We start from the raw sequence: 114,769 nt of genomic DNA, 5'->3' as shown, positions 1-114,769 counted from the left end.
TCAACAAGAACATCAACAAGAACAAGAACATCAACAAGAACAAGAACATCAACATGAACAAGAACATCAACAAGAACATCAACAAGAACAAGAACATCAACAAGAACAAGAACATCAACAAGAACATCAACAAGAACATCAACAAGAACATCAACAAGAACATCAACAAGAACAAGAACATCAACAAGAACAAGAACAAGAACATCAACAAGAACATCAACAAGAACAAGAACATCAACAAGAACATCAACAAGAACATCAACAAGAACAAGAACATCAACAAGAACAAGAACAAGAACAAGAACATCAACAAGAACAAGAACATCAACAAGAACAAGAACATCAACAAGAACATCAACAAGAACAAGAACATCAACAAGAACATTGTTTTTTATTTTTAAAACACATTTGATTTACGTCTGTTTCAACTAAACACACACCCCGTGTAATAATAGGGAAAAACATTACAATTTCAAATAAATAAATAACCAGATTGTCATGACTACCAATTAAATATCATTTGAAACATTTTACCCATTTAAAAGAAGAAGAAGAAGAAGAAGAAGAAGAAGAAGAAGAAGAAGAAGAAGAAGAAGAAGAAGAAGTCAAACAAGAGGCAGAAGTGTTAGAGTTCCTCTGCCTCTTGGCCTCCTGCTGAGTGCTGACACAGATGATGTCGGCCTGAATGTTGCAGCCGTGCCTCTGAGCCGGTGTCAGTGTTTTCTTTTGCCCAGAAGAAAGAGGCTGCAGGAGAAACTGATGAGTGATCTTTGCCAAGTTCTCCGCGTCTCACGCTGAGAAAATTCCTGATACGACTTTATCAAACCGCGAGAGTCAACATCAGCTGACCTGAAGCTGGTGGTGCACAGAGCACAGATTTTACATTCACACACTCTCTGTGCACTGTTTACATAATACACGACGCATCTTATTCTCATCAAAATCTCTGTCTGACTTTCCTCATAACTTTTTACAGCTTTTAAAATCTAAATCTGAAGGGGATATATTCTAATTATCATGAGGGGAAGTGTTTCATGACAGTTGTTGGAATGAGTTAAAAAAAAATATATATGGTACAAACATAAAAAGTAAGAATTTGCAATAGAAATATTAAATAAAATAGGATATTTAAGCATAGGAAATGTATGTAAAATGTTCTAGAGAATATACAATAAAATACAAATAATAACATATTTTATAAACATAAGAAGTGTAAGTCAGTGTCAAAAATAAACAACACATTTTAACACCAACAGTTATAGTGGTTCCACATTTAAAAAGATAATAAGTGCATGTTCTGTTCTTGACCCCGTTTACAGGCGGACTAAATGACCAAACTGTCCCTCACAGGCCACCATAGACTGATTAATAAGAGCTGATATGCAAGAGTTTAGCAACATGAAGGAAACACCCACCAATACTGCAGTTTGACAAAACCCAAAAGCACCAGTAATCGTCCGTGTGCGTCTTCAGAGCTGCAGCGAGTTTCCACCGAAGAAGGAAAACTGCAGTTATGGTGATTTGTCATGCTGTAAGAATTACACTTTAATTTGTTATTTCAGGACAAATCAAAACATCATAAAACTTGAATAAAAACACTGATAAATCTAAAACTAAGCCTGTTGTACGACCACATAATACAAATTAAATAACTTTTTATTTTAAATCACAAGTCTCAAACTCAAATCAGGCCCTTGGTGGATTTAATTTCGGCCCGCAGGATAATTTCTAATTACTGTTAGATCTGGCTCGCCGGTATATTGCACGCACACCTTCACTCCATCCTGAGGGTCTCCTCAGCTCAGAGCCTGACCCCAAACATTGATGACCTTTCACCCGAGATGAGATGCCAAGTATCTGCTTGAGCTAGCATCACAGAGCAGCACACTGAGTTTCAATGGATGTTTCCTTCTGCACTTTTTCTCTCACGACAGCAGGGCAGGTTTGGTTTTTTCTTTGAGGGAAATAGTTTTGTTGAAGCTGTTGTTGGCCTGTGGAGAAATGTCATCATTTCAAGTGACTCTGGAAAAGCTGCAGATAGAGCCATAAGAAATGAATGCAACTGATTATTTAATGTTGTTTTTATAGGCAATAATGTAAGCTTTGTTAGTTCCAGGTTTAATATGTGCAATAAGTTCATTTCAATACGTTTTGCAATAAATATTGAACCAGTCCGGCCCTCGACTAGCGCCAATTTTTTAATGTTGGCCCGCTGTGTGTTTGAATTTGACACCCCTGTTTTAAATGATCTCCCTGAAGTCTTCATGCATCTTATGCAATCAGACTCCGACCACAAAGAATTACCCTTTTTCTATTTCAGTGTATATTTCAGACTTTATTGTTATCTATTTGATTTGACAACAATGTAAGATACGTATCATCATCGAGTTTCCAATGAATTCACAAATATTTGAATGATTTTTTACGCATTTTTCTTAACTTCCAAAAATATGACATTTGACAGATTTCACCCCTTAATTATGAATGAACAAGCATCAAAGTATTTGCCCAAGCACAAAAATACATTTTAAAAACAGATCAATCCAAAACAAATGAGACATGTGACAAACAATCTGTGTTGAAAGTGGATGTCTCTCCAGAAGCCTCGTAGAGACACTTCAGTGTTCATGTGAGACTCCGGGAATAAAGGGCTCTTTATCAGATATGTGGAATCTGCTCTGAATAAAAGATATTGCCCTGAAGCCAGCTGATTAACTCTTTTATTTAAAGCTCATTCCTGGGTTAAAACTCACGTCACAGTAAATCAAGTGAGGGCTGCTGCTAATGTTTACCGAGCTGCTTCATTTCACAAAGCAAAGAGCAGCTTCTTATAATTACATTTCCTTCAAACAAACGGAGGACAGCAAGGCATCTGTCAGTACACTGAGGAGAGAGGCTTCAGTCTGCAGCACTGCTGTCTCATGAGAGCGCATGACGGGTCATTCCTCTATCACCATATCAGTAGCAGTGCTGAAACCTAAAGGATGCATTTTATAATGTCTCACTTTGAGGAGAAGTAACATATTTTTCTACAACACTTTTTTATTCAACATACACATACACAAAGTTGAATTACACCAAACTAGCAAAGTTCCTGGTTTCATTTGAATTTTCTGGATCTAAGTTTAAAACCGACTTTTAATACATATTTTCAATGCTGTGCAAACAAGTGAAAAGCATGCAATCATTAAGACGCCTTATGGTTTCTGCACATGGAGGATATCACGTCGTTTTCCTGGGTCTTGTTGTTGCTTGTCATTATTTTAAAAAACTTAAAAAAGAAACTGCACACTTGGTTATTCTCCAAAGAGCCTATTTTAATTTGCAACCAATGACCTTTCAGCATTGAGCTCATCCTAAGAGCGTCGCTGGTGGTAATTAAATCCAGTTTATGTGGGCATTAGCTAGTGTGCATACTTTATTTTTTAAGTCTTTCACATTGACTTCTTAATTTGTTTTGACACACTTTGATTTATTAGTGCTTATTTTTTTTGTTTTTTTAGTCTATTATCTGTATTAACACTTTTACGTCATTGTGTGAAAAAGTGTATTTGACCATGGGATAAAACAACTTACATTTACTCAAGTAATGAAGTACAATCTTGAGATACTAGTACTTTACTTGAGTATTTGATATAAGTACAAGACATGAGTATTCTTCCACCTCCGCCTTTGACCCTGGACCTTTTTCTAATTGTAATTAGGGAGGTCAACGAGGTGAATATCGTCCAGCTGTCTCCCTCCCCGTATGTCTTCCCGGATAGGACAGTAGTTGTAGTATAATCCCACTTTACGAGGAATGAATAAGCTCTGCTCCTCCTTCTATGTGAAATCTTCCCACTCTCTCCTCTCTCTCTGACCTCCAGGTCGACGGCGTGGGGAGGAAACCGGTGTTTCGAAACAAACTCCTCGAACAACCACAAAGATTCGTCAGCAGCCGGCGGCTCTGGATGCCTCTCTGTTTTCACCGCAGCGAGCTGAACACAGTCGGGTCAACTCTAACATTTCCTACCACTCCTTAAATGCATTATGGTTTATTTAACAGGATAAGTCGGTGATATTGTCCCCTTTTCATATCACATACTATTATATCTACAAACAAGTGCTGTGTGTTTGTGAAAGTCTCATACATCTTCACCCTCTGTGCCAGAAAGCTTTAGTGTTGTCCAAAAAAAACTGAGTAAAAATAACAAAAAGAAATAGCCTTATGAATTTAAATAGATTTTCAACTTAATAGATTTAGAATTATTTTTGGCTATTTTTTATAATTATTATTTATGTTTTTTGTTACTATTTTTAAATGTACTTAATTAATTAGTTTTTCTCCTCTCATTCACTTACAAATAAATAAAAATACTTGGATGAAAGGCATAAGATACGGCATATTTCCGTGTTTTGTTTTACTTACACGGCCGGGAAAGAAATACATGTTTGAGCAAAGTACAAAATGGACAAACAAAGTAAAACACGTAAAAGCATACCGGTAACTAATTACCAAAATGTTGTCAGCTCTCGATTGTGACTCACAACATGATCGACACGCCAGGTAAACCGTTCCCACGGGAATACAGAAAAAGTAAAAGTGTGATTCACATTTCAAGTGGATATAAGGAATGTGGAGTGGGTGTAACCTGTAGGCCAACTGGTGGGTGACATTTTCAAAGGCTTCTTAGTCAGTCATTACAGGAACCCCTCCCTGATATGGTTAATATGATGGACTCGTACACCTTATTCCAAGTCCTAAATCCCCCAATTATGGTCATCAAATCTTACACAAATACAACAGTTTTCTTGCACGTTTCTTATTATCTTAGTTCCAATTTAATACCAACACTCGAGTTAAGGCAACATTCAAACATCTCGTTAATTGCTTTTCCTGCTATCTCACATGCTTTGAGAAAAGATTGAATGGTGCCATCCAATCCAATCCATTTTATTTCTACAGCACATTTAAAAACAACCGAGTTGAACAAAGTGCTGTACATCAACAACTGTATACAAACACAGCATAAATACATGAAAAACAGACGGGACATGAAACAAATGTAAAACACGAGGCAATGAAACCAGATCAGAAGCCACAGACTGAAAAACTCTCTCACATGACGTAAAAACAATACAAAACTAGTACGATAAAAACCCAAATGTAAAAGCACTCGTGTCACCTGGTCTGTAAATGCCACGGAAAAGAAGTAGGTTTTTAAACGAGATTTAAAAACAGGCAGAGTTGGAGCAAGTCTAACCTGGAGGGGCAATTCCTTCCATAATATCGGAGCTGCAGCAGAAAAGTCTCCTCGCTGCTCCAACCTTGATTTAGGGACGACCAGAAGGAAACCATGTATGTTGGGTCTTCACTAGACACAGCACTGCCTTCATCCGTTTGGGTCTTTATTTTGAGTGATATTGTATGTTTGATATTCTTAAGGATACTTGGTTTATTAAATAACTCAATTTATTTGTAGCAGGTGGATTTACTAATACAAAGTTGAACGTGTGTTTGTGGGTTCATTCATGTTTGTTTCAAGAGGAAACATTTAGATTTGTATTCAGACTTCATTTCTTGCACATCAGTTCATTGTCAGCATTCAGAGACAAAAAACATGCAATGTATGAGATTTAGCTTCATGATATTTATGAATGTACTTAATGAACCATTATGCTCCAATCTGCAGACATGGACACAAGCGTGAGCAATAAAACATGGATCATTTTTTGCAAAGAGCATCCTCACAAAATGTCAGCCGGTCTGCAGAGAAAGTCCTCGTGATTTTCTATGGGATGTCGGGGGAGGCAGAAAGAGAGGATTGGGGGCGGGGCTGGTGTTTAGGGTGAGGGAGGAGGAGGGGGGGGGAGTGTTTTGTCTCTCTTTCAGTGACAACAGTCCAATAAGCTATTCATGGGGCTCCTCAGGGAAAAGAGCCCAGCTGCTCTAATTTGAGAATAAAGAGGAGGCTACCTTTGTTCTGTCGCTCAGGCTCCATTTCATGAAGAAACATCAACCTCCTCTCCCTCCTCCCATCCGCCCCTCTCCCTCCCTCCCCTTCCTCCACTGCCTCCTTTCATTCCTCCACTCCCAACATTACATATTTCGCATAAGATGCATATCATCTTTTCTCCTTATCTCACGTTTTCTAGTGTACAGTGTGCATTTCTGTCAATGAGGAACATCTTTTACATCCATTTTTCATCACACTTGTACCTTTATCCACATGTTTAGTCATCTCCTTGTTGTGCTGTCTTTGTGTATTTTCTAATAAATACAAAAAAGATTTAAATATGAAATAAGATATTTGAAAATGTACTATTCTGTGTGTGTTTTACTGTCTATTGCTTTTAAACATGATTTTAAACATACATCAGGGTCGTCAAACTGAATTTCATCGCGGGCCACATCAGCATTATTGTTGCACTCAAAGGGCCGGTTGTAACTTTAAGACTATATAAAAATACATTTATATATATTTAATATATAAAATAATGTATTATATTACATTATTGCCTCTGCATTGGATTATTATCAGATAGGGGAATACGTTTATAATTAACTACGTCTGAAAGCAGAAGTCTAGCAAATAATTCAGTGAGAATATCACAAAATGATTTAAAAAGAAAAGCCACATTCTGGAAAAAAGGCAAATTCTGAGAAAAAAGGCATATTTTGAGAAAAAAGTCATATTTGAGATGCATTGTGCTCCACGTATGGGCAACACGCTTCTGTAAAGCAGCATGTAACCGTATAATACACATATCATATTTTTTGCAAGCTCTTGTGGGGCCACATGAAATGAAGTCGCGGGCCGGATTTGGCCCCCGGGCCTTGAGTTTGCTCTACATGATCAGAAATACATTGAGATTTTTGCACAACTAAGAAAGTCCAAAATTAGGAAAATAAAATGTCAAAACACGTAAAAGTGGATTAATTGAAATGAGGTTAAACCTAGATGATGATGATGAGGGTGATTGTGGTAGTGATGAAGGTGGTGGATGTAAATTGAGATCATCAGGTGGTTATTTTGACAGTAACTGCAGGAATCTGTAAATGACTTGTGACATCACTAAGGGCTTTCATTTTGAAAGTTATTTACTTTACACAGAGCATTGAAATTAGGATTTTTTTTATGTTTAACGGTCCCAAAAAAGCTATAGTTTTATTTTGGGCACGTCAGATAATATGCTTTTGTGAACAGTTTATTATATATATATTTGGTTTAGAATTTATGAAGAAGCCCCTAAAGTTTTAGTTTAATGTATATCCACCTACAAAATATCCACTTCATATATCATCAAAACAAAGATGCATCAAACAAACCCGCAACATTTTATTGTCCACACATTTAAGTCGCAAAAAGACATCACATACTAATACAACACATTTATTTTTTTCCAGCACTTTGGAGCTTATAATACAAATATAAGGTGCTAAACTTAAAGAAAATCCTTTGGTTTCAGTTCAAATCTAGCTGTTTTTGATCCTTCAGAGCCACCGTACAGGTAGCAGCACGACACCAACATTACTGACGAAGTGTGACAGAAATGTGAGAAGTAGGGTCCGTATTTGAAAAATAACTGAAACAGTCATCTTTACTTTCTTCTTCGGTTTCTAGAATTATCATTCGGACGATAAAGCCCTCTCATGTCAGCTTTGGGGGTTTTTGGACTCCATGTGTGAAGGCACTTCTGCACCTCCATGTGAACTGACTGTAAACAAACCGCTGCTCATTCATATGCACCAGGGGGTGTGGTCTATAATAAGCCCCGCACCCTTCTGGTGGATATTACCCAGCCTTCCTCGGAACGCATCAAAGTGCTGTCCGCGCTTCAGCTGCAGACAAGTCGGTTTCCTACTGCGTTTAGTGGTGATACAAAAACATAAAAAGCAGGACAATAGCAGACAAAAGGTTCTCTTCCAGGAAGGACGAGGGACGCATATTTTCTGTCAGGAATTTGTGGAGGTTTTTTCTGGGAAGTAAAGCTGTGCATGTCCCATCTGGAGCGGAATACACCCGGAGTGGAGGGACGCACCGACTCCACGGCCCGTCCACAATTCAGCTTCAAAAAAAGCTTGGAGCTGGGCGTGTCTGAAGCTCGACCGACAACCAATCACATGAATCTCCCGCCCCTGGCACACAAGCAGCGGTTTGGTTGGCTAGAGCTTGTACTGGCATATGATTTGATTGGCTGACGCTTCCACTGAAAGCTTCAGAAGCTTCAAAAGTTGAACATTGCTCAACTTTTGCAGCCTGAAACGCCAGGAAAAGCTCCGCTCTGCTTCCCACAATGCAGTTCGGCGAAAAGTGATTTCACCCCATTCAAAGTGAATGGGCAGACGCGTTGGAAACCATTTTTGAAGCTGTCGAAGCTGTAGTGTGGACGGGTCGTCACTGAGCACCGACAGCCGAAAGCAGCACCCAACCACCGGCATGACTGTGACGCGGAGCTCGGTCCTCTTCCTGCAGACCCTGCTGCTCTCTGCCCGCATACAGGTACCCCAGACTCGAGTCATATTTAAACAGCAACTGGCTAGGTTTTGACCAATGCAACCAAACAAATCTTCATGTTCTGGATGAAATTATGTTGATTTATCTTCCTGACATCCTCATAAATCAGTACTTTCCACCAAGTTCGAGAAAGTCGTGTCCAGTAGAAATTTGCTGGACTCTTTACATTTCAAACGTATTTTGCATTATCAAATGTATTGATATTAAGATGACACGTGCCTGGAGAAACTAACATTTAAGACACAAAGAGCTGCATTTAGTTACTAAATATCCTAAATGCTCTTAAGTCGGCTCTTATAGGAATATCATGATAAATCCTCACTTTATTTGGATTTGAAAGTATGTGCAATTTGTGGTGTAGCTCTCAGAAAACAGTCAATCCTTTAATATAAAAATGAATTACCAAAACAAATTCTTAAAATTCACATTAAATTGTCCTGTGCTCGAAAAAAGCGACTTTAAGGGGTAACAAACCCCACACCATTTCTTCAGTCTTCTCTGATATCAGTGATTCAGGAGTTTAACATTTAAGATGAGGCTGTAATTACAGCATTTAAAGGACCAATAATTCACATTTACGGTTGTGTGCATCGATAAATCATTCTTTATGGGACTCTTGCTCCACAAGGATATACATTCCATTTGTTTTTGGTCAGCTCGGGATCACATGCACTCTCTTTTTGGGCTCATGCTTTGCACTGGCCACAAACTGTTGTTAAAATCAATCATTAGACTAACATTGACTTTGTTTTTCTTCATCATAATCCTTCTTCTCCTTTATGGTAATCAGTTTTCAATGTGGGCTGCTGCGGGTGAACACTGAAGTCGTAAAGTAAAAGTATCGAGAGCAGTGTTTCCTGCAGCAGTTGAACTCTGTGACACCACAACTCATTCAGCGACTTTATGTGCTTTCACCTGTCTTTATAAAGTTTGCTTTTCTTCTCATTGGTTATTTGTACACTTTAAAAACTTCCAGTACAGAACATGTAGCTGGCGTTTAGAGCTTGTTACGAAAAAACATCCAGGTGGAATTATTTCCATCTTTTTCTGCAAGGCTGCCTCTAAAACAACAACAATATGCAAATGGAGTTTGGAGTCAGAAATGAATGCTCGATTTACTGTCGATCAACACATGGATTAGTTAGTGGATAGTTTTGTCTCCATGCCTGCTTTCTTCTACAGCTTCACGTTTTCCTCGATATCCTCGTGGATTCATCTTCCTATTATACACACATGCGTTTCCAAACATTTGGACTACCTATGTTGCAAATGTATTATCTCTTCGATTTGCACACGGCATCTATTGCACGTCTGTCCGTCCTGGGAGAGGGGTCCCTCCTCTGTTGCTCTCCCTGAGGTTTCTCCCATGTTCCCTTTAAACTGTGGGTTTTCTCCGGAAGTTTTTCCCTGTACGATGTGAGGGTCTGAGGACAGAGGGTGTCGTATTGTCATACTGATATTCTGTACAAACTGTGAAGTCCACTGAGATATTGGGCTATATAAATAAACATTGATTGATTGATTTTGGCTTATCGTTGTTCAAACTAGTGAAATTCTAGGGGAAAACCCAGAGTTTAATATTTCACGGTGTATTTTGGGGTAATGGTTGTATAAGACATAATTTAGCTTAAATGAAGAGCTGCAACCATTTAAGAATATGAGATTGTCTTGCAACTTTTAGGGCCAATCAACAATGTTGTACACATGTTAACCTGTCATGCAGAGGAGTACTCAGCAGCCTGTAATGATTTCCTCCGATCAGTTTGGATCTGTTTCAGGAGGGGATTTGAGGAGAAAAATCTGAGTTTAAAAATGAAAAGGACTTCTTCGGAGTTCCCATCATACAGTTTTGCTACTCGCCTTCATCCGTGGTAGTTAAAGTTGGTTAGGATTTTGGATATTTCAAAATGATGGATCCCCCGTTCTGACTTGTTTTTTGAATACCAGTCTGATAGTGGCGTTAGGTTACCTGTATGACTCACTGTGTGCGGGCTTGACTCTCCCATGGCTCTCCTAGCTTTTTATCACAGCTTAATCAACATAATATATATGTATGTAAATAGTTTCCAATATCAAGTTGGCCCATTTGTTACCGAAACCCTATCTAGCTATTTGAGTAAAATAAAAATCATCTTTTATCCAATATCTGCATCAAGATATTTCTGCATCTCTTTGCAAGATACGAGTGAAGTTGAACACGTGGGCAGAGTAGATGTCTTCACTGGGCCAACGCTTCAGACTGAATCAGGAACCTTACTAAACCCGACGTGGATAAATATATTTTCTTAACAAAAGACACCAGATCCAAAAGGGACCCAAGGACCGTCGGCTCCAGTTCAAGTGAAGATTTGAATTAGTTGGTTTAGACATTACCGCAAATCTAATCAAGAGACGAACACAAGATTCTGGGTGTTTAACACAAAGACCTGAGATCAGCAGAATCTATAGAACTGGACCTTTCTTTAGTCCCATGTCGATCTTGACGATGGTTCATGGTTTCTTAGAACTAATTGGACCAATGAGGACTTTCAAAGACTTGTTGCCTCCATTCTTCCCTCCCTCTGAACTCACCTGTCCGTTTCTCTGCAGGTTTCTTCAGCTTCGGGACACTTTGAGCTCCAGATTTTGTCGATGCAGAACGTTAACGGTCAGCTGCAGACCGGCGCCTGCTGCGACGGACCCCGGGACGTGACGGAACGACGATGCTCGGCGGACGAATGCGACACCTACTTCCGGGTGTGTCTGAAGGAGTACCAGCTGAAGATCTCCTCGGCCGGGCCCTGCAGCTTCGGCACCGCCTCCACCCCCGTGCTCGGTGGAAATAACTTTTCTTTACGCAACGCCAAGAGCAACGCCAGAGCCAGGATCGTGCTGCCGTTCAGCTTCGCTTGGCCGGTGAGTCTTTTTGCTTGGATGTTTCATTTTTTGTGTCTGAGAAAGTTTGGTTGTGGACATGTTTTGTTGCTTCGTCAGCCAGATGTTCAGTTGTTGGACTAAAGACTTGGATCAGAACTGAATCAACATCAGGATGTGACGATCAGTTCTCAGACAGATGTGCTGTGTTTCCGGTGTTCATTCAGTTTCTGCTGTTTGACTGATGAAGTTTCCGCTCATCAGTCAAACGGAAAGGACATTTTTGAAGGTATTAAATAGTTTGCCTTCAGCTGAGGCAATTTAAGGTCTACTTCTTTATTTAGATTATTTTTCTAGATTCCTTTCTTTATCAGATCTGCAGCATAGGCGGACGGTGAGTCAGGGAAAGCATCAGTATCTCTCTGATATGTCACCGTCACAAGATAAGATCGGATAATCCTTTACTAGTCCCACAGCTGGGAATAGTTTTGACGACAGACGGAACACTTGTTGGGACTTTAAAGGTCAGTAGACTTGAAATGTGGATTGAAGTTGTTAGAAAAAGTTCTACAGTGCAAATAAGTGTTTTTGTCCTTCCTTAAAGAGTTATCATGTTGAAAGATGAATAAGTCTGAAACATTTATTAGCCTCCTCTGCTTTGAGAATTTTCCTTCAAACTGTTACCTGAACACCTTAAGCCTTTCTATTGATACCAACTAGATGCGTACACCTTCAGCTAAAACTGAATTTCATTATTTCATTTGCCCTTTTGATACCGGAATCCTGAGTCATCAATCTGCTGGTTTGACTGATCGTTATGAGCTCCTAAGGGAGGTTTTATTTCTATCTCCCGTGTATTGTCCCGGTGGGAACTAAAAGCAAATATGGAGCTGGCTAGTTTCTTTCTCTGATCCTCCTCAGAGTTGTTCTGGTTTAAGTCCAGATCCCTGTGGTGCCCCCTCAGCAGACACTGGCTGGGTTTCATGTGCTCATCAGTGGCTGCTGTGGTTTCCTGCCTGGAACTACAAATGAGGGCAAACTGCTCTGGTTGCGGCGCTGCATTGAGGATAATACACAGGCGAGCCGAGGGCACCTACTCCTTTCTTCCCTGCGTTGTTGTGGTGGTTATCCCCTGACCTCTCAGCGTGGCGGGGGATAAAGGCTAGTTTTTGGCCGGCTGTAGGACATTCCTGCTGTTGACCCTGGTTACTGACATGTTAAACGAAGCAGTCGTCGGGCAGAATGAGGTTTCTGATTTTGTTGTTCCCTTTTTTCTTTTTGTATAAACTGGCAGAACGAAACAAAACCGCCTCTCTGCATGCGTCAGTCGTGTTTATTGGAGCTCTGATTGCAGCTTAGCATGTGGAAAGTCGTGCCAAATCTGCGGCATTTCATCCGAGAGTCCCTGGTTTGCTCAGTCATTCCCCTTTCTCTTTTTAATTTACAGCCCTTGTGTTTTTTTAAATCCTTTCCCTACTCCTATCTTGTCATTTAGCATTTTTTAAACCCTTTTTTCGGTGTCTCAGCCTTTCTGATGCTGATCTCAGCTTCATCCTTTTTGTTTCTTTCTGTGCTTTTTCTTTGGGTTATATCAGCAGAGCACTATGGGAACAATGGGCAGGACCATTGCTGGGCTGCAGCCGGGCTTATGGGACAATGCTGGGGGCGGAGGGATGGGATTTGGGAACAATGTATCCACCGCAAGAGAGACAGTAGTGGAGGTGGGTTAGTAAAACGGCAACCAGCGCAAAGTTAGTGATGCAGCATTGATGCAGACTGAAATCTCCCCTACTGTCTCTGTGCTGTTGACCCACCTGGAGCCAACTTCACTACAAGCACATTCTTTATGTCAAACCTAGGCAAAGCATGGGAACAGACAGTTTGTTCTTAAGACATTGATATAAGCTTCCTCTGCATGAGGGGAACTTCTGCCTCCAGTTAGTGCAAGAGGAAAGGTCAGGAGGTCACCAAAGAGACCAGGTGTCATGCTCTCGGGTAGATTACATTTCAAAGGTTTGAGGATAATCTGACTAGGTGTGAAGATATATTAATATTTTATAAAAGAATGAAACTACACATTTTAACTAATTTGTGATGGAAACGGGTTTATTTGATTCAACCACACTATTGATTTTTTAGTTCAGTAACAGAAACATGTAGTCCATAATTCCTTTTAGGTACATAATGACTGTTTTTAAATATAAATATATACTAAAAATAGTCATTCTGCTTCTCTACTGTGAGGGCTTGTTGTTTTATTTTCTTATCTTATTGTATTATCATATTAAACTGAATATTTGTCTAGTTTTGATCTGTTGGTCGGACAAAGTAACGTCACCTCTGGAAATGTGTAATGGATACATTTGATGGATAAAGTGTTTTGTCAGAACAAAACAATTATGATACTGAAACATGGAAATAGTTGTTATTTACAGATTGAGTGACATCTTAAATGTTTTTAAAGTAGTATCCCCTCAAAAGTCTTAAATGTTCTAGCTTTATTAATAACCTGCGTCTAAAATGTTCTTCTCATGTTGTCATTTGGCGAGATTGAGGCGTCAGATAAAATCCCAAACACAACATAAATAGAGGAAGTGTTTTAGTTTGAGCGCTCCTCCTCCTCCTCTCTGCCCGGACCTGCCTCCACATGTCGCCTGGCTCTGAATGCTCACAAAGTATTTTCCCACACTGAGTCTCCAGCCAGTGAAAGCAGTTCCACCTCTTCAATCAAACAATCAAAGGGACGGGGAGTGATGGGAAATCGCCAACAGTCGAATGCTGGTAGATGTTTTGGCATAAGTGAGTGGAACCTGTTGGCAGCTGTCATGTTCCTGTTCTCGTCTTCAAATCTAATTATCGAAGTGTTTTTGAGGTGCCACCCACTATGTTTGGTGGACAACACGTTTATTTTTCCTGCGGGGTCATCAGGCCGACGCCCAGATCCTGTGTCAGCCAGCGAGGTGACGCAAGGATGTGGCAAGAGTTGTTGAGGGTTTTCTGTCACAGCTCTGGCACGTTAGCTCGGTTCTGCTTTAGTGACAGTTATGTGGCGTCGAGGTAAACAGCTCTTTGGTACACGAGAGGCATGACGCTCTGTGTGGAGCCACTCAGAACCAATCGGAAGATTTTGTACAGATTTGTAAGACTGGGGTCGTGTTTTTCATTCGTTCTGGTTTTAGATTCTGATTAAAAATCTTGTTGGTAAGGAAAGAAAATATGTGGAAATCACAAACAACTTTGATTTCAGCTGCCACAAACAGTAACTCATCATGAAGGATGACATATTTTGTAATACTTGGGGTAGAATAAACACAACAATAAATACATATCTTCTGTCGAGATGGCATCTATGATTCTGGACATCAAAATGTATCTCAGTGCATTTTCATACTTGCAGAACAACCCCTACACTCTTGCATTCAGTGTATATGCATTAGTGATTACATTTAGATTCTCACAGCTTACTTTGGTGACGCTCCGCCACACTTTGCATGCTAGCCCGGCTTGCATTCGTAAACATCAAAGTAAACGCGTCCAAACTTCCCCTCTCAGTGTTTGCTGTAACGCCTCAGCTGAATTGAAAGAGAAAGAATGTGGTTAAGAAACATTTCCATATTTAGGGTAAAGTCGTGTTCGCGGGAACATGATGCTAAAACTGGTTTCACTGGGAAGAGGTTATACGGGTGAAGAAACAAACAATCAGGCGATGAGACGGGTGGAAACTAAAATAAAACAAGACAACTTTTTTTTGTTGAGATAAAGTGTTGGAACTTTCCATTTATGACCCAAATGATCTGTTGTAAAAATAAATCACAATTTACAAACTAACTTCCTGCTTTAAAGTGGACCTATCATGCTATATTTGAATAATATATTGTAGGGCCATACCTATATAAAACATGTCTGTGAAGTTTTTTTTTCAAAATACCAAACAGATCATGCATTTTAGCCATGCCTCATTTCGCTCTATTTGCTCTTTTCCAGCCCTGTCTTCACAAGGGCTGATTCTGTGGCAAATGATCTTCAACTGACAGGGGGGCGAGGCATGAGCGTCATGTTACCATGCTGTTACCATGCTGTTACCATGCCGTTACCATGCCGTTACCATGCCGTTACCATGCCACGCAACCCCCCCATTCCCCTGATAGGTGGAGATTTGGATATAGGCGGAGCTCCTTGTTTCTGACGTCAGAGATATTTCAAATCTCTATCAATCTGTATCGGCTCGTTGCAGCCCCGTTTTTAGAGATTTGGGTATGGAGGAAAAGAGAGAGGGTTGTGTTTTCTGACACACCGGACACACATATTCATGTATACAAGACGTACAAAAGTGCATTTAGCATGATGGGTCCCCTTTAACCTCCTGTAATAACTGAAGTCATATGAACAGAGTTTGTGTACAATGAGGGATAATTAGTAAGATTTTAGGTGATTTTACTTCACATTTTTCTTCGAAACAATATAGTATTTTATTATCTGGATAAACTGTTGGTTTGTGACCAACCTGTCTGGTTGTTGTATCTTTTTAGTGATGTTACTTCGTGCTCAGATATTAACTAGAGAAGTACGGTTTTGTTAGTAATAATAGAAACAATGGACAAAAAATACCTAGGTTGTGAAAAGCTGATTCTCTAACAAAGTCTTCAACAAAGGAGACTGCAAGTCACCTGAAGTCAATGTAAGAAATCCAAACTCAACACAAGCAAAACAATCTGCCTCTCAGTGAAACGTGTGGAGCTGTTGATTGTGTGGTGGAGTGGGGTCTGTATGAACATATCGTTCACATGGCTGCAAACACATCAAAGATCCACGCCAGACAATCCACCGTAATGTTCCATCTTCAGAAGAGAACACAGGAAACGTATAAGACATGAGTGAATCCCCTGTGTGATGTTTGTTATGGCTCATTATGGTCCAATAATCCTGTCGGCTGCTCTGAGCGCTCGATCGCCCGACATCACAGCCCGAGCTAACCGCTAATCTGAAAGCTACATGAACCACTGCGGTTTCCTGCAGGGCTGAGTGTTGGGGCGACAGAGTTGATCTAGCTGCTGTGGATCTACGCCAACACCGGCAGGGTTTAATACATGTGGACAGGATGATGCGAGACCACCGAGGATGAAGATCAGGCACATTTAAAGCATGTTTTTTTATTTAATCAAAGAGCGCTGATTTAACAAACGCTGCGACAAACCAGAAACTCATCATGTCAACAGGTTTCTGGGGTTTCCACTCTCGCTCTGGCAGTTTTCCCGCTGCGGTTTTGGATGTTGGTCGGGTGTTAGTGCTGAGCTCTCTTCACACAGGACTGGTCTTAGCAGGAGAGATACACGGATTTAAAATGACTGGGATTCTGTTCAAGCTTTTCTTGAAGGGATGAACCACCCTGGAACAACGGGAACATTTAAGTTGTAAAATGTTCTATAAAAAGTTAGGCTAATGGACAAGCTTGAAATACTTTGTCCAACTTTTAAACATTAGCCTTTCTGCACTGTAATCTCTTTTCAGGACATCTCACTGATCCATCATTTATCTCGGCAACAAGGAGCTAATATTACCCCATAATATCAGCAATGCTTAAATAATGTCCTGTTGTTTTTTGAGCCCGATCGCGTTTCAATGGAATTACTCAAATCCATATTTATTGCCGCAGGCAGTCTGCGAGCTGTCAATCACCCAAAGGAATGCACTTGTGACTCTGACTGCAAATGCCTTAACATTAAAGTTCACCTCAAAACGGAGTCTTAACCCCCAAACAAGCCAGTGAAGAAGTGAAGACCAGACATAATCTCCTCAGACTCCATGTTTAAAACTTAAGTGAGTCGTCTCAAAGAGCCCACAAAACACTCTCTTCCGTCTTTGCGTTTCCCTGCTCCTATTTCTGGAGTCCCCGCGTTTCAATGGTGTGAATGTTGGAGGGAAAGTGTCACCAGAGAGAGAGCGCGAGAGAGAAAACTCTGCAAGCCTCAAACCACAATACAATACACACACACACACACACACACACACACACACACACACACACACACACACACACACACACACACACACACACACACACACACACACACACACACACACACACACACACACACACACACACACACACACACACACACACACACACACAGGCTCTGCTCTGTCTGTCATTCGATAGTGGTGAGAGCGACAGTGGCTTTAAGAGAGACAAAGAGTTTCAAAGTGGAGCCGAAATAATGGGACGCAAAACACACACACACACACACACTCTCACTCACTCACTCACTCACTCTCTGTGCAGTAACATTAGGGACTTTGGGATGTTTCAGTGGCGCATGACTTTAGTTTTGAGTCTTTCTCATGAAATACTTAATGTTCAGAGAAGTTGACTTCTTCTGTGTTTATTCTTCAGAGACTGATCCTATATTTGCTTTTCCTGAAAACTATGTTTAAATCTGAAGTCAATATTCTGTGAATGCGGCAGTCTCTTTTGAATAGACAATTTCATAACATGTGCACTTTAAGAGCAGTTGTATATACTATAAGTAGGATGTTTAACACCATACATTATAAGAATTGTTTAATTTCTATTACATATTTGTATTTATGATGAATAGTCTTCAAGCATCAAATCAAATTTCATCAAATTTAATTTGTATGAAATGAAGTGCAATCGGGGACCAATGCCAATATCCATCTTAACGGCCCGTCCACACGGCGGCGTGCGTTGAAGCTTCTGCCCATTCACTTTGAATGGGGTGACCTCACGCTTCGCCGAACTGCATTGTGGTTCCGTCGCTTCGCTTTGCTCGCTTCAAAAGTTGAGAAAAGTTCAACTTTTGATGCTTCGACGGAAGCGTCAGCCAATCAAATCATATGCCAGTACAAGCTCTAGCCAATCAAACCGCGTGCTTGTGTGTCCGGGGCGGGAGATTCATGTGATTGGTTGTTGGTCGAGTTTCAGACACGCCCGCCCGCAAGCTTCAACGCACGCCGCCGTGTGGACGCTGCGTAACTGTTTTTTGTAGGTTTGGGCATATTTCACCGTTTGACATTAGATTGTCCAAGTTGTATCCAATATATAAACAGAACAACTGCAAATCTTCTAATTTGAATACAAGTTTGTTGTTTTGAAATGATAAAACGTTCAACAAAATCGATCAAAATGTATTAATGTTCCTTCTTTCTGTCTTGTTGTGCAGAGATCCTACACATTGATCGTGGAAGCCTTGGACTTCAACAACGACTCGTCCTCCGGCAGTGAGTATCTTCACCATTATCCTCTTCGTCATCCATCCTTCTTCACTCCTCTCCGCTCCACTGACACACACATGACCTGTAACCTGAGCGCTTGAATCCATAAAGATGCCACTTCTGTGTGGAAACTAACGGACTCCAAATCGGCTTCGGTGTGTTTGTTCAAACGTTGAAAGAAAGCTTGAAATGGGCATTTCACGTACAGGATAGAAAATAATATCACCGATGAAATCCTAGGCATGGCACAGGACTTTGATTAGTGTGCTTTAGGCCAGCAGTGGTGGAGAATGATATATATACCTGGGAGACATATTAGCAAATAAATTAAATATTGAAAACAGGCGATAACAAATTAATTTACAAAAAAACTGAAATTACATCGAGAGAAAATGTATTTAAAATGTTTTGTGATGTTATTCATTAAGGCATAGATTTATTTTGCAATCCCCTGAATTATTAGACGCCATACTGTAATTCACTTGGATTAAAACATATTTTTGTGTAGCTGATTATATTACCTTTACATTTTCTGGGACTTAATTCTTTTTTTTTAATTTTTTTTTTTTAATTTTCTGTACTCGGATGTTCGAAAAGCCAGTGTAGGTAAACTAGAATGAGTATAGCAGTCTAGAAGATATATCAAACAAACCAAAAGGGCTAACAGAATAAACGTGTTATGAATTAATTCACTATCGACAGTCATGAGGAACTTTTCTGGTGTTCTTCCTGTGATTTGTGACTGGAGCTCTCTGCCTCCACACATCAAACAGTCTGACTCCATCACCACCTCAAAACCCTCCTGTTTAAACTGGCCTACTCACTCAAACACATGCAACCTGCTATCACAGATCCCCCTCTCACTCCACACCTCCGTCACTCCGTCACTCCACACTCTTGTCTTGCCTGTTTTATGCTTTTATGCTGCTGTATTGTCGGTTCGATTAATTTGTGTTCCGTTTTTGTTTTAGCTGTTTTAACTTTTAAATGCACTGTAAGGCGACCTTGGGTGTCCTGAAAGGCGCCTCGAAATAAAACTTATTATTATTATTATTATAACAACAACCCAACAAACAAGGCTGAGTTTACCATAAGAGTTTACCAGCTGTTGCCAACCCAGTTACTGACTCAAAACATCAGATAATATGTTCAGAGGGATTTATGTTATTCTGAAAGCCAGCACATCAAACCTGTCTGAACATGTTTGTTTAAATAAGAGTCTGTACAGTACTTAAACCGCACAAAGACATTAAATAACTATTATTAAATGTTCTGCCTGATCCAGGAACATTATTACTTCATTTGATTAACCCTTCGCAGACTTCTGGAGCCTGTTCTTGTTTATCAGAGTGCTTAACTCCCCCTACATTTTTACAACGGCCTTTTATAGTTGTTTACATGAGTCTCATTCAGAAAAGGGTTTGTAAAGAGTGTGTAAGGAGGGAGTGAAGCTGGCATCTTCGGTTGGAGCGTGTGTTTACCACCCGGCCGGCAGCGAGGCGGTTTGAGCGTTGAGTGTTGGCTCAGTGCTGTATTTGGCGTCCCTCAGGGAACCATTATAGGCCCGGTGTGAAGTCGGCTGACCTCGGCAAAAGGTGGTCTTCAGTGCCTACAACGAGTAACGGGGGGTGTGGCGAGTCCAGTTCATTCGAGTATTATTTATATGGGATCTTATCAAGATCACAAAATAAAACACTATCAATAAGTTGCTTCTTGTGAATATCCACACAGGAGTGATTTAAAGAAAGCTTTCTAGCTCACTATCATGTAGAAAAGTACAAATTAAATTAAAAATTATCATGAGAGAAAGAAGAGAATGACACACTACACATAATATTATTATTTTTTAATATATAGTTGAAAATGTATTTATCCTTTCATATGCAGGGGAACCTTGTCAATTACGATTAGCTTGTTTGTTTTTTATTAAAAAGGATTTTAACTAAAAAATGAAGTGTCCCATTTGTGATGCAATCAAACATATTGGAAAGCAATATCTAAGACAGTAGGTCTTAAGGTCATTTGTTAGGGTCAATAGTTTAAAGCATTTTGATCAATGATTTTGGCAATTATTTTAACCACAGCAATCATGATATTAATTGCTTACATCATCCCATTCGTAGCCTAGAGTTAATACGGTGCAATGTCTTTCATTAAGTTAAACATGCTGATACTTTGATCCGATTGGATGTAGTTTATCTAGAAGCCTTCAGCAGTCAAACGGAGCTGAAAGGTTGAAGCTGAAACTGCTTTAAAGCCGAAAGAGGACGAAACAAATATTGACCCTCTCAGTTTAGCATCAACAAGCCAAGTGCCCTCGACGCGTGGTCGTAACAAACGCCTGCATCACTCTGTAACTGAGCTGCAGGACCCCTCTGATCACTTCCTGACGCAGTTAGAGATTAGCTGGTGAACACAGTGGAGCTCTTAGCAACCAAAAGGCCCGATATTTCCCTCAGGAGTTGAAAACAGAGTGGATGTTGGGTTCACATTCACAAAAACAAAGACTCCTAATGAACGATCAGGATGTTCTGTAACTTGTGGATGTGAAAGTACGCAACTGTTTGCGAACAAGTTTGCCACAACTACTTATAGGTCAGAGTTGTGTTTACAACCTGACATTTAGTGGCCAACGAATTCATGAATGAAACCTTAATATTCAAGAGTTAGGTAGATAATAATAGACGGCTTCTTTTGTTTTTTCAATGCTCGCAATATTTTAGTTAAACTAATATTCTCCAGGGTCATCTCTCCTTCTACGGTCCGTCATACAGGTTGAAATCAGGGCTTCAACATTTGGGAAAAATAACTAATTTCCATTATTTTAAGTAATATTGCAATTGTATATGATTTGTGATATTGGAGGGAATGACCATAATTCACTTTATTATTGAAAAATATACTTTTTTTTTATGAAGCAAACAAGTCTTGAGAATACCGTGTGTAGGCCAGGACTCTTACAACAACGACACAATACTTAATTTTTCACATATGTTGCTGCTACCAATTATCACGCCTTCTGCGATTTGGATATTGCCCTAGTCCATGATGCGTTTCGGAACTAGTTTAAATCCGTTTATTATCCAGTGAAAATGAGCGAAGTGAACCCAATCTCAAGGCCTCAGATTCTCAGCCATCAGTTCCTTCAGAAACCACTGCAGGACATTTTCAGGTTTGACTGAGTTGCAGATCTCAGGCAGGTGTTGGTTTGACAGCCCAGCCGGTATTCCTCGATAAAGTGCCAGGTTTAAATATTTGCTCAAATATTCCCCAACGGAACGGATCCAGTCTTTTTTGAGGTTGACCATTTTTCAAATCTGCTACCTGCGTGCCATTTTTAGCACATGTTTTATTCCCCACCGTGATGTGAAGTGTCACAGTTTGCTTACAGAGGTTTCAACCGTCTCTTTTCGGCCGTTTCAGTCCCGATGCTCTTCGGTTAAACGGACGCCGTCACCTCGGCCCGACCACACTTTCCACCCCGCTGGTGAAATACCACAGAGCAGCTCAGCATTTTCAAACTCTCTGGACATTTATTGCAGCAGACCGAATCCTCCTGCAAACAAGGACGGTTTGCGTTTGTGCAGCTGCTCAAATACTGTCAGGCTGAAGATAATTTACAGCTCGAGTTATTACGATGTGAAGCGATAAAAATGATTTCTTGCATTACAGCAGCTTCAGTTGCAATATCAACAAATACAAACAAAAGAAGCAATTTAAAATGTCTCTGTTTTGGATTAGAACTATGGATTTTTTTATTATATCTTGTATTTATATTTTGATCTAAAGGAGAACTTTACTTGAGCGCCTAATGTTTGAAATCAGAATATTATTGCAGGAGTATTTTATTACACACCATCTTTTGAAAAGCAATAAGTTAGCATTTCAAACTCAAACACTTCTTGTGTCTGCTGTGCCTTTTTTTGTGTGTATATACTAGGGCTGCACGATTTTTCTGATAAATATTGCGATTCGATTTGCGATATTTGTTTTTAAGCGACCCGACGGAAGTTTATTGTAACATGCGGCCATATCTCCGGCTAGGAAGGTCGTATCAACGTGCTCCCGTCTCTAGCGCCCCGCAGCCCGAGCTACGAGTGAAAGAACTACACTTACATGAAACTTCCGTTGGGTTGCTTTAAAGTCGAGCTTCAGTTTAAGATTCACCCTGTGATAGAAACATGTGATGGAGCGTCACTAACCTGCTCAGATGGTTCACCAAACAATCTAAAGCTCCACTGGAAGCCATTTGGAAAAGTATTGCAAAAATACTTGGCAGGTGATTGGATCAATCTGTCTATCACCTTCTATCATGGGCCACTTCTGATTGATTAACAATGGCTGGTACATGTGGAGCACAGCACTTTCTGATTGGTGTGGATGACTGACACAAGAAGAACAAAATAAATATATAAAAATAGCAGGCTTTGCGATTTGATAATTGCATCATTTAAAATCGCGATTTCGATTTATTTATATATATATATATATATATATGATGATCTTGCACTATTTTTATTCTACTGTTTCTTCTTGCACAATTTTTTTTGTGTCTATATATTAATAATAATACATGGATTTGTATAGTGCTTTTCCTAATGCTCAGACGCTTTACATAACACCAGAACAGAAACAATTCAAAGAAAACAACATAAACTATAGTATGTATATCTTATTGTTTATAGACTCTTATTTCACTATTTTACTATTTTTTGTATTTACTTTCACAATCTTTTCTGTTTCATCGTGTTGCGCTGTTGGAGGAGCCGGTGACCTAAGAATCTCATTGACATAATTACACTGTAGCTAGGTACGTATGACAAATAAAAGCCTTGAACCTTATGTTTCGTCGTCGTCGTTGGAGGAGCCTGGGAATAAAGATGTCCATCGGCGTATCTACACTGGAGCTACTGTGCTTATTGTAAGGGAAACTTTTGTGCAGCAATGCAGTGGGAGTCACCCACTCAGGAAGGAGACACGGTAGAGCAGGAGCTTTGTTGTCAAACACTGACGGTTTATTTGGAGCTTCGGCCGGAGAATTCACATCACGAGTCACAGCAGCCACGGTCTGACGGCACGGGAGAGCTGCCACGTCAATCTGCAGCGCCTCTCTCTCGTTAGCCCATTGAACTGTTTTCAGAGAGTAATCAACATGTTTGAGAAGATAGCCTAAACAGCTGGGAACACCGAGTTACTTGCGTCTGACACTTATGGCCACGAAGATTTCCCACCTTGGAGTCCTCAAACACAGAGAAGGAAGTGTCCCAGTGTTCCCACAACAATAAACCATCGGTGACCTAGGGTTGCCCGGTCACAGAATGGGAACAACAACATTATGGCTGAAGCAGCCTCTGTCCTTAAAGGAGATGACAGACGGGTTGGTCGTGCACGTCATATCTAGGAGTCTAGGACAATTATTTCCCGAACACTTATGACAATAAAGCCTTGAGTCTTTGATCTTTAATACGAGTTCCTCTTCGTCCGCAGATGTCGGTGGGGTGATGATTGAGAAAGCCGTCCTCTCGGGGATGATCAACCCGAGCCGGCAGTGGCAGAGTCTGCAGCACACCGGCCCCGTGGCTCAGTTCCACTTCCAGGTCCGCCTCAGCTGCGACGAGCACTACTACGGCTTCGGCTGCAACAAGTTCTGCCGCCCGCGGGACGACTTCTTCGGACACTACGAGTGCGACCACAACGGGAACAAGACGTGTCTGGACGGCTGGGCCGGACTAGACTGCAACACTGGTGAGTTATCAGTGGGTTTTATTGATGTGTGGAAACTTTAGAGGGGATTCTTCGTGTTTCAGACCATTACACATTTTGATAGTGTTGAATTAGCATTGTCCCCATTTTATTGCACAATTTCATCGTTGTACCTTTAATTATTTTTCTATGTCTACTATTTGCTATTTTTAGTTTGTTTGTATGTATTTTACTGGAAACTGTATTCTGTGTGATATCAATGTTCTGTGAAATGTCTAAGTGAAGCACCTGGAACCGCACTTATTGTATGAAAGGTGCTCTACAAATAAAGATTATTATATTATTATTATTAATAAATACAAGATTTTATATCAAATCAGAGCAATTTTTAAATGTTTCCTTTCAGGCAGACATTTTTTGTTTCCTGTGTTTATTTCAAAATACACCTCTTTTTAAGATTCCTTGAGCTTTCAGCCCCTTGAGAAAGAAAAACACATTTGGTGGGAAAACAGAACAATGTGATGCTTTGACAACAGCTGATATCAACAATCTCTTGAAAGGGAATTATACTTTAAGATATTTCTGTACCTCTGCCAAAGGTAAGTCTTTAACTCGGGCATCTGTTTTGAACAAGACTGGAGTTGTCCCTCTGTGGCTCCATCTTGGACTAACATGTCTGTTTACGTCGGCATGGGGACTATTTCTCTAACTCAAATGCATTTTAACTGAAGTACCTGATTAAGTTATGGATGTTTGAAAAGGAACGATGGTATCCCAATTAATTCCTTCGTAAGTTGCCAACCAATCTCATACTTGGAGCAGACTGAATTCCTGTTTGCTCGCTGGAGACGTTAATGGAATAAAATGAATGTTCTTTTTGCTCATAGTTTCTTTTTGCTTCTCTTTCTCCCGACAGCGATCTGCAGACAGGGCTGCAGCACAGAGCACGGATCCTGCAAAGTTCCTGGAGAGTGCAAGTAAGAAACAACACAGCGACACACCTTGTCTGGCTTTTTGTCTGCAGTTGAAAGTGAATGTAGATGTAAAGATAGTGAGAGACAGAGAGGTATGACATGCAACAAATGTCTCCAACGGGATTAAACTCAGATGCTTTTACGCAAAATTGTTCTATTATTGCATTTCTGGTATTTAAATCTCCGTATTTTTCCAAAACGTTACCTTTAATTATCCCGGAAAGCCACAGTTAGATGCATAAACAAGCTCTTTAAGAAGGGTTGCCGCCTGGATGAGAAATATAAACACTGAAACGAGCAACATGCGACAGTCTGATCACAAAATGAAGCACAACATCTAAATAGACGTCAAATGTATAAAAGTCACTTTGAATAATCCTAGGACAAAATCAGGAATGTGTTGAAATGTAATTCTAAAAGTAGTTTATTACTGTGGTATCAATGTTGTGACTCAAGGATCTAAACACTTCTAACACAACAGCTTTTTTCTGAATAATGAAAAATAAAACAATCTTTTGTATAAATCTCCACCAGTCGTTCTGATGCCTTGTAAACCAAATGTACACATGCTGAAAAAGCACTATTTTGTTTGCATTGATACACAAGAAATATATGTGTTATACGAAAAGATAATCAACCAATGACTATATCAAACTAATGTATATCAGACCCTCCGCCGTGGGGCCCTCCCATTCGACATTCCTGCCCTCCCCCAATAAACACGTTTTTTTATTATTTATAAAAATGTTAGAGGATGTTAGGTCCACCCCCCACTTATAAAAAACACCCCTGCTTACACCTATATGCCGTGAGCTGATTATCGAGCCTTCATTGTAACAGTCGCGGGTACACTGTGTATGTGCGTGTGGGGAGTGTTGCAGTAGAACATTCCACTGTAGCGCCCGGTACCTGAGGCCCCGGCCACACAAGGACGAAAACGGCTAAACGCATAGGATTAACGCAATGGCAAAAAAGCTTCCGTCCACACGCAATATTCACCAGATAGTGTCTGTCCACACGAGACCGCTCCGTTTAGCTCCAACCGCTGGAGAAGCTGCAGTACATATGCATGAGCCTGTACGTGGCGCTGTAACTTCCTCCACAAAAGCAGCGAAGAAGCATGGATTAGAAAAGTGCCGCTCAAAGGTCTTCTTTGTTGTTTATTGAGCTTTAAAACAAATGAATAACGACTCTGTATAATATAATGATAAAATACACGGAGCCTCTCTTTTTCCTCCCTCTCTTCGGACAGCGACAGTGTCTGTCTCATGCAGCAGCTCATCCAGTAATCAGTGACCCGGCCGACTGTAAAAATAAACATATTTATAACTAAGTAGTTTGAGAGGTGTCTCCGTCCTGTCAGATTGGACTTCACTCGCGTTTAGGTCCATATTGAGAGAAAGATAAATAATCTGAATTCAGTGTGCAGTTTACTTTGACGCGGGGGTGAGCAGCAGAGGTGGGGAGGGGCGGGGCTATTGCCTCATCATTATCAGAAAATGACCGTATAGGGCGTACACACGGAGCCGTTGGACCCCCCAGAGCGTTGCGTATGCCGTTCTATCCACCTTGGGACCCGTTACCGTAGTCGTTTAGTGCCGTATTCGGTCGTCCTCGTGTGGCCGAATGGTCTATGTGACACTAAACGGTAACGGAAACGACCGTTATCGTCCTCGTGTGGCCGGGGCCTTAATGGGACACCCTACATGTTTGAGCACCCTCTATGAAACGTCAAGCTACCCCACAGCACCCTCAAAAGAAAATCTCTGGCACTGGCCGCGGCACATGGCGGTTTTGTGTGCCCGCCCATGAAAACATATGCCCTCTAGATTTGTTCTGGCGCCGGTCTGATGTATATTGTTGTCTCTCAGGTGTCTGTACGGCTGGCAGGGGGATTACTGCGACCACTGCATCCCTCACCCCGGCTGTGTGTACGGCAGCTGTATGGAGCCCTGGCAGTGTCTCTGTGACACCAACTATGGAGGACAGCTCTGTGACAAAGGTACACACACACACACACACACACACACACACACTTGGACACACTGTTAAGTCTTTAGAGCACTTCTCTGAAAGTAGCTTTTACTGGGGATGTCTGTCCACATTAAGAACAGAGTGTCTCCGCCTGAATAGAACTAGAGCTGCACAATATGAAGTACATATATTATACCGAGTCTTAATAAACTATTAGAGATTATTTCCAGAGATAAAAAACGGATTATGATGTGAGCTTCTGTTGCTGATTACACAGATAAATAATGTATTTTGTTGTGCAGATCTGAACACGTGTGCGACGCTGCAGCCGTGTTCAAACGGAGGAACCTGCAGCAACACGGGACCGGACAAGTACCACTGCTCCTGCCCCGAGGGCTTCTCTGGGGTCCGCTGTGAGAGAGGTGAGAGAGGTGAGAGGGGTGAGAGGAGTGAGAGGAGTGAGAGGGGTGAGAGGGGTGAGAGGGGTGAGAGGGGTGAGAGAGGTGAGAGGGATGAGAGGAGTGAGAGAAGTGAGAGAAGTGAGAGAGGTGAGAGAGGTGAGAGAGGTGAGGGATGTGAGGGGTGAGAGGGGTGAGAGGGGTGAGAGGAGGCGGTCCAGGGTGCAGTTCGAAGAGGGTTCAACCCATTCTGTGTTTTAAAAAGAGCGCCATTTTATTTATAAAGGCGGCTCTCAAGGCTCTCAAGGCTCTCAAGGTCGCCGTACGAGGTACACAATAATATAATCAATCAAAACAGAAAAGCAGAGGATGTGTGATCAGGGTGTTTAATAAGAGCTTAGTCTTTTTATTTTAGTACAACAATCGGGGAGAAGATTGAACATTCAGGATGAGAAGTTAGCTTGATTTCCATACTCAGAGGACATCTGATGTTCATCGTGGGTTAATGTCCATAAAATAACGCTTCTTCCCCTCCGGTCTCAGCGGACCACGCCTGTCTGTCCAACCCCTGCCTGGGGGGGGGAAGCTGTGTGGAGACGAGTCAGGGCTTCGAGTGTCGCTGCTCCTCCGGCTGGACCGGCCCCTCCTGCTCCATCAGTAAGACCTCTTCTCCATGTCTCTTCTACATCAACATGTGTCCCCTCTTCTTCATGTCTCTTCTACATCAACATGTGTCCCCTCTTCTTCATGTCTCTTCTACATCAACATGTGTCCCCTCTTCTTCATGTCTCTTCTACATCAACATGTGTCCCCTCTTCTCCATGTCTCTTCTACATCAACATGTGTCCCCTCTTCTTCATGTCTCTTCTACATCAACATGTGTCCCCTCTTCTTCATGTCTCTTCTACATCAACATGTGTCCCCTCTTCTTCATGTCTCTTCTACATCAACATGTGTCTCCTCTTCTTCATGTCTCTTCTACATCAACATGTGTCCCCTCTTCTTCATGTCTCTTCTACATCAACATGTGTCCCCTCTTCTTCATGTCTCTTCTACATCAACATGTGTCCCCTCTTCTTCATGTCTCTTCTACATCAACATGTGTCCCCTCTTCTCCATGTCTCTTCTACATCAACATGTGTCCCCTCTGTGGAAAGAGACTCTGAAAGTTTCAGGAACAAAGATTTTCTCTCTTTTTGATCCATTTCTATAAAAACCTGTCTAGATGAGCTGATCAGATTTTGGCCACTTGATGATGTCATAACGATGTGTTGTCTTGTGTAACCATTAGCCAATCAGCAACCAAGGTACCCCCCCCCCCCCCCTTATCACCTGAATCTCCTCTAGAGCTCCATTGAGTTCTTTGTAACCAAGTCTCTCTCAGAGGGGCGTGGGGAGGGGCTCCTTGCTTTCATCTGAAGTCACAGACAGAGAATCAGCACTTTGGAAACAGGGCTGAAACAGAGGGGATTATGGGTAATGCTGCAATGATCTGTTTGGGGTTTCAGCCAATCAGAGACAGGTTCTGTATATATCTGAGACCTGTAATATACTCATGAAAAACAGTAGAATAGGGGACCTTTAATATAAGATAAGAATTACTATTAATAAATGTTTGCGTTGCAGCAGCATAAAAAGACATGGCATTGTACAATAAAAATTAAAAGACTAGAAATAAATATTCCAAAATGTAAACATCTCAATAGAAAGAATAAAGTCCTTCCCCAGATCCTTTTGAACCCTCCAGGGAAGCTGTGTGAACCCTTTCTGCTCTGTGTCTCAGATGTGGACGAGTGTGTGTGGAACCCCTGCAGCCACGGAGGCACCTGTCAGGACCTGATCAACGGGTTCAGGTGCACCTGCCCGGCCCAGTGGAGCGGGAAGACCTGCCTCATCGGTGAGGCCGCAACCAGCGACTTCTAACATTATCAATTCACCTGCAGATCATTTTCTCCACGTTCGAACACTCGTGGTCACGACGCTTCAAAGTGTCTGGACTACAACAGATAAAGGTTTCAAACGTTGTACTGGATTCTCTTTTTAGATGCAAACGAGTGTGACGGCGACCCCTGCCTCAACGCCCACTCCTGCAGGAATCTGATTGGAGGATATTTCTGCGAATGCCTCCCAGGTTGGACGGGAAAGAACTGTGACACCAGTGAGTACATGCTACATAATACTCAGTGTGGTGAGGAGGAGGTGCAATAATATCTATTCGAATGGGAACGAAAAGTTTTTGTTTTGACTTTTGAGACTTAAGTGCGTTTGTTCTTTGCTCCAAAAAGAAATTCTTTCCCAGCTCTGATGTTGTTTACTTTTCTTAATCGAGTCGATCTGTCGGATCACTTGTATCATACCTGAATCATAAGATGGACTCCTTATCTATCCAAAGCTCAAATGCCACTTAAGGGTTCATTGCTCAGGAGTACAAATCAACACACCCTGAGCTTCACTTGAGTTGTCTTACGGGTGCACATGTTTAAAGCCTATACTAACTGATCCTTTAACGAGCTGAACAACACTTTAACTTCAACTAAAGATTATTAAAAACAACATTTGAAGTTTAGTTGGAGGTGGTTTGGTAAATCCAAGCTTTGCACACAAGAAGATAAAACAGATCTTATCCCTGCGTCTTAGTGATTTCACTCTGTTCTATAAGCTAAACATTGGCTCCAACATATATACAAGTGCTTGAGGAAGTGAGCAGCAGGTAGTTCTGTCTGCAGGTAGGCAGCGACACCGAACCTCAGACAAACATCTTATCTCACGGGAAACCGGTTTCCTTGTTTGTTTTCTTAAAGTTTGTCTTACAGAAGCTCATAAAACTTGTTTCTGCAGATATCAACGACTGCCGAGGCCAGTGTCAGAACGGAGCCACGTGCAAGGTGAGCTGACACGCACACACACACACACACACACACACACACACACACACACACACACACACACACACACACACACACACACACGCACACACGGTGTCTTCACCAGCGCTGTTAACATTTCAAATTAAATGCCGAGTCATGCATGTAGGACAGAGACGTGTGTGTGTGTGTAATTGTATGTGTCCATGACAACAGCAGATCGGATTTCTCCAAACTTTCTCATTTCCCAGCGGAAGATAAACACCGTGTCCTCGTTCTTTTGAATCGCTGATTGTTGGTTTCCTTCTGCCGTTCTTCCTCTCACAATGGCTCATTGTTTACTGATAGCAGGCCGATTATATTTCATCTGCGGCTTTATCTGTCAGCGTTCCTGTTCATCACACCGATCCGTTTGATTTATGGCTCAGTGGCTCAGAGTCAAAGGGAAAGCATTTTCTTTATTTAAGATCGTATCGCTAAATCAAAAGTTGAAACCACAATGTCTGTGCGCTGTATTAGCATTCTAAGACTTGTTTATTTAAAGAAGTGCTCCTCCTGACTTCCTTATGATTGTGTGTAGCTAAAGGCTAAATAAATAAGCTATTAGTTATAAGCTGTTATTTGTTGCATCACGCATCAAAGATACGGTTGGATTAAAACTGGTAACTGGATGTTTATCACAATGACCTCAGATCAGTGGTTGCCATGGCAGGAAGAAGATCCATCTATGAGGACGACTTCATGCTCATATGCACTTGAATCTCTCATTGTACCTTCTTACTAGTGTTTTCACTGCTACAGTATTTAAGGTACTAAAGAACATTTATTGACACATGCGCCATTTGATAAATGTTAAAGTCTTTGGCGATTAGATCCTGATATCTTATATCTTAAGGCTGCTTCTTCTTGTAAATGTTTGTTCTATACATATTCCACTACAGCCGGTATTCTGGTATTCCCTCTACATGCCCGTCAGGAGAAGCAATGACACTTAACTGTAACTGGGAAATATTAATTTATAAATACTAACAGAACTGTCTCTCTCTGCCAGGACCTGGTGAACGCGTTTCAGTGTGTGTGCGCTCCGGGTTTCGGGGGTGAACGCTGCGAGACGGACGTGGACGAGTGCGCCAGCGAGCCGTGTCTCAAAGGCGGCCGTTGCCATGACGAAGTTAGCGGCTTCCACTGCCTCTGTCCACCCGGTTCCTCTGGGAGTCGCTGTCAGGTGAGCAGTTGCTAAGATACAGGGAGTTTGCCATACATATTTTTCAGACAAAGGGTTGATCATTTTTCTTCCTCTTTTGTAACTTCTGTTCTGGTTTTGACTAGCATCCATATCATAAACCATTTAATATACATACAACTTCACAACCTGCTTAGTTGAGGGCTCATTCATTTAATAATCTTAAAAACTTTGGTATCACAAACAAAAATAAATGGATAAATGAAATTGAATGCATATAATTATGTTTGCACAGACAGTGGAATCATATCGTCTGTCTCTGTCAAGGTGAGAAGTATAACTAAATGATTTATGAAAAAGAAAAATGAAATGTGCCATAAAAAAAAAGTCAGATTGTAATTGAAAAGTCATTGGGTAGTTTATAAGAGAAAGTGAAGTCATGTCGTTTTTAATAGTATTAAGGAAAGTCTTAAGAAAGCCATGCCATCAAAGTTCAATAAAACAATGTAATGTTCCCTGTTGCAAGTTAAATTAAGTTCTTCTTGTATTACAAAAATCCTAGTTTAGTGTGCCATTCAAGAAGTCATTAAAATGCTTTAGTCAAACATGTCATACAAAAGGAATCAGAAAGGTTTTTATATTACTCCGTTGAGAAAATGATTAGAATGTATTCATCGTTATTATTTGAAGTGTTGTATACTGCAAGTGGTTTGTTGTCGTTCTGTATGAGGTCTCCATAGATGTGTGTTTTGTGCAGCCGTCGTGGAAACGGTAAAACGCTGAGTGTCGTTTTTCACCTTTCGGAATTGTCCTCTCTCCACAGTTGGATATCGATTACTGCCTCCCCAGTCCGTGTGAAAACGGCGGCGAGTGTTTCAACCTGGGGAGCGAGTACGTCTGTGAATGTCCCGAAGACTTCGAGGGGAAGAACTGCTCGCGGCTGAAGGACCACTGCCGCACCGCGCCCTGCAAAGGTAGACACTTTGCTTATTACCCATGTCCTCTGTGACTGCTAACAGCGGAGCAAAGACACCGAGTACATTTACTCAAGTACTGCAATAAGTACACTTTTGAGGAACTTCATTTTACCTGAGTATTTTTAAGTAAACTAATGAAATACTTAAAATGTTAATATCGACCACTGCTATTATACTATAGTATGACATTTTTGGGGATTTTTTTTAATGATCTTTTACAACAAACGTGCAAATATAAATTGAATTTATATAATCTTTGATAACATATTACACTAATACTGTTTTATGGCACTAGATTCAATTAAATCATTTTAAGTAATGCTATAATATAAAGTTTATTTTACATTAGTTTGTTTTACATTAATGACATACACACTTTCATTACTTACTAATCGTATACATACTAATTAATACTTTTTATGACAGACTACACTTTATTTTAATCCACAGATTATTAATACAAAATATAATTATAACTAATAAACTATGATATATTATTAAATGCTATAATATAAGTTTTTTTACATTAATGACATACTACACCTTTAATACTTACTAATTGTATACATACTTATTAATACTTTTAATGACGTACTACACTATATTTGTACTCTTTTATTTACTTTAAATGATGATATATATTAAGACCGCACGTTAAAAACCAATATCTCCTCCTCTTCTCCCTCAGTGATTGACAGCTGCACGGTTGCCGTGGCGTCCAACAGCACGCCGGGCGGGGTGCGTTTGATTTCGTCCAACGTGTGCGGGCCGCACGGTCGCTGTCGGAGTCACGCGGGCGGACAGTTCAGCTGCGCGTGTGAGGAGGGGTTCACTGGGACCTACTGCCACGAGAGTGAGTACATTCATACTTATACTTATTGTTCTGGAGAAGACCAATCGATAACATTCATTAAAAAAAACTGCAACTTGTACATTTTTATAATGTATGTGTCTCCTATTTTTCATTTTTGTGTTTGTTTGTAAGTTGGTATATTACAGCGTCTTATTATTTTCTGTATTATTATTATCTTTTTAATATTATTTATATTGTGTTATTTATTAAATAACAAACTCTACCGATATTTTTCTTTTTACTTTTAATATGTATTTCATTACTTTTTATTTATTATTTAATATGTATATTTTTGTACTCATGTGCTTTGTTATAAACAATTTTCCAATTTGATATCAATAAATAAAAATATATAATCTAATTCGTTTTTCCATAATACTCTTTATTATAATTGATTTGTTCCCATTGAAGAGCTTCAGGGCTTTATCTGAAATAATAATAATAATGTAATGTGTGTGTCAGATATCAATGACTGTGAGCTCGCCCCCTGTCTGAACGGAGGGACCTGCATCGATAAAGTCAGTCAGTATCTCTGCATCTGTGCAGACGGCTGGGACGGATCCACCTGCCACAACAGTGAGTCCTCCTCCTCCTCCTCCTCCTCCTCCTCCTCCTCCTCCTCCTCCTCCTCCTCCTCCTCCTCCTCCTCCTCAACAAAGCAGGCGGGGATACACTGTGCAGTAGACGTGGGAAGTAGTGGAGTACAAATACTTCATTACTGTACTTAAGTACATTTTTCTGGTATCAGTACTTTACTCCACTACTTATTTTTCTACTTCTTACATGTTGAACACAAATACCTGTACTTTCTACTTCTTACATGTTGAACTCAAATACCTGTACTTTCTACTTCTCACATGTTGAACCCAAATACCTGTACTTTCTACTTCTTACATGTTGAACTCAAATACCTGTACTTTCTACTTCTCACATGTTGAACCCAAATACCTGTACTTTCTAATTCTTACATGTTGAACACAAATACCTGTACTTTCTACTTCTTACATGTTGAACACAAATACCTGTACTTTCTACTTCTTACATGTTGAACACAAATACCTGTACTTTCTAATTCTTACATGTTGAACACAAATACCTGTACTTTCTACTTCTTACATGTTGAACACGAATACCTGTACTTTCTGCTTCTTACATGTTGAACTCAAATACCTGTACTTTCTGCTTCTTACATGTTGAACTCAAATACCTGTACTTTCTGCTTCTTACATGTTGAACTCAAATACCTGTACTTTCTGCTTCTTACATGTTGAACTCAAATACCTGTACTTTCTGCTTCTTACATGTTGAACTCAAATACCTGTACTTTCTACTTCTCTCATTTCCCAAACAGCTGGTTCCTTTAGTCTGAATGTGTGTCTGGTGCGTGGTCATTATTCTTTAGAGTCATTGCGTGCCTATTGATTTGAACACGATCCGTGTATCCATCACTTCCTGGTCTTCTCTAAAGAAGAGGGACCAATGGAAACGTTGTCATGTTGCCGTTGGTTGGCATGGAAACATTCATTAGCTAACAATGACATTATTGTTCTATTAATATAAAGGGAGGTCAGGTACTCTTTAAAACAGCTGCTAGCTATGGGTACTTTTTACTGAAGTACATTTAGAAGCCCATACTTCTTTACTTTGACTTGAGTAAAGAAGTTTAGTCAGTACTTCTACTTTTACCAGAGTATTTTTAAACACGAGTATCTGTACTTCCAAGGATGTGTGTGCTTTTGCCATCCCTGCCGTGCAGCGGACATGTTGGACGTGCCCTCATGTTTTCTTTTCTTGTCGTTCAGATATCGACGACTGCAGCTCGGCTCCGTGTCAGAACCGCGGCGTCTGTCGAGATCTGGTCAACGATTTCTTCTGCCAGTGTAACAACGGCTGGAAGGGGAAGACCTGCCACTCACGTGAGGATTTATGTGTTTTCTCATCGCTTCTGGTTTGACTTGGATGGACACAAAATGGCAATAGGCTGCATTTACAGTAGATAGCACATTTATCCAAGTTGCTTTACAATTTCACTCCAATGTAAACAAGTTGCTGTTTGGGGTTCAAGTTCCATTGGTGGAACACAAATGTTACAAGTACAAACATATAGTACACAACTCTTAATTATTTATTTTTTACTGCAGTGAGAGAAAATGTCGTTGTACTTTGTATGATGACAATACAGATATATTCTAAAACATACATTGTACTACAGTTCAAGCGATCCAGTTCCAAAATAGTTTTAACCCATTGTTTGATAATAGTTTTTTTTATTTCATGCACCTTTTATACTTCCATTTCCACTACATCTCAAATCAGACAGCTTTGGTTACTTTTCAGATTATATATATTTTCAATCCCTTTCTGTGAATCACTGATGTCTGTTTTCATTTCCAGGAGTGAGTCAGTGTGACGAGGAGACGTGTAACCACGGAGGAACCTGCTACGATGAAGGAGACGCCTTCAAGTGTCATTGTGCTGCCGGCTGGGAGGGCGCGACCTGCAGCGTCGGTGAGCGTGACGCCGTGTTTTAAACTTTTTAAAAGTCGTCTATTATGCAAAATCCACTTCTCCATGTGTCTTCTACATCAACATGTGTCCCCTCTTCTTCATGTCTCTTCTACATCAACATGTGTCCCCTCTTCTCCATGTCTCTTCTACATCAACATGTGTCCCCTCTTCTCCATGTCTCTTCTACATCAACATGTGTCCCCTCTTCTCCATGTCTCTTCTACATCAACATGTGTCCCCTCTTCTTCATGTCTCTTCTACATCAACATGTGTCCCCTCTTCTTCATGTCTCTTCTACATCAACATGTGTCCCCTCTTCTCCATGTCTCTTCTACATCAACATGTGTCCCCTCTTCTTCATGTCTCTTCTACATCAACATGTGTCCCCTCTTCTTCATGTCTCTTCTACATCAACATGTGTCCCCTCTTCTCCATGTCTCTTCTACATCAACATGTGTCCCCTCTTCTCCATGTCTCTTCTACATCAACATGTGTCCCCTCTTCTCCATGTCTCTTCTACATCAACATGTGTCCCCTCTTCTTCATGTCTCTTCTACATCAACATGTGTCCCCTCTTCTCCATGTCTCTTCTACATCAACATGTGTCCCCTCTTCTCCATGTCTCTTCTACATCAACATGTGTCCCCTCTTCTTCACGTCTCTTCTACATCAACATGTGTCCCCTCTTCTTCATGTCTCTTCTACATCAACATGTGTCCCCTCTTCTTCATGTCTCTTCTACATCAACATGTGTCCCCTCTTCTTCACGTCTCTTCTACATCAACATGTGTCCCCTCTTCTTCACGTCTCTTCTACATCAACATGTGTCCCCTCTTCTTCACGTCTCTTCTACATCAACATGTGTCCCCTCTTCTTCATGTCTCTTCTACATCAACATGTGTCCCCTCTTCTTCACGTCTCTTCTACATCAACATGTGTCCCCTCTTCTTCACGTCTCTTCTACATCAACATGTGTCCCCTCTTCTTCATGTCTCTTCTACATCAACATGTGTCCCCTCTTCTTCATGTCTCTTCTACATCAACATGTGTCCCCTCTTCTTCATGTCTCCTCTACATCAACATGTGTCCCCTCTTCTTCACGTCTCTTCTACATCAACATGTGTCCCCTCTTCCTCATGTCTCTCTACATCAACATGTGTCCCCTCTTCTTCATGTCTCTTCTACATCAACATGTGTCCCCTCTTCTTCATGTCTCCTCTACATCAACATGTGTCCTCTCTTCTTCATGTCTCTTCTACATCAACATGTGTCCCCTCTTCTCCATGTCTCTTCTACATCAACATGTGTCCCCTCTTCTTCACGTCTCTTCTACATCAACATGTGTCCCCTCTTCTTCATGTCTCTTCTACATCAACATGTGTCCCCTCTTCTTCACGTCTCTTCTACATCAACATGTGTCCCCTCTTCTTCACGTCTCTTCTACATCAACATGTGTCCCCTCTTCTTCATGTCTCTTCTACATCAACATGTGTCCCCTCTTCTTCATGTCTCTTCTACATCAACATGTGTCCCCTCTTCTTCATGTCTCTTCTACATCAACATGTGTCCCCTCTTCTTCATGTCTCTTCTACATCAACATGTGTCCCCTCTTCTTCATGTCTCTTCTACATCAACACGTGTCCCCTCTTCTTCATGTCTCTTCTACATCAACACGTGTCCCCTCTTCTCCATGTCTCTTCTACATCAACATGTGTCCCCTCTTCTCCATGTCTCTTCTACATCAACATGTGTCCCCTCTTCTTCATGTCTCCTCTACATCAACATGTGTCCCCTCTTCTCCATGTCTCTTCTACATCAACATGTGTCCCCTCTTCTTCATGTCTCCTCTACATCAACATGTGTCCCCTCTTCTCCATGTCTCTTCTACATCAACATGTGTCCCCTCTGTGGAAAGAGACTCTGAAAGTTTCAGGAACAAAGATTCTCTCTCTTTTTGATCCATTTCTAGGGGGATTATGGGTAATGCTGCAATGTTCTGTTTGGTGTTTCAGCCAATCAGAGACAGGCTCTGTATATATCTGAGACCTATATATTGATGAAAAACAGTAGAGTAGGGGACCTTTAAAATATAATTCACTGTAGTTTGCCATATATACTAATTGTCCTTAGTGTTTTTTATTGTTTAGCTTTTAGGGTTATTGGTATAGTTACAGTTCAGTTTGGTGTAAATACTTGTCCTTAGCATCCTTTCTGAATGCTAAATTGCTTCTTAAAAATACTTGTTTTTTTATTATCCCTATATATATATATATATATATATATATATATATATATATATATATATATATATATTTTATTTGTTTACCTACTTTGCAACTTATTTTTTTCGATTGTTCATGTTCGCACCATCAGGTACCAAAGCAAATTCCTTGTATGTGTAAACGTACCTGGCAATAAACTTGATTGTGATTGTGTCTCCAGCGAAGAACAGCAGCTGCGTGTCGAGTCCCTGTGAGAACGGAGGAACCTGCGTGGTGGACGGAGACTCGTTCAGCTGCGTCTGCAAGGAAGGCTGGGAGGGCGCCACCTGCAGCCAGAGTGAGTCACTGCACCCGCATGTTCACACACTACACATTAACAAGTCCCATCTGCACTATTAATTTAACATTTCAAAGGTACACCATCTGTTCCAAGACATGTATTCATCAGTTGTGACGGGAGATGCATTATCCTGTATCGACATCGTACACTTTTGTTCAATAAAACTACGCTAATGCGCTCACGTTTAGCAAGTCCTAGCCACATTTCAAGATTCAAGGCTTTTATTGTAATTTGTACCTAGCTACAGTGTACTTATGTCAATGAAAATCTTAGGTCCAACAGTGCAACCCAATAAAAAAGATATAGTGCAAGTAAATACAAATAATATAGAATAGATGTTAAAGGTCCCATGTCATGCTTTTCCGGTTATCACCCGTCCCCTTGTGTGTTATGAAGGTTTTTCTGCATGTAAACGGTGTGCCGAGTCAAAACCCTCAAAGTACACCCTGTAGGGAGTAAACTCTAACACAGAAAATACCTCCCCAAAACGCCTCGTTGGAGATACGTCGCTGTCCATGGTTTACTTCCTGGGTATCGTGACGTAGGAATGGCCAGTAGCCGCGCCCAGAGCTATGACGCGATACGGTCATGCGGTACCCGGAACCAAATGGACCAATCCGTGGAGCCGTTACGTTACATCCGCGGAGCCGTTACGTTAAGCCCCCGCTGATTGGTCCAAATTGACCAATCCACGGACTTCCTCACACACTCAGTGCAGGCAGCTCTGCTGATCTCTCCTCCCTGCTGCAGGCTGATAACAGACAGTTGGGATCGTGGCGAAATTCTCTCTGCAGACCCATTCTCACAGCGTGTATCAGCCTTTTTCTTACTCCGTATCAAGCCACACTTATTGTTTTACTTCGGCTGTGACTTTGTGCGTGCTCAGGGTGAGTTTGGCTGTGTTTCGCTGTGTATCGCTAAACAAGGAAACAACACCTCCACGGAGCTCAGCGCGATTCACAACGTCCCGACCAATCAGAGCACACTGTGCTCACAGGGAGGGTGGGGGCTGGAGCTATTGGAGCTCCAACGAGCCGTTAAAGGCAGAGAGTGAAATTCAGTGAATACACGTAGTTTACAGAGATGCTGTGAGAAACCAATGTGAGTTTGGAAAATTGCGCAATATAAATCTATTCTAGTCGACCTCAACAATGGAATTATGATCCGTGGAAATGGCCATGACATGGGACCTTTCACATTGTTACATAGCATTTAGCATGTAACAATGGTAGTTTTTTAACATGCTTATTTCATACATTTTATAATGGCCTATGTGTAGAAGATACGCTAAGAAAACCACTAAATACTTGGACAGCGACACTTGTTAGTGGTTAAATGCATATTTGGTTCTACGCTGTAAGTCGCTTTTACCATGGCAACAGCTAACAGTATGATAGATGTCTAACGCAACATGTTCTGTCTTTATTTTCCAGACGCCAACAACTGCAGTCCTCATCCCTGGTGAGTTCACGCACGCACGCACGCACGCACGCACGCACACACACACACACACACACACACACACACACACACACACGAATATAAAATGTAGATACACACTGAATAAACCATTATTTAAGGCATAGCTAAGTGAACTGGTCAGGGTCTAATGTTTATATCTGCTTTCGTTTTGTAACATAATTATCCTTCTTCAATTAAATCAAATCTGGAAAAATACATTTTATTTGCTCAGGGACTATTTTCTCTCCAACAGTTGCTCGTATCTAAACAAATAAATAATGATATATTATCGGTACGAGGGCTCCAGCTCAGGCAAGTCAGGGTTATTGACGTGTAGTTTAGTTTTTGTTGGCAGAAACTGAGGAGTACTCGCTGCAGATGATTTATCAGTGGGATCAAAGTCTTGTTATTGCAGTGTATCTGATCGTCCTCTCTGTGCTGCAGCTACAACAGTGGGACCTGTGTGGATGGAGACAACTGGTATCGGTGTGAATGTTCTCCGGGTTTCGCCGGTCCAGACTGCAGAATCAGTGAGTTGACCTTTGACCTTTCCTCCATCTCTTCATTCAGCTTATTCAACAATAACATATACTAATCAGACACACACGGATGTATTTCATGCTGTAGTTCTGTGGGATCTTTTCCTCTTCAGAGACGTTCCTCTCTGAGAGCTCGGTGAAGTTCTCCGCCTCGCTGTGCTCCAAAAGACAGAGAAACGCCATCGTTATTGATTTCAGTTGACAAGTGTCGCTCGTCTCTTTTCAGACATCAATGAGTGCCAGTCGTCGCCCTGCTCCTTCGGCTCCACATGTGTGGATGAAATCAACGCTTTCCGCTGCATCTGTCCTCCAGGAAGAGCTGGCCCCCGCTGCCAAGAAGGTAGGACCTGCAGACAGTGAACTTTATACACTTTGTTTCCTGTTACAACCGGTCTTAGACATGGCCTTCACATGTTTAGTTTATTTATAGTGTCGTGGACCGTCCCCATTGGTCAACTGTCACACTAAACAGTAGATGGGCAGCTTTAGCCAACACGGCTAATGTCCAGCTGTTGTCCCCGGCCAGATGATAAAGACACCTTTTTAAAATCACAATACATCATTAGTTATAAAGAAAGGATGAAAGACAAGTAGATACAGGCGAAAGGATAAAAGAGAACAATAACATGTATGTGCAGATAGTTTACAGCAGCCAATATACTGTGTTTACCAAGAGCCTAACATCACTTTCAATTTAAGAAAATCGACCTATCGGATATCTGTGAAGCCAATCCACCAGACGTAATCAATCACATTATGTTCAGTGAAATGGAAGAGATGTCAGGATGTCTTTGCACTGAATTGTTGTCGTTGATCCCTGAGTATATATTAACGGTGTGTTTGTGCTGCAGCGTCGGGGCGGCCCTGTGTGCTGGGGGGGGGGCAGCTGGCTCTGGACGGCAGCCGGTGGGACGACGACTGCAACATCTGCAGCTGCCACAACGGGAGGACCACCTGCAGCAAGGTACACCTTGGTTTACACCATACTGTACTTCTTTTGACTTTCTTAAAAACATTTTTATTTACATTACGATTTGACACTTTGTCCGATAGATTTTCTTTTGCTAAAACAATATTGTATTTAAGAAGTTGTTCATGTATTTTATGTGAAGATTTATTCGTGAAATAAATCTTAACTGTAAGATAATTGGAGAAAAGATCTAAATAGTGTGACATTTCCGTTCTTCAAATTAAAACTAGCACGAACAAAAGCTAAAAATAAATACCTACCAAATAGTTAATATTAAAATAAGCAGACCCTCCTGTTTCAACTGCACCTTGGCCAACAAATGTATATTTCTGTATGTTGCTTTTAAAAAGTATTCTGCTTGTTCAAAGCTGTACTTCAAGGACCTTTGCTATTTTTAGTTTGTCATCATGGTTGATTGCAATTATTGTTGCCAAGTTGCTTTGGATAAAAGCTTCAACTAAATGTAATATATTGAACAGTCAGTGAGTGTAACCCCTCTCCCCCCCCCCCCCCTCAGTTTCAGTGCGGCCCTCGCCCCTGCAGTCTCCTCTCTCAGCCTCCAGGCTCTGAGTGCCCGGAGGCTCAGACCTGCGAGGCGCTGCAGGACGAGCGCTGCTTCGTGAAGCCGTGCCCGGGGCAGGGGGAGTGCTGGAGCCCTGCCCACCAGGCCCCGCCCACTGACAGCTGTGACTCAGAGAGCGGCTGCGCCAACCTCACCTTCACCTTCAACAAGGACGTCATGGCAACGGTCAGTTTCCTACTTCCTGTTTCCGACTTCCACCTTTTTTATAATCCTCTCCGTCAAACTTTTCTTACTGACGAGTGCTATTCATCAGGCTTTTAAAACATTGTATTAACATTGTATTTGTATTTGATTAACAGTGGTGGAATGTAACTAAATAGTTTACTGTAGTACACATTTGGGGTACTTCTACGTTACTTACTTTGATTAAGTTTACATTTAAGGTACTTGTACTTTACTTACACTACTTAAGGACATATTTGAGGTAATTTTACATAATGTTCTTAAATACACTTTTGAGGTACTTATACAGTACTTTGCTTAAGGACATATTTGAGGTCATTTTACTTCACTTCCTGTACTTAAGTACAGATGTGAGCTACTTGTACTTAACTTTATATACTAAGGTACGTGTGAGGTACTTTTCCTTTGCCTACTGTAGCTGATTTGAGGTGCTTGTACTTCACTTATTATGCTATACAGTATGTGTATCCTTGGGTAATATTTTAGTTGGAGAAGTTGAATAAATTCCTCCATTTCCATATCTTTGTAGTGTTTCTGTATACAGTATATATTTACTGTGTATTTTCTACCCCGTGGAATTCATTGATAAGCTGCTGGTGCTAAAACTTCCCACAATGTGTTCATTAAAGTACATGTATCTATTGTACAGGGTGTGACGGTGGAGCAGGTTTGTCGTGAGCTCAGGAGCCTCTACGTCGAGAAGAACCTGTCCTCCTCTTCCTTTTCCTCTTCCTCCTCCTCCGTCTCCATTACCTGCGAGCCGTCGCTCAGCACCAACAACGAAATCCACGTTGCCATCGTGAGTTACATGTGGCCTTAAAGTCATTTTTAGTCGTTGAAAGTTCAGAACAAACCCCCCTCCAAAACAACGTTAAGCCGTCATGAGATGATGAGTTGTGGTTGAAATGTATCCTTATTTCCTTTATATCACATTACAATGTTCCCAACGTCTGGAATTATAAAGTGGAAAAGCGACAGCAATGTTGAGATAAAAGCAGCAACACTGCATCCAAAATGCCAGAAAATGTTCTCTTGGAGATGGAAAAGCTTTCTTACTTATTGCGCAGCAGGAATCTGATTAGTGGAAACCATCAGGAGCATTCGGTTAGACTCGAGTGTCACAGATAAGCAGACCGTAATGGAGTTTCTCTGTGGGTTGTTCCAGTCGACGGAGGACCAGAGGAGAGGTCTGAGCTTCGTCAAGGAAAGCACAGACAGGATCATGGATCTGGTGAGCAAGAGGAGCGCCAACAGCAGCATCATCAGCGCCATCGCAGAGGTCCGGGTCCAGAGGCGGCAGAACCACAACCCCAACGGTGAGACTCAGAGGGAAACACTTTGGTGCTTTAAAGTCTGAGCGTTCTTTCTTGTTCTCGGGAATCGTTTTTGGACAAAATAAGCAAAATAATGGGGATGTAGATATTTAATTGCTCTTTTTACCGCACTAACAATTTTACTATTATGCTGCCGTGTTTATTGATAAATAAAGCCTTATCTCTTATCTTATCTGATGAGGAGAATAAGGCATCTTTGTTGACACCCAAGACAGTGCTTGAGCAGTTTTGTCCACACTGAGGCCATTTGAGGACCATAAAGTTATTTACCGAGTAATCTCAATCTGCTCAAATCACGGTTATAACTCCAGGTCCGATTCCTATATCTGACCTGGGATAAGATAATGTTTCTGCTCGTCTTTGGTCTTTGAGGGAATGGAGGATTTCAGTTCCTGTTCTTTCTTAAATAAAAAAGGATAACCCTAACTGCATATTGCCAAGTTCTCTACTGTCAGCCGACGACAGGACAAAGGGTATTGGATATCCTCCATATCCTTTAGTCCAGCGTAATACCGATTTTAAAATAATGTGTACAGTTTTAGTTGAACTTCAATAAAGTGGCTTGTGTTGTCCTGACATGTTTGCAGTTTGACCGCTCATAACAATTAAATATTTCCAAAAGGTCAGACTGTCCTTTTCATATAGGCTGGGTAATATGTCTAACTACATAGATTTCCTAATATGAGATCATCTTAGATTTTGGATATTGTGGTATTATGATATGGTTTCTATTTCAGATTTTAAAGTCTGTATTACAGTTAATTGGTCATTTTATAATTTATATTATTTGTCTTTCGACCAAGTACCTCCATATTGATACTGACTTACCACCAGTAAGTCAGTATCAATATGCAGGTACTTGGTCGAAAAACTTGTGATATTGTATATCCTCCATATGTCTCAGGCCTAAAACTAGTTGAACACTTTAGTCTACGGTCATAGATACAGATTATAAATATTACAGATTCTTAAACAATGTGTACAGATAGAGAGGTCATTCCGTTGTCCTGACATCTGTTCTTCCATCCAGCAGACCACATCGTGCCTCTTCTGATATCCGCGGTGGTCTTCATCTGGGCGCTGGCCGTCACCTCCATGTTGCTGTGGTGTGTGAGGAGGAGGCGGAGGAAACGGAGTGCTCACACCGGGGTCAACACACAGGTGGCATCATCATCATCAACATCATCAGCTTTAGCCCCGGTAACCGAGGACAACAACGCCCTCCACAACAGCGTCAGCACCCCCCGCGAGCAGCTCAACCACATCAAGAACCCCATCGAGAAAAACACCCCCAACCTCCAGCACCACCTCCTCCATCACCACCACATCTGCGAGGACAAGAACGCGGTCAACGCCAAGATCAGGAAGTCGGACGACGGGGGCCAATCAGACGAGGAGGAGATGGATAAGAGGCTTCAGAAGGCGAGGTTTCCCAGAGCCCCGCCGGCGTATTCGCTGGTGGACTGGGAGGAGCGACCCCCCCATCATCTGACAGGCAAACACTGGACAAACAAACAGGACAACAGGCAACTTCAGTCACAGAGTGTAAACAGGACGGAGTATATTGTATAACCACCGGGGCTCAAAATGACTGGACAATCCTTCGTGACGAAACCGCCCAAAACGGGGAAAAACGTTATCTTTTGTTAATTTTGTATGTTATTTTTTCTTCAGGACTGATGGATTTAATTTATGACGCGGATCTCGACGGTCCACCGCTGGATCTCCGATACTGCGGACACTTTTCGTTAAATTTGGACGTGCAGGAGCGGTTTTGTTTTTGGGTCCAATAATGAGTTTTGTAGTTTGAATGTGCTGCAGCAAAGTTGGACAATATTTATTTAGTTATTTGCGCGACCAATTTTGAGTCATGAAGAATCGTCCGTGTAGAATGTTTCTGTAAAGATGTGTAAATATTTTTTTTTTATTATTACTCAATGTGTATATTTGGATTTATTAACTTAATCATCAAGAGCCTTTTTTTTTTATTATTTATGAGTTGAAGCTTTGTAAGCTCACGATTTCTTGATGGAAATGTTTTTTTTTTAATATAATTTTAACGCCAAAAGTGTTCTTGGAAAAATAGTTTATTTTTAGCCTTTTGGATTTGGGCATTTTTGTGCCTCAATTAAATGTTTTGTACATTGTCTGTGAGGCCGTTTTGTTGGTGTGTTATGTTGTAAGCACTCTACACGCGCATGGAGAGGAAGGGGGGTAATTGATTGATGGTTAGACAGATTTTGCTGCTGCAGGATCCTTTTATACGAACCAACATGGTGGCCCATATACTGCTTTTGCTACTGAAATTAAATTCTTTAAGGGACGCAACTTTTTTTTTTGCAATTATTTGTACAGTGTAAAAAAAAAAGAGTTGAGCACAGGCTTTCTGTTTCCATGTTTGTAACAATCTGAATGAGCCCTGTAGAGTTTACATCCAGTGTGAACATTGTGTGAACTTGTCTGAAACGTCACAGGAAACCATTTTAGGAAGTACTGAAGGAGAGAGTTTAACACTTTTTGTGAAATGTTGCCTGTTGTTGATTGGAGGAAAAAGTAAGGCTGTGAATAAGAGTTTGTGTACAGTCGTCAGCCTCTTCTAGTTCATGATGGAGGAACAAATAAAACGTGTTTTTCTCATACATTTTGCTTCTGTGTTTTTTGGACATTGAGAAATAAAGTATCTGCGGTTTTTAACTGTAACAGTGAACTTCGTAAAGAACTAATAACTGATCCACCCGATCTGTTACTTTAAATGGAAACAATATATATTTACCTAAAGCTAATGTTCACTCTTAAATACATTTACATTCAGGTCCATATTTGTATTTAGTGTCTCCACTGTGACATGTCTCCATGCTTTAATGTTCAAAAAGCTCTTTATTGTTCTCATCCTGCCTGTGCTGCAGCACCTCTTTTCACCCTCTGTCTGAAACCAGAGCCCAGTCTGCTCTGATTGGTTAGCTGGCCGGCTCTGTTGTGATTGGTCAACCGCTTAGAGATGTCCCGCCCCTTAGCCTATCATGTACAATGTGCGCTAGCCAATAGAAGTGTGAGTGTTACATGGTGATGTCATTATGTTCTGGAAGTAAACGAAGACAACAGGAAAAGGCAAAAAGCAGAATAAGAGCCCTTTAAACATTTTTATAAATGTTATTATATAATATTATCACAAAAAACAACAAAGTGATTCCAGGAGACATTAAAAGGTGATGCACAATGCTGGGACAATAGTTATGTTTCCCTTTACTTCAAAATGTTTGGTCTACCACAGCTTCATCTTTCATCTCAATCTCAATCCTATTCATCTCACTGAATGCTGCCTGATTGAATACACATAAGAAAGAAAATAAAAATGTTTCCAAAGTAGAATCTGTTTGACACAATGCTGATTTAATAAGCATATTTGATGGGTTAAGATTTGATAATGGGTTATTTACCATAACGTTAATCAAAAGGTCCTGACAAAAGAGTTTCATCCATTATCTCGTGCTTTTGTGTGTTGCTCTTTGTTGCTCTCTTCACCCGGACGGACATCTTGCTTCATGAAGGCGTTTAACGGAGGTGGAAAACAGAATTCCTTTTGTTTCTTCCACCCTCCTCTGGTTTATATCTCCATCCCACACTGTCCTCTGCAGACATGTGAGAGCGTTTATAAAAGACCCCGACAACCCACTAGTCCTCACAGATAAACAACATTTGAACATTTTGAATAAATGTTTTTTCCTGCCGTAATTTCTGCCCCGATACTCAAACTTTCATCCTGACGAGCAGCGCGCGGGGAACCACAATCCCTGCTCCTCCACACGGCTCCAGTGTGGTGGCTCGAGAGGGGAAAGGCTGTGGTTATGTGCATTCTTCTGCAGTGATTTTCAAACGGCGGCGGAGGGGAATCTAAATCTCCGGCTGATAAGCAAAGACAGTCTCTGTCCGTGGATAAGAGTGGGGTTTTATGTGGCCGATCATTTGGATTGCTTTGTGTGTTTTCACGATCTGGGCTGCTACATGATGCCAATCTCTCCCCCTCCCTGTGTGTAAAATCCCCTCGGCTCTCTCTGCCATTATGGTCCAGACCACAACTTCCACTCTCAGACTGTCTCTGTCTTTCTGTTTCTTTGAGACAACACAAATCTAATTTTATGAAGAAATACTTCACTTAATTAGGTTTTTCCATTCAACCCTTCCTATATCCATTCATCCCTATATCCCTGCATCCCTTCAACCTTCCCTTCCTTCACCCATTCATCCCTTCCTTCACCCATTCATCCCTTCCTACATCCACTCATCACCTAATCCAGCTGTGCACACTTCTTCAGTTTGGGAGCTACTTTTAAAATGACGCCCAAATGATCTACCTGCCCAATCTGTGTTGCGAGCGGAGGGGGGAGGTGCTGGTGGACTAAACGGCAGATCAACTGTGGCTAATTACACTAATTGCGCCGCTTAAGTACATAATAGTGCGCCGCATGTGTGCTTCAGATGAGGAGGTGAGGCACTTAGTCAGTTCAATTACAGTCTGCTTAGGTGATTTCTGACAATCTTTAAGGGTCACAGTCTTTATATTTTGAATCTGTTTTTCTTTTTTCCAGGCAGCTGGTTTCTCTTTATTAAACTGGCGAACTGGAAACATGTTCCAGATGGATCGTTCGTCTCAGTTATTATTCAATTAGTAATTACAACACAGTGATAATGAAGTCTGCATTGAATCACGAATAATACACTTTAATGAAAAAGGTCTTTCCGCATTTAGTTTGACTTTGTGGTTGCTAATTTCTCATATCTTTGAGGTTTCCATTTGATTTAACTCGATGAATAAACTGAACCTCGAAACTTGATCCAAAGCAGAACTTGTTATGCGATCTAAGTCTTCATTATGAAAGTGTTTGACAGACAAACAACAGACCTAAAGAGGGTGAAGCTGGTTCTAGAGGTTTGACCGTAGAGGAAGGGCCAGGCATCCTCAGGCCCTGCCACCGAAAGGATGGAAAACAAACAGTTATTTATTGTGTAATTAAGTACATGCAAACGGTCAAATGCAAATTGGAAGAGACATCTGAAATCATCCAAAATGTAAAACACATGTTATTTGTAGTTAATGAGCTGAACGCAACATCGCTGATTTAACACAGAATCTGGCACAAAACGCCTCGTCGTTGGTGTGCGATATCCATTATGATTAACATGCTGCTGTCTTTACGACACACACACACACACACGCACGCACGCACGCACGCACGCACGCACGCACGCACGCACGCACGCACGCACGCACGCACGCGCACGCACGCACGCACACACACACACACACACACACACACACACACACACACACACACACACACACACACACACACACACACACACACACACACATAACCATATGCCTAACCCTAACCCTTACCCTAACCAAGTCTTCACCCTACAATGAATGATTCTCCTCATGGGGACCTCCATTTTGTCCCCATAGGGGAGGCGAGTCCCCACACGTGACTGTTTAAACAGATGTAGGTCCCCACAAGTATAGTAATGCTAGGCCACACACACACACACACACACACACACACACGCACGCACGCACGCGCACACACACACACACACACACACACACACACACACACACACACACACACACACACACACACACACACACACACACACACACACACACACACACACACACACACACACACACACACACACACACACACACACACACTTGATTCCAGTCAGCTCCACAGTCACCCATCTCAGTTCAGCGTCCCTTTGTTTTTCTTGGTGTTTTTAATGCTCAGAGTCATGAAATCTGAACCTCTTTCTTCAAAGCAGAGCTAACGTGATCGTTAGGATCACCAACGCCTGGCCGCCTCCACAACGCTCCACTAATCCATCTGAGAAACCCGAGTCCGCCATTATGTCAAAAGCACAGAGGGGAAGGGGAGCTGCCAGACGCTTTAGTTCAACGAAGACGTTAAAGTTTTGATGCTACAAGCCTCCGTGGAGCAAGGCATTCGCACTGCCAAAGGGGTTGGGGGTGCAATGCCTGCTGTGACCAAATATAATACTGTGAACAGATGTGGAGCTGTGAGCTTTTCACCGAGAGAATCGATTCAAAGTTCAACTCCAGTTGTTATGGATGTTGTAATTTAAGAACTCAGTGTTTTCACAAATTGCTCTGGAAGGGGTGTGGTTGGAGTGTGTGCGTGTGTGTGTGTGTGTGTGTGTGTGTGTGTGTGTGTGTGTGTGTGTGACTCAGCTGTGCAGAAACAGTTGTGGGAACTGCAGGAGTCTGGAGACAGCGAGGAAAAAGGGGAGTGACGTCAACTCTCTCCGGCTGAACACAGAGGAGAAAATGAAACAACATTCAGAATCCCATCGTGATTCCTGACTGTTTTATTGTCGCCTTCTTGTTCTCTTTGCTTTGTTTCTGTCCACTGTGCTCTCTTCAAAACAACATCTTGACTCAATTTCTCACCATCCTATCTGCAAACAGAGAGAGGGGAAAAAGAAAAGACTTGAACAAAGAAGCTCGTTCTCAAAGGGAAAAGCTCCCACACCGCATACAGGCAGAACTTCCCCGAAACACCTATTTCTTCTAAATGCAGTATTAGTTTAGTTAAATGTCAAAATGTTGGTAAAAATCTATCCTCAAAAGTAAGTGTCAGAATGTGTCTGCTTACATGTGCGCACGTTTTAGGGGTTTCCCTTTCCTCTAGTGTGTGCTATGGTTTGTGTGCATGTAAATGGTCTGCAAAGGCTCAAATCCCTGTGTTCCCTCCAGAGGAAGTTTCTCTCCCACACACTCCCCCACCTGTCTGAAATGCCTCCATTGGACTCCTTTGTTCACTTCTGTAACATAATGACATCACGATGGAACACTTGGGATTCCATTGGCTAGTGCTCGAACACATGTGGCTTACATCAACTGATTGACCAATCACAACAGAGCTCCAACACGTGATAGGCTAAGGGGCGGGACATCTCTAAGCTGTTGACCAATCACAACAGAGCCGACCAGCTAACCAATCAGAGCAGACTGGGCTCTGGTTTCAGACAGAGGGTGAAAAGAGGTGCTGCAGCACAGGCCGTATGAGAGAAATAAAGACCTTCTTGAACATTAAAGCATGGAGACATGAGTAGAGACACTACATATAAATATGAACCTGAAAATGAGCAGAACAGGGCCCCTTTAATGTTAGGTCTATTCCTGCTATCGCTATTTGTCTCTACCGTACAAAGACAACAACATTCTCCTAATGATTACATTCCTAATAACTCTGAAACCTAAAGTCTAATCTCTCGTCCAAATTATAAATCAGACAAGTTTACATACCATGAATTCTCACAGAATGTATGTAGGAGTGTGTGTGTGTGTGTGTGTGTGTAGTGATAGTTTTGAAAGTGTAATGACTACCACATGCTGCTGTGTGTTTGTTTCCAGCCTGACTCATGACATAATGGCTGAACAACTCGATTTGAACGTCAGAAATGACTCATTGTCAGACAGTCTGCTGCCAGTGAAGTTGGTGGCATTTCTAAACTGACCGTATGTCCGTTTTGGGTGGTCTGTTGTTTCTGACAAAGACGCAAATCCACCACACTCAGTTCAGCCTGGTTGACTGTTTCCAAACGGAGCAGTAGGTAGCGATGACAGGCAAAATACTGCTTAGGATGCAGTTTCTCTGCTCTGGTTTTGGGGTAAACATCTGTGGTGCTGCTCGCCAGCCTCGGGGATCTTAAACTGGGAAGAAAGCCAAGAGGGAGAGCGGACTGCGGATCGGGAACAATCTACCGACATCCTCCGTGCAGAAATGTAAATGAGTTTGACACCGACTGCATTAGCAGCGTCTCGGCAGGAGGGATTGGGCTTTCATGAATTAGTCATGGTTAAAAAAAGGAAGTGAAATGGTTACGGAAAAGTCAGGATCAAAGTCAGACGATGTAAATGATAAGCTCAACACGAGGCCAGGCAGTCAGCAGGGTGGTCTGTTGGTGAAAAGTACAGTATCATAGCCAAAAGGTTAGCGTTCATCTGTTCAATCTCTCCATCATCTAAAAACCAACAGATGAACATCATGCATCAAATAATGATGTAATATTGAAAAGATTGTGATCTCCTGCCACACATCTTCTCTAGGTACAGTCAAATGTCTGAGAGGACTTCGGTCAGGTATTATTTGCTTTTAAGTTGTAGATTCAGGGGTGTCAAACTCAAGGCCCGGGGGCCAAATCCGGCCCGCGACTTCATTTTATGTGGCCCCGCAAGAGCTTGCTCAGAATATAATGTGTGTATTATACGGTTACATGCCACTTTACAGAAGCAGGTTGACCAATAAACTACATGTCCCACAATGCATCGCGTTTTGTGACATGCACACTGAAGAGACTTGCAATTATTTGCCCTGGACTTCTGCTTTCAGACTAATTACGAAGTTATTACCCCATCCGATAATAATCCAATTCAGAGGCAATAATGTAATGTAATACATTATATATATTATATCTTTATATATGTATATTTATATAGTTTCAACCGGCCCTTTGAGTGCAACCATAATGTTAATGTGGCCTGCGATGAAATTGAGTTTGACAACCCTGCTGCAGAGCGTCCTTTTTACAAAAATATATTGATGTGTGAAGGCTTTCGTTTTGTACATTAAGAATGAAACGCTGTTCATTGGTTCAACCAGGCTGACCCTAAACACTTATTATTCTAAATGCAGTATTAGTTTAGTTAAATGTCAATATGTTTGGTAAAAACTCTTCTCAAAAGCAATTGTCAAACTTCAGAATTTGTTTGCTTACATTTGTGCAAGTATTAGACTTAAAGTTATGCATTTTAGGGTTGACAATGTAAAGGGCAGAAAGAGATACACATACCTCTGAGCTACAGGTCAATAAGAACATAAGAACAACAGGTGTGTGGTGCAGTGGGTTGTGCGTTGGTGTTCGGATCTGGGGGTCACAGGTTCAAACCCCACTTCAGTCAGCATGTTGTGTCCCTGAGACACTTCACCCCAAGTTGCTCCTGTGGGGATTGTCCACAGTGTTGAGTATGTAAGTCGCTTTGGATAAAAGCGTCTAACAAGTAACATGTAATGTAATAAGAAAGCAGCAGACATTGGTCAAATAAACTGTAAGCTTAGCGTCATAATGTCTAAAAAATGTAATGGGAACATGTTCCTGTGTTAGTGTCAAGAGCACAACAACGTCTCTAACAAGAAACTAGATGAGGGAATATCAGCTGACCATATTGTGGAGTGACTAATCGCAGCTTAAATGTCTTCAAACTTTATCTCAAATGTAATTTAGTGTCTGTTTTTATCTCTATTTAAAAAGCCATACAAGAAAAACATCCATAAAACAGCTGATTAAAAACTTTTCTGTAGCATATAGTAACTTCTTCAGAAAAACCAGTGGCCACCAGCAACAGGAAATACAGGATCAACCCCCACACCTGTCCACCAGCAGCCACCATCTTCTTTGAGTAAACATTGAAATATACAAGACACTGAATCCATATCTGCGCAGTTATTATTGTAACATGCATTAATGTCCGTCCACTCAAAAGTGTGTTTTGCTAATTGTAAATTAAGTTTTTTGTCTTTTCTGATATCCCCTCGAAAGTCTTTCACACACAAGAACATCTCAACTAGCTCGAAGCTAATCGGGGTCCAGTATGAATGTTACACAAGTGTGAGCCTTCAGTTCACGAACCCTGAACATGACTTTTTCTTTTTAAATGTATATGATCTTATAGATTCATTCATTTTAAATGCATATAGTGGATGCATTTACACAAAGAGTAATACACCAATAACCAGGAAAAAGTGAAAGTAGAACGAAAAGAAGGAACAATGATTTATAGCATCTCCCAAATGGCACCATAATAACTAATCATCCCTGTACGCTGCTGTGTCCCATAGACTGTATATATAAAGGTGTGTCCTCCTGAATAAAACAAACAAACCCTGATCTTCCAGAGAAACCAAACCGGCAGATCAATATCAAATTAAACGGGTAAACATGTTGCAATCTTTACTCTCTCACAGAGGTGGGGCTAATTACTGCTGCTGATGTGGAGCCGTTCAGGAATTAGCTCTGAGAGGAACTTAAAGAGAGAAACTACAAAGAAACCTAACAGTTATTTGTATATTGTAACAAGATACAAAGTCTGGTTTTGAATCCTGAGATGAACTTAATCTTAATGTCCTTGACCTTCGACCTCCTGCAGACAGAGATATCAGTGCTGTGGGGTGATGGATGTTTGTGAAAACCAGCACATGTTCGTTATCAGAAGTTCTGCATTTAGCTTGCTGTGGCTTACAAAAGAGTGTCTCTTTTAGGATCAATTCCTAAATTCCTATATATTTCATGTATTGATTTTCATGAAATGTTCCACATATGGATAAGTCTTTTTAAAGACCATGTATGGCCTTTGTTTGAGTTCCCAAAAATAGTATGACATGTGGTAGAAAAGAGATGTGTCCTTTTTACCCAGATGATAGACTACTGTACTACTAAGGAAAGTTGGCCGTAAGGTGACATGTTTTGTATTTCTGATCATTCATATTTCTCATGTACATTTCTGCATTCCATAGATGTAAGTATGTATTCTGTTTTCCAAGCCACATGACAACACCTTGATGAAGGCAAGATAAAAAGTGAAGACATTTAATGAATATCGAGAGGTTTACAAGAGATGAGTGGTTAGGGTTAGTTAATTGTGACAGACATTCACCGATTCCTTTTCAGTGTGTGCATTCTCAAAGTGAGACAACAGATTTGCATAAACACTCTACAGTAATTATCTGGTATATTCCTAAAAGTCAAAGTGTATTGTCTTTATTTAAGGAAGTGAAATGCTGCCCAAATATTGACTTTTAAATTTGAATTATGATCCAGTGTTGCTTGTCTGCTAAATGAAGCTCAGCGCAAGTTCTTTCAGGAAGACTGGTATACATTCACTCCGCAGCTGCTTATAATCAGCTAACCACGGGCTTTCTGTTAACCTATTACATTCACCTCAATCTCAGCAGCCAATCACCGTGCTGCAGCCTAACTCCTCTCTCCTGCAGTCAGCTGTGATTTCAGGTGTTCATGCTGCCACCCGCCTCCTCCCCATCCACCACCTTCTAGAATGTTGAATTAGAATTCTAGAATGTTCATTTAAAGTTCCATAATGTTGAATTAGAATTCTAGAATGTTGAATACAAATTCTAGAATGTTCATTTAAAGTTCCATCATGTTGAATTAGAATTAGAATTCTAGAATGTTGAATTAGAATTCTAGAATGTTGAATTAGGATTCTAGAATGTTAAATTAGGATTCTAGAATGTTGAATTAGAATTCTAGAATGTTGAATACAAATTCTAGAATGTTAATATAAAGTTCCATAATGTTGAATTAGAATTAGAATTCTAGAATGTTGAATTAGAATTCTAGAATGTTAATTTAAAGTTCCATAATGTTGAATTAGAATTCTAGATGTTGAATTAGGATTCTAGAATGTTGAATACGAATTCTAGAATGTTAATATAAAGTTCCATAATGTAGAATTAGAATTCCAGAATGTTGAATTAGAATTCTAGAATGTTGAATTAGAATTTTAGAATGTTGAATTAGAATTCTAGAATGTTGAATACAAATTCTAGAATGTTGAATTAGAATTCTAGAATGTTGAATTAGAATTCTAGAATGTTGAATACAAATTCTAGTATGTTAATATAAAGTTCCATAATGTTGAATTAGAATTAGAATTCTAGAATGTTGAATTAGAATTCTAGAATATTGAATTAGAATTCTAGAATGTTGAATTAGAATTCTAGAATGTTGAATACAAATTCTAGAATGTTGAATTAGAATTCTAGAATGTTGAATTAGAGTTCTAGAATCCATCCATCCACCCATCTTCTCCCACTTATCCGTGGTCGGGTTGCGGGGGTAGCAGTTCCAGCAGAGAGCCCCAAACTTTCTTTTCCCTGGCGACATCAACCAGCTCTGACTGGGGGATCCCAAGGCGCTCCCAGGCCAGCGAAGAGATATAATCCCTCCACCTGGTCCTAGGTCTACCCCTTGGTCTCTTCCCAGCTGGACGTGCCTGGAACACCTCCCTAGGGAGGCGCCCAGGTGGCATCCTAACTAGGTGCCCGAACCACCTCAACTGGCTCCTTTCGACGCGAAGGAGGAGCGGCTAAACATAGAGGGCGGAGTTGTCGGGTTCAGGAGTTCCTCAAAGTGTTCCTTCCAACGCCCTAACACTCCATCAGTTGAGGTCAACAACGTCCCATCCTTACTGTACACAGCTTGGATGGTTCCCTGCTTCCCCCTCCTGAGGTGTCGGACAGTTTTCCAGAACAACTTTGGTGGAATTCTAGAATGTTGAATACAAATTCTAGAATGTTGAATTAGAATTCTAGAATGTTGAATACAAATTCTAGAATGTTGAATACAAATTCTAGAATGTTGAATTAGAATTCTAGAATGTTGAATTAGAATTTTAGAATGTTGAATAAGAATTCTAGAATGTTGAATACAAATTCTAGAATGTTGAATTAGAATTCTAGAATGTTGAATTAGAATTCTAGAATGTTGAATACAAATTCTAGAATGTTGAATTAGAATTCTAGAATGTTGAATTAGAATTCTAGAATGTTGAATTAAAATTCTAGAATGTTGAATTAGAATTTTAGAATGTTGAATATGAATTCTAGAATGTTAATATAAAATTCCATAATGTAGAATTAGAATTCTAGAATGTTGAATACAAATTCTAGAATGTTGAATACAAATTCTAGAATGTTGAATTAGAATTCTAAAATGTTGAATTAAAATTCTAGAATGTTGAATACAAATTCTAGAATGTTGAATTAGAATTCTAGAATGTTGAATTAGAATTTTAGAATGTTGAATAAGAATTCTAGAATGTTGAATACAAATTCTAGAATGTTGAATTAGAATTCTAGAATGTTGAATTAGAATTTTAGAATGTTGAATAAGAATTCTAGAATATTGAATACAAATTCTAGAATGTTGAATTAGAATTCTAGAATGTTGAATACAAATTCTAGAATGTTGAATTAGAATTCTAGAATGTTGAATTAGAATTTTAGAATGTTGAATAAGAATTCTAGAATGTTGAATACAAATTCTAGAATGTTGAATTAGAATTCTAGAATGTTGAATTAGAATTTTAGAATGTTGAATAAGAATTCTAGAATATTGAATACAAATTCTAGAATGGTGAATTAGAATTCTAGAATGTTAAAGGTCACATGTCATGGCCATTTCCACTGATCATAATTCCATTGTTGAGGTCTAACCCTACTAGAATAGATTTATACTGTGCAATTTTCCAAACTCACATTGTTTGGCATACAGCATCTCTGTAAACTACGTGTATTCACTCTCTCCACTAAACGGCTCGTTGCAGCTCTTGCCCCCCCCTCCCTGTGAGCCCAGTGTGCTCCGATTGACCAATCCATGGACTTCCTCACACACACACTCTATGCAGGCAGCTCAGCTGATTTCTCCTCCCTGCTGCAGGCTGATAACAGTTGGGATCGCGGCGAAATTCTCTCTGCAGACCCATTCTCACAGCATTTATCAACCTTTTTCTTACTCAATATCAAGCCACACTTATTGTTCGCTAAACAAAGAAATCACACCTCCACGGAGCTCAGTGCGATTCACAACGTCCGATTGTTTCACGTTGTGAATCGCGCTAAGCTCCGTGGAGGTGTTGTTTCCTTGTTTAGCGATACACAGCCAAACACAGCCAAACTCACCCTGAGCACGCACAAAGTCACAGCCGAAGTAAAAACAATAAGTGTGGCTTGATATTGAGTAAGAAAAAAGTTGATAAATGATGTGAGAATGGGTCTGCAGAGAGAATTTTGCCGCGATCCCAACGGTCTGTTATCAGCCTGCAGCAGGGAGGAGAAATCAGCTGAGCTGCCTGCAGCACTGAGTGTGTGAGGAAGTCCGTGGATTGGTCAATATGGACCAATCAGCAGAAGAAGTGACGTTGCACGGTGCAGCCACGTCACACGGGGCAGGAAGTAAACAATGGAAACTGAGAAATCTCCAACGAGGCTTTTGGGGGAGGTCTTTTCTGTGTTAGAGTTTACTCGCTACAGGGTGTACTTTGAGGGTTTTGACTCTGCACACCGTTTACATGCATAAAAAGCTTCATAACACACAAGGGGACGGGCAATAACCGGAAAAGCATGACATGGGACCTTTAAATTAGAATTCTAGAATGTTGAATTAGAATTCTAGAATGTTAAATTAGGATTCTAGAATGTTGAATTAGAATTCTAGAATGTTGAATACAAATTCTAGAATGTTGAATTAGAATTCTAGAATGTTGAATTAGAATTCTAGAATGTTGAATTAGAATTCTAGAATGTTGAATTAGAATTCTAGAATCCATCCATCCATCCATCTTCTCCCACTTATCCGTGGTCGGGTCGCGGGGGTAGCAGTTCCAGCAGAGAGCCCCAAACTTTCTTTTCCCTGGCGACATCAACCAGCTCTGACTGGGGGATCCCAAGGCGCTCCCAGGCCAGCGAAGAGATATAATCCCTCCACCTGGTCCTAGGTCTACCCCTTGGTCTCTTCCCAGCTGGACGTGCCTGGAACACCTCCCTAGGGAGGCGCCCAGGTGGCATCCTAACTAGGTGCCCGAACCACCTCAACTGGCTCCTTTCGACGCGAAGGAGGAGCGGCTAAACATAGAGGGCGGAGTTGTCGGGTTCAGGAGTTCCTCAAAGTGTTCCTTCCAACGCCCTAACACTCCATCAGTTGAGGTCAACAACGTCCCATCCTTACTGTACACAGCTTGGATGGTTCCCTGCTTCCCCCTCCTGAGGTGTCGGACAGTTTTCCAGAACAACTTTGGTGGAATTCTAGAATGTTGAATACAAATTCTAGAATGTTGATTTAGAATTCTAGAATGTTGAATTAGAATTTTAGATTGTTGAATAAGAATTCTAGAATGTTGAATACAAATTCTAGAATGTTGAATTAGAATTCTAGAATGTTGAATTAAAATTCTAGAATGTTGAATACAAATTCTAGAATGTTGAATTAGAATTCTAGAATGTTGAATTAGAATTTTAGAATGTTGAATAAGACTTCTAGAATATTGAATACAAATTCTAGAATGTTGAATTAGAATTCTAGAATGTTGAATTAGAATTTTAGAATGTTGAATAAGAATTCTAGAATGTTGAATACAAATTCTAGAATGTTGAATTAGAATTTTAGAATGTTGAATAAGAATTCTAGAATGTTGAATACAAATTCTGGAATGTTGAATTAGAATTCTAGAATGTTGAATTAAAATTCTAGAATGTTGAATACAAATTCTAGAATGTTGAATAAGAATTCTAGAATGTTGAATTAGAATTTTAGAATGTTGAATAAGAATTCTAGAATGTTGAATACAAATTCTAGAATGTTGAATTAGAATTCTAGAATGTTGAATACAAATTCTAGAATGTTGAATTAGAATTCTAGAATGTTTAATTAGAATTCTAGAATCAATCCATCCATCCATTTTCTCCCACTTATCCGTGGTCGGGTCGCGGGGGTAGCAGTTCCAGCAGAGAGCCCCAAACTTTCTTTTCCCTGGCGACATCAACCAGCTCTGACTGGGGGATCCCAAGGCGCTCCCAGGCCAGCGAAGAGATATAATCCCTCCACCTGGTCCTAGGTCTACCCCTTGGTCTCTTCCCAGCTGGACTTGCCTGGAACACCTCCCTAGGGAGGCGCCCAGGTGGCATCCTAACTAGGTGCCCGAACCACCTCAACTGGCTCCTTTCGACGCGAAGGAGGAGCGGCTCAACATAGAGGGCGGAGTTGTCGGGTTCAGGAGTTCCTCAAAGTGTTCCTTCCAACACCCTAACACTCCATCAGTTGAGGTCAACAACGTCCCATCCTTACTGTACACAGCTTGGATGGTTCCCTGCTTCCCCCTCCTGAGGTGTCGGACAGTTTTCCAGAACAACTTTGGTGGAATTCTAGAATGTTGAATACAAATTCTAGAATGTTGAATTAGAATTTTAGAATGTTGAATTAGAATTCTAGAATGTTGAATACAAATTCTAGAATGTTGAATTAGAATTCTAGAATGTTGAATACAAATTCTAGAATGTTGAATTAGAATTCTAGAATGTTAAAGGTCACATGTCATGGCCATTTCCACTGATCATAATTCCATTGTTGAGGTCTAACCCTACTAGAATAGATTTATACTGTTCAATTTTCCAAACTCACATTGTTTGGCATACAGCATCTCTGTAAACTACGTGTATTCACTCTCTCCACTAAACGGCTCGTTGCAGCTCTTGCCCCCCCCCCTCCCTGTGAGCCCAGTGTGCTCCGATTGACCAATCCATGGACTTCCTCACACACACACTCTATGCAGGCAGCTCAGCTGATTTCTCCTCCCTGCTGCAGGCTGATTACAGTTGGGATCGCGGCGAAATTCTCTCTGCAGACCCATTCTCACAGCATTTATCAACCTTTTTCTTACTCAATATCAAGCCACACTTATTGTTCGCTAAACAAGGAAATCACACCTCCGCGGAGCTCAGTGCGATTCACAACGTCCGATTGTTTCACGTTGTGAATCGCGCTAAGCTCCGTGGAGGTGTTGTTTCCTTGTTTAGCGATACACAGCCAAACACAGCCAAACTCACCCTGAGCACGCACAAAGTCACAGCCGAAGTAAAAACAATAAGTGTGGCTTGATATTGAGTAAGAAAAAAGTTGATAAACGATGTGAGAATGGGTCTGCAGAGAGAATTTTGACGCGATCCCAACAGTCTGTTATCAGCCTGCAGCAGGGAGGAGAAATCAGCTGAGCTGCCTGCAGCACTGAGTGTGTGAGGAAGTCCGTGGATTGGTCAATTTGGACCAATCAGCAGAAGAAGTGACGTTGCACGGTGCAGCCACGTCACACGGGGCAGGAAGTAAACAATGGAAACTGAGAAATTTCCAACGAGGCTTTTGGGGGAGGTCTTTTCTGTGTTAGAGTTTACTCGCTACAGGGTGTACTTTGAGGGTTTTGACTCTGCACACCGTTTACATGCATAAAAAGCTTCATAACACACAAGGGGACGGGCAATAACCGGAAAAGCATGACATGGGACCTTTAAATTAGAATTCTAGAATGTTGAATTAGAATTCTAGAATGTTAAATTAGGATTCTAGAATGTTGAATTAGAATTCTAGAATGTTGAATACAAATTCTAGAATGTTGAATTAGAATTCTAGAATGTTGAATTAAAATTCTAGAATGTTGAATACAAATTCTAGAATGTTGAATTAGAATTCTAGAATGTTAAATTAGGATTCTAGAATGTTGAATACAAACTCTAGAATGTTGAATTAGAATTCTAGAATGTTGAATTAGAATTCTAGAATGTTGAATTAAAATTCTAGAATGTTGAATACAAATTCTAGAATGTTGAATTAGAATTCTAGAATGTTGAATTAGAATTCTAGAATGTTAAATTAGGATTCTAGAATGTTGATTTAGAATTCTAGAATGTTAATTTAAAGTTCCATAATGTTGAATTCAAATTCTAGAATGTTGAATTCAAATTCTAGAATGTTGAATTAGAATTCTAGAATCCATCCATCCATCCATCTTCTCCCACTTATCCGTGGTCGGGTCGCGGGGGTAGCAGTTCCAGCAGAGAGCCCCAAACTTTCTTTTCCCTGGCGACATCAACCAGCTCTGACTGGGGGATCCCAAGGCGCTCCCAGGCCAGCGAAGAGATATAATCCCTCCACCTGGTCCTAGGTCTACCCCTTGGTCTCTTCCCAGCTGGACGTGCCTGGAACACCTCTCTAGGGAGGCGCCCAGGTGGCATCCTAACTAGGTGCCCGAACCACCTCAACTGGCTCCTTTCGACGCGAAGGAGGAGCGGCTCAACATAGAGGTCGGAGTTGTCGGGTTCAGTAGTTCCTCAAAGTGTTCCTTCCAACGCCCTAACACTCCATCAGTTGAGGTCAACAACGTCCCATCCTTACTGTACACAGCTTGGATGGTTCCCTGCTTCCCCCTCCTGAGGTGTCGGACAGTTTTCCAGAACAACTTTGGTGGAATTCTAGAATGTTGAATACAAATTCTAGAATGTTGAATTAGAATTCTAGAATGTTGAATTAAAATTCTAGAATGTTAAATACAAATTCTAGAATGTTGAATTAGAATTCTAGAATGTTGAATTAGAATTTTAGAATGTTGAATAAGACTTCTAGAATGTTGAATTAGAATTCTAGAATGTTGAATTAGAATTTTAGAATGTTGAATAAGAATTCTAGAATGTTGAATACAAATTCTAGAATGTTGAATTAGAATTCTAGAATGTTGAATTAGAATTTTAGATTGTTGAATAAGAATTCTAGAATGTTGAATACAAATTCTAGAATGTTGAATTAGAATTCTAGAATGTTAAAGATCACATGTCATGGCCATTTCCACTGATCATAATTCCATTGTTGAGGTCTAACCCTACTAGAATAGATTTATACTGTGCAATTTTCCAAACTCACATTGTTTGGCATACAGCATCTCTGTAAACTACGTGTATTCACTCTCTCCACTAAACGGCTCGTTGCAGCTCTTGCACCCCATCCGTGTGAGCCCAGTGTGCTCCGATTGACCAATCCACGGACTTCCTCACACACACACTCTATGCAGGCAGCTCAGCTGATTTCTCCTCCCTGCTGCAGGCTGATAACAGTTGGGATCGCGGCGAAATTCTCTCTGCAGACCCATTCTCACAGCGTTTATCAACCTTTTTCTTACTCAATATCAAGCCACACTTATTGTTCGCTAAACAAGGAAATCACACCTCCACGGAGCTCAGTGCGATTCACAACGTCCGATTGTTTCACGTTGTGAATCGCGCTAAGCTCCGTGGAGGTGTTGTTTCCTTGTTTAGCGATACACAGCCAAACACAGCCAAACTCACCCTGAGCACGCACAAAGTCACAGCCGAAGTAAAAACAATAAGTGTGGCTTGATATTGAGTAAGAAAAAAGTTGATAAACGATGTGAGAATGGGTCTGCAGAGAGAATTTTGCCGCGATCTCAACGGTCTGTTATCAGCCTGCAGCAGGGAGGAGAAATCAGCTGAGCTGCCTGCAGCACTGAGTGTGTGAGGAAGTCCGTGGATTGGTCAATTTGGACCAATCAGCAGAAGAAGTGACGTTGCACGGTGCAGCCACGTCACACGGGGCAGGAAGTAAACAATGGAAACTGAGAAATCTCCAACGAGGCTTTTGGGGGAGGTATTTTCTGTGTTAGAGTTTACTCGCTACAGGGTGTACTTTGAGGGTTTTGACTCTGCACACCGTTTACATGCATAAAAAGCTTCATAACACACAAGGGGACGGGCAATAACCGGAAAAGCATGACATGGGACCTTTAAATTAGAATTCTAGAATGTTGAATTAGAATTTTAGAATGTTAAATTAGGATTCTAGAATGTTGAATACAAATTCTAGAATGTTGAATTAGAATTCTAGAATGTTGAATTAGAATTCTAGAATGTTGAATACAAATTCTAGAATGTTGAATTAGAATTCTAGAATGTTGAATTAGAATTCTAGAATGTTGAATTAAAATTCTAGAATGTTGAATTAGAATTCTAGAATGTTGAATTAGAATTCTAGAATGTTAAATTAGGATTCTAGAATGTTGAATTAGAATTCTAGAATGTTGAATTAGAATTCTAGAATGTTAAATTAGGATTCTAGAATGTTGATTTAAAGTTCCATAATGTTGAATTCAAATTCTAGAATGTTGAATTCAAATTCTAGAATGTTGAATTAGAATTCTAGAATCCATCCATCCATCCATCTTCTCCCACTTATCCGTGGTCGGGTTGCGGGGGTAGCAGTTCCAGCAGAGAGCCCCAAACTTTCTTTTCCCTGGCGACATCAACCAGCTCTGACTGGGGGATCCCAAGGCGCTCCCAGGCCAGCGAAGAGATATAATCCCTCCACCTGGTCCTAGGTCTACCCCTTGGTCTCTTCCCAGCTGGACGTGCCTGGAACACCTCCCTAGGGAGGCGCCCAGGTGGCATCCTAACTAGGTGCCCGAACCACCTCAACTGGCTCCTTTCGACGCGAAGGAGGAGCGGCTCAACATAGAGGGCGGAGTTGTCGGGTTCAGGAGTTCCTCAAAGTGTTCCTTCCAACACCCTAACACTCCATCAGTTGAGGTCAACAACGTCCCATCCTTACTGTACACAGCTTGGATGGTTCCCTGCTTCCCCCTCCTGAGGTGTCGGACAGTTTTCCAGAACAACTTTGGTGGAATTCTAGAATGTTGAATACAAATTCTAGAATGTTGAATTCGAATTTTAGATTGTTGAATAAGAATTCTAGAATGTTGAATACAAATTCTAGAATGTTGAATTAGAATTCTAGAATGTTGAATTAAAATTCTAGAATGTTGAATACAAATTCTAGAATGTTGAATTAGAATTCTAGAATGTTGAATTAGAATTTTAGAATGTTGAATAAGAATTCTAGAATGTTGAATACAAATTCTAGAATGTTGAATTAGAATTCTAGAATGTTGAATACAAATTCTAGAATGTTGAATTAGAATTCTAGAATGTTGAATACAAATTCTAGAATGTTGAATTAGAATTCTAGAATGTTAAAGGTCACATGTCATGGCCATTTCCACTGATCATAACTCCATTGTTGAGGTCTAACCCTACTAGAATAGATTTATACTGTGCAATTTTCCAAACTCACATTGTTTGGCATACAGCATCTCTGTAAACTACGTGTATTCACTCTCTCCACTAAACGGCTCGTTGCAGCTCTTGCCCCCCCCCTCCCTGTGAGCCCAGTGTGCTCCGATTGACCAATCCATGGACTTCCTCACACACACACTCTATGCAGGCAGCTCAGCTGGTTTCTCCTCCCTGCTGCAGGCTGATAACAGTTGGGATCGCGGCGAAATTCTCTCTGCAGACCCATTCTCACAGCGTTTATCAACCTTTTTCTTACTCAATATCAAGCCACACTTATTGTTCGCTAAACAAGGAAATCACACCTCCACGGAGCTCAGTGCGATTCACAACGTCCGATTGTTTCACGTTGTGAATCGCGCTAAGCTCCGTGGAGGTGTTGTTTCCTTGTTTAGCGATACACAGCCAAACACAGCCAAACTCACCCTGAGCACGCACAAAGTCACAGCCGAAGTAAAAACAATAAGTGTGGCTTGATATTGAGTAAGAAAAAAGTTGATAAACGATGTGAGAATGGGTCTGCAGAGAGAATTTTGCCGCGATCCCAACGGTCTGTTATCAGCCTGCAGCAGGGAGGAGAAATCAGCTGAGCTGCCTGCAGCACTGAGTGTGTGAGGAAGTCCGTGGATTGGTCAATTTGGACCAATCAGCAGAAGAAGTGACGTTGCACGGTGCAGCCACGTCACACGGGGCAGGAAGTAAACAATGGAAACTGAGAAATCTCCAACGAGGCTTTTGGGGGAGGTATTTTCTGTGTTAGAGTTTACTCGCTACAGGGTGTACTTTGAGGGTTTTGACTCTGCACACCGTTTACATGCATAAAAAGCTTCATAACACACAAGGGGATGGGCAATAACTGGAAAAGCATGACATGGGACCTTTAAATTAGAATTCTAGAATGTTGAATTAGAATTCTAGAATGTTAAATTAGGATTCTAGAATGTTGAATACAAATTCTAGAATGTTGAATTAGAATTCTAGAATGTTGAATTACATTTCTAGAATGTTGAATACAAATTCTAGAATGTTGAATTAGAATTCTAGAATGTTAAATTAGGATTCTAGAATGTTGAATACAAATTCTAGAATGTTGAATTAGAATTCTAGAATGTTGAATTAGAATTCTAGAATGTTGAATTAAAATTCTAGAATGTTGAATACAAATTCTAGAATGTTGAATTAGAATTCTAGAATGTTGAATTATAATTCTAGAATGTTGAATTAGAATTCTAGAATGTTAAATTAGGATTCTAGAATGTTGAATTAGAATTCTAGAATGTTGAATTAGAATTCTAGAATCCATCCATCCATCCATCCATCTTCTCCCACTTATCCGTGGTCAGGTCGCAGGGGTAGCAGTTCCAGCAGAGAGCCCCAAACTTTCTTTTCCCTGGCGACATCAACCAGCTCTGACTGGGGGATCCCAAGGCGCTCCCAGGCCAGCGAAGAGATATAATCCCTCCACCTGGTCCTAGGTCTACCCCTTGGTATCTTCCCAGCTGGACGTGCCTGGAACACCTCCCTAGGGAGGCGCCCAGGTGGCATCCTAACTAGGTGCCCGAACCACCTCAACTGGCTCCTTTCGACGCGAAGGAGGAGCGGCTCAACATAGAGGGCGGAGTTGTCGGGTTCAGGAGTTCCTCAAAGTGTTCCTTCCAACGCCCTAACACTCCATCAGTTGAGGTCAACAACGTCCCATCCTTACTGTACACAGCTTGGATGGTTCCCTGCTTCCCCCTCCTGAGGTGTCGGACAGTTTTCCAGGACAACTTTGGTGGAATTCTAGATTGTTGAATAAGAATTCTAGAATGTTGAATACAAATTCTAGAATGTTGAATTAGAATTCTAGAATGTTGAATTAAAATTCTAGAATGTTGAATTAGAATTCTAGAATGTTGAATTAGAATTTTAGAATGTTGAATTAGAATTCTAGAATGTTAAAGGTCACATGTCATGGCCATTTCCACTGATCATAATTCCATTGTTGAGGTCTAACCCTACTAGAATAGATTTATACTGTGCAATTTTCCAAACTCACATTGTTTGGCATACAGCATCTCTGTAAACTACCTGTATTCACTCTCTCCACTAAACGGCTCGTTGCAGCTCTTGCCCCCCCCTCCCTGTGAGCCCAGTGTGCTCCGATTGACCAATCCATGGACTTCCTCACACACACACTCTATGCAGGCAGCTCAGCTGATTTCTCCTCCCTGCTGCAGGCTGATAACAGTTGGGATCGCGGCGAAATTCTCTCTGCAGACCCATTCTCACAGCGTTTATCAACCTTTTTCTTACTCAATATCAAGCCACACTTATTGTTCGCTAAACAAGGAAATCACACCTCCGCGGAGCTCAGTGCGATTCACAACGTCCGATTGTTTCACGTTGTGAATCGCGCTAAGCTCCGTGGAGGTGTTTTTTCCTTGTTTAGCGATACACAGCCAAACACAGCCAAACTCACCCTGAGCACGCACAAAGTCACAGCCGAAGTAAAAACAATAAGTGTGGCTTGATATTGAGTAAGAAAAAAGTTGATAAACGATGTGAGAATGGGTCTGCAGTAGGGGTGTAACGGTTCACAGAAGTCACGGTTCGGTTCGTACCTCGGTTTGGGGGTCACGGTTCGGTACGGTTCGGTACAACAAGAAAAAGCAAAAAAAAGTCCCAAATGCATAATTCCAGGTTTGTTGTTATTTATGTTTGAACAGTAGTGCAAGTTTCAGTCTCAAAATAAGGAACTCTGACATTTTGAATAATTAACTGTATTAAACAGTTAAAAACAAACCACACACACTCAGATGGCCATAGTATCTATAATGGCTGATGTCAAACAAAAAGGTTTCATCAAGCTGTAAAACTAAAAAGAATGTCTTACATCATAAATAATAAGAAAGTGTTTCAAGAGCGCAAAGTCGTTGAAAAACATATGCCAAAATCTTCCGTTATTTATTTTGGTTTCACGGCTCTCATGTCTATTGGCTTCTTAAAAACAGCGGGGATCAGCTGTTGAACTGCTGTTGTCTTTTGCCAGGCTCCGGTGATTGGCAAATCTGGGTGATGCCTTCTGATGTGATTTAGCATGTTTGGCGTGTGTTCTCATTAGCATACCGCACCGCTATCGAACAACGCCGACACACCGTCCTCGTCGGATCCACCACTCGCACACCTCATCGTTATTGTAGTCCACAGGGAACCCAAAATGTTCCCACACAGCTGATGTAAAAGAAGCAGGTGGGTTCTAGCTCCTGTGTGTTATCTGAGATCGCCATACTAACTTTTCTTCTTCTTGTATTTTGTTCGTTTTGTTGTGTTTTCTTCTTGTTCTTCATTTGTTGTTTAAGGGCGGCCGGAAAACAGCTTTTAGGCGCAATACCGCCCCCTGGATTATAAATAGTGTAGTGGATGCTGCCCTGAAGGACAGACTTTTTTCCCACTCGTAAAAAAAAGGCGTATTCGCCGTGTGACTGCATGTGCCGAACCGTGACGTCCGAACCGTGACGGTACGGGACGAATACGGATACCGTTACACCCCTAGTCTGCAGAGAGAATTTTGCCGCGATCCCAACGGTCTGTTATCAGCCTGCAGCAGGGAGGAGAAATCAGCTGAGCTGCCTGCAGCACTGAGTGTGTGAGGAAGTCCTGGATTGGTCAATTTGGAACAATCAGCAGAAGAAGTGACGTTGCACGGTGCAGCCACGTCACACGGGGCAGGAAGTAAACAATGGAAACTGAGAAATCTCCAACGATGTCACGATTGTCATGTTATTTCACGTTTGTAGTTTTGTCTGTGTTGGTGTTTTTCTTGTCTTTGGGTTTCCTGTTTTATTGTGTAAAGTGTTCACCCCCGTTTCCTGCCTGTCTGCTTTCTGTCTGTTTCCCTCCCTGATTACCCGATTGTGTTCACCTGTTGTCCTTGTGTTTCTCCTCCCCTGCCCAGCTGTGTCTTGTTCTGTGATTACCCTTCTGTGTATTTAGTCTAGTCTTCCCCTGTGTTCCATGTCGGTTCATTGTTTCCCCTCCATGTTATTCCACGGTCTGTGTTCCTTGTGCTGCTTGTTGGTTTGGATATTTTGGATTCTGCCTTGTTTTTGCCACAGCTTTATTATTTAATAAAGCTCGCTTTTCGTTATTCTGCATTTGAGTCCTACCTGCTTCACCCATTCGTAACAAACGAGGCTTTTGGGGGAGGTATTTTCTGTGTTAGAGTTTACTCGCTACAGGGTGTACTTTGAGGGTTTTGACTCTGCACACTGTTTACATGCATAAAAAGCTTCATAACACACAAGGGGACGGGCAATAACCGGAAAAGCATGACATGGGACCTTTAAATTAGAATTCTAGAATGTTGAATTAGAATTTTAGAATGTTAAATTAAGATTCTAGAATGTTGAATTAGAATTCTAGAATGTTGAATACGAATTCTAGAATGTTGAATTAGAATTCTAGAATGTTGAATACAAATTCTAGAATGTTGAATTAGAATTCTAGAATGTTAAATTAGGATTCTAGAATGTTGAATACAAATTCTAGAATGTTGAATTAGAATTCTAGAATGTTGAATACAAATTCTAGAATGTTGAATTAGAATTCTAGAATGTTGAATTTTAGAATGTTGAATTAGAATTCTAGAATGTTGATTTAGGATTCTAGAATGTTGATTTAGAATTCTAGAATGTTAATTTAAAGTTCCATAATGTTGAATCCAAATTCTAGAATGTTGAATTAGAATTCTAGAATGTTGAATTAGAATTTTAGAATGTTAAATTAAGATTCTAGAATGTTGAATTAGAATTCTAGAATGTTGAATACAAATTCTAGAATGTTGAATTAGAATTCTAGAATGTTGAATACAAATTCTAGAATGTTGAATTAGAATCCTAGAATGTTGAATTAGAATTCTAGAATGTTAAATTAGGATTCTAGAATGTTGAATACAAATTATAGAATGTTGAATTAGAATTCTAGAATGTTGAATACAAATTCTAGAATGTTGAATTAGAATTCTAGAATGTTGAATTTTAGAATGTTGAATTAGAATTCTAGAATGTTGAATTAGAATTCTAGAATGTTGATTTAGGATTCTAGAATGTTGATTTAGAATTCTAGAATGTTAATTTAAAGTTCCATAATGTTGAATTCAAATTCTAGAATGTTGAATTAGAATTCTAGAATGTTGAATTAGAATTCTAGAATCCATCCATCCATCCATCTTCTCCCACTTATCCGTGGTCGGGTCGCGGGGGTAGCAGTTCCAGCAGAGAGCCCCAAACTTTCTTTTCCCTGGCGACATCAACCAGCTCTGACTGGGGGATCCCAAGGCGCTCCCAGGCCAGCGAAGAGATATAATCCCTCCACCTGGTCCTAGGTCTACCCCTTGGTCTCTTCCCAGCTGGAAGTGCCTGGAACACCTCCCTAGGGAGGCGCCCAGGTGGCATCCTAACTAGGTGCCCGAACCACCTCAACTGGCTCCTTTCGACGCGAAGGAGAAGCGGCTCAACATAGAGGGCGGAGTTGTAGGGTTCAGGAGTTCCTCAAAGTGTTCCTTCCAACGCCCTAACACTCCATCAGTTGAGGTCAACAACGTCCCATCCTTACTGTACACAGCTTGGATGGTTCCCTGCTTCCCCCTCCTGAGGTGTCGGACAGTTTTCCAGAACAACTTTGGTGGAATTCTAGAATGTTGAATACAAATCCTAGAATGTTGAATACAAATTCTAGAATGTTGAATTAGAATTCTAGAATGTTGAATTAGAATTTTAGATTGTTGAATAAGAATTCTAGAATGTTGAATACAAATTCAAGAATGTTGAATTAGAATTCTAGAATGTTGAATACAAATTCTAGAATGTTGAATTAGAATTCTAGAATGTTGAATTAGAATTTTAGAATGTTGAATAAGAATTCTAGAATGTTGAATACAAATTCTAGAATGTTGAATTAGAATTTTAGAATGTTGAATACAAATTCTAGAATGTTGAATTAGAATTCTAGAATGTTAAAGGTCACATGTCATGGCCATTTCCACTGATCAAAATTCCATTGTTGAGGTCTAACCCTACTAGAATAGATTTATACTGTGCAATTTTCCAAACGCACATTGTTTGGCATACAGCATCTCTGTAAACTACGTGTATTCACTCTCTCCACTAAACGGCTCGTTGCAGCTCTTGCCCCCCCCCCCCCTCCCTGTGAGCCCAGTGTGCTCCGATTGACCAATCCATGGACTTCCTCACACACACACACTCTATTCAGGCAGCTCAGCTGATTTCTCCTCCCTGCTGCAGGCTGATAACAGTTGGGATCGCGGCGAAATTCTCTCTGCAGACCCATTCTCACAGCATTTATCAACCTTTTTCTTACTCAATATCAAGCCACACTTATTGTTCGCTAAACAAGGAAATCACACCTCCACGGAGCTCAGTGCGATTCACAACGTCCGATTGTTTCACGTTGTGAATCGCGCTAAGCTCCGTGGAGGTGTTGTTTCCTTGTTTAGCGATACACAGCCAAACACAGCCAAACTCACCCTGAGCACGCACAAAGTCACAGCCGAAGTAAAAACAATAAGTCTGGCTTGATATTGAGTAAGAAAAAAGTTGATAAACGATGTGAGAATGGGTCTGCAGAGAGAATTTTGCCGCGATCCCAACGGTCTGTTATCAGCCTGCAGCAGGGAGGAGAAATCAGCTGAGCTGCCTGCAGCACTGAGTGTGTGAGGAAGTCCGTGGATTGGTCAATTTGGACCAATCAGCAGAAGAAGTGACGTTGCACGGTGCAGCCACGTCACACGGGGCAGGAAGTAAACAATGGAAACTGAGAAATCTCCAACGAGGCTTTTGGGGGAGGTATTTTCTGTGTTAGAGTTTACTCGCTACAGGGTGTACTTTGAGGGTTTTGACTCTGCACACCGTTTACATGCATAAAAAGCTTCATACCACACAAGGGGACGGGCAATAACCGGAAAAGCATGACATGGGACCTTTAAATTAGAATTCTAGAATGTTGAATTAGAATTCTAGAATGTTAAATTAGGATTCTAGAATATTGAATTAGAATTCTAGCATGTTGAATACAATTTTTAGATGTTGAATTAGAATTCTAGAATGTTGAATTAAAATTCTAGAATGTTGAATACAAATTCTAGAATGTTGAATTAGAATTTTAGAATGTTGAATAAGAATTCTAGAATGTTGAATACAAATTCTAGAATGTTGAATTAGAATTCTAGAATGTTGAATTAGAATTCTAGAATGTTAAATTAGGATTCTAGAATGTTGATTTAGAATTCTAGAATGTTAATTTAAAGTTCCATAATGTTGAATTCAAATTCTAGAATGTTGAATTAGAATTCTAGAATGTTGAATTAGAATTCTAGAATCAATCCATCCATCCATCTTCTCCCACTTATCCGTGGTCGGGTCGCGGGGGTAGCAGTTCCAGCAGAGAGCCCCAAACTTTATTTTCCCTGGCGACATCAACAAGCTCTGACTGGGGGATCCCAAGGCGCTCCCAGGCCAGCGAAGATATATAATCCCTCCACCTGGTCCTAGGTCTACCCCTTGGTCTCTTCCCAGCTGGACGTGCCTGGAACACCTCCCTAGGGAGGCGCCCAGGTGGCATCCTAACTAGGTGCCCGAACCACCTCAACTGGCTCCTTTCGATGCGAAGGAGGAGCGGCGCAACATAGAGGGCGGAGTTGTCGGGTTCAGGAGTTCCTCAAAGTGTTCCTTCCAACGCCCTAACACTCCATCAGTTGAGGTCAACAACGTCCCATCCTTACTGTACACAGCTTGGATGGTTCCCTGCTTCCCCCTCCTGAGGTGTCGGACAGTTTTCCAGGACAACTTTGGTGGAATTCTAGAATGTTGAATACAAATCCTAGAATGTTGAATACAAATTCTAGAATGTTGAATTAGAATTCTAGAATGTTGAATTAGAATTTTAGATTGTTGAATAAGAATTCTAGAATGTTGAATTAGAATTCTAGAATGTTAAAGGTCACATGTCATGGCCATTTCCACTGATCATAATTCCATTGTTGAGGTCTAACCCTACTAGAATAGATTTATACTGTGCAATTTTCCAAACTCACATTGTTTGGCATACAGCATCTCTGTAAACTACGTGTATTCACTCTCTCCACTAAACGGCTCGTTGCAGCTCTTGCCCCCCCCCCCTCCCTGTGACCCCAGTGTGCTCCGATTGATCAATCCATGGACTTCCTCACACACACACTCTATGCAGGCAGCTCAGCTGATTTCTCCTCCCTGCTGCAGGCTGATAACAGTTGGGATCGCGGCGAAATTCTCTCTGCAGACCCATTCTCACAGCGTTTATCAACCTTTTTCTTACTCAATATCAAGCCACACTTATTGTTCGCTAAACAAGGAAATCACACCTCCACGGAGCTCAGTGCGATTCACAACGTCCGATTGTTTCACGTTGTGAATCGCGCTAAACTCCTTGGAGGTGTTGTTTCCTTGTTTAGCGATACACAGCCAAACACAGCCAAACTCACCCTGAGCACGCACAAAGTCACAGCCGAAGTAAAAACAATAAGTCTGGCTTGATATTGAGTAAGAAAAAAGTTGATAAACGATGTGAGAATGGGTCTGCAGAGAGAATTTTGCCGCGATCCCAACGGTCTGTTATCAGCCTGCAGCAGGGAGGAGAAATCAGCTGAGCTGCCTGCAGCACTGAGTGTGTGAGGAAGTCCGTGGATTGGTCAATTTGGACCAATCAGCAGAAGAAGTGACGTTGCACGGTGCAGCCACGTCACACGGGGCAGGAAGTAAACAATGGAAACTGAGAAATCTCCAACGAGGCTTTTGGGGGAGGTATTTTCTGTGTTAGAGTTTACTCGCTACAGGGTGTACTTTGAGGGTTTTGACTCTGCACACCGTTTACATGCATAAAAAGCTTCATAACACACAAGGGGACGGGCAATAACCGGAAAAGCATGACATGGGATCTTTAAATTAGAATTCTAGAATGTTGAATTAGAATTCTAGAATGTTAAATTAGGATTCTAGAATGTTGAATTAGAATTCTAGAATGTTGAATACAAATTCTAGAATGTTAAATTAGGATTCTAGAATGTTGAATTAGAATTCTAGAATGTTGAATTAGAATTCTAGAATGTTGAATTAAAATTCTAGAATGTTGAATTACAATTCTAGAATGTTGAATTACAATTCTAGAATGTTGAATTAGAATTCTAGAATGTTAATTTAAAGTTCCATAATGTTGAATTAAAATTCTAGAATGTTGAATTAGAATTCTAGAATGTTGAATTAGAATTCTAGAATGTTGAATACAAATTCTAGAATGTTGAATTACAATTCTAGAATGTTGAATTACAATTCTAGAATGTTGAATTACAATTCTAGAATGTTAATTTAAAGTTCCATAATGTTGAATTAGAATTCTAGAATGTTGAATTAGAATCCACCACATCCAGAGCCCATGGAGCAGAGGTGGAGCTAACAACAACCACAAGATATCACTTTATTTCTCAATATAAGTGCACTGAATGTCTAGATATCCTAATGTACTGTAGTAAACATCATGTACCTCTCTGTCTGTATGAACACTACGTAGGTGGTGGGGGGACAAAAGAACACTTGCCATTTAAAAAAAAAAATCCTATTAAATATCACAGTGCCTATTAAACATAGAGCTGAATCAGCTTCTCTCACAGAGTCTGAACATCATGCAGGGCTCCTGTATGAGATCACATTCTGTTCACTCATTGGTCCAAAATAACTTTAGATAATAGGAAACGGTAATTATTTCACACAACACGGTTGCAGACGTCTGCTGAGAGGAGGGTGATCAATGACTGTAATTGTTTCTCTGGACGCCTGTAAATGATAAAGTGTAATTTAATTCTGACTCAGCAAAACACAACCTGCCTCATTATGGAACCTTGTTAAGTTATTGATTTGGAAAATAAATGAAATGCAGAAAAGTTTTACCAACTTCAAACTGCTTTTCTTTTCAAACATTATAAGCCATGTTAGCAGTGTGGCTTTAGGGAGGGTATGTTGATGGAGCAACCACTTCAGACTGAAATAACTCAACAACTACTGGATGGATTGCTATGAAATTTAGTATAGAAATGAATGTTCTCCACATGTGTAATTCTAATGACTTTTGTGATCTTCTGACTTTTAATGTAGCGCCTGCATCAAGTCAAATATTTCAAATATCCTGTGAAATATCTCAACATTTACTCACTTGAATTGGCTTTCAGAATGCAATTTCAGAAATGCATGGGTGGATCAAACATGTTGTGCTTTAGTAGGAGTCAGCAACTCTTCAATGGATCAAATATGCAGTTTCATTGAGTCATGACTCATATGAACGCTTGTTGTTTGTATGTTGTCTTCTCCTGAATGTTGTACGTCTCGTTTGTTTTGTGTATTTTTGATGGCAGCTTAAAAAAAGGAATAGCTCTACTCATCTCATTGTACCTGTATAATGACAATAAAGGATTCTATTCTATTCTATAACATTTTGTGAATTTCCCCTTAGGGCTATCATCCGGTCTATTTGTCTACACTCAGTTTCAATCTGACCGATTTACTACTTTCATCAATCATACCTTTTTTGTTTTACATTCGATTACATTAAGGCTTTCTGATATCCTTCACAGTAGACATTTGAACATATAAAATTGCTGATCACCACTTTCATTGCATTTTAGATGATTTAGTCAACTTTGTAACACCCATGGTGTTCCCGGTCAAAAATGACCACCATAAAGAAAAGGAATTAGTAACCATCCGGATCAGATAAAACACACACACACACACACACTCCAGATGTGACCCCCCCCCCCCCCTTATGTGCCCATCCCCCCATGTGAATCACACCTGGCACACGCAATACATGTTCAGTGTCTATTCTTTGTATATTTACTGCAGTGCTTCATGTATACCAGTAGTCTGATATACTAGTTACAGTTTGAAAGGGTGTTAAATGAAATGTGGTGATGATGAATGGTTTTTGTGTTAATGTAATAGCAGTTAAAACAGGACCGGTCACATTTGACCGCGAACACCAAAGTAAGGGGGGGGGGGGGGAACGAAGACAATAGGAGGGTTAAAATGACCCTTCCAGCTTCATAGAGCCACTCGTGTGACTCTTGTTAGAACACAAGATGAAATCTCCAAAGCAGGAAAAAGTCTGCAAATGTACTGGACCCTGGTCTCGCTCCCTACAGCCGGATCTGTAGAAAACAAAGTTACACGGTGAATTTCACGGGCCGATTTGTAGGTTTTTAATGATGGAAAAACCTTTTCCATTCCTCTTTCTTTCCTTATGAGTTACAGCCCAGTTGTTTACAGCTGTTCTTTTCTCTCAATAAGTCTACTGGCATTTCCAGGGTAAAAACAAAAACGATTTGATGACTCATAACAAATCTGTACATCTTAACTCCCTTGATTTCAAAAAAGAAAAACGGTGTATTGTTTAACGGTATGACGGTCTATTCCCGAGCGTTTGGCCTAAGTAAGACCTTTCTTTGAAATGGCAGCGACCGTGCACAAGTTCAAAAGGTGAAAAGGTTTTTCCACAGTTTGACCTCTCTGGTAATTGTTTTCCCTTCTTCACATCTTCACTGTGTTACACTTAAATAGGGTAACATTGACTTTTGCCCTGCAATTTCCTAGTAGATTTATTTTGTAAACGATAACCATGTAGCTATTCAGCAAATGTCCTCAAACTTCGGAGGTTGCGTAAAGCAGATTTCTGACATTTTTATTATCATTAGTTTACACTGAACGTAACTTCTGACAAGTAGTGTGTGCACGTTCAGTAGAAACAATGGGCTTGGTGCTGAGAGACACGGAGAGGAAGTTGGAGACGGACAACATGTTGTTTGAATATATTAATTAAAACTATTGCTGGAAGAACATTTGGTACAACTTTTTCCCTTTAGCTGGTTAACACAAAGAAATTAATTAAAGCTCTACACTTCAAATGTTCATGTTTCAAACTTAGATACTGTCCATATATATTTATGTTGGGAAAATACTATATGTTCCTTCTATATCAGAGTAGCACATGATAACAGAGGCCCTACTGTACGTAGCTGTGTACGCAGCCGGATGTATGACGACATGGATGGGGGAGGCTGTGGCACAGTGGACTAGTGCGTTGGTGTTCGGATTAGGGGACTACAGGTTCAAAGCCCACTGTCGTTGTGTCCCTGAGACACTTCACCCCAAATTGCTCCTGTGGGGATTGTCCACAGTATTGAGAATGTAAGTCGCTTTGGATAAAAGCGTCTAACAAGTAACATGTAATGACGCCCGTGAGACACTGTGTTGAAGTTATTACATTACATTGCATTTAGCTGACGCTTTTATCCAAAGCGACTTACAATAAGTGCGTTCGACCAAGAAGATACAAACTTGAAGAAAACAGAATCATAAAGTACATCAGGTTTCATAGAGCCAAACATTTCAAGTGCTACTCAACTGGCTTTAGATAAGCCAGTCCTTTATTAGTATATAAGTGCTTTGCTAGTATGTAAGTGCTTTGCTAGTATGTAAGTCCTTTGCTAGTATGTAAGTGCTTTGTTAGTAATTAAGTGCTTTGTTAGTAATTAAGTGCTTTATTAGTAAACATTTCAAGTGCTACTCAACTGGCTTTAGGTAAGCCAGTCCTTTGTTAGTATATAAGTGCTTTGTTAATAGTTCTATCGCTCGAAGTGGAGTCGAAAGAGATGAGTTTTCAGTCTCCCCCGGAAGGTGTGTGAGCTTTCTGCCGTCCTGATGTCAATGGGGAGCTCATTCCACCATTTAGGAGCCAGGATAGCAAACCCACGTGTTTTTGCTGATGGGAACTTGGGTCCCCTGATGTTCCTAAGAGTGGCATGATGACACAGCCCCTAGAGAGATAGACATATGACTGTCATGTGTATTGCTTACGCAGGCCTTAGCGAATCTTAACTAATATCAGAACACTGCTTTGAACCGGTATTCTTCCATCTTGTTGACTGTAGCACTCTCTCTCGAACATAAGCATGTGAAGGACTCTGTTCTGGGTACCAGTTGTCCCACGCAGCTCTGTGTGTGATGACTACTTCATTATTGCAAGGATAATAAATACATGTATCCTGATATTGAAGACCAAGCCGGTGACGAGTGATATTTTTCTAACAATTGACTTTCATACTGGTCACATGATTGTATTGAAACTTTGGATCATTTCATGTTTATTGATTTTTTTCACAATAAATCAAAACCTGAATTATCAACAAAACATTCAATTAAAGGAGCAATGTGTAGGATGCATTTGCCTCTAGTAGGGAGCTTATTTAAAAACTCAATACCTCTACTTTGCCAAATGTACAGTGTGTAATTTCATCATTTTGACTTCCTCAACATTATACCTTGAACTTTAACCTTTTGCTCATATATCCACTTTGCAATTGGTTGTGGGTCCTAATAGCCAGGAAGGCATGCTGGCTTCCAATCTGCAGCATGCAACCAGATGCAAAGCACATCCTGGTATTTCGACATTCTGCATTTGACAAAACATATATTATATAACTTTTCCGCCAAAATATCACCTCCTAAATCCTACAGAATGGTCCTTTAAACAGAGAAGAGAACAAAACCAAAAGAACAGCTTTTCCACTGCAGTCAGCCGATTCATAATTGAATATTTTAAGTCAGAATTAGACACAGTCGATGATTTATCTGAGTGGTACTCAATCATTGTGTTGGTCACAGTCCTCCGTTGTGTTAAACTCAAGCTGGTGTCCTTCCTTCCTTCCTTCCTGCACTTCTATGGAAAAGTCTCATAATGTCAGTCCATTCGTTCCCCGGGGGTTTTCTGTTTGAGCGCGGTGTCAGAGCGCACAGAGCTCCTCATGGCGGTCTGCATCAGCCAGGTGGCCAGGTGGATGGAAACAAACGCCCCGCCGGCCGCCCACAGCCAGTTCCTCCTGAGCCAGCTCTGAGACCTCATTCCAGCTCCTCTGCAGGGGGAAGGAGACACAAAACACTCAGGAGAAAGTACACAACACTCTCTAAGACATGGATATCTTAATCTATCTGCATGGGAAAACAATACAGATACATTGTAGATTAATACTGAAGACATCAACACTATGAAAGAACACATGGAACGATTTAGTAATTTTTAGTAATAATAAAAAAAGTGTTAAATAATCCAGAATATGTTTTATATTTTATATTTTTCAAAGTAGCCCCCTTTTGCCTTGATGACAGCTTTGCACGCTCTTGGCTTCTCTCAGTCAGCTTCATGAGGTAGTACTGTATGTATCGAACAATAAGATATACTGTAAAGGTCGAAGCTTTTAAGGAAAGTTAGAAAAAGAACTATCCTGTAAGACTGATGTCAGCGACCTTTCAATATTAAAAGAAACTAGGATAAAACCATTTGATTAGTTTTCTTTTTATTTGATTATTATTTAATTGTACTTTTTATTTTTCATTGTGTCTTGTCTTTTAGTATTATTTGTATATTTTTGTATGAAGTTTGCATCTACAATAAAATGTCTGATATGGTCAGACTTATTTTGCACACCATCACTAATCAAATAACCAATCCTGTGTGTGTATTTAAGCAGCGAGAAAAAACAAAAATAACAAGACACGAGAAATCATGATCACAATATAATCCAGTTTCTTGAAAAAGAAAATAAATTAGGTGACTGTGATACTGGAGGATATGTGAGAAAATATGTTGGTTCATAATTTGAGAGAATCAACAAAAAACAACCAGCCCTTATAGACCCGACAGAGTAAATTAATTTAATATTAAAATTGTTGTGTAAAAAACCTGCATTGACTTTCTATAGGGGTTTTACCTCATTAGTTTGCCTAGAGCAGCATCTAGTGGACAGAAGCGGAACTGCAGCTGAAACACCTGAGCTGTGGTGGTTGTTTAAGCTCAGTACATGATACAGAGATACTTTATTGATCCACATTTGGGAAATTCTTTCGTCACAGAAGCAGAAGTGTGTTCAGACGTTATAATACAACACTCAAAATACTTAAAAAAGTGGAAAAGAGAATTACAAATTAAAAGAAAATCACTCCAGCACCAGACACTTTGTACGCTGCTACGGACAGTCTTGCACTAATGTACATTTTCAAAGATATTGAAGTGACTGTTATTTTTGTATATATTGATTGTTGTGCTTTTATTTAGGTCTTAATGTGTGCATATGTATGAACGTGTCTTTTGATTGTGTACATACATTACAGCTTTAGCTGACGCTTTTATCCAAAGCGACTTACAATAAGCGCATTCGACCAAGAAGATACAAACTAGAAGAAAACAGAATCATAAAGTACATCAGGTTTCATAGAGCCAAACATTTCAAGTGCTACTCAACTGGCTTTAGATAAGCCAGTCCTTTATTAGTATATAAGTGCTTTGCTAGTATGTAAGTGCTTTGCTAGTATGTAAGTCCTTTGCTAGTATGTAAGTGCTTTGTTAGTAATTAAGTGCTTTGTTAGTAATTAAGTGCTTTATTAGTATGTATGTGCTTTGTTAGTATATAAGTGCTTTGTTAGTAATTAAGTGCTTTGCTAGTATGTAAGTGCTTTGCTAGTATGTAAGTGCTTTGTTAGTATGTAAGTCCTTTGCTAGTATGTAAGTGCTTTGTTAGTAATTAAGTGCTTTGTTAGTAATTAAGTGCTTTATTAGTATGTAAGTGCTTTGTTAGTATATAAGTGCTTTGTTAGTAATTAAGTGCTTTGCTAGTATGTAAGTGCTTTGCTAGTATGTAAGTGCTTTGTTAGTATGTAAGTCCTTTGCTAGTATGTAAGTGCTTTGTTAGTAATTAAGTGCTTTGTTAGTAATTAAGTGCTTTATTAGTATGTATGTGCTTTGTTAGTATATAAGTGCTTTGTTAGTAATTAAGTGCTTTGCTAGTATGTAAGTGCTTTGCTAGTATGTAAGTGCTTTGTTAGTATGTAAGTCCTTTGCTAGTATGTAAGTGCTTTGTTAGTAATTAAGTGCTTTGTTAGTAATTAAGTGCTTTATTAGTATGTAAGTGCTTTGTTAGTATATAAGTGCTTTGTTAGTAATTAAGTGCTTTGCTAGTATGTAAGTGCTTTGCTAGTATGTAAGTGCTTTGTTAGTATGTAAGTCCTTTGCTAGTATGTAAGTGCTTTGTTAGTAATTAAGTGCTTTGTTAGTAATTAAGTGCTTTATTAGTAATTAAGTGCTTTATTAGTATATAAGTGCTTTGTTAGTATATAAGTGCTTTGTTAGTAATTAAGTGCTTTGCTAGTATGTAAGTGCTTTGTTAGTATGTATTGTAAGTGCTTAGTTAGTATATACGTTTTATTGTTTTTTTTTGTGTACTGTGTATATAGAGGTATATACATATTTTAATACATATTTTTATTAGGGCTGTCAGTCGATTAAAATAGTTAATCGCGATTAATCGCACATTTTTGATCTGTTCTAAATGTACCTTAGAGGGATATTTTTCAAGTTTTTAATACTCTTATCAACATATGAGCGGACAAATATGCTTTATGCTAATGTTTATTATCATTTGAACAATGACAAATATTCTCATGAATATTAAACACAACAACCTCTGAACATTACAAATATTCGCCTCAATTCAACCTGGAACCTCTCTCAGACAATAATACAATACAGTGTGTGTGAGTGCGTGCGTGCGTGTGTGTGTGTGTGATGGATCGTTGGAGCTTTGTGCAACTCAAGGCATATGCTCGAACGGGAGCTGCCTGGACGCTGCAATCATGTTGCGCGCACTATCCGTGCTGAGTGTGCTGACTTCTCCTACAATGTCCCGCTGTCTGCATCAAGTCAAGTGCTCGGCGCAGTTGTGGCGAAATGTCGCTCCTCTGTTTTCATTGAAACAGCTCCTTATATCCGTTAGCGCAGCTAGCTAGCACCAGATGCTAACAACAACAATGCACGTAAGGTCTCTCTCTCGCTCGCTCGGGCCACACACACACACACACACACACACACACACACACACACACCCTCCCGGTCCTCCAGATGGCCAGTCGGTGCCTGCCGGTAAGCGTGGAAGTGTGGTCTGCCACAAGCGGGCAGCAGGAGCGGGGCTGTCAGCATCAGCTTGTAGATGGTATTTTAAACTCGATGCGCTCTGAAATTACGGGGCGGCCGAGGACAAAAAATGCTTTACGTTAACGCATTATTAACGCGTTAACTTGACAGCCATAATTTGTTTTTGTATTCGGGATTGTGAGAAACGGTATTTTGATCTCTCTGTCTGTACACACAAACTGGAAGATTGACAATAAAGTTGACTTTTGAAAATGAAAAACACTTTATCAACTATAAACAATATAAACCAAACGATAACCAGCTGCAGACAGAGTTTCGTACCTGAGGTTTGTTCACTTGCTCTTGGCAGCAGCCGGAGGAGCAGCCGGAGGAGCAGCAAGAGGAGCAGCCAGAGCTGAAACAGCAGCTGAAACAAAAGTGACGATGCTGGGTTCGGGGATGTATTCCTCTCGGTCTTTCTTCAGCAGAGAGTTTGCTCTAATGTTGAACCAGCCCCAGTGGATCAGCGCCACACCAGGGATCATCACAATCAAGACTTTGTAGCTCCTCCAGAAATTAGCCAGACCCATGACAGGCAGGCTTTAAGCTGCGGAACACAAACAAGAAGGAATGTCAGCTGTACCTTCAAATTAAATATAGATCTATTGTTGTCCCTGTATCACCAACAACATGTGGAACAAAAACGCCTAGCTCTAAAACTGCGATAGTAAAAATAATGTAATAACATTCTTGTTATTTTAGGACATTTTCAAAAGCCAAACACTTTTAGTGTAATTGCAAACTTGTTATTACAAACTTTAAAAGCATTTCTCACTTTTGTAACAATAAACCAATCAATATTTTAATGGAGATAGTAATCCACAATGAAAATAAGAATTATTTTAAAGTTCAACAGGAGCTTCACCTCAACCAACTACAACAGTAAAATCCTGCTTTGATATTAACACATGGGTAATCATTATGTAATGATATAATATACTGTATAGCATGGGACCATTATTTTTCAATACATGTCCTGATGATACTAACATACTTCGCCTTTTACTTGTAACAGATAATAATAACAGTGTGGTTTTAGTACCTTTAATAAAGTAAAGGGTGTGGATAGGAAGTAAAGACTGCAGTCGTGTGAGATAGGTGTAACAAAAGCTGACTGAAATATTGCAATAAAAACTGGGGAGCAAGGTAAATATATTATGACATGTTGTAAAGTAGATTTACTCAAGTACTGTACTTGTGATTTACTTGAGTATTTCCTTTGTATGCTACTTTGTACTTCTACTCCACTACAATTCAGCGGTACAAGGTGTACTTTCAGAATCCAATTCAAGGTACTGGTCTTCACATATAGAGCTGTCCATGACCTGATCCACCCTCACAGAACAACCCGGGCCCTGAGGTCCTCTGAGCAAGGCCTCCTAAGGGTGCCCCGAACCAGGCTAAAGACTAAGGGGGACCGTGCCTTTGAGGCGGTGGCCCCAAGGCTTTGGAACGAACTCCCCCAGAAACTAAGAGCCTCTGTCTCAGTAGATTGTTAAGGGGCAGTTAAGGACCCACCATTTCTGACAGGCCTTTGGGCCGGAGGAGGTGAGTTAGTGGCTGTCTTTCATTGGTGTTTGATCCTATGTGTTACCTACAGATCTGGATTAATTATATATTAATATTATTAATATTAAAGCATTAACCCATCACTGTACCCTGTATGCAAGGGCTGGTTTGCTTTCACTAGCTGTACGGAGGCTCAGTCACTGGTACATTTTTATATACAAAGCCATGCTAGGGAAACTTCCATCTTATATCTGCTCCCTGATCTCCCGGAGAATTGTAAGTGGCTACTGCCTGAGATCGAATGCTGTGGTTTTATTAAATGTGCCAACTGCTAGGACTGTCTTAGGGAAGACAACTTTTAGATGCGCAGCTCCTCTGTCTTGGAACAGTCTGCAAATTAAATGGAAACTGAACAATCTGGTGCCACTAAATGTTTTTAAAGCTCGGTTGGATGCTAGTCAATCAGAAGCTGTTGGTACCTGCTCATGTGGATAATTATGTAAATGATGCTGTATGATGTCCTTTTGTTGTTCTGTTTATGCTTTTATGTTTCATGTGGAACTACTTGAGCAGGTCTCCCTTGGAAAAGAGATCAGTGATCTCAATGGGATTTATCTGTATAAATAAAGGTTTGAAATGAAATGAAATGATGTCAAATCAACCCTTAAATAATGCTTTAGCTCCACCTGGAGTACATTCACCAGCTACCCTGCAGTACACAAAGTCATTCAAACTAGCTGCACCTTCACCAGCTTTGAGAACACTTTAATGATCATCATTATAAAACATATCATATATATTATTCTGAAATGGACCAATCTGCACAATCACTATTTTTACTTTTGGTATATTTTGATGCTCAAACTGAATGCAGGTATTTTACTTGTAACAGAGTATTACACTCTGGTACTTCTACTTTTATTCAAGTACTTGATCTGAGTACTTCTTCCACCTCTGCTATTATGGCAGAATAAACTAGCTAGAAACATACTGCAATTGTTAAATGCTACATCCTGTAGGAAAGCGTGAAACTGAACATGTGTGTTTTGAAACGTTACATCAGTGACTTTAGGTGAACCTGCTAATAGTTGTGTAAGCTAACAAAGCTAGCAGTGTGATTCTAGTAGGCTGTTAGCTGCCGACCCTGACCCTGAAGAGCTTGTTACGCAAATGAACAGCAGCAAACAAGCTAACCCATCAATGCATAATGATAAATGAACAAGAAACGATATAATTATGATATATAATGATCTGCTCTCACCTTCAGAAATCAGCTGTTCCTTCAGTTAGACCATGATGAACAGATCCGGAATAAAGGCGGCTGAGCAGCTGCCTGAACTATTTGTTAAACAATAGCATTTAGCTACCCTTTCAAAATTACACAATTCATTATGAAATGCATAGCTTCTCTTATATTATAATGTATTATTTATCATACGAAAAAATATGAGAAATTCTTAAACATTTCAATGATTGTATAATGTGTTGCAGTCAGGCAACACATTAGGCGCCTATAACCGTCACGTGACTTTCAAGATTTGCCCAAAGTTTAGCTTCAGTGGTGGAAAGTACTTAAATACATTTACTCAAGTACTATACTTTTGAGATATGTTTACTCAACTTGAGTATTTCTATGTTATGATATTTTGTACTTCCACCCCATAACAATTCAGACGTCAATTGTGTCCTTTCAATCCCCTACATTTATCTAATACCTTTAGTTACTCTACAGATGTGGATGAATGATGTGAAATATAATCAAGTCTTAAATCAGACTTTAGTTCCACCTGGAGTAAATCCACCAGCTACCCTGCAGTCTACAAAGTCATGCAAACTAGCTGCACCTTCACCAGCTTTGAGAACACTTTCATGATCAATCTTTATAAAACATATCACATATTTTATTCTGAAATGGACCAATCTGCATAGTGAGTACTTTTACTTTTGTACTTTAAGTATATTTGTATACTAATACTTTTCTACTTTTACTTGAGTAACGTTTTGAATGCAGGACTCCGACTTACACTCTGGTACTTCTACTTGTACTCAAGTACAAGTTCTTAGTACTTCTCCCACCTCTGCATTCACTCTCAAGTACTGAATCATTCTGAGGAACTTTTACTGTATTAATACTTTGTTCTTCTATTTCACTGTTTTACGAAGGAAATATGTTACTTACTTGAATTACGTCCAATACAAAACATGTATCTCTTTATCTCTTTATTACATAATTATATATTTATTGAACAAGGACCGTGCATACAAATACATTCATCTCAAAAAGAGGAGAGATGCTGTATGCCAGATAGATAAAAGCTAACTTCTATCTGCAGTCCCCAGGCAGGTACACACAGTACGACCAACACACATTCAATCATTTCCTAGTGCCTATCAGACTAACAATCGAAATACAAATGTATGAAATATAAACACTAGTACATGTTTCAATATACAAATTAACAATTTATTTCAATTTTATTTTACATTAAATTATTTTTAATGAGACCCTGTGACAACAACTAAGATGAAAGACATCTATATCTATCTCTCCATCTATCTATCTATCTATCTATCTATCTATCTATCTATCTATCTATCTATCTATCTATCTATCTATCTATCTATCCATCTATCTATCTATATATATCTATCCATCTATCCATCTACTGTATCTATCCATCTATTTGTCTATCCATCTATCTCTCCATCTATTTGTCTATCTATCTATCTATATATCTCTCTATCTATCTATATACCTCTCTATCTCTCCATCTATCTATATATCTCTCTCTCCATCTATATCTATCCATCTATCCATCTACTGTATCTATCCATCTATCTCTCCATCTATTTGTCTATCCATCTATCTATATATCTCTCTATCTATCTCTCCATCTATCTATCTCTCCATCTATCCATCTATCCATCTATCTATCCATCCATCTATCTATCTCTCCATCTATCTATCTCTCCATCTATCTCTCTATCTATCCATCTATCTCTCCATCTATCTATCTCTCCATCTATCTATCTATCTATATATCTATCCATCTATCTATCTATCCATCTATCTATCTATCCATCTATCTATCTATCCATCTATCTATCTATCTATCTATCCATCTATCTATCTATCCATCTATCTCTCCATCTATCTATCTATCTATCCATCTATCTATCTATCTATCTATCTATCTATCCATCTATCCATCTATCTATCCATCTATCTATCCATAAATCTCTCCATCTATCTATCTATCTCTCCATCTATCTATCTATCTATCCATCTATCTATCTATCTATCTATCCATCTATCTATCCATCTATCTATCCATCTATCATCTATCCATCTATCTATCTATCTATCTCCTCCATCTATCTATCTATCTATCTATCTATCTATCCATCTATCTATCTATCTATCCATCTATCCATCTATCTATCCATCTATCTATCTATCTATCTATCTATCTATCCATCTATCCATCTATCTATCCATCTATCTATCCATCTATCTCTCCATCTATCCATCTATCTCTCCATCCTATCTATCTATCTATCTATCTATCATCTATCTATCCATCTATCTATCCATCTAATCTCTCCATCTATCTATCTCTCCATCTATCTATCTATCTATCTATCCATCTATCCATCTATCTATCCATCTATCTATCTATCTATCTATCTATCCATCTATCTATCCATCTATCTCTCTATCCATCTATCCATCTATCTATCTATCCATCTATCTATCCATCTATCTCTCCATCTATCTATCTATCTATCCATCTATCCATCTATCTATCCATCCTATCTCTCCATCTATCTATCTCTCCATCTATCCATCTATCCATCTATATATCTATCTATCTATCCATCTATCCATCCATCTATCTATCCATCTATCTATCCATCTATCTATCTATCTATCTATCTATCTATCCATCTATCCATCTATCTATCCATCTATCTATCTATCTATCTATCTATCTATCTATCTATCTATCCATCTATCTATCTATCTATCCATCTATCTATCCATCTATCTCTCCATCTCTCTATCTATCCATCTATCCATCCATCTATCTATCCATCTATCTCTCCATCTATCTATCTCTCCATCTATCCATCTATCCATCTATATATCTATCCATCTATCCATCCATCTATCTATCCATCTATCTCTCCATCTATCTATCTCTCCATCTCTCTATCTATCCATCCATCTATCTAATACATTGGTTTGAAGAAACAATCATATATTATATATACATATACATATACATACATATACATATATTATCATGTGGGTCCGAAACCTGATTTTTTTTGGACACCGATATTATGGACTACTAATTTGAGAAAAACGTCTTTATCGGACAAATCAGAACAAAATCATATTTGAAATGTGGTTTAAGGCTCTTAAAATGTGCAGACATAAAGCGACATAATAAGAGAGCATAAGGCGAGTCAATACAAAGCACATTGCGTTCAGACAGTAACGGTAATCTTTGCTCCTTGTGTTCACATTGTGTCGGTCTATCCTGGGTACTTTGGGAAATTGATGACCACAAAAAATGACATTACAACTAAACGATAAGAGGAAGACAGACAACACTTTGTGACCGTGGACCTTTTTGGGGTGAATAAGTGCATGCGTGTTTTTCGGACTCTCCCTCCTACAGTGAACACAGAGACACAGTGGGACTATATGGCAGTAACCCAAGCCCAAAACTAACAGGAAAGTCCACATACGTTGCCACTCTGTTAGAGGAGGAGGAGGAGGAGGAGTAAGGGAGGTATACTTCTCTTGTTATGCCAGACTGATGCGGCTTTCCCGAGCGGGCGCTTTTCTGGTTCAGCTCCGGTTTCCCTTTTCAGCTCCCGCTCTGTGCACACCGCCCACTGGCGCCCCAGAGCTGCGTCATGGCGTCACCGTTTACATCGCTGATTTGCCCCCCAACGGCAGCTCACAACAACAACAACAACAACAACAACTGCGTCGTTTTAATCACACGAAGCCAGAATAAATTGAATAACGACTTCTCCAACCTTATGCTTTGCTCCAGAGTGCCTTGGTTCATTGTTTATTAATGTGTTTCTGCAGCATTTACCGACCGCTGCAGTGCTGCTCTTCCACAGGAGTTTATTCTCCCGTTAGCCCCCGGTTAGCTCACACTGCAGCGGCCGCTCTAAAGTATCACTGTCCGACTCACACAAGCAGCTGATGCATATCCCCAGTTCCCCTTAGCCTAAGTGAATGTGTGTCAGTCTGAATTGACACTGTTTGGTATCACAACGCTGTTATGAAAGTTTCTCTGGTATCAAACGGGTGATGTTGGCATAGCAACCGAAGCTAAACTGACTACTTGCATCCGATAGCTCCAATAATACAAAACAACACGTCTGCCTCTCTCCACAATGATCGATAACAGTGAACGGATGGTCAAAGTAAGGTACAAATAAACAGAATCACACGAAGCCTGGTTAGTGTTGCCTGACTTTATAAAGTGTGTTTATAAGCACTACTGCTTGTAGGCAGGCATAACAGTCGACCCATGGGAGGTGGGTTTAGTTTCCTGCACGCCTCGACGTGAGAGAGACGTAAGCGACGTCACCTCTTAGCTCCAAAGCTCTTGCCTCTGGACCGACAATTTTTTGGAGCTGGAAATGAAGCGGATTCCGGAGCTAAGAGCCGGCGCCGCTCCGGTGTGAACAGGAAAACCCGGCGCTTTTCAGGCTCTAGCTCCGAGCCGGAGCTGAAAAGGCGCTGGTGTGAAAGGGGCATGTGTAACCTTCAACATCCGAGCACAACAGACTCCAGGACTGATCATTCCCTCCAAACCTGCAGCGACCTCTGTTTCCTTTTCTTTCGATTCCACTGTAAGTCGCTGATATGAAGACCCGTCCTCTCCACTCAACCTCCCAGTCACAGCGACCAGTCAGACCATTGCTGCACATCAGCTGAGGCCAGTAGTCAAACCTCTCTGGATGATCTTGATATGGCTGCTCCTCAGTCACCGCTGTCACCTTCCTGTTGCTGTCGGACAGCTTGAGGTTTCTGTTCGTTGTGTGCGTGCCCATTGTAAGTTCACAGGCATCTGACGAACAACACAATGTCACACCAGTTTATCATCATTTATGTGTTGCTTTAAGAAAAGGCTGACTGTTCATTCAAACAGATCTTGAAATGACTCTTTGTTTTGAATCTTCTTCAAAACTGAGAATTGCTGCAGATAGATTGGCTTTTCTATTTTTCATAAATCAAAGTGAACACAAACGTACACTTCCTTAGACCAGGTTTCAGCATCTGCTCTCCACAGTGCTCCACCCTGGAGGAAGAAACAACGTCAGAATAAACCTTGAGACGCTTGGAGAAAGATTGCTTTTGAGTTTGTATCCTCGTCATTGATTGCACACTTTGTAATTCAAATTGTTATGTTGTGGAATAGTCAGTATTTTCAGAGAGACAGTGCTTCAGTTCCTGATGTCTGTTTGCACCTGAGATGTTTCAGTTTCCAATGTGAATCCTCCCGTCCAGCAGGACAGCACCTCTAGTCCTGAGTCTCCTGGATGATTGTAGCTCAGATCCGGCGTCTTCAGATGTGAGGGGTTTGGATCTCAGAGCTGAAACCACAGAAGTACAGCCTTCCTCTCCTCTGTGACCAGACAGCCTGACAGCCTGGAGACACACACACACGCACGCACACACACACACACACACACACACACACACACACACACACACACACACACACACACACACACACACACACACACACACACACACGCACGCACACACACACACACACACACACACACACACACCACACACGCACGCACACACACGCACACCATAAATGTTTTACGTTTTTGGTTCATAATTTCTTTTTTTTTAATTACACATATACAGCGTTTTTTTCAGCAGGCCATACTATAGGTGTCCTTTCAGAAAGTATTAAACAAGTAATAATTTTATTTGACAACATCCATGAAATCAACTTATATGTCCCATGACATGTAATGAAAGATGATTGATAACCTCATAGCAGGGGCGGACTGGCCATTGGGAATACCGGGAGTTTCCCCGGTGGGCCGGTGCTGTGTGTGGGCCGGAGGGCCAAAAAAAGATTTTTTTTTGCCTAAATCCTACCGGCCCACATTTGTAAGTGTTCCGGCCCAGCCCAGCCCAGTGGGGTGTGGCCAGGGTTGGGTTGTAACGGAATACATGTAACGGCGTTACGTAATCAGAATACAAAAATCAAGTAACTGTATTCAGCTCGTGTTACATTTGAAAAACGAGTAATCTGATTACAGTTACTTTCGTAAACCTGAAGTGAATACATTTTGGATTACTTATTGGAATTATTGGTGGAAAGATTTCCTCACAACATGTAATATTCATTACTAAAGGTACAGCCTTGTCTGGTTTCTTGCTCAAGGGCACCACGGCAGGGCAGGAGGTGAACTGGGACCTCTCCAAGTAGAAGTCCACACTCCAAATAGGTCTGGTCGGGGACTTGAACCGGCGACCCTACGGCTCACAGTCCAAGCCCCTACTGACTGCCATAGATTTAGTCCCTAATTTTGCTCTCAAAATGGACCAGATTGATGCATTTAACTTCAACATTTAAAAAAAAATCTTCCCGGGGGAGCTTGCCCCCGGACCCCCCTAGAGGTGGTGAGGTCCACCACCTGCCCACACCCCCTGTTAAATTGTCTCACCCACATTGAGGATGCTTCGTACTTCGCCCATGTTTTATTCCATGTGTCAAGTCAGGCAAATTGGGTCAAAATATTATTGCATCAATGATCTGTTAACATTAAAATCACTAAATATATGCCGTAACTATTTTGCTCTAGGCAACTCAAGGGCTCAATGTGATTACTATATGAATAATTGTCCAAAATAACATTAAAGGCAGGGTTTTTTGTTAAGTAACATACTTTCGTCGCCGGCCGGCCGGCCGATACATGCCGCGCATTAAGTGGGCCTGTCTGTCAATTAATCCCCGGGCCACTTTTTCCCCCCAGTCCGCCCCTGCCTCATAGTCTCCAGCATACAGTGTGGACTCCCCAGTCCAGCAGAGAGCAGCTCCACTCGTTGTTACTCAGGTCCAGCTCTCTCAGACGAGAGGACTGGGAGCCGAGAACTGATGAAAGCTCCTGGCATTTCTTTTTAAGCCCAGTTTGACTCAACCTATAATGTAAAGAAGCAAACATGACATTCATGTTTCAGTTTGGAGTCTCAGTACATTTCAAGTTTTGGAATGATACTACACATATTTGTTTTAAATGGCTGAATACATACACAGCTGTATGGTGTATTTATCAAGTGGATACGTTTTTATTTTTTGGTTCATCATGAAGTCATTTCAATTGAAAATCACACAATAAAACATTTGATGTTTGAGGCACAATACAGCGTTTAGCAAGTTTCAGGGAGATCTAACCTGAGGGTCTTCAGGGCACAGTTTGGACTCTCCAGTCCAGCAGAGAGCAGCTTCACTCCTGAATCCTGAAGGTCATTGCGGGGGGTGGGTGGGTGTGTCTAATGGCGCGTTTCCACTGCAGGCCTCGCTCGGTTTGGTTTGGCCTTATTAGGCCCGTCTCACTTTAGGTACAGTTGTGATAGCCACGGTTCGCCACTGCGGTTTAGACATAACCCAAAGTATTGAACAAAGTCCAAATGTGCCCCGATGATGGAACTAGATGAAAAGTGAGGTGTTTACCAAATGTATAAAACATCTTTACAGTATAAAGAGGGACATGGCAAACCAATCCTGTTATTCAAGTGTAACAAATACAGCAAGTATTTTGAAGGCTTTAGTGTTGAGACAGAGAGCTGTTTACATTTTACATCACAATCACATTACAAATGTATCTACAAAGCATTAACATAAAACAACAAAACAATTACCTGATATTTGGGAGAATATTATATAACGTGTAGACAACACAAAAGTCTAGTCTGCTGTCTTGCTTCTGCATTTCAGTCAAATTAAGGGTTTAAAGTTTTAAGGAAATTATAAATGAGGAAATGAAGTCAGAGATTTCAACTTCTGCTCATTTAGGTTCCTCTTTATGTTGTAACTTCCTTTATTACCTATATACAGTCTATGTTTATTACATGGCTGGTCTGGTGTCTTGCCTCTGTTGCATTCACTGAACACGGGAAATTACAGTCCTGCCGTCCTCTCTAGTGTCTTGATGAGGTTCACGTAAAGCACGGTTAATGTATTATATTATTGAGGTAGAATTGTCCGGGGCTACAGAAAAAACATCCGGGGCAGGCCAAAATATTATTTTACCAACAATGCGGAATTTATTGGCTACATATTACACAGATTATGCACAGCGGGAGCAGCAATAACCGTCAAATAATAGTTCAGACAGGGGAGCTCCGCACCCCCTGCCTGCCGCTAGGGGGTGCTGCAGCGCCCTCAGCACCCCCCTTCCCGCGCCCATGTCTGCATGCACTGCAGAGAGAATTTCGCCGCGATCCCAACTGTCTGTTATCAGCCTGCAGCCAGGGAGGAGAAATCAGCAGAGCTGCCTGCACTGAGTGTGTGAGGAAGTCCGTGGATTGGTCAATTTGGACCAATCAGCGGGGGCTTAACATAACGGCTCTGCGGACGTAACGTAACGGCTCCACGGATTCGTCCATTTCGTTCCGGGGACGACATGACATCATGATGTCCCCGGAAGAATCAAATGGACAGTGACGTATCTCCAACGAGGCATTTTGGGGAGGTATTTTCTGTGTTAGAGTTTACTCCCTACAGGGTGTACTTTGAGGGTTTTGACTCTGCACACCGTTTACATGCATACAAACCTTCATAACACACAAGGGGACGGGTGATAACCGGAAAAGCATGACATGGGACCTTTAAAAAATTGTTTTATTGATTTAAAATGACATGCATCCGCTAAGAAAAATAGTCCGTTGTTACCGTTTGAACTACGTACCAACGGCAGGAACTGCTTCGATAGCGTTTTGCTTTTTGATTACAGATTTGAAAACATCGTTGCTTGCTTTAAAAGTAGCACAATTCATGATGTCAAACCTTGGGAAGTATCTCGATATCCCTGCCCTAATGCCAAAGTAACTGGCAACTGAATATGTTTTGCCGTTTGATGTCTATGTCTGCATTGTCTGGACCGTTGAGTAAAAAGGACCGCAGCTCCGTGTTGAGGGTGTCTGCCCCGTTACTTCTCCGCTGTTTTATTGTCCCTCTTGTCTTTTTATTTTCTTCGCTGGGGACTCGTCATCAGCCACTAACCATTCATCCAAATGACTGTGCTCTCCAACTATATTAAAATGAATATTAAAATCCTCCATGTTGCTCTCAGACGGGAGACAACGGAAAACTAGAGACAAGCTTTCGGCCAAACTGTATACAGTCAGTTAGATCGACCGGACTTCTTTCTGCAGATGTGAGCGTCCTTAATAACGGTCAATACATCCTTGACAGCGGTCTGTACTACTGGATTAACAACGTGTCACGTGTTCTGAATTGACCAATCAGGATCGAGTATTCAACTAAACCTTGTAATAATACTAAAACATAACCGCATGATATGACTCATCTTGTCATTTACCTTTCCCATTTAGCAAACAATGTGTTGATCTAACACCTGCTTGTGACTGTGAGATCATTTGTGACATTGTCAAATTGTTTCAGGTGGGAGAAGTACTCAGGTCTTGTACTTGAGTGAAAGTAGAAGTACTCAGGTCTTGTACTTGAGTGAAAGTAGAAGTACCAGAGTGTAGGAATACTCTGTTACAAGTAAAAGTCCCGCAATCAAAATGTTACTCAAGTAAACATGTATTAGCATCAAAATATACTTAAAGTACTCAAAGTAAAAGTAGTCATTGTGCAGATTGCAGGCCCGGTTCTACGGGGGTGCATAATGGTGCATTGCACCCTCAGTTGAGTTGTTATGCACCCTCATTTGAAAAATTAAAAGTGAAAAAAAAATTAAAAGTGATTTTTTTTTTTTTTTTTTTTTTAAGTGAAAAATATTACATATATAATAACAATAATAACAATAGTAATAATAATAATAATAAGAATATAGTTGAAATAAAAGAAATTTTAATTGTGGTTAAATAACATTGTCTGCTGCATTTATTTGGTCAATTTAAACGGTAAGTAACGTTATTATGTCAGGTGAGCTGTGCCCCTGCGCGTTCGTCATTTGCAAAGTGCTTACACAGCAGTCAGTGATGGACATCAGAAAATGGTTAAAACAACCAGCCCTTATCGCCAGCAGTAACACTGCATCTACTGCAGGTAATAACAGTTCAGATCATGGGGAGATTACGTTACCCGCGGCCACTGTCGTGGACACTAAGTCCTCCCGCCCGACTCGCCGGCTTTGCCCCGCCTCGCCCTCTTCGTTGCCCCAAACACCGCCACCCCTCGGCGGCCCGCAAGTGCCAGAGGACCTCGGCAAAACAGAGCCTGCCCAGGTATATTAAAAAAAGTACCCAACTCGCCTGTACAGTGGGGTGAGGCGCTCATTTTGCAGCTCATGGTTTCACAACAGAGATTGGCTGGAATATTCCTCAAAAAAATATGCCATCTTCTGCTATGCATGTAGACATTTCGGTCTTGAAAGGGGAGTGATTTGTAAAATATCCATAAATAAATAGTAAATCTGCTTACAGTTCTGTTTCATATGGGTGTTGAGATGTATCCATAGATCTCTTCATTTTGCTCTCAAAGTGCACCAGATTGATGCTTTTAACTTCAACATTTAGCATGCCCCCGGACCCCCCTAGAGGAGGTGAGGACCCCCTAGGGTGTTAGGTCCACTCCCCACTTATAAAAATAGCACTTTACCACTGCACCCTCTCTAATCTCAGTTGCACCCTTAGTCATTTTGTTCTGGAACCGGGCCTGGCAGATTGGTCCATTTCAGAATAATATATAATATATGTTTCATAATGATTGATCATGAAAGTGTTCTCAAAGCTGGTGAAGGTGCAGCTAGTTTGAATGGCTTTGTAGACTGCAGGGTAGCTTGTGAATTTACTCCAGGTGGAACTAAAGTCTGATTTAAGAGTTGATTGTATTTCACATCATTAATCCCAATCTGTAAAGTAACTAAAGTTATCTAATAAATGTAGTGTACAAGTACACTTTCAACCTCTGAATTGTAGTGGAGTAAAAGAACAAAGTAGCAAACCATTGAAATACTCAGTACTTGAGTAAATGTACGTATTAGTTACTTAACACCACTTCAAAAGGTAACAGTGGTAAACTGTGTGATTCTGCCAGTATGAAGAAACATATAAATAATTTGAGGGACTTCAGAGAAAGGAGAAATGTCCTTGCATCGGCACACCGTGTGTTTGTCTGTGGGAAGGGGTCAGGTGCTGCAGCTGAAATGAAACACGTCAGACTTTCGAAGGTGGGAAGTCTGGCGGCTGACGGATAAGAATAACACACGACACCAAGGCTACGCTCACATGTGGAATCTGTTTCAAAAGAAAACTGTTAATTAATTACTAAAGTGGTCGACAATCAGTCCTCTACCCTCCAGGAACAACTTTAAAACGTTTCTTCATTAACATGCCGCTCTGGAGATGTTTCTGAACTGAAGAAGACTCTAAATATGTGTGGATATAACATTTATGAGAAGTGAAACATGTGGTAAATACATGCATTTCAATCCAAGATGGCAGTAAAAGTATCCTAGGAGTGGTTTGTTTGGGCTTTTCCCATAAAAAGAAATATCTCCGGATTATCTTGTGCATAAAACAAAGACACCCAAATGAAGAATATCAATAGTGATCAGAATATGAATCCTAATGATTTTAATATCTAACTTGCTATTGGGAATCACGACCCTGTTAAACTTTCACAAATCAAGTAAAAATAATGCAATATCAACTCTTTGTCTTGTCGTGACATTTTGTACAAGCATTCATAATCCTCAGAGGATGAACCTTATTAGATTTCGGTGATCCTGTGACTTTTTCTTGTACAATCATGACGTTGAGAAATTTAAATCTGATTCATTGATAAAATCGCGTAAACAATGCATTGTAATAGTTGTATAAAATGTAAGGTCAGTGCCATAAAAATGGTCCTACTCCTCTGGAAAACACCAACAAATGATGAAATGCTCAAAGATTCAAGTAAATCAGCTCTTTCCTCTTCAAAGATATTACACTTTTAATCAAATATTTGCAGTTTTGTGTTAAAAAATAAAGGTTATTTCACATTAAAATGTTTAAATCCCGGGAAACTTCAACTCTGATCAACAGTAAGAGAAGACAGTTGAGGGTGAGGTCTCGGGGTGGTGTTGGCTGGAGGGTGTGTGTGTGTGTGTGTTGTGTGTGTGTGTGTGTGTGTGTGTGTGTGTGTGTGTGTGTGTGTGTGTGTGTGTGTGTGTGTGTGTGTGTGTGGGTGTGTGGGTGTGTGTGTGTGTGTGTGTGTGTGTGTGTGGTGTGTGGTGTTGTGTGTGTGTGTGTGTGTGTGTGTGTGTGTGTGTGTGTTGGGGTCAGCGTGGTGCTACAGTGCTGACTCACAGCTCTCCTCAGCCTGGCTGCCTGCGTGTGTGAATGCCTGAGGTAAGATACATCTTTTATTTTTTAAATATAATCTTCCTAGAATACCTCTGTCCAACTGAGATAGTCTCGATGATAGTTAGCCACTGCTTTGTGTTTTTTTCACTGAGTTGGTCTTTGAACGCACCGCCACATGTTCACGGAGCCTTTTTCTGTTTTTACTCTGACACTTTGTTACCCCGCTAAAATAGACTTCAGAAATTAATTAAGAGTGTTATAAATAAGGGTATATATCCCCTTTCATGTCATGTGTTGAAACCATGTGCTTCACATGTTTCATATCTGCGTAGAAGTTAGCAATCTGAAGTCACTCTGGTTGACAAGTGGAGAGAGAAATGATCTGTTTCTCTCCTGATAATTGCTGTTCGGTTGTTCATAGACTCTTAACCTGTGTCAAATGTGCTGTCTGTAAAAATGTGGTTTTTGATTTATGATGCATTCGTAAAAATACCTCCTCAATAGCTTCTACATGTAAGGTCTACCTTTAGAAACCACCGAAAATAGAAACATCTTTATCCAAAAAGTTATTTTAAAATGGACTGTGGCCAAAATATTGAAATGTAATTCCTGTAAATAGCACTTTAAATGTTTTTGGCTTATTTGAAGCTAAATTACTTTCCAGATTCTTGCTGTTTTGAGTATATTCATGGTAGATTGCACTTATCTTAAGTTGCTTTATACAACCCAAATGCCAAGTGAAATGTGATGTGTTGGAATTTTAAATACACTTCCAAACATAAGACACAGTGAAGTCCTGAGAAACCCTGTTATGCATTTACGTAATTATATTATTTCTCAGAGTTCATACTTCTTTCTCTCATCGTGCACACTCCATGCTCTGTTAACATGTCATTCACAGTTTGAGGCTTCAGCGGTGAAACACGATGATGTGGTGACAAACCACAGCGATGATGTTCATGCAGTTTGACCAGAAACAGTCTGATGAAAAGTGTATGTGGAGCACAGCGAGGGGTCGACACGCAGACACACATCTGTCGGCCGAGGAAGACGACGGACGGCTCTTTGAAGACGAGGGCGAGCGCTTTTTAACTCTGTGTTTCTGCGAGGGCTTTTGGAGTGCACCTCAGCAGAACCAAATCACATTGTCTTTATTCTTTCTGTGTTCCATGCAGGGACAATAGAGCAGCCGAGGGGGTCCATGTTGGGTTTCTACTGTCCGCTGCTGGGACACCCCATGGCTCTAATTGAGGCTTTGTCCCGGAACGTCTCGCCTCGTTAGAGCCCTCAGAGCCTGCAGGCCGGAACAAATACAACATGGCATCTGTGCCCAGGTCTGCTGGAAACTGTGTGTGTCAGAGTGTGTGTCAGAGTGTGTGTTTGTGAACTCTATATTTTGAGAAAAACATTTCATTTTTCTGACCTTCAGTTACGCTCACACAGAACTATTTGAAAGTAAAAAATACATATCTACATGTTTAAAAGTCCATACAACTTAAACATTTAAACACATATTTATATATATTTAAACATGCTACTTTTTTGTAAACATTTAGCAACCGACCTCTTTAAAGATGAAGTCATAAAAAACATGCATACATGAAGAAAGTCTACTATTGACAGTAAACATGTCAAATGTGTGTTTGCTTGCTTTCAGTGCAAGTTGTGAATGAAACATTCTCATTGTTGTTATATTTAATTGTGTGTATGTGTGTGTGTGTGTGTGTGTGTGTGTGTGTGTGTGTGTGTGTGTGTGTGTGTGTGTGTGTGTGTGTGTGTGTGTGTGTGTGTGTGTGTGTGTGTGTGTGTGTGTGTGTGTGTGTTTCCAGCACCTACAGGTCGCCTTGTTAATCTCTGCAGGCAACTGTGATGTCACGTTTTCTCACAATCACCTGCAAAGATGATCCAGTCGCTCTGCTCAGACCAGCACGCTGTTTCTGTCCGCTAACCGAGTACATTTAAAGGTACATTTAAAGTACTGTCAAATTGTGTGGAAACGGCTGTGGTCCAGTTTAATCTCAGCTGGCAACTGTGAGCTTTGAACGCCTCACAGAGCCGGCTAGGGTTCTCCTGAACGCAGCACCATCATTTCCTAAAGAGCACCAGCACAGACACCACGGGGCCTTATGTTTCCACTCAAACATCAGCAGCCATAATAATACAGTCAATTAACAGCCATGATGCCATGATGCCATGATGCCATGATGCCTTAACAATTTCATTCTTACTTTTGCTGTTTTTTTCAATTAAGTCAAATATATATATATATATATATATATATATATATATATAAAGCATGCCTCTCAGGGAAAGAGAGGAAAAGTGAAAAGTAAAATGTTGTGGGTTTCTTTGTTGAGAAAATCGTTTTTAAAGAAATACTGAAGAAACAAAGCATTTGAAACAAAAAAAGATTTTTTAAGTCTTTCTCTCATTTGTTTGTGAATTTCATGGCTCATTTATTTTTGTTTAATTCAAGAAAAAGTTATTTATAATATTTAGTTTATTTTATTGGATGAAATAAATAGACATTAAAGGTCCCACGTCATGGCCATTTCTACATAATTCCATTGTTGAGGTCTACTAGAATACATTTATATTGTTCAATGTTCCAAACTCACATTGGTTTCTCACAGCATCTCATAGTATGTGTATTCACTCTCTGTCCTACACGGCTTGTTGGAGCTCCTGCCCCCCCCCCTCCCTATGAGCCCAGTGGCCGTCTGCGAGACAGCGAGACACAGCAAAACCCAGCCCGAACACACACACACCCGCAGACTGGCTGGGAGTTTGTGTGTGTGTGCTCACACACCGACTCACAGCCTCGCCGCGTCCCGCCATCTCAGGGAGGAGAAATCGGCGGAGCTGCAGCTGAGAAAAGATTGAGTGTGTGTGTGTGTGTGAGGAACGTAACGGCTCCACGGATTGGTCCATTTGGGTATGGGCACGTCACTGTACCCAGGAAGAAGAAGAAAAATCTCCAACGAAAATTTCTGGGGCAGCATAGGCAGGTCTTTTCTGTATTCGGTGTACTTTGAGGGTTTGTGACTCTGCAGACCGTTTACATGCATACAGACCTTCATAACACAAGGGGACGGGTAATAACCGGAAAAGCATGGCATGGGACCTTTAATTCATACCGGTTTTTATTTTGACGTTTTAAGACTCACATTTCATACTTTAAAACTCTTTAAAACCCCTCTTTGAGGGGGCAATTTCTTTTGCCTATTTTAGGATTGTACAGCTGGAGACGCCCCTAAAACAGCCGGTATATATTGCTGTGTGAGTTGAATTGTGTGTCTCTTTGTGTGTATACAGCTGTGTGTAACTGAACATACGTTGGACAGGAACATGACGGACAGTTTCCTGATGTTGAAGATACTGCATCAGGAACTGATTGGAGAGCGATGAGGCCATCAGCTCCTGATGCAATGCCTTCAGCATTAAAAGACACTTCCCCAACCAGCTAGTCAGAGCAAGAAAAGTATTTTAAATCCATGATATCCAGCTGTTTTTATGTACTGATGTACTTAGTTTCCATGCAAGCAGGCTCTATGGAGTCAGAGATGTGCTTCAAACACCAATGTTCCCCTGGATGACTGTAATAATGTTTGGATCCTCTTACTTTCCACTTATACTGCCATCACCAGGTCATCATCATAATGGGTCCAATAATTAGGTTTATGACCACATAACTGCCAACTATTGATATTCTCGTTCGCCTCAGCTGTACTTATTATTTTCTGATAATTCCGGTTGCAATGGCGAACATTATACCTGCTAAACATAACCACTTTAGCATTGTCATTAAAAACACTAAAGCATTAAAGGAAAACGTCTCCCAGTCTCTTTCCTCTCCTGTGTTGTTAATACAAAAAAGAGATTAAAAAAAATTATAATTGCATGAACTGTCATTGAAAGTGTTTTAATGTGATTTTTAATGTGTTATCAAAAGAAGTCAAATTAATCAGACCATTACAGTACATACAATATTTTTTTGCATAGTATTAGTTAGAAAGAGTATATATTTTACAGTGTTTGGTTGACAGCTGAGCGTCTTCAGCAGAAGGTTTTAATGAATCTTCAACCTTTATTTGAGTTATACATTCTGCAACAAACCCCTGAGGTTGAAATGGAAATCAAAAAGCACCGATCCATCTACGTTCAACTGCAGCAAGGATTGCTCTGTTTTCCAGTGAGAGCTTCTCCTCGTCCTGCAGCTCATCAGTTGTCCTTTGATGCTGTTACTTCATTAGACTTTATTTCATTAAGCTCAATCTTAGCGTCTCCGTTTGCTTCACTCTGCCTGTGCTAGACAGAAAGGAACAAAATCAATTTACCAATAACTGTTGTATTGTCTATCATAGTACGAGTTTATCTGCTGTTTCATTCTCTCCGAAACCATTAAGAAAAGTATCGAGTGCATTTTACAAGTGCTACACATTTACAACATCTGCTTTATCGGGTCATGCATTTCACTTCAACAAATAAGACCTACCAGTGGAGTTTCCTTATTAGAGAGAAAGCAGGTTCAAGCCATTTCTGGATTAGCTTTATTTTTCAGGCTCGGAGCTTGCAGCTTGATGTTTAACTTTATTCAATTGCTTACATCACCGCAATATTAGCCATTTCTAGATGCACTGGTCCAGTCAAGTAGTTACAGAACAAAAAAAGTGATTAATAAAATGGCTAGTAGCTAAGATGTAGGCAACTTTCTACAAGCACTACTGCAGATTGTGATCACTGTAACTATCAAATTAGCAGAAGGCCTTTAAGCATTAAGTGGAACTAAGTAGATTAAATCACACAAATCTCCATCTTTAATACATCTTCTTACTCATGGCAGCTTTAGAAACACCTCATTCTCTTATGGTGCAAAACGATTGATATTAAGCAGCAGTCATCCAAACATTAATTACACTGTAATCTGAGTTTTTCAATGTTAACTGTATTGTAATATTATATTTCAACTGTACTATGTATTAGTTTATTAACCTGTACTTAAATCATGTTTGTGGATTGTTATGTACTGTAGCGACCCTGTATAGGATGCTGAGGGCGCCACTCAGGCATCCCCCGTCTCTCTGCCAATCATAGAGCTGCACAGTGATGCTGGTTGAGGTACGGGCCTGTGGTTGGGGGAGCAGACGGGGGAGGGCGGGAAGTTGTGACGTAGACACTGATATATATATATATATATATATGGGTATGTGTGGGAGTTAGTGTGAGGTTGAACCCACAAGCTGTTCATGAACCTGTGATCATCTGTGAATGAGAAGAGTTATTAAAGCCTAATAACTAGAAGCCTGTTTCCGACTCCCTTTGTGATCGTCACAGTACCTACCTGGACTGCAGATGGAAACGAGCTATTAGCTCAAATCTGGCATAATTAATCTCTTGTCTTTTCTGAGATTAATATATTAATAAATACATAATAAAAAAACATCATCATAAATCATGCATGAATAAGTCCAACACATGCTAATGAGTTAACACTTCCGAGTTTGTTTACAGGTTTTTTAGAAATGGGAAATAAATACTCTACCTTCCCTCCTCCACGTCAAAGATGTTCTCAGGTAGACGGATGTTGAGCGTCTCTGGGAGCATGAAGACCAGGCTGCCACGGATGATTCCCGTCCCTGTGAAGATCAGCGGCGGCAAAGACCAAGGCCTATTATAAAGAGAAAATCTGTTGCACACGGGGTGGTGCCACAGGTCTACATTTACATGAAACGTCCCGATGGATCATGTTCATGTCAACAGATTTCCCGAGCATGTATGGGCTACGCAAACTTCAATCAACTTGATTATAAATAATCCACGGACCACCAATGTAACGTTTGACTGTTTCATTAAATCAACTTAAAATAACTCAAAAACAGGCTACAATGTTTCACATAGGCTATAGCATATTATGGCTGTAGCCTACACAGAGCCGAACACACGCGATAAGAGCAGCCAGCGGCACCAACCATGAACAATATTAATATTAATAATACAGCTATAGCACAACACAACCCTCTCACTGCCTGGAGAGACGCGACGCCACACACACACTACACAACGGCTCGTCTTCTTGTGTCTCTTCAGCCCCCAAGTTAACGTTAGCTGTCAAGTTAGCACTAGCACTGACCTTAGCTCCCTCCTCTCTCGGTTCTGTTGTAGCAGCAGTACGATGTGCTACCACCAGCTACATTCGGTTGGTCTTCTTGATCAGGTTGTTTGGCCGTCTTTTTAAAGAAATTGCCCAAAGTAAGTTGTTTTTTCAGCAGCAGCAACAATGCCTGGTGAACATGCAGTGCCAACTAAACGAGCTTGTGAGTGAGTGGGTAGTGGGTGGAGCTGCGGGCAGCTTGCAAGCAGGCTACACTTTTTTCATAAAACTCATCATCATAAACTCTAAATATAATTTGATTTAACTTATTTTACACCTTTAAAAAAAAAACATGCCCAAAATGGAATTTATTTGGTCATCATATCAGTATTTTATCATCATGTCACCACTAGGGGAGCTATAGCTCCCCCTGCTCCCCTCCAGTTCACACCCTGGAGCCTAAACCACACTGCCTGGCAAACAACACAACCAAGACATCCATTCAGCATCTCATTATTTTACTTAGTGTACGGTAGGTATAGCTGGTTAGGACCTTATGATTTTAATTCTAGACCGACTAGAAAACTGGGTGGGACTTTCGGCAACAGTTCTAAACTGGTTTGAATCCTACTTAAAGGATAGGGAAAAAGTTGTTTCTATAGGTAACACATCTGAGTGGACAAATATGACATGTGGAGTTCCTCAAGGATCCATCGTGGGGCCTCTTGTCTTTAACATCTACATGCTACCACTGGCTCAGATAATGAAAAACAACAAAAAAACTATAATTTCACGGGAAGACTAGGGGTAGAGGAATGTGAGAATTTGGTTAGGGGTCTACAACTCTTATTACTTTTAAATCCAGGCTGAAGACTTTCTTTTTGCCACTACTTTTAATTGAACTATTCACATCTTACACTGGACTGTAACTATTCAGGTTGTATTATCTTTGCTTTTTAATGTTTATAATGTGTGTTATGCTCTTAATGTCTTTCATTTTTGTAAAGCACTTTGAATTGCCTTGTGTTGAAAAGTGCTTTATACACTGAACAAAAATATAAACGCAACACTTTTGTTTTTGCTCCCATTTTTCATGAGATGAACTCAAAGATCTAAAACATTTTTCTATAAACACAAAATAACCATTTCTCTCAAATATTGTTCACAAATCTGAAAAAAATCTGTGATAGTGAGCACTTCTCCTTTGCCGAGATAATCCATCCCACCTCACAGGCGTGGCATATCAAGATGCTGATTAGACAGCATGATTATTGCACAGGTGTGCCTTAGGCTGGCCACAATAAAAGGCCACTCTGAAACGTGCAGTTTGGCTTTATTGGGGGGGGTCCGAAAACCAGTCAGTATCTGGTGTGAGGGGAAGGGGTAGGGGTAGGGTTATGGTAATGTTGTGAATCAAGTGGCCTGTGTTCGTCGTCCATAACATACACCTGCCCATACTATAACCCCACCACCACCATGGGCCACTCGATTCACAACATTACCCTAACCCTACCCCTAACCCTACCCCTACCCCTCACACCAGATACTGACTGGTAAACATTGTCCTGATGAGGGTTTGGTCTAAATAGACGGTTTCAAGTCTTCTTAAAAAAAAAACCATAATGTTTATTTATTAAATGATGGTCCAATGAAGCAGCATATATGACACAGCATGAGTGGCTCAAAAACCTTAGAAGTGATGGCCAAAATGTCTGACTCAATACTTCAAAACCCTGAAGTGACGTCATGGTGACGACATCAACTTTTTATCTATAGTCTTTGCTTTACTACACCTAAAAGTCTCGAGTTGCAGGGGTGCAACTTTTTAATGTTTTTTACAAATGGACTACCGGTTGACGTTTGAAATGAAAGTGCATGCATTAGAGAAAAAAGGATAAATAAATCACTTAGCTTCCCCTTACCTCTGTGGCCGTCGTGGAGCTGAACTGTGATTGGTTGTATACCCAACCATGGGGACAAGGTACCGTACTGTTTCCTGTGTCAAAGTCAAAGGTCAGTGGGGGGTCGTAGACTCTGCAGGAGCTTAAGGAGCCGTCGTCCTGACGGGGGATCTTGAGGGCCAACGCCTCGGGGGGCAAACGCAGCGACACAACCTCTCCATCCTGCAGGCTCTCCAGGGCGCAGTGGTGAGGAGGCGTCGCTGAGACGAAGTTGTGCAAGAGGAAGTGGAGAGGGAGGATGAAGCGAGGAAGGCACAGGATGAACAGGATCAGGAACTGGAACCTCCCTCTGATATCTCTCTGTCTCTCTGCTTCAACAACTCACAAGATTACAGCGAGAGGGAGGTGCTTTGTGTGTGTGTGTGTGTGTGTGTGTGTGTGTGTGTGTGTGTGTGTGTGTGTGTGTGTGTGTGTGTGTGTGTGTGTGTGTGTGTGTGTGTGTGTGTGTGTGTGTGTGTGTGTTTGCACATGATTTCTCTCTATATTGTATGTAAGCCTAATCGGTTGACTGACTGTTCCCATCTGACCTGCAGCAGAACAAACTTGATTATGCTTCTGTGAAGCTGACCGTTGAGCGGCCCAGACCAAGAAAGGAGGCAGAGGCAGAACGTCCAAAAATATAACCCGGCGTGGGCATTTATTAAAACATGGGCACAACGTTCAGTCTCAATCCTGCTGTTCTCTTTGTCCACATCCTGCAGCCACAAGGATCTCACACACACACCCAGCCCTCCCAACAGACAGGGCAACAGAGCCTAAGATACCCACCCTCCAATCATCACAACAAGACACAGGTGAGGGGGGAGGAGACAACACAGGACACCAGGTGCACACAATCATCAGCCACAGACAACATATACTGTGCAATCACGCTAATAAAGTGCCCTATTACCCGGCCTGAAGCCGTCAGTCCATAGTGACGAAGTTCCCTTCGTCACAGCTTCTTTCCAGCCATTGGCTTAAAACGTCCACTTTTCCAGTAAAGGGAATTATTAAACTCTCTTAAGAGGCTCTTTAATGTTTGTTGGGGTTTCCCCTTCCTGTAGTTCTATAGGTTTGTTCTGTCTGCAAAGGCTAAAATCCCCAACTTCAGGATCATGGTGACATCACAATGCAACAGTCACACGTGTTGGCTAGCGCTCCAACACATTGTACGTGATAGGCTTAGGGGGCGGGACATCTCTAAGCGGTTGACCAATCAGAACAGAGCCGGCCAGCAAACCAATCGGAGCAGACTGGGCTCTGGTTTCAGACAGAGGGTGAAAAGAGGTGCTGCAGCACAGGCAGTATGAGAAAAAATAAAGATGTCATCGCCTTAGAATTGTCTCCAGTCCATGTTTGGATGCTTCAGTTCCGATCCCTTTTCTTCATCTTCCTCTTCTCACTTGCACAGCTTGAGAAGAATCAGATACATCGAGACTCATGTTTCTGTAAAAATGAAATTGATTCAGCTTTATCCAGTTGAGTTTCAAAGCTGTGGGACTCTGTCCTCCTCTCTGGTCTTCATACTTCCAGAAATCAATGAAATCTTTATAACCTGTGTTAGTCTCTCTCGCTAGGTCGTCCTCAGACGAGCCCTCCATCGTCGCTTCCAGTCATCCCAGTTCTCCAAACATCTGGCCAGTTCATACTTTGTGCTCCTGCGTCGTTCTTGAGTACGTCCACGTATGTTTGTGCGGGACGTCCTCGTGACCGATGCCCGTGTGTTGGTTCCCACAGCACCAATTAGTATAGAATACAACAACACAAGGTTTGAATGCTTAATATGATGAAAATTACCTTTTTTCCTCGAGCTTCATGATTGCTTTTGTATGTTTAAACTCCCCACAGACACAAGCAGAGGATCATTGAAAAACACCACTGAGACGATAATGGATGAAGTCACACTTAACATTATTTTATGCCATTAAAAGATATATAACTGGATCACCTCCCAAACTTTTGACTCACCACTGAGTAGCTTGTTTATAAATTATGACAGCTACATCTTCCAGCAATGTAAGTGACGTTGTATCTCACAGCTACTTGTGTTAGTTTTGATGTGTACTCCAGGAGGTCACATGAGGAGCATGCCAGACACTATGATAACAATCCTCTTCCTTTACAAACCGGGAATCTGTCCACGGCTGAACTTCCTTCCACCACTGCATCACTTTTGTGACATTTCAGGCGTGTGACGCAGTGGGTTGTGCGTAGATGTTGGTATCAGGGGGTCACAGGTTCAAACCCCACTGCAGTTTGTAGTACTTACATTTACTGACGATGGGGGCGCTGCATAACTACGTAGCGTCGGTTAAAGCAAACAGAAGAAGACGACATGTATCAACAAACGCAGCTCGGACTTGGATCGGAGCAGCGGAGGAGTGATGCGGTATCTAGAGATCTGAGTCCAGCGGGCTACTTGTGTTCCTGTTCATCAGGACATCATATGACCAGCAGATCCTGTGTGAACGCTCTACGTTAGTCAGTGGACGTATGACAACATGCACACTAACTGATATTGCAGCTATAAGCTGTACTTTGGTTTAAATTGCGTGAATAAACTAGCTAGAGAGCTAACGTTAATTACATTCATCCAATGTCAGAAGGATTACCTTTTAACACACGTTGTAATGCTTTTCTTTCATTTCAATTTGAGTAAAACTTTGAAGATATAACATTGTATTGTTTTCTTTTTACACTGACTCAGATATAATGAAAAGACTACGTCAGTCGAAGCTCAGCTTTGGTAAGGAAGAGACAGGACAGGCAGAGAGAAAGAGAGAGAGAGAGAGAGAGAGAGAGAGAGAGAGAGAAAAAGTGATGGAAGTCAGGGAGGAACTGCAGGTACAGTCACACAAAAGAATGTAGGCTTAATAACCCCATCTATCTATCCATCTATCTATCTATCCATATATCTATCTATCCATATATCTATCTATCCATATATCTATCTATCCATCTATCTATCTATAACAATAGTCTTCATTTACAATAGGCACAATTGTAAAACAACATACATCTATTGCAGTTATGATGTCATAATAACATACAATTATATAAAACACCATTTGCTTACATCTTTGTTCTCTTTTGAGAATCAAACAAAATAGATTTAAATAAAAGAAAGAATGCAAACAAACCAGTGAAATGAACTAAATGGCTGAATTCCTTTTAATTCACTGGCAGGAGCGACATGTGAGGAAGAGCAAACAATGAACAATGAGGGAGAGATTAAACAAAGAGAAAGAGTAGAGGACAGAGAGAGTAATGAACAGGAAGAAGACAGAGACTAAAGAAGATGGAAGAGAGGCTGCAGGTTATGGAAAGGAGAGAGATGTGGAAAATGAATGTTGACAATATTTTGTGATCATTTTAGCCTCTTCTGCATGTGCAGATCATTAACTGATTCTTATGCATTACACTTTCAAAAATAATGTATGCTGCAGCCCATGACATGGTTTGAAATCAATATATTATCCAATGTGTGACCCCCCACAGGACTTAAAAAGCAACTAACTAGATCATGAAAATCACAAAAATCTCTGGGGGGGTATACCCCCGAACCCCCCTAGCATGTTTGGACCTCGGTATTTAGGAAATCCTGGATACGGCCCTGAGTGGGAAGACAAAACAAACCCAAGAAGGCAATACTACAACAAATACAACGATACAGCAGAGATGTGTTTTCTCTTAGGACATGTGTTAAAATGTTGCCTTTTCTAGCCTGTCTCTGAAGAACAATGGATGTACTTGTTTTATATAAATATGTCAAGGGTAGGTAATAGGCCAGTCGATGTGTAAGTCAATGGCATGCAAAGGTTAACATCCAAAGGTTACCACATTATCTAAGATATTATACTTTTTTTTGTGGTTGTTTTAATGAAAAAACACACACATACACATGTAAAATAAGATTACAATTGTTTAAATTATATTTGGCAAAAACAGTGTTAATCATTTGTATTAAAGAAACAGCCACCAGGTGGAGATAGAGTCACAGTTCCCATGGGAATTTTAACCAAACGAATAAATAAATCTCCATTGTTAGCAGGTTGCAGTTTTGAAAAAAATTATAAAAAACGATGTTTTAATGAGGGGATATATATAAATTCTAATCATATTTTCTTGAGAGGATATTTATATGAATGTGGCTGAGACCTAATATTAGTCATACGCTGATGGAGGAGGTGTGAGTAAGATTAAACATCCAAAGATTGCCTATTGTCATCATATGATGTCCCACTGTGTTAGGAAAAAAAGTCCAAATCCCTTTACACTCTAAAAAATACACTTTATTTACAGCCCCTTTCAAACATAATTACAAAAGCAATGAACCTGATAAACACAGAATGACTGGGTATAGATGTATCACGGTTGATATTCTCAAACTGAGACCAAAGCTGTCACGGAGGAATTAAATGAATCTTTAAACTGATAGATAAGATGAATAAGATAAGATGTACTTTATATATACCCAATTTGGGAAATGTTTGCAGCATACAAACATAAGATAAATTACGATGATTAGAAAAAAGCGGTGATGTTACATTAAAGGTGGGGTAGGTAAGTTTGAGAAACCGGCTCGAGATACACTTTTTGTTATATTCCATGGAATGCTCTTAACATCCCGATAGCAATGAATATCTGAAGTGCTTTGACAATAAATCCATACAAACATTTCATCTGTAGAAGCCATAATACTGTAAAAAGTACAACCAATCCGATTGGATGGCCTACCTGCCTGTCAGCCTTCCATCGGGGCACAAACTTATCTCGTGCCTTCATTGGTCATGTGCGCGTTCGTGTGTGTTGGAGGAGGGGCTCTGTGAGGAAGTGGCAGATTTTCTCTGGTTGTGTATTTTCAAATTCTAGCGATCTCGAGCCGGTTTCTCAAACTTACCTACCCCACCTTTAACATCTGATTCTTTTTTCAATAAGCTCAAACACTAAAGGCTTCTAAAAAATATAAAGTAACCTTTAGTCACTCACAGATGATGTTTCCCGTCTAAAGTGGGTGACCCTCTTCAGAGGAGGTGCAATACGTTTAGCAAGGTGTGCTGTTGCTGTGGTAACCTGACCTCCACCTGCAGGAAACAGCTGCAGAGAGGCGACAGTCTGCAGAAAGAGAAGCATCATCATTTTCTCTTTCAGTTCAGACTTCAGATAAGCTCCATTTTAGCTTTTTAGTCTTGCAAAGTACATTACTTGTACTATATTGAATTTGTAGTAATAATATTCTGGATTTATTTGGATTCACAAGATCACATGACATGAGAGGTATTGAACATATCAAGACGTTCTAATGAAAAACTAAGACAGAATAAAAAGAAGGTGGACTTAAATCTAATAAAAAATATTTCTTAGTTAATCGAGTGCAGTAATACAATTGTGCACCAATTCGGAGTCACTGGGTCACATGACGTGGACGCTATTGAAAATAAATTGAACTTTTAAATAAAGAAACTACTTAAAATGACTGAATTTAAATACAAATACTCTGATAAATAACTTAAATCGAACCAAAAGAAGTGTGTCTTAATTATAGTGTAATAGTGTGGTTATTATACCTAGAGTAGATTTGGAGTCACTGACTTTGTAATAGAATACATAGAATATATTAAAATCATTGAAATTATGTTCTAATAATATAATGTTCTCAAATCAATTCAACGAAAACATTTCCCAATTTGGGATAAATAAAGTACTTCTTAACTTCTATTTATAAACCATCCATAAGTAATCAAAAAGGTGTGCCACACAAAAGGCACATATATAATAATTGTAAGCATATTTTACACTAATATAAGGAAGTAAGCATGGATAAAGGTATTCATAATAAGATTGGTGCGTCGAATATCCGACCTAGAACTCACTTCACTGCAGTATTATTTCGTTCCTGAATTTGTACCGCAGTGACACATCAGTGTATTCGTCCTATCTTTGGAGAGAGTGTGTGTAGTGTGTGTGCGTGTTGGTGTCACCGTGTTTTACTCCGCGTTACCTCAAATCTTCATCCGTGAATTCACCCACTGTGATGGAGGAGGACAGAGAAGACATATCCGGGGGAGAAGGAGAAGGAGGATACCACCGGGAAGCCAAGCGGCTCCGCACGGAGGAGGAGGCCGGCGTAGAGGAGCTGGAGGACGGGGAGGAGGAATCCGAGGAGGCGGTGGTGAGCAGCGGTACCACCGACAGCAGGAGCCGGAGCACCGGAGGGAAGGTGGGGGGCAGTTTATATCAATCCTGCTTTTAAAAATATGGTTAGAATATAATAACGCTCGTGTCATATAATAATTCCAATATAATCTTGTTTCCACTAAATGACAATGAATGAATTGCGATTAAAAGAACAGAAAAACAGTTACAAGTCCTATACACTCAATATGTATGAATATGTCTCACTATTTAAATCACTGAAGAAATTAAAGACAGGTCCACGTTTGCAGAAAATAACAGAAAAGAGTCATAGTCATATAGACTAGATGTTCTTCATGGGGAGGTTATTTACTGTTGTGTTGTTTTACTGACTCTTTATGAGGAAGTCAGGGTTCCCACACTCATACGTCATCCTCCAAGGTATGTCACAGTGGGTCTTTTAGGGAAGAGGTTTTAAAGAAGCTTGCCGGTGATTCTTTAGTAGTTTTAAAACCTTCTTTTTACAAACAGAAGCTGTTTGTGGTGAAGCCATAAGGCCTTCAAGAAGGGCGATGGAGTGACCCAGTAAGCAGCAGAAACACAGTTTATTTAGAAATGACAGGGTTCAGCACTACCTGCTCCCAACTTTAGCCAGTTTAGGTTGTCTTTTGAATGAGGTTAGAGAAGGTTTTGATGTTGACATCGTCACAAGTTTGGCGGTTTGACTCCAGTGTGTCCACAAGTGGACACACTGTGGACACACAGTGTTGTTGAGCAATAAACTGAAGCACAAATTCCCTCTGATGTTCAGGTTAGCATTGCCCATAGTAGCTCAAGTGTAAGTAAAGGAGAGGCGAAGTAAAACTTGAATTTGTTTGTTCAAAATGTTCAGTCTGTTATAATGAACTTGGTCTTCAGCCTCCTCGATGTGTTCTTAGGGAGTCCTTTTACTGCGGTGGACTTTTTTTCAAGGCAACAGGAGAAGTCAGTAGAATATCATTTTAAAATTGAGTTAGTTTGCTTGAAACTGGAGCGTGTTTGGTTTCATATGAAGGGTTGGATCTGTGGAAGACAAATAAAAATAATATAACCTTGTCTCTTGTTTGCCACGTACCTAACTCAAATCTGGCCGTGTCTTACACACTACACCTCAAATGAGCTTCATTACAGATGCTCAGAGGTGTATAGGCCAGACTGATATATGTATTAGTATTATCTTTCATATCAAGCTCTTAACACGTCATTTGTGTCTGCTGTTTATTCAATGTTACTATCTGGCTCTGATCCTCTACTCGTTGCGGCACTAAGGTCTCTCTTTGAGTTTCTGCCAGTGACAGGAAGTGGCTGAAATCAGCAGGAAGTTAGACCATCTTTCCACCTTTATTACATGGGCCTGTTTTATCAGTCAGTCTGTGACCTTGTTAGTGTTCATGTTAGATCACACTGAACACGGCAATCTAGAGACAGAGAAACATATACGTACAATAAACATATGAGGATCTTAGGAAGATCACATACAGTATATGTAACATTTACTTTATTCTACCCGTTAGGACATTTATTCTGGACTCAGTCATGCATGTTTATCCTTATCAGATCAAATATATAGTTACACATTTCCAAAATCTGAAAGGTTTATCGTATACACTTAAAACTGAATAGAGTCAAATTAAAATGGAGGAACAATTAGATGTGGAGACGTTTTATAAGATAGCTTTAAGGTGTCAGGGCTGCATGGGAGGCTGCACACGTCAACAGACAGATTTGTGCAATGCAGTGGTTGGTACATTTAAATGTATTCAGCAGCTGTGAATACCTAGCATTGAGAACAACACACTCCTTCACTGTGAGGCGTCTACGTGTGTGTGTTTTATCCTGACACACTGGAGGAGGTAGGAGACTGTATTGAAGTCTTATCAAACAGTTTCCTCCCCTCCTCAGCAGATCAGTGTACGCTCTGCAGACAGACAGAGAGCATCATGGGAAACAGATTGTACTGAAGCAAGCAGGAACTGGACCAAACTGCAGTCAGCAGAAGAGATAATTGCAGTTATTTATCAAAAAAAAGAAGTCCAAAGGCAGTCGGTCTGGTAGGCAAGCGATGACAAAGAAGGAAGGTAAAAGAAACAGAAACTCAAAACACGAGAAGAGAACTCTCTCAACGGAAACACACCACTGCTCACTGGTTGCGCCGACAGACTAACAAAGACACATGGGAAACACACAAGAGACTAATTAACTAAGGTTACCCAGGTACAATCAGGGCAGCGAAGCCATTTCCAAAGGCAGGACAACAACAACAAAGACAGGCAGTAATACAAGATGAGACAATAGAGGAGGGACACATCGCTATGTCAATGTGTCTTCGGGCAAGATACCTAACCAAGCCCCCAAGAAATGAATGACATTGAAAATGCATACTTAATCCATGAGTCCCTGGGCCAGACTCTTCCCCCCAAATTGCTCATTGCCCACATCACTGAATGTATGTAAGTCGCTTTGGATAAAACGGTCTAACAAGTTTCAAGTAATTGAATGCTTTACAGATAGAAAGAGACATCTGTAGATTAGCGGAACATTTGTATTCTACATTCGGTCCTAGAAGTTGTAAAATGTGCTAAAATTGAGAGTTATATCCTCTCCATTAATTTGACTGAGCCAAGACCGGCCATTATGGGATGGATCGAAGGCCGGACTTAGCAAAAACACAAGTGTTTCAAGTTTCAAGGCTTTTATTGTCATGTGTGCATAGATACGGTGTAGTGTGCATAGCTACAGTGTAGTGTGCATACAGTGGGGAAAAAAAGTATTTAGTCAGCCACCAATTGTGCAAGTTCTCCCACTTAAAAAGATGAGAGAGGCCTGTAATTTTCATCCTATGTACACCTCAACTATGAGAGACAAAATGAGAAGAAAAAAATCCAGAAAATCACATTGTCTGATTTTTAAAGCATTTATTTGCAAATTATGGTGGAAAATAAGTATTTGGTCAATAACAAAAGTTCATCTCAATACTTTGTTATATACCCTTTGTTGGCAATGACAGAGGTCAAACGTTTTCTGTAAGTCTTCACAAGGTTCTCACTGTTGCTGGTATTTTGGCCCATTCCTCCATGCAGATCTCCTCTCGAGCAGTGATGTTTTGGGGCTGTCGCTGGGCAACACAGACTTTCAACTCCCTCCAAAGATGTTCTATGGGGTTGAGATCTGGAGACTGGCTAGGCCACTCCAGGACCTTGAAATCCTTCTTACGAAGCCACTCCTTCGTTGCCCGGGCGGTGTGTTTGGGATCATTGTCATGCTGAAAGACCCAGCCACGTTTCATCTTCAATGCCCTTGCTGATGGAAGGAGGTTGTCACTCAAAATCTCACGATACATGTCCCCATTCATTCTTTCCTTCACACGGCTCAGTCGTCCTGGTCCCTTTGCAGAAACACAGCCCCAAAGCATGATGTTTCCACCCCCATGTTTCACAGTAGGTGTTCTTTGGATGCAACTCAGCATTCTTTCTCCTTCAAACACGTCTAGTTGAGTTTTTACCAAAAAGTTCTATTTTGGTTTAATCTGACCAGATGACATTCTCCCAATCCTCTTCTGGATCATCTAAATGCTCTCGAGCAAACTTCAGACGGGCCTGGACATGGACTGGCTTAAGCAGGGGGACACGTCTGGCACTGCAGGATTTGAGTCCCTGGTGGCATAGTGTGTTACTGATGGTAGCCTTTGTTACTTTGGTCCCAGCTCTCTGCAGGTCATTGACTCGGTCCCCCCGTGTGGTTCTGGGATGTTTGCTCACCGTTCTTGTGATCATTTTGACCCCACGGGGTGAGATCCTGCGTGGAGCCCCAGATCGAGGGAGATTATCAGTGGTCGTGTATGTCTTCCCTTTTCTAATAATTGCTCCCACAGTTGATTTCTTCACACCAAGCTGCTTACCTATTGCAGATTCAGTCTTCCCAGCCTGTTGCAGGTCTACAGTTTTGTTTCTGGTGTCCTTTGACAGCTCTTTGGTCT

At 40.6% G+C, this 114,769-nt stretch overlaps 3 protein-coding genes across 4 annotated transcripts in view; 2 read left to right on the top strand and 1 right to left on the bottom strand.

Annotated features, from left to right (window-relative positions):
• Nucleotides 1-7,795: 7,795 nt before the first annotated feature.
• On the top strand, nucleotides 7,796-46,289 carry LOC117450058 (protein jagged-1a-like). 2 transcript variants are annotated; one of them, XM_034088062.2, is made up of 26 exons: nucleotides 7,796-8,483; nucleotides 11,088-11,393; nucleotides 18,533-18,590; nucleotides 24,072-24,329; nucleotides 25,204-25,264; nucleotides 27,133-27,263; nucleotides 27,538-27,657; nucleotides 28,177-28,290; nucleotides 29,417-29,530; nucleotides 29,678-29,791; nucleotides 30,472-30,518; nucleotides 31,549-31,722; nucleotides 32,504-32,654; nucleotides 33,346-33,510; nucleotides 33,973-34,086; nucleotides 35,313-35,426; nucleotides 35,905-36,018; nucleotides 38,461-38,577; nucleotides 40,014-40,041; nucleotides 40,486-40,571; nucleotides 40,807-40,920; nucleotides 41,432-41,544; nucleotides 42,068-42,298; nucleotides 42,966-43,115; nucleotides 43,482-43,632; nucleotides 44,684-46,289. In XM_034088062.2, the coding sequence occupies exons 1-26, from the start codon at nucleotides 8,421-8,423 to the stop codon at nucleotides 45,220-45,222; spliced, it is 3,747 nt and encodes a 1,248-aa protein (XP_033943953.1). In that variant the 5' UTR covers nucleotides 7,796-8,420; the 3' UTR covers nucleotides 45,223-46,289. The 2 variants fall into 2 exon arrangements, with proteins under 2 accessions (XP_033943953.1, XP_033943943.1); XM_034088052.2 differs by having other exon boundaries at nucleotides 44,681-46,289.
• Nucleotides 46,290-77,638: 31,349 nt separating this feature from the next.
• On the bottom strand, nucleotides 77,639-81,907 carry LOC139434824 (uncharacterized). The gene is made up of 2 exons (XM_071204791.1): nucleotides 81,816-81,907; nucleotides 77,639-78,423 (listed from the first exon to the last, which is right to left on the bottom strand). Exon 2 carries the CDS (start codon nucleotides 78,411-78,413, stop codon nucleotides 78,252-78,254), a length of 162 nt encoding a protein of 53 aa, XP_071060892.1. The 5' UTR covers nucleotides 78,414-78,423; nucleotides 81,816-81,907; the 3' UTR covers nucleotides 77,639-78,251.
• A 28,658-nt stretch (nucleotides 81,908-110,565) lies between these two features.
• The window catches only part of LOC117450045 (heterogeneous nuclear ribonucleoprotein L-like), a 28,777-nt gene continuing 24,573 nt past the window's right edge, over nucleotides 110,566-114,769 (top strand). Inside the window, exon 1 of the mRNA XM_071204787.1 lies at nucleotides 110,566-110,839. Coding sequence (XP_071060888.1) covers nucleotides 110,654-110,839 — 186 coding nt within the window. The 5' untranslated portion in view covers nucleotides 110,566-110,653. The remainder of the gene's footprint in view (nucleotides 110,840-114,769) is intronic.

Source organism: Pseudochaenichthys georgianus, chromosome 1 (assembly GCF_902827115.2).
Source record: "Pseudochaenichthys georgianus chromosome 1, fPseGeo1.2, whole genome shotgun sequence".
Lineage (NCBI taxonomy): Eukaryota > Metazoa > Chordata > Actinopteri > Perciformes > Channichthyidae > Pseudochaenichthys > Pseudochaenichthys georgianus.
The sequence above is the reverse complement of the archived record's forward strand: the minus strand, read 5'-3'. Positions and strand labels throughout refer to the sequence as shown.

What these genes read in the sequence shown, in the direction of transcription:
- LOC117450058 (XM_034088052.2), top strand. Translation starts at nt 8,421, where the DNA reads ATGACTGTGACGCGGAGCTCGGTCCTCTTCCTGCAGACCCTGCTGCTC. An exon ending in AGGACAGCTCTGTGACAAAG is followed by an intron (nt 27,264 to 27,537) that starts GTACACACACAC and finishes TTTGTTGTGCAG; the next exon opens with ATCTGAACACGTGTGCGACG. An exon ending in CGGGAAGACCTGCCTCATCG is followed by an intron (nt 29,531 to 29,677) that starts GTGAGGCCGCAA and finishes TTCTCTTTTTAG; the next exon opens with ATGCAAACGAGTGTGACGGC.
- LOC139434824 (XM_071204791.1), bottom strand. Translation starts at nt 78,413, where the DNA reads ATGAGGTCTCAGAGCTGGCTCAGGAGGAACTGGCTGTGGGCGGCCGGC.